Genomic DNA, 118,971 nt, shown 5'->3' with positions numbered 1-118,971 from the left:
ACCTCTCTTCTCTATATTCCTCATATAATCAAAGCTTCCAAGGTCTCCCTTCTAGGTTGTTTCTGCCACTGCCCTGTAAGGAAATCCCATCCCAATAAGGTACAAACACCACCTTCCCCTCTCAAGAGGTCCTTTGTCTTCACCAATAGAATGTAAATTCATTGTACATAAGGACTATCTCATTTTTATCTACAACACCTGACAAAACACCAGAATAGGTATTTAATAAATTCTCAATAAGTAATTTGCCCAATTAATGAGCAGCAAAGCTAAAATCTCCATTCTTCATTTTCTCTTTCAATCTTTCCACAATGCAAAGCCTTTTTTTTACAAGTTTTCTAGGTACTATTAATCCAGAGAAAAATATCAAGTTTAATTCTTGTTTAATAAGTTTATTATTAAACAGCAATAGTTGGTCCACTGTCACAAGTCCAAACATATAAAACCTAATGTTCCAAGACATTTCAGAGTTGACATTGTAGAAATGTCAATACTTATGGTTTATCATTTACTCAGTGCCAGATCAATGAGTTATGCTAGTGTTATGTAGTTATACTAGTTTCTATGAACATATAAAATTATATATAATATTATTAGCTTATGTTGATATTTCTTTCAAAGATTACAATATTGCAAAAACAATTTCTTCAACACCTTTATAATGAACATAAACTGTTAATCACAGTAAAATTAAATCCAATTTAAATGTGAGTAATTCTTTAACAATAAAAGCTCAAATAATGAACATTTTACAATAAATACTTTGTGAGACTGAATCGCACTGTGTATCTCACAAAATTCTTTATGAAAACTTCTTCAGAAACAACAATTTCAGGTAGGCGATGGTAAGGAAGATGACGATCATACAGGCTAAAGCAACATGGTTCTGCCACAAGCCCCATGGAGACAGGTCAATCCCTTGGTTACTCAGGAAGTCTTCTCCAGAGCACCTGAAATCCAACATGAACAGGAAAAGGCTTTTAGTCACCTGGGCAGCAATACCTTTGCCTTCATCACACAGTGCAAGATAGTCATTAAGAATCAACATCCATTCACAGAACCTGAGAAAATGCCCGTTGTCACCCAAATGATTAGATATTTTGTAACAACACTAGCCTTCAAATAGGGAAATGAATGGTTTAGTTTTTTAAGCAAGTTTCCCCTGACCTAGTGGAATTATACACTAAGGAAGCTAAAAAAAAAATTTAACCAAGGATGAAAATTAGCCTACCAGTACTTTTGGGGGAAGGGAAGCTAAGTGTCTTCCTATCTTACATAAGTTGTTTGAACAGTATTTATTCATAGGCCTGAAATCACAGCTAATAAGACACAGAATACTGGACTTATTCCAACCTGGGCTACTATTCCTGATTCCCCATCTACCCTATTCTCAGGGTCTCACTACTCTAAAGAAATCCAATAATTCCAGCTTTCAGTTACAGATTACAGGCATGTATCAGTATACCTGATCAATATAAATATCTTCAAAATAATTACAAGTACAGTCTTTTTTTCTCCATACTTCCCCCACTTTCTTTTCTAAAAGTGAAATTTCTACAAATATTTTTAAAATCATACTTTTTAAAGTATATAGAAAGCTGGCCACACACCAACATGTCACATGAAAAAAGGTTAAGCTCTAACGCTTCTTCTAGCTCTAAATATTTTTTCTCTCGACATTTTATTGACCTTTTAAGTTGCTTTTATTTTTATGTTTTAGTGATATATTTGTATTTTATATCACTTTTATTTGAAAATATAAAAAGACTTTCAAGGATCTATGTCCAAAAGAGATGATGATTTTTTAAAAATCCTAACGATAGTAGTTTGTCATTTATAAGATTTTACACTTATTTTTGTATTTAATCCTTACAATTAACATTAAAAGATTATCTGAATTTTATGAATGAGGAAACAAGATTCAGAAACTCTTAAATGAATAGCCCAATCACAGCAAATTTCAAACTTAGATCTTCTGAATTGATTACAACAACGCTTGTAGAAAGTCTTCTCAAATTGCCCCAGTTGGTCTTATGCCCCAAGAAATAACCTTATATTTACTCTGTGTATGTACACATATAGGCAAATAGATGCACAGTAGCAAAATACTGGGGCTGAAGTCAGGAAGACCTGAGTTTAAATCAAGATTAAGACACATAACTAGCTGTGTGTGACTCCCTCAGCAGTCAATGAATCTGTCTGTCTCCGTTTCCTCACTGGAAAAATGGGAATAATAAACAGCACTTGCCTCGCAGGGTTTGGTGTGAGGATCAAATAAGGTAATAATTGTAAAGCAGTGAAGCAAAGCGTATGGTGCATAATAAATTCTATAGAAATATTAGCTATTATATCATCTCCCAAATACACAAGTATATAAAAAATAGATGCTTAAAAATGCATGATGAAAGATTGATCAGTTCATCCATCAGTATACACTAGGTTAACAATGAAAAGCAAGCAAGTTTCTATTCAATATACCATGTTCCTATTGCCCTCTTTTCTGAGCAATAAATTAATCCTAGAAAGTATTATCTTGGTTGCCCCTATATTCTTTACATAACTAAAAATACTATGAGTAATCAATAAATATGACATGCTGCAAATTATTTAATCAAGTACAATAACCTCAAAAAATTATATCTCATAGAAGTGAATTTTTAAAAATGAAATTTTTGCTTGAGCTGAATTTCTTTTAAATATTTTAATGCCTTCAGACAGACACAGGAGAAACCTTTGCATGGAAAATCATCCTGAATTTCTGTATGACAAATCTGTCTATTGAAAGATGTCTTCCCTTTTTTTAATTTTAATTTTTTTCCCTAGAGGCAGGAACTAAGGTAATTATTGCTTGAAATGTACTTAAATCAGCTCTGTCTTGTGCCTGGGACTAGACCATTATTTCTGTCAGGCCAGTAGTAAACAAAGTTGATTTTATTTATTTTGCTATCTGGATAGTAAGGTTCTTGAAAGTATAATCACATCTCCACATCTAATAAAACTGTACTATGGTACCTAGTATAGTCCTAAGCACAGAATTGGTGCTCAAATAATTGTGGGCAACATTGCATTTTATGTTCATTTTCAAGGCTGGGTTAAGTATATAAATTTGTTTCTCAAAACATGGTAAGTTAAAGAATGTTTTATACATTAAAAAATGATTTTTTTTTACTAAAATAACTTGGATAAAATCTAGACTTTGGAAAAAGTAATATAATGGCAATTAGCACACAGACTTACACTGCATATTTACAGGTATTGTTTGAAATTGTTGTGTTGTCATTGGGACAAAAGTTTAGGCCAAGAAATTCATTATGTTGCAGAGCCTATGACATAAAAAAAGAAATGGTTAAAATAGTCAAGATTCAATATTTCCAAGTGATTTACCTTCATAGTCTCCATATTTTTAATAAAGAGTATAATTAATTTTTCTCTTAACATTCATTTTTAAAAGTTTTATTTTTGTTACATTTTAAATTCCATGTTATTCCCATCCTTTTTCCCAACCGTCGCACTTGAAAAAGCCAACATTATACTCTCTCTCTCTCTCTCTCTCTCTCTCTCTCTCTCTCTCTCTCTCTCTCTCTCTCTCTCTCTCACACACACACACACACACATTCGTACATACACATATAAAATCATATTATGCAAGCTTCTATTTATCAGTTTTAACTCTAGAGGTGAATAGTATTTTCGTTCATTGAGGCTGTAGTTGATCTGAATATTTATAACACTGAGAATGAGCTTAGTTGTCCACAGTTACTCTTTGAACAATATTGTTGCTGTAGCTAATGTTCTTTTGGATCTTTCACTTCACTCTTCATTATTTCACACAAGTTTTTTCCATGTTTTTCTAAAATTAATCTGCTCATCATTTCTTATAACACAGTAGTATTCTATCACTGATTAATTCATATTCTCTCAGTTTCCAGTTTTTGCCAACATAAACACTACTATAAATATAAAGATATCTTTGAGCAATTCCAGATTGTTTTACAAAATGTTGGATGGTTCCTAGTTTTACCAAACACATTATTAGTGTTCTGATCTTTCCCCATCCCCTCCAATATTTCTCCTTTTAATTATTTTAGCCAATCTGAGAGATGTAAGATGATATTTTCAATGTTGTTTTAATTTACATATCTCTAATCAATGTTGATTGAATATTTTTTCAGATGACTATATAGATCTCTGATTATTTCATCCAAAAACTTCCTGTTTATGTCCTTTGATTAAATATCAATTGGGAAATGACATTTTAAATTTGACAAGCTCTCTATATTTTTAAGATATAAGACTTATTTGAGAAATTAAAATCCACAATTTTCTGTTTTCCTTCTAATCTTGGTTACATTGGTTTTATTTGTTAAAAAAAAAAAAAGAAAAAAGAAAAAAACCTTTTTGATTTAACATGCTCAAACTTATCCATTTTACATCCCACAATTCTATTTTCTGTTTATTTGTAAATTCTTCTATCCATAAGTTTGGAATATTAATAAATCCACATTCTCTTAATTTACTTCCTTTATATGTATTCATTTTCACATTATTTTGGTAAATATCTAAGATACTGGCCTATACCTAGTTTCTTTCATAATGTTTCCTAGTTTTCCCAACAATTTTTTACCAAATAGTGATTTCTTAACCCAAAAGTTTAAATCCTTACATCTGTCAAAATACAAAATTAATCATTTACTACTGTATATTTTGTTACTTTATACCACTAATTTACATTTCTTCTACTTAGTCAGTACTCCCTAGTTTTGACATACTTATAATACTATTCTAGACCTAGTACTGCTAGCCTTCTTTCCTTTATATTTTTTTCATTAATTCCTTTGATATTCTTGGCCTTTTGTTCTTCCAAATAAAATTTTATTTTTTTCTAGCTCAGTAATTTTATTTTTGTAATTTAAATGGGATGGCATTGAATAAAATAGTAAGTTTAGGTAGAATAATTGTTTTTATCAATTAGTTCAGCCCACCCATGAACAATTAATATTTCTCTAATAATTTAAATCTGATTTAATTTGTATGAATCATTATTCATACAATTTTATAATCATGTTCATATAGTTCCTGAAGTTTGTCTTAGCAGGTAAATTTCAAATATTTTAAGCTGTCTGCGGTAATTTTAAATGGGATAACTCTTTACTATCTCTTATTGAAGGATTTTATTGATGACATATAGAAATGCTTATGATCTTTGTGGCTTAATTTTATCTGCTTCTTTGCTAAAATTAATTGTTTCAACTAACCTTTTAGCTGAGTTTCTAAGATTTTTCAAATATATCATTATATTGTCTGGAAAAAGAGACAGTTTTACTACCCCCATTGTCCATTCTGCTTACTTCAATTTCATTTTCTTATCTTATTGCTATGGCTTCCATTTTTAGTACAATTTTTAACAATATTGGTGATAATGAGCATTCTTGTTTTGCTCCTAATCTTCCCAGGAAGGCTTCTAGCTTATTCTATTATAAATGATGCTTGCTGATGGTTTAAGGTTCTTCACAAGGTTTTTGCAAAGTCAATTTTGAAAACTGTATTTGCATGTATTTGGAAAAATAAAATACTATAAATAAACAAAAAGGTAGATTTTTTTTTATCTTAAGGAAAAATCCTTAATCCTTTGAAAAATCCTTTGAAATGTTTTTAATAGAAACTTATAGAATAGAAATAAATAGAAGCATTATATTAAATGCTTTTTATTGCTTTTATTGATATAATCATATAACTTTTGTGATTAATATAATCACTTATGTTGTATTAATCAATTATATTCCCCAGGTTAAATCATCCCTGAATTCAGGGTATAAATCCCACTTGATCACAATGTATATATTTGTGAAATATTATTGTATAGAAACTAATATTTTACTTAAGTGTTTTTGCATCCATATTCATCAATGAAAATAACCTATAATATTTTTGTCTGTGTTTTCTCTTCTTGGTTTAAAACACATTTGTTTCTAAAAGCAGTTTGGTAGGATTCCTTATTTGCCTATTATTTAAAATAATTTGTTTAATATTGGAATTGGTTCATCTTTAAATGTTTGATAGAATTCACTTGTATATACCATTTGGTCCTGATGCTTTTTTCTTAGGAAGGTCATTTATGGTTTATTCAATTTCTTTTTTTCTTAAAAAAAAAAACCAAAAACTTATCTTGATATTCTCTACTGATAATCTAGGCAGTTTATATTTTTGAAAGAATTCTTCTATCTGACTCAAATTTGCCCAATTTTTCTGCTGCCAATCTTATTTTCAAGTGCTAATGCTTCTTAGGTCCCCTACTTCCATTTGACTATTTGCCCTTGAATTGTACTTTGTAAAGGGTTATAAAAAATGGAGTTGACAAAAAAAAAATCATCCAGTACTAAACCCAATACAGAAACAGAAATTGAAAGAATCCACCAGTCACCTCCTGAAAGAGATTCCAAAATGAAAGCTCCCAGGAATATTATAGTCAAATTCCAGAGCTCCCAGGTCAAGGAGAAAACAGTGTACGCAGGCAGAAAGAAACAGTTCAAATATCGTGGTGCCACAGTCAGGAAAACACAAGATTTTGCAGCTTCTACATTAAAGATCAGAGGGCTTGGAATATGATATTCTGGAAGGCAAAGGAGCTAAGATTACAAACAAGAATCGCCTAGCAAGCAAAAGTGAGTGTAATTATTCAAGAGAAAAATAGTATTTAATGATTTCAAGCATTCTTGAAGAAAAGACCAAATCAAAATAGAAAATGTGATATTCAAATATAAGATTCAAGAGAAGCATAAAAAATTAAACATGAAAGAAAATCATAGGAGACTTAAATAAATGTTCCCACATAGGCAGGTGATAAAAAGGTAAGAACCTTATTTTTAATGTAATGAGGACTCTCCATATACAAGGGCAACAGAAGAAGGGAGTCAATTACATTGGGACAATCTCAAAAAAAAATTTTGAGTGGGAAAGAGAGAGGAAGAAGAGGAAGAGAAGAATGGGGGAAATTATCTCATATAAAACAAGAACACAAAGAAGAACTTTTGACAGTGGAGGGGAAATAGGGAGGGAAATGGTAGGCAACATTTAAATCCTACTCTCATCTAAAATGGTTCAATGAGGAGAGACAAAATTACAAACACACACACACACACACACACACACACACACACACACACACACACACACACCCCCCACTGGATAAGAAATCTACCTTTCCAAACAGGAAAGAGGAGAAGGGAATAAAAGAAAGGAATGGGTAATAAAAGGGAGAATGGATATAGGAAGGCAATGGACAGGAGCAACACAAACTTTTAAGAAAGAACAGGACAAAAAGAGAGACAGAATAAATAGAAGAAAACAAGATGGAGGGAAAGCATAATTGTGAACGGATTACAATCCACCCATAAAACAGAAGCAGATTGCAGAATGGATTAGAAAACAGTATTCTAATAATATATTGTTTGCAGGAAATACACTTAAAACAGATACATGTCGGGTTAAAATAAAAAGACTGAAGCAAAATTCATTATGTTTCAAAGGAGGTAAGAGAAAACGCAGAGCTTGAAAATCATAATCTCAGACAAAGCAAAAAAAAATAGGGTCTAATTTTAAAAGATTATCAGGAAAACTACTTCTTAATAAAAGATATCATAGACAATGAAGCAGGGATCAATACTAAACATATACATATTATGTAGACCAAAACAGTATAACATCCATATTTTTTTAAAAAAGTTAAATTATTTCCAAGAAGAAAAATAGGATAAAACTATACTCACAGGGGATGTCAATTTGCCCCTCTCAGAGCTAGATAAATCTAACCATAAAATAAACAAAACTAAATTAAGAAAATGAGCAAAATTTTAGAAAAGTGAGAAATGCTTGATCTCTGGAGAAAAATGAATGGGAATACCATGGCACATTCACAAAAACTGATCATTACACAACACAGAAGTTTCACAAACAAATGCAGAAAAGTAGAAATATTAAATGAACCCTTATTGAACCACAACAAAATAAAAATCACATTTAATAAAATATACTTTTTGAATTTTATTTTTCTTTTGTAGTAAGGCTAATACGCAAGTAAGTTTTACATGACTTCAAATATAATATTGATATCTTATTGCCAGCCTTCTCAAGGTGTGGAGAAAGAGTAGAAAGAAGGGAGTGAATTTGGAACTCAAAATTTTAGGATGAATATTAAAATATTTTCAAATGTATTGGAGAAACATTTAAGGAAAGAAAATTTTAAAATATTTGTAATGGTGTTCCTTTTAATTCTACTCATTTTAGTTTGCATCAGTTTATAAGTCTCCCCAGGTTTTTCTAAAATCATCTCCTTCATCATTTATCACAGCACAGTAGTATTCCATCACAATCACATATCACTTGTTCAGTCATTCCCCCAATTAAATTTCCACTTTTTTTTTTACCACCATGAAAAGAGTTTCTATAAATATTTTGTAATATAGGTATTTTCCTTTTACTTTGATTTATGAGTATTAATTTTAAAATATATTGGGTTTCCCAGCCTTTGTAGTCAAACCACACTTTCCCACCCTAACAAGTATTAGAATCAAGGTCCGTAAGGCAAAGAAGCACCGGATATGTGACTTCAGTTTTAAACTCACTTCCTTAATATGAATTTCATAAAAATGTAAAGAGAGAACAGTCTAATTCCATAGAGAACTGAAGGTGATTTTGATTTTTGTCAGTATGGTTTCCTAATTTCAGATTTACTACAATGAAGACCAGTATTTCAATTACAACAAAGAAAAAAAGTAACACTTACTGTATAACCATATCGAGGAATGCTGAAATACTGTAGCCATGAAAGCCAAGGCACAATAGTTCGGAGATTTACTAATAACCCTGCAAATATCTACAAAAAAAAAGGCAAGAAAAGACACAATTTTAGGCTCATGTCACAAGAAATGGATTTCAGATACTTAGCTATATATTTGTATGGAATGGTCTTTCCAATCTTTTCTTTACCAGGTTATATCCTAATACTTATTATTAAAGACTAAAACAAAACAACCCCCCCCACAGTCATGCAATGATGAGTCCCACTCACCATCATGAAAACAAACGAGATGGTCATCAAAATATTGGCCACAGACACTACACTCTGACCAGCAGCAATAGCTAGAGCCATAGAACTGGCAGTATACGAAACCATCATCAGAGTGAACATCATGATGAAGAAGGCCCCAACTTCCTGTTTCAGTCCTTAGAATGGGAAAAAAAAACAGGAAAACAATCCAAGCTGTTTACAACGTGTTTTTGAGACAGAATAGAATATAATTTAATAAAATATAACATGTTCTATAACATATTAATTATATTATGTTGTGTTATATTAAACATTATATTACATAATATTAATTAGCAAAGGCCTACTATCCTTGTCTTCATTTTCATATAGGAATTTTGTAGTTGAGTGGCTGAGGACAAGTTACTTTATCAGTGTGAACCTTCCTAATCTTTAAACAAGAACAAAGATCTCTATGGGATCTTATCTCACATGGATATTGTAAGAGTCAAATGGAACAATGTGTGCAAAGCACTTCTCAAGCCATAAAATGTTAAATAAATGCCAGTTGTTATTGTTATGTAAGATCACTTAGGAATCCCCTTTACCACTGAAGACACTGAAGAGATCTGTGGATTTGTCCAAGATCATATCTGATACGTTAAAAAAAAAAAAATGCCAGAAAACCCTATCTCCTAGCTCTTTCTAATTCATCAATAAGCATTTATTAAATGACCACTCTGTACAAGGACTGGGGATACAAATCAGAAATATATTTTTTTCTCTGGCATTTACCTCTTTTTTTTAAACTTACATTTTATTTCATTTATGTTTTAAAAATAAGCATTTTAAAAAATACTTGTTAATTGGGTATTTTCATCAAACATAACATATTATCTTGGTAATATATCATTTTATGTTTTTCTCATGTTAGGTATATAATTATGTGCCAGAAGGTAGTCTTTCTTTGTATCTTCCCATATACTCCCACAATAAATTCAAGGACTAACAAAATTTATCCGGTAAACTATTCCCACCCCCCAACGATGAGGTATCAGTAATGAGTCTTACAGGCAAAATAAAAATTCCTAGAGTGAACATGAAATTGAGAAAGTGATTATGAACCATTTCCCTACCACTTCCCCAAATACCTCATGACTTTTTCCTGCTCTATCCTGTAGAGAGCTGGAACTCTGGAGAAATATACTTGAAACAAGGATACTTACAACAAGGTGTTAACTCAGTGTGATTGATGAGATGATGGTTCTCTAGTTCACACATACTTAGTATGGTGATGTAATAGTTCTCTAGTTCACACCTATTTAATGTGCTGTAATGATGTAATCATACTGAGGTATTTAAGGGCTGAGAGGACTGGAAACAGGACATTCAATTTTTGACCATTCTCCTGGTGGCTCTCCTGCCTCCTGCATTCCTCCACTAAGATCAAGAGTGGTCCCAAGGTCCTCCAGAAAACCAGCCCCAACATTACACTAATCACTCAAGATTTACTGCTGATTCTGGCTGGGGAGAAAAAAGGGCCCATAGTGCAGGCCTGGGATACCAAAAAGTCTAAATGTGGATATCTAAACTACTAAAGGCTAAAACCACTACATAGTAGCTTATTTTAAATATAATATCCCTACCAATCAGTAAATATTTTATTAAGTGCTTTTGTTCAGTCATTTTCACAGTTAGGTCTGTAACCTCATTTGGGGTTTTCTTGGCAAAGGCACTGTAGTGGATTTCAGCTCATTTTAGAGATGAGGAAAATACAGATTATCTGAGCTAACCTGAGGTAAATAGAATTAAGGCCCTGCCCAGGATCATATAGCTGTGTCAGTGTCAGAGGCCAGATCTGAACTCAGAAAGTTAAGTTTTTCTGACTCTGGGTCCAGCACTGTGCTACTTGGTTTACTATTCAGTGTAATAAAAGGCCTATGATTTGGCTGGTTTATAGATATTGGGGGTATAGATCTTTGTATGAAGCTGCTTTATCACCCATGCTTAAGAAAATACCCTTAATAAAAGCTTACTTAATTGGACTGAGTTTACTTGTTCTGTTTTTAAAGAACTGAAAAAGAATATAAATTGATGTGTTCTTCATTAAATGATTTTATTAATTACTCCTTTAATACATCCTGGACTATAATTCATGTCTCTAAAGCCAAACTTAGTCAAAGGTCACATATGCTTTATATGGCTATTCCAAAAAAAATGAGGACTTTAATGGTTTCTTTAAAAATCAAGTATAAAAATTTAATATACTAATACCTTAATATACTAAGCATCAATTCAGATATTCTTATAAATAGGATTTCATTATAAGAGGGGAAAAAAGTCTAAAATCTCGGCCCTTGGAGTGAGATTCCAAAATAAGTCTACTTAAAAAGTGACTTTTTACATTAAGGGTCAATTTATATGAATATAAATAAATATAATTTCAATCAACAAGTACCTATTATATGCTGAGCATTGTGCTAATCATGGGAGGGCATGGAATACATCAGCTGTTTCTTCTAAAACTGAATTGCTTAGATAAATCAATTTTTTTGGTTGTTGTTGAGGCAATTGGGGTTAAGTGACTTGCCCAGGGTCACATAGCCAGTAAGGGTAAAGTCTCTGAGGCCACATTTGAATTCAGGTCTTCCTGATTTCAGGGCTGGAGCTCTATCCACTGCACCACCTAGCTGCCCCCAGCTTAGATAAATCTTACTTACATGTTACTTACCTAACATAAAATAAGTTATACAAGTGAATATGATGCTTGGTATCATTCTCATGGGTAGCAAATCAGATAACAGTTTTGAAAAAAAATATGAAGAAACTCTATAGTATCCACTGACATATTCATGTCTAAAAAAATAAAAAAAACAAGTGTTATGGACATATAGATGTATACTAAATGGACAGTTTAACAATTTAGAATTTATCAGACTTTAAACAGCAAATTAAAAAAAACAACATTCAAAATGAGAAACTATTTTATTGTTCCATTCAAGAAGAAAATTTAGAAAGGAGTCAAAAGATCAATATATATAAAATGACAATTGCATATATGAAGACAACACTAGAAGATTAAAAATAACAGACAGACAATGTTGGTACCAAATTATTCAGTGTCAAAGCAGAGATGCTTTCTTTCTGCTAACAAATGAATGCAAGAAGCAGGATGTCCTCTCTATTATTTTAACTCAATCTCTCCAACTAATGTTTTTGCTCAATTATTCTGTGGTAAAGCATTTTTAGAGGTAAGTGTGGTACTTATTGGAATATCCAGTCTGTGTCAAAACAAAATGTAACTTAAGAAAAAATACGCATGCACATATGTTTATTCATGTACACATATATGTCCTTATACAATAACGGGGAAAAAAAGTCAGAGCCTAGAGGCACTGGTGGTGAAGCCAAGAGACAAAGATTCAAATCCTAGTTCTACTATGTATCTATTGTATGACTGTGCAACAGCTCACTTAAATTGGAACTCACCATTTGTTAAGGGGAAAATCAGAGGATTGGTTCATATGACCTCTAAATTGCTTTCAAACTTTAAATCCACAGAATAAAAAACAATTTTTTTTTACCTATTTGAAAAAAATTTCTAAATTACTAAGGGTTAAAACCACTGCGTAGTTACTAATTTTGAAACACAGTATCAATTAGAAAGTACTTATTAAATGCGTACTATGTGTCAGGCACTCTTCAAGGTCCTAGAGATAAAAAAGATAACAAAACAATTCCTACTCCCAAGAAGTTTATATTCTAATGAAGGAGTCTATAAATGCATATATAAAAGTATACAATAGTATAAATATGAAGTGTATAAATACAAAAGCAAAGAAAGTTTAAATTATATCTTCTAAATTTTAAAATAATAAAATGAAATCAGATTAGGATGTTAAGATCCTCCAGATCTAGCAAAAAAAAAAAAAGTATTAAAACAAGTTAATTTGGAAAGAGGATCATGAAAAGTTTCATGAAGAAAATGTTGCCCTTAAAAAAGGAATTTTATGAAATGGAAACAGATTATCTATAGTTTTCTGAATGGCTAAACATGTAATGAATGTAATGGAAAGAAATTTGTTATAAGAAATAATGATGACATTATTAATCAGAGAAATACAAATTAAGACAACTCTGAGATACCACTACACACCCATCAGATTGACTATAATGACAGGAAAAGGTAATGAAGAATGTTGGAGGGGATGTGGGAAAATTGGGACACTGATACATTGTGGTGGAACTGTGAATAAATCCAGCCATTCTGGAGAGCAATTTGGAACTATGCTCAAAAAGTTATCAAACTGTATATACCCTTTGATCCAGCAGTGGTACTACTGGGCTTATATCCCAAAGGGATCTTAAATAAGGGAAAGGGACCTGTATGTGCAAGAATGTTTGTGGCAGCCCTCTTTGTAGTTGCCAGAAACTGGAAACTGAGTGGATGCCCATCAATTGGAAAATGGCTGAATAAATTGTGGTATATGAATATTATGGAATATTATTGTTCTATAAGAAATGACCAACAAGATGATTTCAGAAAGGCCTGGAGAGACTTACATGAACTGATGTTGAGTGAAAAGAGCAGAACCAGGAGATCATTATATACTTCAACAACAATACTATATGATGATCAATTCTGATGGACGTGGCCATTTCCAACAATGAGATGAACCAAATCAGTTCCAATAGAGCAGTAATGAACTGAACCAGCTACACCCAGCGAAAGAACTCTGGGAGATGACTATGAACCACTACATAGAATTCCCAATCCCTCTATTTTTGTCCGCCTACATTTTTTATTTCCTTCACAGGCTAATTGTGCACTATTTCAAAGTCCAATTTTTGTACAGCAAAACGGTTTGGACATGTGTGTGTGTGTGTGTGTGTGTGTGTGTGTATATATTGTATTTAATTTATGCTCTGACGTATTTGACATGTGTTGGGCCATCTGGGGGGAAAGGGAAGGGAGAAATTGGAGCAAGGGATTTGGCAACTGTTGATGTTGTAAACTTACCCATGCATGTATCTGGTAAATAAAAACTATTAAAATAAAAAAAAAGAAATAATGATGACGATGATGAAGAATTCAAAGAAACCACATAAAGATTTAGATGAATTCATGCTGAGTGAAGTAAAATAAAAAGAACCAGGAGGACAATATGCACAAGTCACTCCTCTCATGTAAACTGGAAGAATAATGGCATGAAATTAAACTTTAATGAATTATATGGATGAAGCAGAGTTCCAAAAAGATTTTCAGAAAAGTGATCCCTGCCCTTCAGTGCAGAGATAGGAGATAACTGAAACTTTGTGTCAGTGGCTTTTTTGCTGACTGATTTGGCTGAAAAGACTTCTTTTTCTTCCTTTTTTTTTTTTTATCAGTTATAAGGGGTGTTTGATATGGAAGAGATAATCAGAAATTAATATGATAAAAATCAAATAGCATCAATAAAAATAATTATAATTGCTGTGATTTTCTTATTTTTTATTTTGCCTGTCAGAAATACTGAAGAAATCTTAATAACTTATCTGGAATAGTTATGATTTTGAGATTCAAATAAACCCACAATAAAACTAATGGAATATCTTCTTCAGGGAACAATCAGGAAGCCAATATCACTAGATAGAAGAACACATGGAAGAGAATAAGATATAACAAGTTTGGAAACGTAGAAGGCAGCTAGATTACAAAGGACTATAAATGCCAAATAAAATATCCTAGAGACTATAGATCAGTAGAGTTTGGAGCAAGATAGGTAGATTTGAGAATCATCAGCAGAAATGCTAACTGAATGCAACGGAGTTGATGAGATGACTGTATGAAGGAGTAGAGAGGGAGAAGAGAAAAGGGCCCAGGACAAAATGTGGAACATTTATGATTAGTGAGCATGATCTGGAGAAGGCTCCAGTTTTGAGACAAGTTAAGAAAGGACAAGAACCAGGAGTCCCAAAAACCTAGAGGGAAGATAATGTTATCAAGAAGGAGAAGGTGATCAACAGTGTCAGAGGCTGCATGCAGAGAGTTCAAGAAGAGCAAGAATTGAGGAAAGGGCCAAGATATCATTAGTAACTATCCAGAAATCAGTTTTGGTAGTATGATATTGTCAGGCTATCAGGGGTTAAGAAGAGAGCAAAAGAAAGAAAATCAAAGTATCTATTGTAGATAGATTTTATTCAAGGAGTTTCCCTACAAGGGAAAAAGAGATATACTTAGCAAAGATAGAAAGCTCAAGTGAGGTATTTTTTGGCTTCCCCCTTCCCCCAGGATTGGAGAGAGAAGCAGTAGGGAATAAGCCAGGAGACAGGGAGAAAATGAAAATAAATGACGAAGGAAGAAAACCCTTTGCTTTTATTTGATTTATTTATTTTATATTTTCCCCCCAATTACATTAAAAAAAAACACATTTTTTTTTTACATTTGTTTGAAAAAATTTTGAATTCGAGATTCTCTCCCTTAACCCCACCTAGAATTAAGGAACCACTTATGAGGTTATACAAAAAATTTCTATAAAAGTCAAGTTGTGAAAGAAAACAGATCTCCCACCCTAATGAAAATTAAAACACTCAAAAAAAATTAAGTTGAGAGAGAGAGAGAGAGAGAGACAGAGAGAGACAGAGAGAGAGAGACAGAGAGAGAGAGACAGAGAGAGAGAGAGAGAGAGAGAGAGAGAGAGAGAGAGAGAGAGACAGAGAGAGAGGCCTTTATTCAAATATAATCAGTTCCTTCTTTGGAAATGGATAAGATTTTTTATCTTAAGTCCTTCAGAGTAGTCATGAATTGTACTGCTGAGAATAGCAAAATAATTGGTCATTCCAGATTATTTATATTACTTTGTATACAGTACATTTTATTTAGCTTGAGAGTTCATGGAGGACTTTCCAGGATTTTTTTTTCTGAGAATATCCTCATAGAACAGTAACATTCCATCACAAACACACACCACAGTTTATTGAACCATTCCCCAAGAGGCAACTTTGGGAGAGAATATCTGGGAGGAAATTGCTTAAGGCCACTTTGTCATGTGGAATGAGGTAAAAGAAAAGATAGTGGCAGAAATGTTAAAAAAGGGGAAAAAAGATTCAGAATGTTTGTCTTTCTTTTTTTCTTTCTTTTGGAGAGGCAATTGGGATTAAATGACTTGCCAAGGGTCTTTATTTCTTCTATAAAATAAGAGATAAGGTTTTCTCAGCTGAGTGAGGAGGGAAAGAAAAAGTCATTGGAAAGTTCAAAAGATGAAAAAGTTTAGAAAAGCTGTTGTGGAAACTAGGCTAGTGATCAGATAAAGGATAGAAAGATAACATAGCAGCAGCAAGGGTCCAGCTGACATTATGTAACAAATTTGTGGTGAAAATTACCAAATGATTTTCTTCACCTTTTTTCAGCCCCATGTGTGTAAAAAGCAGAGCTGGTGAATGGTAGAATTATCTGAAACTGAGGCATGGCATAATTGGAGTTATGATTAGAGGGGGTAGGAATTCAAGAGAGGACAGTATAAAGTTGAACTGGTTCACCCAGGGCTCAAGATGGGAAAAAAATTGGTAGTATCTAATAGCAGGCAAATAACCTGGGAGGGAACTCAAGAGACTAGGGATCAGAAATCACAGTATAGACAAAGAGCAGGGTTTTCTTTTTCTTTTTTAATTAATTGATTGATTGATTTTTTAAAATTATACCTTTTTATTGACAAAACATATGCATGGGTAATTTTTCAACTTTGACTCTTGCAAAAACTTCTGTTCCAACTTTTCCCCTCCTTCCCTCCACTCCCTCCCTTAGATAGCAGATAGTCCCATATATGTTAAATATGTTAAAGTATATGTTAAATACAATATGTGTATACATATTTATACAGTTATCTTGTTGCACAAGAAAAATCAGATTTAGAAAGAAGGTAAAAATAATTTGGGAAGAAAAACAAAAAACTAGCGAACAACAGAAAGAGTATAAAGGCTATGTTGTGGTCCACAAGATTAGGGTTTTCAAACAAAGGCAGAGAGGGGTAAAAAGTCAACGGATTATGGTAAAATGAGGGACTTCAGAATTTTTGAATGTAGAGGTCTTACATTTGTGGGTGACCGCAAAATCAAGAGATATGATCACTTTTGTATACAGCTAAGGTGAAGTGGAAGAATGAGTAGATGGAGGAATTGAGTGGTTAAAGTGCTTGAAGAAGAGTCAATATGCACGCTGATGATATTCCTCAGTAAGAGAGCAGGAGTAGGGGAGGAGAGAAAAATTATGTACTTGAGGAAGGAAAGAAATAACTTGGAAAAGTTTTTGATTTTGGAGGATTTTGATTTTGATTAGGCAGTAGCTATAAATAGCAGGAACCTCAAAGGAGGAGGGGCTACTGAATGATGGAACCTAGAAGTAGCATTCTAATTCTCCACCTTGACCAGTAAAGTCAAGGAAAATAACTGAAGTTGCATGCAGTACTTGAAATGTTGGCTAGGATGGCTGTGCCATCTAGGGAAGACAGGTTTTAATAATAACCAAAAGATGGAAGAAGTGAGAAAGGAAAAAATTTAGAATGAAGGGTAATGTGTTGTCTCTGGAACGGGAGGAATTGCACAAATTTTTTTTCCACAGTCAGATGGAAGGCTCTCTTTCACTATTCCACTTTTCTCTAAAGATCGGAAAATTAGGCAGGAAGGGGGACAGCAGGAGATGGAAATTGAATTTGTTTGGCAGATTCCTCCTCTTCGCTTATGGGACAGATGCAAGTAGAGATGAAAGGCCTAGGTCAAAGGGAAAATTACCCCTCTTTTGCACCTGAGGCTTTCCATGTCACAGAGGGAAGACTTGGTAGAAGCTCAAGTTGGAACAGGAGCTGGTACTCTGCATTAAATGAAGATGCATACTGATCCATTGTTGCCTTCCCTTAAGGCACAGGGAACATGGTCAGAGAAACATTTGACTCCTCTTACCAACATAAGATATCAGGAACTATATAATTTTTCTTTTTGTATTCTCAATACTAATAGCAGCAATAAGACTTTATTTAAAAATATTTTTCATTGATTCTTACAAGAAAAAATTGAAAAGAACACCAGAAGATGCATTTGGAAAACCATCACTGATTATTATTCAGAAAAAGATTACTCACATAAACAGCTTTTTTTCCACAACTAAAAGTTCAACTGCAGAGACACTGCTGAAACACTGGTTGTTGGTCAAGAAAAAGAGCACCCCAGCTCTATGAAAGAAGAAATTGTTCAAAACACATTTGGAGTCAATCACATGCCCACATTAAAACAATATGCTTTTGTATATAAGTAATAAAAACAATAAGTATGATTTCTAGTCATTAATAATTATTACCCCCTTCTTCTAACCAAAGCCTTAATGAGAACACAATGTCACTAAGGGCTCTTTATGCTGTAAAAGTCAAACTGTTCCTATCCTGTCTTAGTGGATTTATAACATGCAACAGCCCCAATCTTAAGCTGAGATAAATAAGCTGTAAGCATGGTAACATTTCACTTGTATAATATCTGGAAACTGCTTTATAAGATTAGATTTTCCAGATAATAAAATATCTCTTTATATGACAAAAGTTATTTATTTTGTTTTCAAATGTTTTGGATGAAAATCTTGCTGAAATGTATTACACATTTCCCTGATGCTCATCAATAGAGCATGCTCTCCTTTCTTGATTATTCAGAATTCTCAAAATAAATGATTATTACGATATGCCTTGATACAATGCACTAAACATTAATGCAAGGATGTTTTTTTGTTTGTTTGTTTGTTTGTTTGTTTGTTTTTGCTGAGGTAATTGGGGTTAAGTGACTTGCCCAGGGTCACACAGCTAGAAAGTATTAAGTACTCAGGTCCTCCTGACTTCAGGGCTGGTGCTCTATCCACTGCACCACCTGGCTGCCCCTATACAATGATGTTTTTAAAGCAAAACAAAACAAAAAAGTTACTGAATGGTAGGTAATGAAATAACAATGTTTTCTTGAGTTCTGTAAGAAATTATTTCCCCCACTTAAAATCTGATGTGAAACACAAAAACATATTCCCAAATGTCCTAGGATTACATCTAAAATAAGAGACAAGAGGTACTAAAGAGTGCCCCTATAAGTCAAGCACTTCCAACCATGACTAGGATGAAATCTGTTTTGTATTGATTCTCATTTTTTTCTTTTGCCCATTTATGTCCCAACTGTGATTATATGTGATCACCAAATAAATGAACTATTATATAACATAGAAAAATCCTATTCATCTGGAATCCAAACAAATATTAAGCTCAAGTAATCAGCATTTCTTCCACAGGAAAAAGAGACAAACAGAAGCAAAAGGAGGGGGAACACAGGACAACAAAAGGGCAAAAGGCATTATAGAGTTCAGTTCAATCACCCATGTCATTTCCAAAAAATCTGGGTGAAAAATAAAGAATCAAAGGTGTGGTAACACTAACAGGAAAAACAGATATCTTGTGCACCACTTGAAAAAAGGTGAGCACAGTGTTAATGGCAGAAAAGGTAAATTAAAATGTTAATGCCAGAAAAATTATTTTTAATAATAATAACAACAAATAACGTTTTAAAGCTGACAAAGGGTAGCTGCTACAATTCTTCAACAATTCCTATTTGGGGAAGAGACAGACAAAACTGTTTTATATGTCCATAACACTATACATGCTTTTTTTAAACAACAAACTTAACAATTTTGCATTTTTTGCCTAGCCTTAATTGAATATGGCTAAGAACCCAATAATGGTCATTTATAATTAATTTAAAAACTGGATAAAGTGAGAAATTGAAAATGTAATACACACAAATGGAGTTGTCAGGAAAAGATGAAAATTAACCACCATTTCTGATCATGAGCCTGTTTACTGTTTATTTCCTTCAACTCAGAGATGGCATTTAAGCTTATTATGTACTTGAAAATTATTCTTGTCCCTTCACAGATATTCCAGAAATGGGTTACTTACCTGTTCTGAATTCCAGTGGGATCATCTTTTAGTCCAAAGAAAATGGCACCTACAACCAATCCAAGGAAAGTTGTGATCATTACCTGCCAATTAATCAACAAGCATTTATTAAACATTGAGATTATCTACCAGGCACTGGCTAGGAGCCAGAGAAACAAATATAAATTGAGACACACAAAGAAATTACATTCTATTGCGAGATAACTTGTAAATATGTTTTATATATAGAAGTCAGAAAGACCCAAGTTCAAATCCAACCTCAGATTAAGTAATTTAACACTTCCTAGCTGTATAATCTTAACTGCCTCACCAAAAATAAATGGAAAAAAGCTAGTATACATAAAATAAATAGTGTTAGATGAATACAAGGGAGAAAAGTCTATAATATTTCAAATGCCTAGGAAATTATAAACCCAGACAAATTCACTCAGAAGCTTCACAAAATAAAGTCAAAACCCCAAATTTTCATTAAAACAAAAAAACAAACCATAGTCTTTTAAGATCTTGAAAGCCTTTGTAAGATCTGTAAAGGCATGAATTTTTGAAACATAGACCAAGCAACCAAATAAGGGCATAATATAGAAACATTCATTAAAACTTTGTTGATGGGTTCTTTTGGATTAGGTCTGTAATTTTCCTGGTGTGGGGGATACTCAATAAGGAAACTCCCTCTATCAGCACAAATCACTTGCTTTGCAACTTAAAGTTTCAGCTAGATGCCTAGGACAGAGAGAGGTTAATTTCCATTTCCAAGGACATAGAGTCTTCTGTAAGAGGTAAGACTTGAACCCCAATTTTTTTTTAACTCCAAGATAGGCTATTCATTGTGCCATGCTATCTTGGAACCAGAGGATAATAACAGAGTGCCCCACCCTTAAAGTGCATTAAGACTTTTGGTACATCTGGGGGGAGGAAGGAGGGAGCAGAGTAGTGAGAAGGGTAAGGGAATTGGAAACAACTTGAGTTGTTTTTAAAATAATTAAAAAAGAGAAAGGTTATGTGACACTTGTAGTTTCCCTTTAGATTTTGAAAATGGTAGTTGAGGCTAACTAGACCTTCTTTACCATATTCCAGTGTAAAAAGAAGATTTTCCACTATTCTTAGCATGTAAAATAAGAACATGCCTTTAAAAAAGTTTATAAAGGATTTTGTACAAGAATGCACATGGGTATTAGCTGAGGGCCTGCCTATACCAGCTACAAGGGAACATCTCTCAACCAGCCGTCCCCAATAAGGTAAGAGTGTGCTGTGCTACCATCTCTGTTCTCTGTGGAGTCTGGCAATCTGTGTCAGCAGGAAGAAGGGCAGGTTTAGGTTTTTTCTTACTATCTCTATCCATCTTTTCATTTCTTCACAAATAAACTCTCTATATTTTGTCAAACAAAAACGACATACTTGATATTTTATAAGAAATATAAGAAATGGTTTTAGGGACATAAAAATACTTTGGTTCATATCACAGGTGATACAAAAAAAGTGACATGACACAAAGTAACAGAACTGACTTTGAGTCAGATGACCATAGTTGAAGCTTCACCTTCACCTCTTACTATACTGCTTATGGACAAGTCACTCATAACTTTTCTAAACCCAATTTCGTCAGTTGAAAAATGGGAATGAGAATTGTGTAAGTACTCTGTTCAAGGGTATATAGCATTTTGTAAATTTAATTGATACTGAGGAATGAGAATGATAATGGGAGAAAATTCTGTCTGCAGTAGTTTTCTATGATGCAAGAAGCGAAACCCTAAAGAACAATGACAAAAAATTTAATTATACCATTGTAACACAAAATAAAGTATCTGAAAACACATTTTATTGCTCAATGGTTCTAAAATATTTTCCTTGGAATATAATTATATGCCCAAATACTACTAAGGAACATAGTTAAAAACTGTATCGTGATGGGGATGTGGGGAAGATTCATACTGAAATCAGTCTGGGAAGGAAATAACTAAGTAGGGAAGGAAGGAACTTTTTTCCCACACAAGACAAAATTGTTACATTGATCCTTGCTATGGAGTATTATGAGGCTAAAGTTCTGAGATGCAATACAACTAAAATCAACTTAGTGTTCTTATTAAATCTGGCAGCAACATGGGCAGTCTTGGGGAACATGAGAAGGACTGGGGAGAACCAACTGGATGCCTATGAAGGGCTACACTGAAAATGGAAATCAGAGTTTCTGTTCTAGTCAGCAGCAGCATCAGGGGCTGCAAATGACTATATTTTTCTTTGGCCTGGGCAAGACGGGGGGACTTAGTCAAGAAAAAACATTAACTGTTATGTCCATTAATCCTGGCAAGTTGTAAAACCTTCCAGAGTGAAAGTTGTCACAATCAATCAACAATTAGCTATTTAATTACCTACTAGATTCTATGGAGAGGAAAAAAATGTTTTTCATTTCAAGGTACTTACAAGTCACAAAGCCAAGCTCTCACAAAACAGTTATTAAACCATAAAGAATAAGAACAAGCACACACACACACACAAATGGTTTCTCTGTGATTGGTCTAAACATTTTCCTCTAACACCTTCAGTAGCAATGCTTCTTTAGGGTAAAAATCAGTAAATTCTTCTCATTTCACCTTATTCATCTCTTATAAAGAGCTTCTCCTATTTTATCATCACTACTAGAGGTAGTTAGAAATCAGAAAAAATAATGAATTTGGAGGTAAAATTATTCCTCTTGTGTTTCATGAATATTTTGGGAGAAGGTGGGGAGATGTAAAGAAATACAGGCTAAATCTGGAATTGTGATTTTAATGGTATAAAGAGTTCCCCTTGAGAATATTACTTCTACTACTATGAATTAGCAAATATTCTGCATATTAAGGCACTGAAGTTAAATTACTTGCCCAGAGTCATAAGCAAATGTGTCAGAAATAGGACTTGAACCCAGACTTTCCTGACTCTGCCATTTGAAAATTAGACTGTTAAGACTAAAAGTGTTCTTCTCTTAATCTCTTTGATTCCCCCCTTCTTTTTTCCCTTGCCTTCCTATTTCCCATTGAGTAAAATGTATTTTTGTACCCAACTATGTGTATATGAATTCTTCTTTCTTTTGACCAGTTCAATGACATTAAAGTGTCAGTTGTTCCCTCTTCCCATCTTTCCTCTGTCTGTATGTAGATGTCTACTTATGCACCTTGGATTTTCCCTGTCCTTCCTTCCTCCCCACATCTTCCCCTACTCCTGTCAAGTGAATTTCTCTTCCCTTTTCTTTATATTCTTAAAAAACCATCAAAACAGAACTAAAACACTCCCAGACCTTGTCTAATTGGACTTCCTCGATGAACCTTGATGATGAAAGGGACACATGTATCACTTCCCCATGTTTGAATGAAAGCAGTGTGACTTTGTTAATTGTTCATTATATTTACCTTTTTAAGGTTTCAGGAATGCTTGTAAGTTCTCTAATTTTTTTTCCATTTAAGCATTTGACTTAGTTTTGCTATATAAGTTATTCTTGGGTCTAAGCCCAAATCCTTTTTCTTCTGAAACATTACTGTGAAAGTTCTGTGTTCCTTTATAGTGGTGGCTGCAAAATCATGTGTAGTTTCAATTGTGGCTCTTCAGTTCTTGAATTCTTTCTTTCTGGCTATTTAGATATTTTTGCTCTAACTGGAAGTTCTAGATTGGGTATGATATATGACTATAAACTTTTATTTTGCAATTTCTTTCAGAAAGTATCTGGTAGATTTTATTACTACTTTTGCCCTCTGCTTCTAAGAGATATAGGTTATCAATGCAGACAAGATTAGAAGGGAAGCAGAAAACTGAGAAAAACAATTTTACATTCAAGGGTTCTGATAAAGGCCTCGTTTCTAAATTACATAGAGAATTGACTCAAATTTATAAGACTACAAGCCATTCTCCAATTGATAAATGGTCAAAGGATATGAGAACAGACAATTTGAGATGAAGAAATTAAAATCATTTCTAATCTTATGAAAAAATTTTTTAAATAACTATTAATCACAGAAATACAGAAATGCAAATTAAGACAACTCTGAGGTACCACTACACACCTCTCAGATTGGTTAAAATGTCAAGATAAATGTTGGAGGAGGTATGGGAAAAATGAATAAAGACCATCAGTGTTCTTGAATGGGCCTCATCGGTTCAATATAATGACACAATAGGAATAAATTCTCCAGAACTAAGAATAAATATATGTTCTTCATAGCAAAAAACCTGCAGGCACATTTTTAAAAGATATGAAATATAAGACTAATTTTTAAAAAAATATATAAGACAAATCAAAGGGAGTGTCATCTCCTAAAACTCCTACCCAATTTATTTATTCAGTTGGCTCTAAATGACTTTTAGATGTTCACCAAAATCAAAAATATCTTGCAAAAGAAAAAGTGCCATCAATGAATGTACTCAAAAAAAATGCTCCGATGGAAAATAAATCCAAGAAGGCTTTCCAAAAGTGTTTTGAATGATGGCTGCATCATTGCTGTGCATCTTAGTACTTTCTCTGTGACTATACTGAAGGAAACAAAATTCCAACAAACTGCTTCTCTAAGCTTTTATAATGAATAAAAACTACATTGATTCATCCTTTGGGACAATGGCATGAGAAAAGGAGGGTAAGCAAAAGAAATTGCATGACACTAGAAAAGAGAAGACAAAGCAGAATCCATAAACTATCAGTCATACCTCGTACTTTATGCCACCAAAAACTTTGTCTTGTAGTAGGAATGGTCTCAATCAGCATCTAACAATTTAAGATCTATTATGATCACAGAAGAAATGTAGCAACTTTACCTGAGCTATGGAGGCCTGAGGGCTACGCAGCAAATTTTTGAATGACCGTTTGGACACCCATTTGAGTTGATGAAAGAAGGAGGTAATATAAACTGTTTCCTTGAAAACAGTTGTCTTCATCTTTTGAATTCCCACAGAGAATTTATCTAGTTCTGCTTTGGTTTCTTTGAAGTAGGTGGAACTAAGATAAATCTCTGCCAATTCATCTACAATGGGCTTATGCTGAACAGAATCAGAATTTTTCTTAGCTTTGAATTAAAAAGAAAAAGCAAAGTTGAATGATTAAAAGTACAATCGATATAAACAATTTCTCACTAGGTTTTCTTAACTTCTTGATTAAAAAACTTTATAAAACAAAATTTTTTATTTAATTCACACACAAAAACTTAACTGGACTTTTCCCTATATACTGATGAGATAAAAGCAATCACACAGTGAAAAAAGTTAGCAACATTACTTTAATAGTTACTTATTATAACTCCAGAACTGAAGCTTTATTACTATATTTCAGAAGGTTTAACAAATTATTTTGTTTATTCTCTTTTTGTGATTAATTCAAATCCTCATTTTCAATATTTGGTCCTTGATATCAATTAAGTGGAAACTCATAAATCCTTATACTCAGATTGAACATCAATAAATGTATCACTAAAATTAATCTTCCATGCAACTATATGAGCAAAAAATGTCATTTATCAGCCAGCTAGAACACCAATTATTGAAACTTAATTATCAAAATTAAATATATACTGCTTATTTCACACTTTCATATCAAAACTTGACCTCTACAATCCTACATGGTCATGTTTCATAACTTCAGCCAATTAATATGGATATGAAGCTAAAAATCTAATTTAAACTCACAAATCATTTTCCCTTTCTTTACCTTCACCAGTTCCTTCATCTTTATTTAATAGCACAGCAGAAGAGTCTCCATTGATGACATCCAGGAAGAAATCTGCTGGATTATTATAGGGCTCACAACGATAACCTACAAAAGAATCCAACATGGTCACTCTCATGAACATACTGGATGGGAATTAGGGGAGGGAAGTCAGTTAATAGTGATCTATAGGGATGAAAGGACTGAAAAGATCAATTAAGATGCAGAGTCCTAAAATTTTGTGTTTATCTTTTAATTTATTTTTCTTTCCTTTAACCCTGATAATCCAATTAACATAGTTTTGATCAATCATTCTCTTTTGACCAAAAAATTATACGCCATGCTTTTCTATACACTGAAGGAAAATTATTATGCTAGGGATTGGGAATTTCGTCCCTCAGACACCCCATATTAAATGAGAAGAGAAGCAGCCAATAAAGTGATTTGTCCTGTGCCTGCTTCATTTTCCTACTGATATCCCTCAAATCTGGCAAGACTTATCTCTGGGAGTGAAAGGAAGAAATAGGAAAAAAGTAAAGAAACAGATCATGAGGAAACTACTCATGGAGTAAGAAATACTAAGCAGAACCAACCATCCTGCACCCTGGTCTGTCCTGAGGAGAAAGCAGATTAAGTAATAGACCAGTGTTAGAGACATCAGTGTACACAATGTACATACATCTATAAATATATACACAGACATAAATATCCATTTACATAGGATCAGAATATCATTTTTCTGATGTTCTTTCCCTCAACTCAGAAAAAAGGTTGAAATTGCCTCTTTTCCATTCTACAAAATTCATCTCAATTTAAACCCTGGGTATTTTTTACTCCTTCAATGTTGCCCTCCATATGGACAAAATTAACTTAAAATAAACATTAATACAGAAGATAAGGAAGAGAAAAGCACTAAAGTATGATTTTTTTCTAGAGGCAAAATAGCTTTATTTGTCAAGATGATCTTATTTAATTGATTCATTTGTGTCCAACTCTTTATGACTCTACTTAAGGTTTTCTTGGCAAAGATATCGGAGAGGTCTGTCATTTTCTTCTTGAGCTCATTTTCCAGATGAGAAGACTGAAGCAAGGGTGAGGTACTTTCCTGAGGTCAGAGTTAGTGAGTATCTGAGGCTACATTTGAACTTAGGTCTTTCTGAGTCCAGGCTATCCACTGTGCCCTTTGTCATGGTCTACTCCAAAATAAGTTATTAATTCAAACATTTATGAAGGGCCTATCATGAGAAGTTGGGAATGAAAAAACATGAGCTGGGTTTCTCAAGGGGTTTCTCCCCCTCAAAGTGAAGTCACATTTACACAAACAAGAATCATAAAAAGTAGGGTGTAAAACGAGGAAAGGAGAAAAAATGTTTTAAGGACATCTAGAAAAAGAGAAAATATTATGGAGAGAGAGAATTCAGAGTCAGCAAGATCTCCTTCAGTTTTGCCATTTTGGGACATAATAGATGCCTGTTAATATAAGAAATGCTTGTTAATTAACTAATTCAGGGATAATGTAATACCAGAGAAAGAAAAAGAATTTGAGGCTAATTTATGTGAGAGCCTCCTAGGAGGATATGGCATAGTGTGCAACAGCCAGGAACTCAGGCTGAACCGCTGGTCTAAAAATGAAAAAGGCTGTAGAGGACCTTCATGTAGAGGATCATTTATCTGATCAAGAGTAAAGAGACCTTAGTTCCACTACTCATCTGCAGATGACTTTGGGAGGTTCCCTCCTTTACAGAATCTCCAAGTTTACTCATTCAGCAATCAACCATCATTTGTTAACTGCTACTAAAGAAACAATATACAACTGACTCCTCCAAATTCAACTGAGAGAGAGGGTGAGAGGAAAACAAGAAAACAGGAACAAGAGAGAAAGGAGATAGGGGAGGAGAGACACACAGAGAAAGGAGAAACAGATAAAAAAGGGGGAGGGAGAGGGAGGAAGAGGGTGAGAGGAAGGAGGAGGGAAGCAGGGAGGGAGAGGGAGGAAGAGAGAGGGGGAAAGGGAGGGGGGGAGAGAGAGAGAGAAAGAGAGAGAGAGAGAGAGAGGGGGGGGGGGAGAGACCGAACTCCACTTGTAATTACACCTACCATTCTACTCTATATGAGCATATACACTGGAGTGAGTATAAAGTTGGTAGGAAATTGGAATCTGTTGTTCCCTTAGCCAGTCTCAGTTCTTGCATACTGCCCCTTCACTGTGTAAAATCTCATTGTGGTATGAATCTAGAAATTTCCTTTTCATTATAGTAACCGTATCTTCATTCATTTTGCTTAGGTTGATAAGAGTCAATGAGAGAGATACTCTTAGTTGGCTTTCCTAGGATTCCCATTTTGTTAGTAAAGCTACTGTTTCCTTTGATCCCTAAGGGTCCCTTTTCCCTCATGGCCAAGGAAAAACAAATAGTGTGATAGCAGTGTGATTACCCTATAATATAATCATACCTGTTTGTGAGGTATTACTTTTACTTGTAAGGAATTACTTTTAGAAGTAATTTTTCCTTGATTCTCTTTTCTCTGATTTGAACAGTAGTATTATCTCCTGCTTCTTTCCTCATCAATAATTTATTCAGGGTAGTGAGAAACACAAGTTTATGTTCAATTAAACATTTTTATTTCCACAGCAATGGTTATGCATAACTTTATTTTCTTTAAAGAAAACCTAACTCATTTGAAACTGCAACTGTTACAATACTTTATCAATGATTTAATGGACTTGTTCTTTACATTTTCTTGATGTATGGCTTGTTATAAAATCATGACTTCTACAATTCTTAAATAATCTTTCCAGATTGGTTATTTATTTTTTATTCATGATTTTTTGGATACTTTTAGGGGATCATTAGCTTCCACTTGGACAATTTTTTAAGGATATGATATTCTTCATTGAGTTTTTGCACCTCTTCTTTCATTTGGCCAATTCTGCTTCTTAAGGAGTGACTTCCATCATTGATTTTTGTTGATTCTTTTATTACCTGGCCAATTCTGTTCTACAGAGTATTGTTTTCTCCAGTATCTCTTTAAGCAAAATTCGTTTCACAGTTGTCTTGCATCACATTTCTTTTCTCAATTTTTCCTCTATCATTCCTGTTTTATTTTTCAAACCACTTTTAGCTCTTCTAAGAATTCTTGTTGGGTTTGTGTCCAATTTGCAATATTTTTCCTTTGAGGCTTTACTTGTTGTAACTGTTTTGACACTGCTACTTTCTTCTGGGGTTTGTTGTTATTGTTTGCTCATTTTTCCAGCCTATTCTTGACTTTGAACCCTATGTTAACGTTGAGTTTTACTTTTGGTGGTAATGGAGTAGGGATGGAGAAGGGGTAGTGTGGGCAGAAGCATTGTCCCAAATTTCAGGCCTTTTCTTTCTTTCTTTTTTTTTTTTTTTTTTGCACTGCTATTTTAAGAGCTAGTTCTGAGTGCATGGAAGGTTTCTTATCCTTATCCAGGAAGGGTCCTTGATCCTTTAATTGTTCCTCAATTGTTCCCCCCGGGATCCTGCTTTTATGCAACCTAAAGCATTCCTCCTTCCCTTTAGAACTGCAACTTGGAAGTGAGAAGTAGCAATGGAGTTATAAAACAGCTCCTGGTACTGTAGCCAGTGCTAGCACAACGGTTCACTGTAATCTCCTTCTGACTGTCTCTTGTCTGAGAGCTCTAAAAGATATGCAGTCACCTCCAAAGCCTACAACTGGAGCTACTGCTACAAATGCACTCTAGGACAATTACCCTCTCCCCATCCTACAGATGTCTTCTTCCAACTTCCTAAGCTGTTTTATGTTGGAAAAATATATTCACCACAATCTTTGTTAGTTGTGCTGATCTAGAATTCAATTTCAAGTGTTATTTTAAGGTTTTTTAAAGGAAAATGTGGGGAAAGCTTGGCTATAGGGTTTCCTTGTTTCACCATCTTGACTCTTTGATTTGAAAGACTTTCAAGGGTCAATTCTGACTATGACTTTCATCTTATACAGTAATTAAGGAATTTATGACATGAGAAATAAGGAATTTATGGCCATTAGGAAAAAGGAAGGTTAGAATAATGATTTTCATCTTGTTCGTTATTCCTATATAGGCTGAATCGGAATTAATTATAACAATTGTGAAGGAACAAAGAATTGAGGATAAAGAAGACATAGAAATTGAATAGCAGTGATATTTTATCTGGTAATTGGGTTTCAGACAATCCCATAGTAGTTACATATCACAGATGGATGATAATTTGGGCCTTTTTGTTTTGTTTTGTTACTACTCCTACCATCCCCACAATACCCAGTTTTTCTTTTTAGGATCCTGAAAACCTGAACCATATTATATGAGATTTATAGCTGTTTGGAAGGTATCTTAATCATCTAGTTCTAGGTTTTCATAAGTGCACCAAAAAAAGTACTATACCAGCAGAAGCAAAATACTCCAAGGCTTCCAGAGCAGGGCCATGGTAAATCAATCTTCCAGAAGCCAGTAAAGTAAGACTGTCAAACAATTTAAAGATGGAATACCGAGGCTGATGTATAGAGAAAATGATTGTTTTTCCCTGCTTAGACATCCTAAAGTGAAGAGAGAAAATGGAATCAGTGAACCTATAAAAAACATGCTTCTTTCAAAGAGGACACAATGTGAATTTCTCCTCCAATTATTAGTTTTCTCTTATCTAGTTCAAAACAAGTTTGCTCTTCATTTTGAAATCTAAGAAATAACACAATAAAATAAAAAGCAATTTGGTTTCCAAAAATTTTTTAATGTTTAGATTTAGTGACAAAATTAGTCATAAGAATGCCCCCTGTCCACAATCTTTAATAACTGAAATGTTTTTGAAATTTACAAGATACTAATTATATACCCAAGACAACTTTTGAATCCTGAAATGTACTTATTTTTTTTATTTTCTTATTTTCACTAGAGAAAACAATTCTGCTCAACTGCCTCCTAAGAAAAAGGATAAAAATAAAGCCTATTAAGCATCCCAGAAATTTAATTTCTGTATTATCAAGATTTGATAATTATCAGTATCAAATTATGATTATTTCAAGTCCAGACATAAAATCCATATGGTATTTTCATATCCTTTTACTATTTCATGAAGTCATCCAAAATGTTAATCATATCCTAGAATAAACCATATATAAAAGCCAGTTCTCACTTAATTTAAGTGAACTGTTCTGCAGACTTACTCCTTCCCCTCACAGAACTCTGTATAATCTCAACACCTCCCTGGCTCTAAAGCAGTATAAGTACCTGAAACAGAGGACCCCTGATATGAGCCTACACCATCACTAACACAGCTACCCTCCCTCCACCATCACTATTGTCTGCTAGGCGCAGAACCAGAGCCAGTGTAATAGGGATCTGGCCATCCACCAAGGAGCTTAATTTACAAAATGCAAATTTATGCAAAACAAAACTCGGTAATAGAAAAATTCTGACAGTGTCTCTATTCAACTGAATAATTAAATTAGTCAATAAGATTAATATAACAATTATTTATTAAGTACCTACCACATGCCAAGCAATGCACAAAAGGTTTTAACAACAAAAACAAAATCTTGTTTCCAAGGAACTGACATTCTTCTTAGAAGGAACATCATGTACACATGTAAATACAAAATAATTTGAGAGATAGAGAAATGATAACTTCAGGAATTAGGAAAGACTTCTTGGAGCAGCAGCACTTGAGTGGACTATGCCTTCCACAAAACTTACCTCTTCAGTAGTAAAAGAACAGCATTTGCTGTGCTGGAATCTAAGCCAGTCGTGGGTTCATCCAAAAACAAAACAGATGGATCAGAAATAAGCTCCATTCCAATACTGGTCCTTTTTCTCTCTCCTCCAGACACACCACGAGAAAATGGAGTTCCCACCTAAATAACAAGAGAGCAGTAAGTTCCACAAAAAGGTAAGTTCTATACTAAATCGTTATTTTAATGTTAAGTTATGGCAACAAATTCAAACACTGAAGACACAATCTTCCATTTGGTAAAATTCCCATCTAAAATAAAAAGAAGAAAGGGAAAAAATTGCTTACCAGATTCATAACCCTGAGGAAGGGTTAAAAAGAAAAGCTTAATTTTAATTGGTCAGAAAAGAGTGTTTTCCATTCTTACTCTCTTAAATCAACTCACATGCCCACCTTCTCTAGAAAGCTTTCCTAGCTTCAATTAGCATCTCTGTCTCAACCTTTTTCCTCAACATTTTTTATCCAGTTTTTTAAACAGTTAATCATGTTCATGTGCCTTGTCTAAATCAGAGGTCTCCAGAATTGGGAACTATGCACTCCCAAACAGGATGTGATTAACCAAATGGAAGATGGCCCCATAAGAGCCAATCATGGGGTTTGTCCATTGTGTAGACTTTCCAACCTCTTCTTACTTGGGGTGTAAGGTGGAGAGGAAAAAGGAGACTAGCCCCTCAGGGGAGTTAACTACTGCCCAGGGATCCATTCCATTCTTACTCTCTTAAATCAACTCACATGCCCACCTTCTCTAGAAAGCTTTCCTAGCTTCAATTAGCATCTCTGTCTCAACCTTTTTCCTCAACATTTTTTATCCAGTTTTTTAAACAGTTAATCATGTTCATGTGCCTTGTCTAAATCAGAGGTCTCCAGAATTGGGAACTATGCACTCCCAAACAGGATGTGATTAACCAAATGGAAGATGGCCCCATAAGAGCCAATCATGGGGTTTGTCCATTGTGTAGACTTTCCAACCTCTTCTTACCTGGGGTGTAAGGTGGAGAGGAAAAAGGAGACTTAGCCCCTCAGGGGAGTTAACTACTGCCCAGGGATCCACAGTTGCTACTGGTATCATTAGGAAAATTCTCCCCTATCCCCTGCTTCTCATATGATGCTATGGCTTCAAATATTTATTTGATGGATGGGCTCTATATTTAGGGCAATAGCTGATGACTAAGACCTCTATCACTTCCTCTTTTCATTTTGGGTGGGAAAGAGTTTCTTAAGCTAAGCAAACATAAATGTATTGTGATCTATAATCACAAATTTCATTCTTCCCAACAAACTCATCTTTCTTCCAAACTTCCCTATCTTTTAATCACACAAACTCACAATGTCATTTTCATTCTCTGTGGTTTACTCTCTCTCTCCCCCCCCACATCCAATTGGCTGTCAAATCTTGCCATTTCTATCCCTGCAATAATTTCTATTTCTTCTGCCTCTTCCCACCCTCCTCAAGCCCTTCCATCATCTCTGGCCTGGATTACTGCAAAACCTCCTAAGTGGTCTCCCTGATTCAGTTCTCTCCCTTTATGAATCCTTCTTCCACATATTGCCAAAGTGATTTTCTTAAGCTCAGAAATGAACAAGTCACTCCTATTCAACAACAAACATCAGTGATTCTATACAAAAGACACTATTTGCTATCTCATCATTTTAAAATGCCTATTTTTATCTACCTTTATAATAGACATAACTATTAGTATAATAGCAGATTATCCATAATTTGCAAATAAAATATTCAGGCATTTTTCAGTTATGTCCAATTCTTTCTGACCCCATTTGGGGTTTTCTTGGCAAAGATACTGGTGTAGTTTGTTGTTTCTTTCTCCCACTCATTTTACAAATGAGGAAACTTAGGCAAATAGAGTAAAGTGACTTGCACAGAGTCGAAGAGCTAGTAAACATCAGAGGCCAGATGTGAGCTCAGGAAAATGTATTTTCCTAACTCGAGGGTCAGCACTCTACCTACTACTGAACCATAAGTATACATATATATTCTCAAAAAATTTTTTGCAGATAGGAGTAAGAAATTTTAAATGTTTAGAGACTTTTTAGAGGATTATTTTTATTATTTTTTTCTTTCTTTCTTTTTTTTTTTCCTGAGGCAATTGAGGTTAAGTAACTTGTCCAGGATCACAAACTAGGAAGTGTTAAGGGTCTGAAACCAGATTTGAACTCAGGTCCTCCTGACTTCAGAGCTGGTGCTCTATCCACCACACCACCTAGCTGCCTCTAGAGGTTTATTTTTAGAGATATTATTGTCTTTTAACTTACTTCTAAATCTAAACTTTGAGACTATAAATTTCTTAAGGAGATAAAATTACACCTCTACATGTTTTACTCTATCCCAACTACCTATCTCTATGAATGAGATACTTTCTGAGTAACTTGCAAAGAATAATAAAAGAATATAAAGAGACGAGGAAAAAAGGGACTGAAAAAGAGAGACCGGCCAAAAGGAAGCTGACAAGTAGAAACAAAAAGTAATAGTCACAAAGCCCTTCTTAGACATAAGTTTAAGATATTCGCTATAAAAAAACAACAGAGCCAAAAGTCACCCATGAAGCAGTATTCTCAAAGATGAATAAAAATCTATTCTTCACTAACTTTGACATAGTGATACCATGGGTACTCCAGATACATAGAATCTCATTTTTATTGTCTTCAATAAAATCTTTCTTACTGCTCACTCTAAGTGACCCATTACATGGAGATTTAGCATAATTTAGTGTAGATAGTGCTGTATGTTCACATGAATCATATACTAAGAAGTAACAAAATAACCAAAAGGAAAAGGGAATTGGCACCAGCCAACAACCCTGAACTAAAAGTCATTTATGAAAATGATATAGTGTATATCAATAAAATTTCTAAATATAGAGAATGTAACTCTATGGTTTATATAACATTTGGCACCAACTGCTCTGAAACTATCAACTTTTATTCATTACCTTGGAATCAGCTACTTTCTCCAAACCCAGCTCCTTAATAATCCTGTGAATTCGTTCGTTCTTTTCATGGTTCTTCATGCTTGTCGGAAGTCGAAGTGCTGCTGAGAACTGTAGGTTTTCTTTTACTGTTAGAGTACCCATCACAACATCATCCTTGTAAGAAAAAATAATATTTAAAATTAATTTTAGGGTTTCACTTGGCCTTCAACTCTGTAACTAGTTAAAACTTACCACAGTCTCAAAGGTGTTTAATATTCTATTACAAACGATAAACATCCAAAGAACAATACCGCTGAACAAAGCAACACTGTAGTCATTGTACCTCAGGTAGTATATAGCATATTACATACTACTTTATATAAAGACTTACTCCTGGTTGATTACTGTCCTTCCATTCTCAAAGAGGACCAAAAGGATCTCCCTATGTTGGAGTCAAGTTACAATGTGTGCAACTGTGGCTGATCAGACCAATATGAATTCAAAATGATCTGCCACAGGCCAGACACAAATAGTCCCTTTGAACATTGGGGTAGCTTCTCTAATTTTGTGCATCTCAAGTTTCTTCTGAGCTAATTCAACTCTACTTTGCTCATGGAGCATAACACCTTCTCTGATGAAGGCACGCCACACTGGCTAGTCCTGTGCCAGTGTCTCCCCATGTCACATAGTCAATTCTAAAGTTCTTAAGAGATCTTGAAAGTACTCTCAAAGTAATTTATCTAATAGAAAAAAACAAACATGGAATTCCTTATCTCATTGTTCAATGGACTGATGATTATCACAGAGGTCCCCAAGGGAGATAAACATACAACCAAGTCTTCCTGTTTGGAGACCTCTTTTCCCTTTTTCCCATTTCCCTTGGTGATCTTTCTCAACAGTTCCTCTGGATCAAATCCTCATCTCTATGAAGACTTTTAAATCTATCTGTCCAATGAAGTGCCTATTAGACATCTCAGAATACACATTTTGTTCATATCTTAAAAGTGTTCACTATGTCCAAAATTGAATTAATTTGCCCCCTAAACTCTTCCTCCTAATCATCTCTGTTTGGCTAGCAATATCTTCTCCCAATGTCCAGACTAACATTTCCAACTAGATGCCTTGTTGACATTTTAAACTCCATACGTGCAAAACTGAAATCTTTCCTCTAAACTCTCTCCCCCTCCTCTCTATTGTTGAGGGGATCCTTACCATCATCCCAATTACCCAAGCTCACAAGCTAGGGATCATACACAATTTCTCACTCTCTTTCATTCCACATATTCAAGCAATTGCCAAGTCGTGCCATTTTTATCTCAGCAATTCATCATATACATCCCCTTCTCTCCTGACATTGCAAACAGTGTTAGTCTTCCTTTCTCTGCCTCAGGTCTGTTCCCACTCCTCTCTATCCTCCACTCAGTTATCAAATGCCATCTTCCTAAAACACAGATCTAACCCTATCAATCCTTCAGGTTAAAGAAAACTAATCGATAGCCAATTAGTAAGGATTTATCAGTTGTTTGCCTAATAAGTCACTGTTCTAGTCTTAATAGAATTATAAAGAATGAAACAATCCCTACTTACAAGGAATTTACATAAATAAGAAATACACACACACACACACATACACACACACACACACACAAACACACACACACATTCTTGTAGTTATTCGTCTGACTTTTCATGGCCCCATTTGAAGGGTCTCCTTTTTTTTCCATTTGGATTTTCTTGGCCAAAATACTAAATTAGTTTGCCATTTTCTTTTTTAGCTCCTTTTATAGATGAGAAAACTGAGGCAAACTGGATTAAGTGATTTGCCCAAGCTAGTAAGTGTCTGAAAGCCAGATTTGAACATAGAAAGAGAAGTCTTTCTGACTCCAGTCTTGTCTATATAACAAGAATATTAAATTAATATAAAAAGTTTCAAAATAGTTAAATAAAAAGCAGTCCTAGAGGGAGGGCACCATCACGGGGGGGAGGGGTTGGGAAGGAGAGAAATCAGGAGAGGTGCAAAAAAAAAATTGCAGAGACAAGACATAAGAAGGGAATCCATTCTAGTGCAAAGCAAAGAAATGGAAGCTATGTGATCAGCAAAGCTATCTAAAGAGAACACAGCAGCTGATAAAGAGAATGAATCAGTATTTGTTCTTTCTCTTTATATGGATGACTTCATATGTGCCTGGGAGATGACATGAAACATGTCCTTAAACTGAACTACCACATATTATGGGGCCAAAGGTATTTATATCTTACTTTCACTATGACTAACTAGCTTTAAAACATTTATCTTGGCAGGTGTCATTAAATAAAAGACAAGGAAACACCCCCTCTTCCCATAATGAATACAGCACCTAAGCTTTTCTATGAAGGAAGCAGGGATTGAAAGGTTAGAAGGGAGAGCCTTTCAGAAGTGGGGATAGCCTGTACAAAAAAAAACAAAAACAGAGCCAGACATAATGTCATGACAGAGAAGAGTTTTTAGGGCAGAAATGATGATTAATTAAAACAAAAAGAAACTGATGATATCACCACATGAGAGAACATAGAGGGAAAAAAGAAGAGAGCCCAGGATAATGTCTTGAGAGACCATCCAGAGTTAATGGTCACGCTATGGATGAAAATCTAGAAAAAAGAACCATAGGTGGAGATTCGACAGAGGGTAACATCATGAAAACCCACACTGGGGAGAGTAGCTGGAAGGAGAGGGGTGATAAACAGCATTAGATGCTGCGGCAAAGTCAATATTTTTCAAAATTAAACATAAGGTTTTTGGTATTTATTTTTCTTTATTTAAATACAATCACCTAATGCCATCACATTTGTGTCCCTCCTAGCATGTTATTTCTTCTAAACATATTTAGTCTAAGCCAGCCAGATTATTTATTATTATTAATTATATTATTATCCTGTCTTTAGGATTGTCTCTTCCATTTTCATCTAGAAATGACCTTAGGATCATAAATGACCTTTTCTTAGTTGAGTCTCAGGCCAAGATTTCCTTCATGGTTTACCCTCTACTGCTTCTCTCTGCTTCGTGAAATATCACTGCTCATAATATTCCATTGTCCTTTGTAAGATTTTACACATTTGTAAGATTTTATATACAAGTTTACATACTAAACTGCCATCTCTTCTCATTTGACATATCTGTCAATTGTTTGTTGACTAAGGTGTCTTAGTATCTTTTTTTGGCAATTCATTTACATATTTTTTAAATAAAATTCCATTTTTCATTACCAGTAACTTGTTTAAATAGGTCAGGATTACATTGTTTTAATTGCATGTGATGTTTTTTCTTGTTATTCTTGTTCTAGTTTTCTATTATTTTTATATTTATTCTCCTTTCTTCTAGATTTTTGTGACACTGCTCTCTACTGAGTCTCCTCCTATCTAAACACTCCTTTCTCAGCATATACTCAACACTACTGCAATTTGGCTTTCATATCCAGAATTCTAATAAAAATCTCTCAACCATCCTAATAATCCGAACACCAAACAGATCAGAAAGTTTTTTTCATCCCTCATCCTTCTTTGTAGTATCTGAAACCCTTGATGACTTTTTTCTCCTTCTGGAAATGCTCTCTTACCTAAAAGTCACAATCCTATTTCTTCTTGACTCTGTCACTACCACATTATTATATTATGTTATTGCATTATATTACATCATATTACATTAGGTAGTAGCTATTCCTAATGGCTAGATTTTTAGTTCTCTTTACTGACAAATTACTCCTTTTAATTATTCCTCCACACAGCTGACTTCCAAAATTCAAACTCCAACACTGACTCATTCCACTCATATCTGCCCATAAGATATTAGCACCTTGAAGTCCTACCTCACACCCCACAAAAAGCTCTTTTATTCCCTAAAATCTGTCCTTCTTCCTAACTTCACTCATCCCATCAGACACACTGACATTTGCATGGTCTCTCTTGTTTCAAAACAAGGTCTTTCTTCCCCGGCCTCTCACAACCAACAATAACTATTCGATTCTGTCCATTCTAATGATCTAACAACATGTCACATATATCTCTTCTCATTCAAACAAAAATTTAAGTATCTACTAAGTACAAGAACAATGCTAGGCTCTATGGATACCGATAAAATGGTGGAAACAATTTATGCCCTCTGCCGACACATATTTACAAGCCCTCATTACTAGACCCACACTTCTAAATAAGCTATTAAATTCCATCTCTATTCTTTCTCCTTCCAAAACTGCTGTATACTTCCATTAATCTAATCTCCCCTTATGAAAAGATCTGGTCAAGTTATTCTTCTGCTGAAGATCTTTTGCTCACTTATGCCCAAAAAGCTCAACCTCCTTTGCTTAATATTCAAAGTCCTCAGCAATCTAAACTATTATATCATTCCATACCAGTCTCTTAACACTTCCTTTCTTTCACATACCTTCAAGGTACTACCAAATTGAACTTTTCTCTCTCCTGAACAATTTCACCCTGGTTTCCCATTTCTATGTGCTGACTCTATTCTTTATGGTTAGAATTTTTTCCATCTTTTTGTCTTTGCCTAAAAAATCCCTATATATTTTTAAAGCCCAATTTTGTCCCCCTACTTCAAAAAGCCGTCTTCCTCCATCACCTCATGAATAACCTTCACTTATCTCACTACTACTACTCACCTCTCCCCTCTCCAAAAATCCAACTCACAGAGCATTTGGTTTTCCTCTTTCTAATTTCAGTCATGTTTAGTAGATTGGTTTATAGGCCTCTGTCACTCCTAACTATGACTCTGCAATATACTTAGCATGTATAGTTTTATATTATCTATGAGAATCACATCTATACACTAGATTATAAATTCTATGAAGGCACAACTACTAGCATGACTTTGCTCTAAATGCAAAAAGTGCACGTATAATAACAGTATGTTGAATTTAATTGAATAGTCAAATTGCACAATGTTGGGATGTATTCCAAGGGGAAAAGAGGGAGCAAAGTTTTACATATAATCCTCTTTTGCTATACATTTTTTTGGTATGTAGTAATGGCCATTTTTGTTAATGTTTGTCAAATAGATAATTAAAAAAAAAACAAAATATAATTAAGAGAAAAAGAGGAAGCAGAAGTAAGAAAAATGAAAACATAAGGGGAAAATTAGTCCAAAAAGTAGTCAAATGTAGTTTATTTTTCTGGTATTGATCATTTGATCAATATACTTTCAACAGCAGTTCTGTGCCACATATTTCTCCTCACAATCAGCCAATGTTGTCTTCCTGAATGTCATGGAGGATTCAGGGAATGCAGAGGGAAGAGATTGTAGAAATGGCTCCAGCTTGACCAAGGACAAAAAATAGAAAGTATTGCTCTTATCCATTGCTTACCTGTACAACATAACCTGAGTTACATTTGAAGTTGGCAGGCTGAGGAGCTCCGTTTAGTAAAACTTGTCCTGATAGTCCACGAGGGTCTTTCCTAGCAGCTAAAACATCTAACAATCTGTAAGGAGAAAAAAAGTTATGCTAAATTCTTATAAAAGAAAACCTGTCTACTTTGCAAAACATAAATCTAACATTCTGTATCTAAATCTAAATTAAGAAAAACAAGTTGATCAATAATTCCAAAGCTAAACACTATTGGGAATCAATACAGAATGTAGAAATATACATTTTATTTGACTCCTCTCAAGCGCTTTTCTATTTAAATCAATACAATTCTATAGCACTTCCTAAAATCGAATCATGATACTACTATAAATTATTTCTTCTTGCTCCTGCTCATCCTTGTGTGGAGATAAGAACTAGGAAAATTGGGAGTTTCTTGTTAAGTGAAGAGGACCTGAATTCAAATCTAGCCTCAAACACTTAACACTTGCTGTGTGACCCTGAACAACCTCCTTTTAAAAAAGAAAATACACTGAAGAGAGATCATCTAAGAATTATTGGACTTTCTGAAACCCTTGATCAAAAAAGAGCCTAAATATCATTATTCCAAGAAATTAAAAGATAAAATTTCCCTAATTGGTGAATTCTTTCAATTTCTAATTTACCCTATCACCATCTGAAAGATTCCAAAATGAAAGCTCCCAAGAATATCGCCAAATTCCAAGGAGAAAATTGTGCAAGAAAATGAAATAAAGAACTTCTAAACATTCCTGATAGAAGGACCAGAACTAAATAGAAAATGTGACATTTAAACACAAAGCTCAAAAGGAGCATTAAAAATTAAACATGAAAAAGAAATCATAAAAGACTCAATAAAGTTAAACTGTTTACATTCCCAAGATGAAACAGAAACCTTAAGAGACTCAATAATGTTAAAGTGTTTACATTCTCACATGGGAAAATGATACAATTCCTGGGAACTTTATCATTACTAGGGCAGTCGGAAGCAGTCTACATAGACTAAGGGCAGAGGTGGGAGTGAACATTATGTTGGGATGAACCAAAAAAAAAAATCCCAAAGGGTTAAGAAAAGCATGGATGCACCAGGAGTATAGAAAAGGGGGAAGATTATCTCACATAAAAGGAAATACAAGCAAAAGCTTTAACAAGAAGGGGAAACTGGGATATGAGGGTGGTGAGTAATGTATGAACCTCTAGTTCAAAGAGGGAAGAAGAGGTATACATGTTACACACACACACACACACACACACACACACACACACACACACACAATTGGATACAAATATACCTTATTCAACAGGGAAGGGTATAAGAATAGAAGAAATAATAAAAGAGTCAGCAGATTGAGGGAGGCAGGGGTCAGAAGCAAAAAAAAGTTCTTTTTTAGAAGAACAGGATAAAAAAGAGAGAGAATAAACAGAAGAAAATAAGATGAGGAAAATACTCAGTAAGCATAACTAAATGTGAATAAGGATGAAATTACCCATAAAATGGAAGCAGACAGAAGAATGGATTAGAAATCAAAATCCAACAATATGTTCTTGATAAGGAACAGACATGAAACAAAAAGATTCACATACGAAGTTAAGATAAGGAGGCTGGAGCAAAATTTAACAGGCTTCAGTTGAAGTTAAAAAAAAAAAGTAGGGGCAATAACTATGATTAAAGTCAAAGCAAAAGCAAATTATAAAATATATTTAATTAAAAGAGAATAAAAGAAACTACATTTTGATAAAAAGGTACCACAATGAATCAAAATTAAAAATTTTGCAGTAAGTTTCTGATACTTCAAAGATAGTTTTCAGATGAAGAAATCAAAATCTATAGCTATATGAAAAAAAATTGCTCTTACTCTGGGTTAGAGAAATTAAAATTAAAATAAATCTTAGGTACCATCTCACACTTATGAGAAATGACAAATTCTGTGGCAAAAGTTACACCAATAAACTGCTGGTATACTTGTGAATCAGTCCAATTATTTGGAGGACAATTTGGAATTATACTTAAAGTGCTAAGAAACTATGACTACCAGCTATAAAGAAAAAATAAAAGGACCTATATGAACAAAATTATCTAGATCAGGTTTTTTGTTTGCTTTTTGTTTTTTTGTTTTTTGTGATGGCAAAGAATGAAAAATTGAGTTGATGTTCATCATTTGGGTAATGCCTAAATAAGCTGTGGCTTATAATTTTGATAAAAGTATTATTGTATTATAAGGAATTAAATAGGGCATACTTTTAGAAAAACCGGGGAACACCTGTGTGAACTGTACATCCGTGTGCAGAATAACAGCAATGTTGTAACCAAGATCAACAGTGAAAGACTTGCCTACTGTGAGCAATGATCAAAGACAATTCCAAAGAATTCATGATGAAAAATGCTACCTACCTTCCAGAGAGAAAACTGATGAATTCTAAGTGTAAATTAAAGTATTATTTTTCACTTTTCTTCTTTTTGTGATATGGATATTATGGAAATATGTTCTGTATGACCTTTATAGCATTAAGTAATATATTTTGCTTGCCTTTTCAGGGGGGAGGAGAGAGGTAAGATGGGGGGAAAGAAATTGGAATTCAACTTTTACAAAAAAAGTAATTTTTTAAAAAAATAATTTTTAAAAGAAAATAATTCTCAATTTGAAATCTAGACAATCAACAAAGCAATTAATCAAGCTCTGGTTTTTAGCAACTTTTAATTTCTGGAATGTCCCTAAGTGCAGGAAGAATTCCTAGGAAGCCCTTTCCCCAACATTTTTAGGGAAAATTAGTTGCAGAAAGAGTCAAGTACCTGTTCAAGTCTGAATGGCCAATAAGTGCCAGTCATATAAAACAAGTTCCTCAGATTCTGAACTCCAGCTTTCTTTCCACTATATTAGATAATCTCAAACAAGACTTCATCCTGAACATGGTCAAGTATTTAGTAATAGCTCAACCTTCATTATATATATATAAGCAACTTTATGCCTCTGAGTATTTCTAATTATGGAATACACAACTTCTATCAATCTTATTTAAATGCTATTTGCAGAGCACTATGCTCAGTTCTGGAGCAAATACAAGTTCTCATGGTCTCTCTCCCGAAGAAATGCTCCTTTCTCAAAGAATATGAATAAGCAGTTTTCAGATGAAGATATTTAAAGCTGTTATATGAAAAAAAAAGCACTACTGATTATAGAAATGCAAATAAAACAACTTTTTGAGGTACCATCCCACTCCTAACAGATTGGCTATGATGACAGAAAAGGAAAATGTAAATGTTGGAGAAGATAAAATTGGAATATTAATACAATATTGGAGAGCAATTTGAAACTTTGCCCAAAGGACTATAAAACTATCATATCCTTTGATCCAACAATACCACTTTTCTAGGGTCTATATCCCAAAGAAAGAAATAAAAAGGGGGAAAAAACATGTACAGAAATGTTTATAGCAGCTCTTTTTGCGGTAGAAAAGAATTGGAAACTGAAGGGTTTCCTTCAATTGGGAGTATGGATGAATAAATTGTGGTACATAAATGTAATGGAATACTATTGTGCTATAAGAAATAATGACCAAATGGATTTCAGGAAAACCTTCAAAGTCTTACATGAGATAATGCTGAGTAAAGTGAGCAGAACCAGAAGAACACTGTACAACAATAACAGCAACATTCCGCTAGGACCAACTTTGACAGACTTAGTTCTCACCAACAATGCAACGATCCAAGACAATTCCAAAAGGCTCATGATGGAAAGTGCTGTCCATATTCAGAGGGAAAAAAACTATGGAGTCTGAATAAAAATGAAGCATATAAAATAATGATAAAATAAAATAAAAATACATTTTTTGTTTTGCTTTTTCTTTCTCATGCTCTTTCCCTTTTGTCCTGATTCTTCATTTGCAATATGACCAACATGTAAATGTTTAATATGATTATACATATATAACATATCAGATTGTTTGCCATCTTGGAGAGGGGGGGAAGTCAGGAGGAAAAAAATATTTGAATAAAAGTGAATGTTGTAAACTTTCTTTATATGTAATTGCTGGCATAGTTGTGAATCTGTCTGATTATTTTGGAGGACAATTTGGAACTAAGCTTAAAAAGCTATGAAATTATAAAATATAATAATTATAGCTGGTAGTCATAGTTTTATATGGGGCAAAGTCATATAACTATTAAGTTGGGGGAAATATAAGAAAAAAGTGGTTTAAGCCTAAAAAAACAAAAAAAATTTCTTCCCACGAGCAAAATACTTCCAACTACCATTCTAATTCTTCCCTGAAAAACCATATAGCTCAAACCCTGGAGTTGATGGCCATTCTCCCCCCCCCCCATCCTCCCCTTATCTTGCCCAGGATGTTATTTTCCTTTTATATCATATTAGCTAATTTGAAAAGTGTGAAATTACAAACTGTGGCAAGATGGAGATTAGAGAGTTTTTAATATTTTATTTGAAAGGGAAAGAAATTAGGATCCATGTTTTGGTCCCAGGGATGAATGAGACTATGGTCTCCAAGAATCCAGCATCTAGCCAGCATCCAGCAGCCAATGAGAATTCTCAATGACATATTTGTACACAATAGCTAAATAAAAGCTGGGGGATGGTGTCCAACTCTAGTGAACAGGACTCTCAAGGCAGGAACCATAAATCCGGTCTGACAGGTTGGGGGGTAGGACAATAAATTCTAACAAACTAGGAATTAAGAAAATGTTGGACTCTAGACTTTATGTTCCCTTTTCTGAGTTTACACATTGACAGTTTATACCCTTAGAGCAAATAGTCCTTTGTTATATTAGTCTTAATGAACCAGAGGAGGAAGGGGGGAGTTGCAAGTATGGGGATTGAGGCAGAACAATAAGGGAAACTGAGACAAGATCAATTAGGGAAACTGAGTCAGAACCAATTAGGAAACTGAGGCAGAACAATTTGAGGAAACTGAGGCAGAACAATTAAGAATAGAACTGTGGCAACACTTGAGTATTTTTTAATTTAGTATTTTTCCTAATTATAAGTAAAAACAATTTTAACAATTTTTTTTTCAAATTTTGAGTTCCACATTTTCTTCTCCCTCCCCCTCCCCTCTTCACTGAGAAGGCAAGCAATTTGAAATAAGTTATATACACTATAGTCAAGCAAAACACATTTCCATTTAATCATTCTGTGAAAGAAAACACAGATCTAGAAAAATGAAGTAAAAAAAAAAAGAAAAAAATGAGCTTTAATCTGCATTCAAGCTATATAACTATGGAGATATATAGCACCCTTTGTTTTAAGTACTTCAGAACTGCCTTGGATCATTACATTGCTGAGTTATTCAGAGAAGATCATTATATAATATTGCTGTTACCATGTACAATGTTTTCTTGATTCTGTTCATTTAACTCTGCATCAATTCATGTAAGGCTGATCTACATCCTTTAAAAAATAATAATTTTATTGGATGGGAAATCAGTATTTCTCCAAATCAAGGTTTGCTTGGCATCTCTAAAATCTGACACTGATAACTAAACCATAAACTAGACTAGACCTCCAAACAATGGGACTGTCCACACCCAACTATTCACAGTCTGTGCATTAACAAACTTGCCCTCTCACCTACAACTGTTTTAAAATGAATTTAAGTGACAGTGACCACCCAGCTTCTTTCCTTTCTTTTGTTCCTAAGTTTCTCAAAGGAGACGTCAACATCACTTGCTTCAAATGTCTTAGTTTTCCCTATTCCAAAAATTTTAGCATAGTCCTGAGCACAAACTAGATATTAAATTAACAGATTGGGGAAGAAAATTCTATTTTGTTTTTATATTTAAAAAGAATACTCTCATAGAAATATGTGTTCTCAGCAAGTTCAATACTTACGAAGATTTGCCACCACCTGTGGGTCCCAGAATGGCATTGAGGCCTGGCTTCATGATCCCACTATAAAAAAAAGAAATGTAACACTGGTTCACTACTTCATTATAAAAATGATTCCATTAACTTAATTTTTAAAAAAAAATATTAATGAAAAAAATTTAAAAACCTGAAAAATTATCATAAATTTTAAGTATCTATTGAATTAGTACAGAAAACATTATCAAAGATATGAGTAAAAGACCTTTTTTTTTGGAGGTAAGTGCACTCTGAAAAAACAAAATTAATAAACCCAAGTAAAAAAGGCGTTTCTATGGATGTGTAGAATTAACTCAGTAAAGACCTCTCAAGGGAATATGTCCTAATTATGATTTGAGACTTTATTATAACAAGTTGAGCTATTGCTAAAAAGCTGTAGGTGAAACTCTTGAATGACCATTCCCCTCCAGTTTCCCACCACATCATAATTAGCAGTTAAGTACTTCTTTTAAAGGCCATTATGATTTTGAATTCTCTCATCCCAGAATATCAGTTTGTATATTAGTTTTCCAGGGAAATTTAAATTGAGTTCATTATTGACTTGTATTATTTTGTTTCTGGTTTAATTTCCAGGTTTAGGGTGTAACCTGGACTCCCAAACAATGGGAGAAAAGGCCAAGGAGGGGGGCCTCTCCTCCCCCACTTCTGGTCTATTTAATCTTGTGCTCTGCAGTTTAAACCCTTCATTCCTTTACTGACACACTTTGTCAGACGGAAGATGCTTTCTCAGGAGATACTTGAAGAGTATCTGATTGTTTTTGTGGTCACTACAGTCCCACACTGTTTAGGGGCTCGTTTCAGTCATTACTTGTTCGTGAGGGGTCTCTCCCAGGAGAACTCTCTGGTAGTTATTGGACTTGGCTCAGGAACTTAGGAGAAAGCAAAAAACGAAAGTGGGCTCACAAAGATAGGATTAATTCGGCCAGAAGATAAAGCAGCTGACAACAGTTTGAGATCAGTCAGGTAAATGGTGCAGCTCCGCCCAGAGGAGCAAGAACTTGTGAGGAGGGGGAGGGAACCAATCGGAGGAGGACCTTCCTTTGCCAAGCAACTGGTGAGCTACCTAGGCAGTTAGTCTATACAAGGCTCCTATTTCCCCCTGATGTCGGAAAATCCTAGGCATTTGGTATCCATAAGGAGTCTTCTATTTTCCTTTGGCTAACATTGGGTGAGTCCTCCATTAAAAGGTGTGGGTAAGATACTATGAACCTTGGGGAAGGAAAAGTAGCTAGCTCTAAACCTTTCTGGGGTCCCTTTCTGGGGAAGATATGTACTGAATGGGACTGAGTGGATGAAGTATTTCTCAGTATTGAGTCACATGCTCCTAGAATGAGACCATGGGAAGGTCATTTACTCTCTGGAGGAATGAACTTTGAACCTGAGATATAGGAAGCGATGTGACCTGCTGGAGGCAGCCAGCATTGGTGATTATTGGTCAAGGATGGTTACATCCTTTCAGTCTATCCAATGAGAAGGCTCGAGTCCTTTACCTTTTAAACCCTGGACAAGCCGGAAGCTGGCCAGGTTCCAGGAACATGGGAGCACGGGATAACTCCGGGGTGTATGTTTTTTAGCCTCTCCCTACAGGGATTAAATAAATGTTTTCTCTTTGTACCTGATGATGTCTCTGATTAGTTCATTGGATTGGGAAAGGGGTCTTGCACCCAACCGATCCCACACAGTACCAAAAATGTATAAGGATTAAATATGGTTTTGTTTGGGCAGGTGCCCCACTCACTAGGAGGAACTGCCTATCTCCCAAGGGCTGGCTATCAATTCAAAAGGGCCTTCAATTCCTGGCCAGCAAGCCCTTAAGCTTTGGCTCCAGAACTCCCCTCTTCCCTTCCCCTCCAAGGTGGGGCCCAGAATAGGAGCTAGACTGATTTAGACAAGCAGTTTGTAGCTCCAGAGTCTGTGTTTTGTTTTGTCTGTCTCTGTCAGCTGAATTACCAAGGAAAAGATCTGGATATTTGGGATTTTAAAAGTACTGGTTTTGTACATAATTGGACTTATGCAAATAGCTCTTAGCTAGAGAGGAAGGGCTAGTTCTGAAATAGGGTAAGTTTAAGTACCACAGCAAAAAGGAAAAACAAAACTGACATTTCTGGGGATCTAGAAGTGGCCAATTGGGGACTGCAGAAATAGTTAAAAGTTAAGAGAACTGTTAAAACATTTTGGCAGATTCTGGGGTTTTTAAGTTTAAATTTTAAGTTGCTCGGCATTTGTAAGCTACATCGAGTTAGTATTTTTTAAGTAGGTCTAATTTACATGGTTAAAAGCCTTCTGAGGGCCAGAACTTGAGGCTTTCAGGAGAGAAAAGAAAAACAAAAAACCAAAAAAACCCTGACTTTTCTGAGATTTCCATATTTCTCAGGATTGTGAAATCTATCCTGGCTAGGGTGTCCCTGTCTGATCTGAATTCTTCTAGGGGTTGCACTGTACCCTAATATCTTTGAGATTACAGGAAAGGGACCCCACATTTCTGACATGTAGAGTGTAGTTAGTACTTGCTGGGCCACAGATCTGTAGCCAGACACTTGAGTCCAAATTTCTCCAACATTCTTTCCCAGGGTCCTAAGTCTGACAATTTCTTAAAGTCCTATGGACAGATTTGAAAGGGCATTTTATCAGCCATCTTAAAACTTAGGGATTTGTGTGTTTTTAAAATGGAACTCTGATTCTGAAATTTTTATGAGAATTAATATTAACTAGGGAGTCCCAAAATTGTGAATTTGTTTATTCTGGTTTAAGATTTTGGAAATATATGCACTGATGTTGAAGTATTGTTATTAGAAATTTAAGTCTTCATTAGATTTGATTACATGGTCACATGTTTATATCCTAAATAGACAAAATATATTTAAACTACTATTGCTGCTTGCTAAATTGTATTTTGGGTCATTTGTAATAATTGTATCAGCTATGCTTTAACATTTTGTCAGCCCAGCTGAATAAGTATTATAAACTTTTTGAAATTTAGTCCAAAGCTATTTAGAATATTAATCTTAACATTTATGTTGCTTTTTCTCTTTACACAGTAAAAGCAAGAAAATTTGGTCTATAGGGATATGTGTAATTGCAGAACAAATTGTTATCTGAAAGATGTGTAATATGTCTAAAGATAAATAAAGAAGGTATTGAGGAGGGTCTCTAGAGGGAGGGAGTCTGGCTCCAAAATATTCAGATTATGTTTGAAATGACACCAGTTGGGATGGGATGGAAGCTTTCCCCCTTGGGTTCTGCTGCTATAAAAAGGAACATTGTTCCAGTGTTATTCTAATTGCATTTAAGTATGGATCAGTAGAGACTATCGATTCTAATAATGTAACATAATTATTTCTTATAAAACTTTAGAAAGTGGTAATATTTCATACATCTGAATATCTGCCCTCATCAGGGAAAAGAAGAAAGAATGAGTCAGATACTTAAGAAATGGATTACTAAACTGATGTTAGAGATTAAATTGCCTTGGACTAAATATTTTATCTCTTGCTTTGTTAAAGAATTGGAACTGTTCCTAGAAATGATGTGGGATTTTCCCCATATAAGATTGGTTTATTTTATTTGAGAGGAAAAAGGGAAAGACCCTCTTTTGAAACAAAGGTATACTGGCTGTGTCCTTATCTCTTTTTTAGCCCTTAGGAAACAAGGATTGCTAATCCAGACATCTTTGGCATTTGCAGTGCCATGAGTCCTGAAAGAAGCAGAATGGGAAGGATCTTACCAGACATTACAGGTGAATCAAACTGCAGTTTGGAGGCTGAGAACACCACTTAAAGGACTTGTGAAGGAACCTCCGGCATTAATGAATTGTTAAGGACAATTTATAACCTCTAAAATTGACTTTGCAATTAGGAATTTTTTGACGGAAGATTAATTGGGCTTAGAGAAACCTTAACAATACTGATGTCCTTGTGTATTTATATTTCCAGAAAAGTTTGTAGGGACTCCTTGATTGGATGAAGTTGAATTAAAATTTTTTTTTACTATGAAGATAGGGTTCTTTAATGTGAAATTAGAACAATATATTCCATATGAGTTTTAATTAGTTGTATAAAATCATTTTAAAGCTGTTTCCATTGTTTAGAGAGATTGTGAGAATAGTATTCTGTCTTTGTGCCTTTGGTATAGATTGGTTATTGAGCATCTTAAAGTAAAATGATTTGTGTAATGTTGAATTTAAAACCCATCTACTTAAATATGAAGATAAGCTGTGAAATTTCTAGGATGGATCTTATTGTTATCAATGGTAAGTAGGTATAATCAATCCTTATTTAGGACATGTGATCCTTGAAAGCTAAATTCACTTAAAGCTTTATTGATTAGTATTGCTATTTGAGATAAATCTTTTGGGGCTGTAACTGATATTATTTGGAGTTTTAAATACAGATGATTGTATGATGGATCATCAAAACAGTAATCCACCATCTGAAAGGAATATGCCACAAGTTACTCAAGAGGAATGTGATCCTGACTTGTTACAGGTGGAGGTTTAGTATCTGGGCAAGAGTTGGGAAGACAATCTTGACCTTCATCTAGGGATCCTTCTGATTCAGTTTCTCAGAGGTGTTCCTTTGAATAAGAATCCAGCTGAGTTTTCCTGAGTGTGGCTATAAAGTGGAATTGTTAAACTGAGCTTAAAGATGTTTTATCCTGTCAGGTATGTGCTGCTCTCAGGAGGCCTGAAGGACCAGTTTTGGTTTTTGGTGTTTTTTTTGTTTTTTGTTTTTTTTTTTTTTTTAATAATTGAGTCCGTGCTTTTTCCTCTTAACAGAAAATTTCAATAATCATGGCTAGTATTCAGTAGATCTTACACCTTACAGTTTCCTATCTGAAAATATGTGGGGACATTATATCTTAAGTAAGTAGCTACTGAGTATTTGGCTTAGTCATCTTTTGCTAGATGCATGTATCTTTTTTTTTTCCTCAGTATTTTTGTTGTTGATAGTAGGCATTTTTATTTGTAAAATAATTTGTAAAATTTATCCTACTGTAATTACTAGGGACACAAATGGCTGGGGTGATAGAGGGCCCCAGATATGGCAATTGGGGACACACAACCCCAATTTGTATGCTGAATAGGCTCATTAGACTCTCAGCCATGGAATACAAAATCACTGGATTTATTATAAATTTGAGTTATGACTTCCTCAGTGGAACTCACAATTTCGCAGTAGAAAGGTTTGGGACATGCCCTTGGCTGGCAGGCTGGGGACTTAGCATCCTGAAAGAGTTAGCTGTAGAGAGAAGTGGGGTCAGAAAACACAGTGTTTAGGAGAGATATCACATAGTGGAAGGGAAATGACACAAGGCAGAATGCTGTGGTGGGCTGACCCAGAGTGTTGCAAGTGGTTTTACAGGGAAATTTTAACCTCAGGGACATGACTGGGATTTCCACAGAAGACTGAGTAACTTGGAAAAGGAACTCCATTTAGATTTGAGACTCTATACTAAGTGAGCTATAGCTAAAAAGCTGCAGGTAATTGTCTTGAATAAACATTCCCCCTTCAGTTTCCTACCACCTCTTAATTAGCATTTAAGTACTTCTTCTAAAGGTGACTATGGCTTTGAATTTTCTCATCCCAAGATAGACAAGTTCAAAGAATTCATAAAAGAAAATGCTACTCACATCCAGAGAAAGAACTAATGGACTCAATAACTAATTTTTTCTCTCATTCTGATACAAGTTTTACAAGACGGCAAATTGCCTAATACTTTACGGATGGGGGAGGGAGAAAGAAAAACTAAAAATCATGTAAAATGAAATGTTTAAAAAAAAAAAGATTTACAGAAGGAATGAGCATCAAAGGAAGAAAGGTTCCTGAGTGATGCCAAAAGAGTGAAAAATCACAAATGCCATCAAATTAGGTAAAACCAGAAATGAGGCTAAGGACACAATATCAAGGATGAGGGAAATTTTCAAAAAACTGAAAGCAGGGAAAAGACACCAGTCCGCTTTTCATATGGATATATTCTCTACTCACAAAACAATTAAGTTTTCACTTAGAACTTAATTTCACCTCACAATTTGGCAATCATAAATCAGGGTATTAAAAGTACCAATCTAGGCTCTTGTAAAATACAACCTGTGAATTAAGAATGGTTTTTCTATTTCTAAATATAATAAAACTTTAAAACTATTTTTAGCTTCCAGGCCATACCAATAGGCAAAGGGTCAGATCTGGCCCATTTTAGCCATAGTTTGCTGAGTATGACTAATAAAATAAATCCTTGATCTAGGCTTTAAAATTTTTTAATAATGCAAATCACATTTTAAAATGTGTGCAAAATATTTTTCTCCCAAAGTTCAGTTACTGAATATTTACTAGGACAGCCTTCCCTTCCATCTTACTCTACAAACCTTTCTTGACATGATCAAGAAGGCAGAAGACAGCTGGGGAAATGAAATATTAAGATTTGCACTGTTTTACATTCATTATCTCAGTTGAACTTCATAACATTTCCACTGGAATGGAATGAGCTGCCACATCTTATCAATTCTACCATCACTATACCTCTATCCTCTGTCCTCTAACTACCCACTCTGATTCAAGCCCTCACCCCTTCTCTTCTTGAATAATAAAGACTCAGTCAATTTCTACCAACCCTTGGGCTCTTAGGAGCTCTCTGCAAAGCTGTTTACCTCATGTCTTAAAAGAGAATAATGTCTCCCCCTGAACTTAATCACGTGTTGATAAATGAAAAAAACAGATATTCCAGTCTTATGTCAGGACAATGCAAATGAACCCCACTCTCCATGGACCATTTAGCTATTTCTGTGTATAAAACAAAGTTGCTCAGTAAAGAGAGCACCACTGACACTGGGCTCTTTCATCCAATTTTTCATTTCATCTCGGACAGGTCCTACAAAGTATCCCCTCCCTGATGCCCCACACTTCAAGGCTCACCTCAACTGCCTTTTTGGAGAGATTTTTCCTGACCTCCCCAGCTGCTAAGTCTTCCTCTCAGAAATTACCACCAATTATTTACATATTCTCTTACTCATTAAATTATATGCCTCTTTGGGGGCAGTCTTTTATTTAACCCTAATGCTCAAGCACAATGCCAGTGATTTACAAAAGTTGTTACAAATGTCAATCGGTCAGCAAGCAGTTAAGTTCCTATCATATGACAGGTAGATAGATAAAGAGGTATGTTTAAAAAAAAAAAAGTTCCTGCCCCCAAGAGCATACTGTGTATAAGTAAATATGTGTAATATGTGTAAATATGATGTTATATACATGCAATCGTTTATCTGACACTTGAAGGAAACCAGAAAAGCCAGATGGAGATCAAGAAGTACAGAGTTATTAACATGGGGATCAATTACAGAAAATACCAAAATTACAAAATTGGTGTTGTGGTCAAGGAATAACAAGGAAAAATTAAGAGGCTTGTCACCAACCCTCAAATGTAATATGTGGACTTTTGGACTTACTTGATATTCTTGAGAATTTCTTTCTTAACGATCTTCCGACAACCTATAAAGCCTGTCTTCACTTTCACTTGATAGCAGATGTCATGAAAACTCAACACAGTCTCTGGTTGCTTTTTTATTCCTGTGAGAATACTCTCATCTGGGCCATTAGTGCTTGTTTGCGACATCGGAACCATGACTTGAATATCTGTTGACATTTTGCCGTCTTTGTCTCTCTCTAGATTGAAAAGAAAAAATATCCAAAATCATGATCTCGTCAAAAAAAAAAAAACACCAATTAAAAGTACCAAAAATAAGATAAAATGAACAAAATTCCACTTTGGTGAAAGAGACCTGTTTTCAATGAACCAATTTACTGTACTCTCTTTCAAAATGTAAATAACCACATAATACTGCCATTTAGGTAATTAAAAACAAATAATTAAGTTCTAAAGATTTTATCTAATAGGAAATAACACATGATAATAATTGCTCTTGCACCCGACTATAAAAATTAATTTTTTGTTTTCTCAAGGAATAATAAGATTTGGGAGATCTACAGGAGCTACAGACTTTTGCTTCACTGACAAATATGTTTTTATCTATTCTGCAATACTTTAAAAAAGCTCAGTGGGAAAAATAATCAATTTTAACTTCAGAGGTGTTAGATGTAATTCAAAGCTTTGCCAATTATTAACTGGGTGACCTTGAACAATTCACTTAACTTCTCTAAATTAGTTTCTTCCTGTATAAAATATGAGCCACTATAAGTCCTATCCAGCTCTCAATCTATCATCATCTGACCTTCTGTACTTCAATTCCTTACTGAGGATTATGGAGGCATCTCAATAAGCAGAGTATATAGCACAACTGGGATCAAGAAGCTTTTCCCCTGAAGTCTGAGCTTGCACAAATCACCTAACCTCTTTAGAGTTTCCATTTCTTTTTCTGCAAAATGAAGAACACAACACTGATCTCAAAGGAAAAATAATTTGAAAACTCTGGAGTATAAGTATGAACTATCATGAAAGTCCACCTGAAATGAATGAGATATATGCAGCCTTTTGGAGAATAAAAGGCCCCCCAAGCAATGAAATTTGAAAATCACTACCCTGTTTGATGCTCTCATGTGGTTAATAATAAGGGGAGACCTAAAACAAAAGTGAAATAATTTACATTTTATTCAGAGGCATGTACATAGAACTATGTCAATATTTATAAGTAAGGCATCATCAAACTAATTAGAAGTGGCTGTGAAAAGGGAACATTCCAAACACAGGAAGCAGTCTGTATAAAGTCTTAAGAAAGATTATTGTGTACAAGAAACAATGGATGAAAAGGTAGGAGAAAGCCAAGTGGAAAGGGGCTCTAAATGCCAAAAAGAGGAATTTATATTTGATTCTACAGGGAAAAATTATCCATTGTAAATTCTTGACATAGTCAGAATTGGGCTTTAAAATTATCATACTGTCAGTCTTATGGAAGGTAGATTACACACGAGTCAAGGAGAATGATATGCTATTTCAATATCCAAGGGAGAGATGATCAGAACTAGTATTAGGGTGGTGGCTATAAAAAATGGAGAGAAAAAGACAAAAGGGAAAAAATATTGTGGGGGTAGAACCTGTGTGAAATGGGGAAAAAATTGTAAAGAGGTTCTATGGAAGCATTCAATGTAAAGGGAAATTTCTGGGAAAAAAATAACATGGTAAATGAAGACTTAAATTTTTAAGATTTAAATTTTATAATAAATGAAGAACCAAGGAAATACTGAATGTAAAAAATTTGTGGAGATGCATATAAGAAATGATACAGAAGCAAAGACAATATCAATGCTATACTCAGCAATGTGAAAGGCCAACAAAGCTCAGGTGAAATACAAAGGACAATTTATGGTATTGACATCATTATGCACCTTTGCTCCTGTTTTATTGGCTCTGCTATTGTATAGAACCAATAAAGCAGGAGCAAAGGCACACAATGATGTCAATGTCATACTCAGTGCTGTGAAAAGCCAACAAAGTTCAGGTGAAACACAAAGGCACCGCATCATTAAGAGTAGAGCAAATAAACCCACAGGGACAGAGCAGAGTCTCAGTTTCAGCTTCTTGCAGAGAAGCACCAAAGCCGGAAAGTCCAGACCAAAAGGAAGTTGGAACTTCTGTGGTTCCAAACCAGTATAGCTCCCTGGCCAACCAGTAGGGGCCGAGTCTCTAGCAATGTCTACTCTTGTTCTGACCAAATTCAGGAACTTGCAAAACTCAAATCGCAGCAAGCAGATTTGCCTTGGATCATACCAATGGGAGAGCAGTCAAAGTTTGTGGGTTCCCCAGGCTGATCCTAAGATTCTGGATTAGCACAGTAGCAGCAGAATCAGTCAAGACTTCCTCTTCAAGTGTGGCAGAGGGCAGGCTTAATAACAAATTCAAAAGCATTGCTAATAAGCACTCATTAAGTGCCTATTATGTTGCCAGGCACTATGTTAAAGGCTAAAGATACAAAAAAGACAAACTATCCTGAAGAAATTGACAATCTAATTCAAAAAGTAGTCTGGAAGAATGACTCTTAACCAGCTACAAATACAGCCTCAGAGAATTACAGAGCATGGGCACCAACTCAACCAGGATTCTTGGAAAAATGAAACTAGATTGTTTTTTAAGAACTTAAAAATGTTTCTAAATTAAATGAGAACATGAGGGAGAAAAATTGGAAAATGAGAGCTCTACAAGACGAATTGGAAAAAGGTACAAAACTGTCCAAGCCAACACATTCCCAAAAATCAGAATGGACCAAATTGGAGCTGATGACTCTATGAAATAAAGAAATATTAAACAAATTAAAGGTTGAAAAAATAGAATATAAGGCATCTCACATTAAAAACTAATCTGGAAAACAGAATACAATTTTTAGAATGATTAAGAGTATCTGAAAGCTATGACCAAAAAAAAAAAAAAGGGGGGGGGGGGAGGAAGCTGAGACATCCTAGTCAGAGATATTAAAAAAGAGATCCAGATTCTTAGAGCTAGAGGAAAAAGTAGAAATAGAAAAAAAATTATCATTCACTTACTGAAACATCAAAGTGAAAATTCCCAGGAACATTATAATCAAAACCCAAAACTGTCAGATCAAAAAAAAATGCTGATAGTAAATAGAAAGAATTCAAGTACTGAAGAGTCAAAAATCAGACCCACACAAGCCACCCCTAGAAATCAAAGGACAAGAATTTACAACTAAAAATAATCAGAAAAATTACTGAGGAAAAAATAAACTCTTCATGAAATAGAGAACTACGAAATTCAAATACAAGAGTTGAAGGAAATATAAACTAGTAAATGTGAATGAGCAAAGATGAATAAACAATGATAAATAGCAAAATAAACAAGAATTATACTTTATAGAGGGTAATGAGAATGCATGTGCCTCTCTGTGCCCAATCATCACAGGGAATCAATCTAATAAGAAAAAGCCCTGGGAGTGACTGTAATATCTTACTCTTAAAAGAAAAGGGGGAAAAGGAGGGAATGGTGGAGGGTGAGTTTGGGGAAATAGTTGACACTTCAGCCTTACTCTCATCTAAATTAGAAGAATACATATCCATACACACTTACAATATGTGTGTATAAGAATGGGAAGAGAAGGAGAGAAGGATGAAGGATAATTAGAGGAAAAGTAGCTTAAAAGAAGGCTCATCTTCCATTTGGTTATCTGAGATCTCTCTACATCTTGGAACAAAATTGTGTATTCTTTCCACCTGACAAGCTGCCAAAGATCTCAAACTTTCTTGCAGATAAAATCTTTCACATTAAACTCTCTCGTTCAATTTAATAGTTAAAGCGTAGACACCAGATACTGGGGTTACAAAAACCAGGGAAAAAATGGGAAAGATCCCGGTAAATAAAGTAAATATAAGGTCTATATATCACTTTGAGAAATAAAGAAAAGCCTCCTTAAGAAAGTGCTACTAAAAAAAAAAAAAAAAAAAAAAAAAAAAAAAAAAAAAAAAAAAAAAAAAAAAAAAAAAGGTGCTACTAGAGCTGTGTTTGGAACAAAAGCCAGTAGGGCAAAGAGAATGAGATGAGAGGCCGTCCCAGGTGTAGGGAATACCCAAGTGTAAAGGTGAGAAAAAGGGTGGTGGATGATATTGTATATGAGCAGTATGTAAGGAGATAAGAGCATGGCTGGAATGGTTTTGAAGACTAGAGGAAAACACTGGAGTTTACTGACATGGTCAGACCTGTGCTTTAGGAAAATCAAATTAACATTAGAGCTAGTGGAAAAAAAGTAGAAATAGAAAAAAAGATTATCATTCACTTACTGAAACTTCAAAGTGAAAATTCCCAGGAACATTATAATCAAAACCCCAAACTGTCAGATCAAAGAAAAAATGCTGATAGTAAGTAGAAAGAATTCAAGTACTGAAGAGTCAAAAATCAGGCCCACACAAGCCACCCCTATAAAGAAGAGAACTTAGAACATAATATTCTAGAAAGCAAAAGATAAGAATTTACAACTAAAAATAACAATCAGAAAAATTACTGAGGAAAAAATAAACCCTTCATGAAATAGAGAACTATGAAGATGGATGGAAGCAGGAGGGAAAGGGAAGAGTTGAGGGAAGAGGGGGTCTTTGTGGCAGACAGTATGTGGATGAATGTAAATAAAAGGCGTGGTAAAACTGTGCTGATGGTTGTTGGAGAGAGAAGAGTCAAGGAATGTATTACAAACTCTAAGTCCGTGTTGCTGTTCTCAAAGATGCCATGATGGACAAGGGAGTTGGATTTAAATGAGGGAGGACTGTGCAAAGTTATCAGCCTCACTTTTTTTCCTCCAGACCTTAAAAAGGCTTCAACAACAGCTCTCAGTTTGATTGAGGAAGAGAATAGCCTCATGGATGTGAAGAAAAAAATTTTTCCAGTCCTGGAGGCTCAGAATCAAGGCTTGGCTTGAGACCTCCAGCATTGAGAAAGGAGACTTTTGTCCTGCTCTGCCCATTTATAAATGCATCTGGCATCTACATGTGTCTTTTGTCCATACACACTGGAGTACCATGCTATCTTTTCTTGGTCCATGTGTCAACTATTCTAAGTCCATGTCTGGCCCCCACCTGTCTGGCCCCCTCATGGTTTTCCTCTGGGTGGTTTTTGCTCAGAAATGGAAAGAGAGGGAGAAAGGAAAGGAAGAAGGGAAGGAGCTATAGATACAGAGATATATAGCTATAGATAATGCAGATATAGAAATGTCTGTGTATGTGTGACTATTTTGATCCTTTGAATGATTATAGTTCTCTTCCAGAATACTTACTGTAATTAGCAGTGATCCCACTTTGAATAGGATTCTTAGCTGGTTCTATGGTGAATTATCTTTGGTGAATATGCCACTCCCTGTTTTATCTTTCTTGTCAGATGATTTTTATCAGCAGGTCATTGTACTTTCTCATTCATTAAAACATTACCTTTATCCTGAAGACTAATTATATTTATGCTTTCAAAAACATCTGCTAGATATCATGACTGACAGTCAAGGAATATTATTTTAACACTTATTTTGTTAAAGAAAATGTATAATTATGTATAAAAATATATTAATAATATTATAATTATATTATAATATTTAAATTTGACAATTCTTTTAAGTATTAAACTATAAAATAGACAGGAAGTTTCAATTTGATACAAAATATTTAGTCACTCACTATTTTATTATAAGAAAACTATAAAGAGTCTACAATTTAAAAGTCTTTGTTTTAATGAATTAGTGATATTAATGACATTCTGTAACATATTGTACAGTTGTCTTATTGGCTTGCCTTTGAATGACACAATGAATGATGCAATGAATGATGATGCTATCTTTGTAACCTTACCCAGGAATCTTTAAAAAAAAATATTAATAATAATAATCAAAGCAGAAATTCCTTAAACTACATCCACAATTTTATCCATAAAACACACTTATTTTTTTTTAAAGTCATTTACCATTTAGACTCTTCCTCAGTGTCTCTACACTCTCCTGAATTTTTTCTCCTACCATAATATATTATTTCTTAGTCTCTTTTGCGGGGAAATTACCCATGTACAGTCTCTAAGTGGAGATGTCCCCCAAAGCATCTCTTCTGAGACTATAAACTCTTCTTTGAAAAATTTATTTTATTTTTAATTTATAGAATAAAACAAGAGATAGTGAATGAGTGTCAATCATGTAAGTAGTAATGTGGGGACTTGAACTCATATAATCCATTTTCCCACCAAATCATTTCTATTGGTTTGATGACTTTCAAATATAGCTCTAATCTTTCTCCAGAACTCTCTTGGGTGCCAAATTTTTTCTCTGCCTACATATCCTATCTCTTAGGTGCCAAATTGTTTTTCTGCCTACATATCCTATTTTGGATATAGTAAAAGAACTAATTTTATCATTCATTTTAAACTTACTGCCCCATCAAGCTTCTTGATTTCTGTTGAGGATATCACTTTCCTGCACCCCAAGTGTGCTATCTCATACTTGACTCCTTCCCTCTCCTTCAATCTTTCACCCAATCAGCTGCTAAGCTTGGCCTTTGCCTCCATAAGTGAATTCTTGCATGTATCTCTTCTCTCTACTCACAGAGCCACTCCTCTAATTCAGGTCTTCATTTGGTCTCTTATCAGGGTTTTTTAAATTGAAAATGTTAATATTGAACAAAAATTACCACAAATGCACTGTGAATAGCTTACTACAGAAACACCACTTATATCACCAAGTCATCAAGCCCCGCCTATAAGAGTCACAGAAAAAGACTTTGTGAGGTATAATTAAGGAGAAGAAGGTTGAAGTTAACTGAGGTAAAGCTGTCTATAAGATGATATACTGAGTTTACCTAACTGACTTTCTAGTTTTCTCTTAGTGGACTTTGACTGTTATGTTCAAGCACCAAGCAATCTATATAGAAGGAGCCATTAACTAGAAGCAGATTTGATGACAGCAGCAAGAAAGATAAATTTCCTTTAATGTAAACAAAGCAGGCTTCCATTCCATTGATTTTATTTTTATTTTGAATTTAAAGCCCAAATAAAATAAACATGTATGTATACATGAACACAACAGTAAAAGAGAACTACATATGAAATGGTAACTCTCTATAGCATCTTCAAAACTATCCTGATTGCCTATGGGATACCCTCAGGTTCTTTATCCATCTTAGAAAATGCTTCAATGAGCCTCTTTTTTGTATGGGGGATAGGTAGGGGTGAGGGAGACAACACAATTTTCTTTCCCTATCCCTCCCAAATGGAAAGAAAAAAGAGAGAGAGAAATAAAAATCTATGGACTTAATGATCATTTCTAAGCCATTAATTTCAAGACCTATATTAATATATTAATCCTCTCTTTCCTGAGCTCCAGGACCCTATCAGTTTGCCTACTGAACTACTTTTAGATGGATATCGTGTAAGCATCTCAAATTTGATACATCTAAAACAATTACCTTTCCCTTCCAAAATCACTCCTTTTAAAAACTTCCCGGTTATCAATAAGATCAATACCTATCAATGATTTCAGAAAGGCCTGGAGAGACTTACATGAACTGATGCTAAGTGAAATGAGCAGAACAGTAACAAGATTATACGATGATCAAGTCTGATGGACATGGACTCTCTTCAACAATGAGATGATTCAAACCAGTTCCAATTGTTCTGTGATAAAGAGAACCCTCTACACCCAGAGAGAGAACTGTGGGAACTGAGTGTGGTTCACAACATAGCATTTTCACTCTTTTTGTTGTTGCTTGCTTGCATTTTATTTTGCTTCTCTCTCTCTTTTTCTAATGGTTTGATTTGATTTGATTTGATTTTCTTGTGTGGCACGATAACTGTATAATATATATACATATTTTGGATATATTTCTACTATGTTTAACATGTATTGGACTACTTTCCATCTAGGGGAAGATGTGGGGAAGAGGGAGAAAACTGGAACACAAGGTTTTGCAAGGGCTAATGTTGAAAAATTGTCTACGTGTTTTGAAAAATAAAAAGCTTTTATTTAAAAAAAAAAAGATCAATACCTATTTTCCACACAGAGTTGATAAGCTGGTTGGTTCTGCTGAACTTCTACACCCCATTGGGATATATTAAGAAATGAAAGTGATATATTAAAAGGGCAGCAATAAACACATGATGAAACAAATAAAAATAGCACAGCTTAAAATACTTCTGGAACAAAGATAAAAACATATGATACTTAACCAGGGATGAAGTTCAACTAAAACTACAAAATTATCTTTGCCTAGAATTTTGCAAATCTCATCAGTAGAACTTTAAATTGAAAAGAGAGGTGATACATATATGTGTGTGTGTATATATATTTACCAATGTAACATGGGAAGAACCCATAAAATACCAAGTAAGACAGGCGTTAAATCCAACAAGGGGCCAGTAATAAAAAAATTAAATTTAAAAAATCTATTAGTTATGGATAATAACAACAAGAGACTAACTTAACATCCTAAGTTTTACTGAGATGATAGGATACAATGCATGAAACAGAACTCTGGTAGGGTATATAAGGCATCCTATTCAAAAAGAACTGAACAGAAAGATTAGAGGGAATAAAAAGATCCATGGATCCATAAATTTTACTAGATGACTGAAAGAGTCCACAACATTAAAAAAAAAAGTTTAAAAATCTGTTTTAAAGAAAAAATTTGAATTTCTTTAGAATTAAATTAAGATTGTGTATTCAATAAACATAAATTGCAGTGCAGCCTATTTCCCTACTTTCCTTTTACTTAGGGGCAGCCACATGCCATAGTGGATAATTAGAAAGATTTATATCCCTGAGTTCAAATTAGAACTCTGACACTTATCAGCTGCGTGACCCTGTGTATGCCTCAGATCGCTCATCTGGAAAATGGGCTGAAGGAAGAAATAGCAAACCAGTCCATTATTCTTACCAAGAAAATCCCAAATGGAGGTCACAAGTAAAGAACAACTGTTTTCCTACAAAAGCAACTATAAGATCTCATACTAAAAGATAATCTAATCCATCACATAAGACCTAGCAGATTCTGAAGAACCAGTTTAACTTTCTGTTTAAAGAAAGCTAAGTACAAATCTTATCCTTATTGATTTCACTTGCCTGATAAATTTCACACCATATTTAAAACCTATCAGAATAATCAAAACAAGTCAAAACAAGCACCTTCTTCTAAATACAAAACTTCCCTGAAAAGACAACACATAAAATTGAACTGAGCACTTTCCAGTGTCATCTAACTCTAACCCACTTCTGCTGTACTCTGTCCCTTGGCATCTCCTTATCAGCAAGCATTACTAAATATCTATTGGCAGAGCTAAGAAATAAGAGATAAGAATGCAAGACTAAATAAATGTGCTCAAAGGGCTTAAAGTGACATTAAACAACCTCAAATGACATTAAAATAGTATAACAATAGTATATAAAGATAATGGAAAATTATTGTTCTATAAAAAATGAACAAGCTGATTTTAGAAAGATCTGGAAAGATTTATATGAACTGATGATGAGCAAAACAAGCAGAACCAGAAATACATTGTACACAGTAACAACAAGAATGTGTGATGATCAATTATAAAGAATTTGTTCTTCTCAATGGAATTCAGTGATCCAAGGCAATCCCAATAGACCAGTGGTCCTCAAACTTTTTAAATAGGGGGCCAGTTCACTGTCCCTCAGACTGTTGGAGGGCTGGACTATAGTAAAAACAAAAACTCATGCTCTGTCTCCGCCCCTCAGCCCATTTGCCATAACCTGCAGGCCCCATAAACGTCCTCAGGGGGAGCATCTGGCCCCCGGGCCATAGTTTGAGAACCCCTGCAATATATTTTGGACAGAAAATGCCATCTGCATCCAGAAAAAGAACTAAGGAGGCCAAATATAAACCTACACTGTTATGTTCACTTCTTTTTTCTGTTTTTTTCCTCTTCCATGGTTTTTCCCTTTTGCTCTGATTTTTCCTCCTCCCAGCATGATGTGTGTTAAAAGCAATGTGTGTTAAAAAATAAAAACTAAAATAAAATTTAAAAATATATATTAGAAAGATTAGTCAGAGGCAGTTAGGTAGCACAGAAGATAAAGCACCAACCCTGAAGTCAGGAGGACCGGAGTTCAAATCTGACCTCAGACACTTAACAATTCCTAGCTGTTGATCCTGGGCACGTCACTTAACCCCATTCGTCTCAGCAAAAACAAAACAAAACAAAGAGAAAAGAAAAATTAATCACTCAGAACTTCAATTTCTATGTACTTCAAAAATAGAGACCTTTATTCCTCTTACATGATACTGCACACAGTGGAAAACAGTGGCATGAACAACTTGGAATCAATAGAAACCAAATTTAAATTCAGTTTTCCTACTCACTTAGCTTACTTACTAGCTGTGTGACCTTGAGCAAGTGATTTAACCTTTCTGGATCTAAGCTTCCTCATCTATAACATAAGGAGATTGGAGTAAGTGGTTTTTAAGTAAGAACTTTTTTCCAGCTCCAAGTCTGTGATCCTATATTTGTATCAGACTTTAAAAATCAAGCCCTTCGTAGGACCCTCACTTTAGGAAAATGAAGTTCAGAGAAATGCAATTTATAACCTCTAGTTCAGAGGTTCTTCAACCAAGTATTTTTTTAAATTTTATTTTTAGTTTATGGAATAAAACAAGCATTTCTCTAATATAGTGCAAGAAAAAGATGAGTGTATAGGAAACTACAAAACTGCTATTCTTTTGAAATATACAACAAAATCATCACATATATTTCTTTTTTTCTTCCCCTCCCTATTCTAGAGATGGCTACTATTAGACACTGTATGTGTGTCTTATGTGTAAAATTATTCTATATACAATTCTACCAATCATTTCTAAGCATTTATTAAATCCAAATACTAGCAAAAGGAAAAACAATCTCTGCCCTCAAACAGCTTATATTCTAATGGGGGAAGATAATAAGGAATGAAGAAATTAACAAGACAGGACTGTCATTTTGTCTCTTTGTATCTCTATTGCTTAGAACACTAATTAAACTTATATTTACCAATACTTGCAATCAAATTTTATAGACCAAATGTGTGCAAACATCAATTTGTAACAAGTAAAATTTAACAAAAGGATAAACTGAGGTAATTCTCTGCGCAAGATGACATTTATTAATGGAGGCACGCACCTTGTCAGTAAAAGGGTCAATGGCTTGCCTCCATTTATGCCAAAGTCCCCAAGAAAAAAGATAGTTCCTTTTTAATAGATTTTGAGGAGTACAATAAAGTATAGAATAGATGACACAATGAAATTATAGACAACATGACTAGTTACAAAACTGAATTGCGGGATGATTATTTTTAAGTCTATGTAATGGGCAACTACAACCCATCTTCTCTCATGAAACTTAGTCTTAGAAGTAGTCATTGTTGAATGCAAGTTCTAGACAGCAGTCCAGACTTTTGGACAGAAAAACAAAAAATCCTAGAAGAATAGCTTGGTGGTACAGAGATTAGTCCCAACTCCCTTGTGCTCATACCTGTGAGAAATACTGAAAAGTTAGGTTTTCCAAGAATGTTGCAAGCTTCAAGATAAGATAACAAGTACTACTGAACAATGGGTTTTCAGAATGTGAGAAATTAAGGAAGGTTAAAATTCCACAGAACAATTACATTTCAATCTTTTAGAAGCCTTCAGCAAACAAGGAATTGGGGAATTAGGAAGGCACAGGTGAACTCAGCCATTTAGAAAGTCTTGTGGCTTTGGGAAACACAAAGTTTTATATTATATAGGTTTATATAACCAATCCAGCTCAAACTGGTTGGGCTTGACCAACTTGACTTGACCAAAATCAGTACTATGCCTGCTTAATAGGCTAAGTGAATATTACACAACACACCCCATATGAGTTGTTTTCCACCATTTCCACTCATACAACTTATGAGGAGGGAGGGGGCACAAAAAGCCTTATCTGAATTTCAGTACCAAAATTTCCAACTTCCTAATAGATATCTAGAGTTAGAAGACATATGACTGCATAAAATTTAACTTGTCAGTCGACTTTAGTCTGTAAAATCTGGGTAACAGCTATACTTTCGTAACATGGAGATAATCTTGGGTTCTCTCTCTCTCTCTCTCTCTCTCTCTCTCTCTCTCTCTCTCTCTCTCTCTCTCTCTCTCTCTCTCTCTTTTCTGAGGCTGGAGTTAAGTGACTTACCCAAGGTCACACAGCTAGGAAATGTTAAGTGTCTGAGACCAGATTTGAACTCGGGTCCTCCTGAATTCAGGATAGGTGTGCTCTATCCACTGCGCCACCTAGATGCCCCCAATCTTGGGTTCTCAATAGTTATATTAATAGAACAAAAGTCATGGTAGGCTCAACTGTGGCAACACACACATTTGGAAATGAGTTGTGTTTTCATCTATAATCAAGTCTTATAGAGTTCCCTGGGGCTCTGAGAGGGTCAAGTTACTTGCCTTTAATCAAAAGTCAATATATACATAGTCTAAATTTAAACCCAAGTGGCCTGTCTCCCCAAGGCACTCTAACTCTATTCACTATTATTACTGTACATACAAAATAATGTACTTTAGCAAGAAGGGTTACTAAAACCTATGGGAATCAAGACTTCTTACAGGAAAGGTTACTTGAGCTGAACCTTGAAGATGAGGAGGGAGCACCTTCTAAGCTTAAGGAGAACCTGTATGAAGACACAGAAAGGAGATAGAAAGTAATGGCCAACATGGTTGGGGCCATAAGGGACAAGTTATGTAATTAGACTTTAAAGAAATGCTGAAGCCCCATGTGAAGAATTTCAGATACCAAAATAAAATTTGTATTTTTATCTTGAAGGCACGAAGAAACCACTGAAACTTCTGGATCAGGAGAGTGACCTAGTCAGACCTAAACTTTAAAAACATTAATTTGATAGCAGATAGCTATCAATAGCTATCTGATAACTCTCCAATACAATGGAGGGAACATATTGGATTCAGGAAGCCAATATAATTAAAAGACTATTGCAGCAGTCCAAATAAGTAATAAGGTTCTGAATTAAAAGTACTTGTAGTATGAGCAAAGAGAAAGAGACACTATGGAACTAGAATTGATTAGATGTGGCAATTGACTAGATGGGAAGGCAGGGATGGGAAAGGTAAGAAAGTAGAGAATCGGGGATAATTGCTAGGTCTATAATCTGGATGACTGGAGATGTGAGGGCTGTATACATAGGTTTATAAGTTATAATCAAGAGATGATAGTTGGGGAGCTGGGGAATTCAACCAGAAAGTGTTAAGAGAATAAGAAATCTCAAGAGAGAGATTTGGGTGTATATACCCAAACATATGAAATGGAACATGGATTATAATCCTGCAAAAGAGACTGAGGAGTTGTCAGATAAGTAGGAGGAGAATTAGAAGATACTATCACAAAAAACATCAAGAAGAGAGTACTCAGCAGGAGGAGGTGGCTAGCACTTTGAAACATTTGCAGAGAGGTCAATCATAAGATAATAAGAGCTGAAAAAAAGGTCATTGCCATTAGCAATGAAGAGATCATTGATGGCACTTAATTCTTTAATTTTTGAAAAAAAAAGCAGTTTTATAATATAATAATAATTTTAAAAGATCAACTATCTTAAAGTTCAGATCACTCTCCTGATGCTAAAGATTCTAGGCCCTCTAGGATAAAGTGCAGATTCTGTTTTGGCATCTTAAAAAAGATTTACCCTAGGATTATTCTACTTCAATTACTTCCTTAGTGCTCCCTCAGAATCTTTAGCTTCTTTCAAGCTTCCATTTATCTCACAATGCAGAATAGGTAACTTTCAATAAGCAAATTCCAAGCAAGCTCTTATTTTGTGCTGGATAGGAGCACTAAATATAAAGTCCTTGTTTTCAAGGAAATTACATTCTACCAAAAAGAAAGCACACACAGGCATGCACAAGCATACATACGAAATTGTACCTACATATGTATGCAAAACAAATGCAATGTGGTTTTGGGAGAGTACAGTCCTAATAGCCAAGGGAATAAGGAAAGGCCTTCTATAGAAAGTCAGTAAATAAACATATAAGCATCTTCTAGGTGTCAGAAGCTATGCTTAACAGCAGGGGATTAAAATAAAAGGAAGTTTTTACCCTTGCAGAGTTTATAGACTAACTAAAAAGATACACAAAAAGAAATCGAAGACTGGAGAAGAAATACCAGTTAAAGAAATTAGGAATTCTAAGAGGAAGATGTATGTTCCAGATTTTGGGGGACAACCTGTGGAAAAACACAGAGAGACAAGAGATGGAATGTTGTTTGAAGAATAACAAGAAAGACATTCTCACTGGTTTGTAGAGCATGTGAAATACATATATATATATATATATATATATATATATGTATATATATATATATGTATACACACATATATATACAAAATATTATATATATCTTACATATATCATATATGTGATGTATAATGCACAAATATTATCACATTCAGTCTTTACAAATATCATCTTGTTTAAAATAGTTAAAGCCTTCATAGTTTGGCTTCAACCTAACAAGGAATGAGTCTCTACTTGATTCTAAATTCAATAGGGAGCTAGTCATTGAATAAAGGATTGACATGGTCAGACTTGTACAAGGACTATAGCCATGGCAATTATATGGCATATGATTCAGAAAGGAGAAAGACCTAAAACAGGAAGATAAATTAGGAAGCCACTATAGTAGTCCAGACAAGAGATGATAAGGTCCTAAAGTAGAGCAATCACTATCCAGAGAAGGGTAACTAAAGAAAAGTTGTGGAGATATAAATCAGCAAAATTTGGCAAATGAGTTGAACAAGAATAAAGGAAGCCAAGCCCTTATTTGATCCCCATGATTATTAGGGTTCTTTCCTTGATTTATCTCATTTTACTTTGTATAAATTGATTTGCTAAGTAAAATGTAAACCCTTTGACCATAGAGACTATTTTTCAACTTTCTCCATGTTCTCTGCAACTCATAAGGCCTTACAAAGAATAAACTCAATAAATGTTTAACTTTATCTGTCTTAATTTTCTTATGGAGATTATAATATCTGCATTATCTAGTTCACTGGGAAAATATTATATAAATATTAAAATTCCATATAAAGGAGGTTTTTTATATATATATTCGTTTTCTATATTAGCCACAATCTGGCTGTAGTGATCCTTTTCAGATTTTCCAAGTCTATTTGAGTCTGCACTTCATCCAATCAAACTAGACTATTTAGTTCTTTCCTCTATTTCATTCTTATCTTTCCCACTTCCTACTTCACTTGTGGATAGTCTAAAACTTGTTTCTATTATCTATATTTGCATATGTGTCTGCACCAGCAATTTCCTAGGAAGTATCTGATAAGAAAACACCCTGGATAAAAGCAGATCAACTTGTTCAGCAATTTATAGTCCTAAAGAGTTGCCTGAAGAACTGAGAAGCTAACTGACTTGTCCAATGTCACATAACCAGTGTGCATCCAGAATAAGATTTACACCCAAGCTCTCTTGGCTCTGAAAATTGGTTTTCTGTTCATTATGCAATACTGTCTCTAAGGAGAAAATATTAAAAGACAAGAAAAAAACCATTCAAACTTAAAAGAAAGAAAATTTCTTTCAGCAGATTTGGATCAACATTAGTATCATGTTTCTCCAAAACAGAAATCAACTTAAAAATATTTTCTTTGACAAAAATCAGTTCCAAAGGCACCTACTCTAGTACATCAACATTTCCTATTCTAACTATGTGAGTAAATGCTCTTCCTACTAATACACACCACAATCAAGGGCTTTTGTGAACTACTGTTTAAAAAAAAAAAAAACCCTCTAACCTTCTGTCTAGTAACAAGCTTCTGAGTAACAAGTTGAAATGGTGCTCAGAAAGCAAAGGCTAAGCTGGTCACCAGACTTGAAGCCTTCCAGGTTTAACAAGACCCTTCAACCACTAAGAATGCGTATCAACACACCTTCTCTAGACCTCAGGTTTTCTTCTCTGTAAAATGATGTCCAAGTATCCCTCCAATTCTTATTCCTATGATATATAATCCATATTAGTTGTACTATGCCTGATTCAGCATAATTGCACATTTCCTAACAAACTGTTTAAAGTCCAACTCTGATGCAATGCAATATTCCCAGTCAGGAAAAAGATCAGATACATTTAACCATTCCAATTTACTACCTCACTAATCTTTCTTACTTCTATGTCATACATAAATAAGGGAAATGCTGTGGATAGTTTATTTTGGCAAAATCTCCTACACTATAGTCTGCCGAAAAGATAGAACAATATTAACTAGGGTCAGTTATAGTTAGGCAGGTTCAGGACTGACTGAATAGTTAAAAGCGAAGGAGTAGTTAGGAACAGGCTTGATATGGTATAGCTTCTAGGGAAAAACAACGGTGGTTTTGGGATCTCCTATTAGGGCAATCTGATTCTAAAGTCCTCTGACTTTGCCCCTCCGACCTAGGAATTGTCATAAAAAGGTAAACATAAAAAATTAAGGTACTCAATAAGGTTAAATAAACTATATACCTTTCTATATGAGAAAAGTCATATCTTCCAAGAACTTTATCATTATTAAGACAGTTAAAAGGATTCTGCATAGAGGGTAAGCAAAAAGTTGGGCTGGTGTGGGGGGAAAAAAAAGGCAAACAGGCAAGAAAGAATGGGGAAAATTATCTCATGTCTAAGAGATCAGAAGATTAGGACAGACCTAAAAGAATGCTAGCAGGCCTTAAAGACAATTTACTGCAATTATCTTCAAGATGCTATTTTTAAGGACACACTATATTCACAATAGTCTTTTTCTGGGAAACTCTTAGTAAGCAACCTCCATCTCCCGAGATTATCACAATACATCTTCCTGGAATACTTAAACAAGTTTATTAAATCCTAATCCTGCAAACTGGTATGGCAGGGAACTCATTTAAGCCAGTCTCTGAGTACTTTAGATCCAATACTGGAACAAAACAAGACTTATAATCATTCAGCAGTTTAAAAAAAATTTACAATTTATTTAGCCATAGCTGGAGAAAAATATTTTTAAAATAAGAAGGAAGAGCATTGAGGAAACCTCAAGTTGAATCAATTGGGCAAAGCTTCCTTTGACTGAATTGCCCATCATTTTTCAGCAGTCAAATATCAGAATGAGTATGTAGATCATATGCAGTCAACAAGCAAGTGATGTGAAGGCCTTTAGAGCCTAGGTCCAGAATCTGGAGAATGTACTTCAATATCTTAAAAAAAAAAAAAAACCACTGGCCTAAAAAGTATAAAGGAAGGGATAAGGTTATTTTGCCTACCACAACATAGAAGACATGACAATTGTATTCAAAGACTTATTCAGCTAGATCCCAGATGGAAGAACTAGATACAAGGGGTTAAAATCACAAAGTAAATTTAAATTTAAGCTACATTAGTACCAAAAAAAAGGTCCTAATTAGGACAAATAATGAATCCCTTAAATAAGACACATTATTTGAATTTACATTACACATTTACATCGAGTATAACCAATTACAATATTTCACATAATTATAACTTCAAATATACTTCAGAAAATTCATAATTCAACTAATCAAGAACTACCTGTAGTAACAATTAAAACTGACTATAAGGGGAGAATAGGTGATTTGGGGCAATAATAAGTTTACTCTCACTCTAGATCTTCAAGCTAATTGGGCAGAGAGGATTCTTACACATGTGAGCCAGAGAGGATATAGTCTGAATCTGAAATTATTTTTAAACAACAGAACCCCCCCCTTTTTAACGTAGAGCCAGTTACTTGCTCATACTTATTCACCAGTTTCCCGACTCTCCCCAATAAAGCTTATCTTTAAGACATGGATGAGTTAACAAGGTCTTTAAAGAAATGATTTCCCTCCAAATTCAAATTATATTCAAGGTGATTTTTCCCCTTCGATTTTGTTCTAATTATAGTTTTATCCTTCCTCAAAATGACCCAAATTCATTAAAAAGGTGGTTTTAGAAGAAGAAGAAATAGAAGTGGGGGAAAAAATGTTTTCTTCATTTTACTTCCTTTCTCCCAGCAGGTAACAGAAAGGAAAATAGATTGTCTTTTAAATTTCAGTCTTATGCATAAAAGATTGCCTAAGGTGTCTAAAGGGTAAGTGTAGAAACACACCGGTCTCCTAAATAAATAGAGTATTTTTTTCCCCTAACCTTTTAAAATTCTTTTGAATCTTCCTCTAAAACTGCTACCAAGGCCATGTTCTAATAAGGAACAGAGTATTTGGCTCTACTGACCAAGAAGGTAGCAAGCTAGAATGCTGAAATTTAAATACAGTAGCCAAGTCTTACTTCCCCCATTTTTGCAGCAAGTGGATATCAGAGTTTCAACACATTAAGTGCTGGAATACAATAAACAGTCCTAATTGCAAATCACAAACACTCCAAACCCTTATGCCTCAGCCATTATTAAGATGTTATTAATGTCAATAAATGGGGTTCTGAGAACTGTACTTTGCTAAATAAATTTAGCCATCATTAGATTTTCTTCCTTCTGGCCACTCCCCATACCCTGATGGTCCCATTTTCCAAATACTATCCTTACATATTTAATTTATAAATCATAACATGGTTGGATATTATAGTCTTGTTATGGATTCACTTGACTTAAAAAACAGATCAACATTTACATTCTCAATCACATTCTACTTAACTGAAATTCAATAATTTTAAAAATTCTTAAATTTGGCTCTGGATGCAAAAGGTAGCTTGCCGTTAATAAAATAAGATTAAAATAAGAAAATAAGATACTCTGCTAGGTGCGGAGACGGAAAGCAAAAATGACACGGCCCTCCCCTCATGGAGTTTATATTATTCTAAAGGAAAAACGATAAGCACACAAGTGCAATAGTAGGAGTTGGCACTTCGAGCTGAGCTTTGAAGGGACTCTAAGAAGCAATAAGAACATGCATTTAAAGGGATTCTGATTTTTACATAAAGGAAACTAATTTAGGGGAAAAAAGAATTGTCAGGGTTTTGGAAAATATATATATATATATTTTTCTATCGGCGTCCAACACCACTATATTTGGGGAAATGTCCTACACGAAACTAAATATTTGTTTTTATTTTGGATAGAGTTTGAGGTCAAGTAAAACCACCGAAGTTAACAAAAAAAAAAAAAAATCACACGAAAGTTTTTTCCATTTTCCAGAAATGTGATAAAAAAAAATTACAAAACCAAAATAAAGCTATAAAAAGTTATCTCGTTTTAAAATCCACAGAATACTATATGGGAAGGGGGGTCAATCTGATCCAAGTGAGGAGCAGGTGACTTTATCACTTGTGTTCGTGCGAGCTAACTTGTGGCCGAAGTACAAAGTTTATGTAATTACAATTTCACCGTGGAGCTAAAGGGAAATCGGACTAACACTGGAGAAACTGCAATTAACACGAATTTGTTTCATAGTTCCACGGCTTCCAAATAGGAGCTTCCCCAATAAACACCTATTAAAGAACAAGTAAAGCACCCCTAAGCCTTCCTCTTCTTTCCCGGGGTAATTAAAAACTCTAAGGCCACATGTAAGGCTCGTCCTGTAGGCGGTTGTAATTAAATTTGTGTTTGCAAAACCCACGTGCGCGGGAAAGGCTGCGAGAGCGACTAGAGGCGGCGGCAGCGGCAGCAGCAGCAGCAGCAGCAGCAGCAGTAGTAGTAGTAGTAGAGTAGTAGTAGTCCGGGCTTCCCAGTCCCAGCTCAGGCGCCCCCGCCCCATCTCCCGCCGTTGGCGCCTCTTCCCCAGTTTTCCCAAGAGTAGCTCCAAGTGGCCCGGGAGGATGCGAGGGACTAAAAGGAGGTAGGAGCAGTAGTCCCCGCCACGAGCCCCAACAGGAGAAGTGTCCCTCCTTACTCACCGTTATCCCGTCGCGACTGAAAGAGCAGTCCGCGCTGAAGCGGGAGCTGGAGGAGTTGGGGAGAAGGAGGAGGAGCTGGAGGAGGAAGCGGCGCCGCGGGGGACACAGGGCGTGGAGGAGGCCCGCGGTAAAGCTGCACGTCCAGATAAGGGCGGAGGACCGATCGGAAAGCGGGCTGCGGGCCGAGGAGGCGCCCCGAGCCACGGGAGGGCCTCGACTTTGGCGGGGCCACACCCTGGAAGCGTGGCGCAGAGGTCCTGGCCACCCTGCTGCTGCGTCTGGGGTGGAGGCGGCTTCTCCGGGTTTGCGGTGCCGGAGGAAAAGGCCACGAAAGGCTGGGGGGGCGGGTCTGGGAGAGACGGGCATGACTTAACCTTTTTGTTTTTTCTGACGCGTCCGACCTTTCGTGACCCCGCCGACCACAGAGCTTTTGCGGGTTTCTTTGTAGATGCTGCTGTGGTTTACTATTTCCTTCTCCTCTGAATTAAGGCAAATTGGAGTTGTGATTTGCCCCGGGGTCACCCAACTGGCGTAGGAGGATGCAGTCGCTCTCTCCACCGAGCAGCTCGCGAGTTTGCGATTTAACCCATCGTCATTTTTTCTGACAATCAAGTCAAGTCAAATCAATCGTTTATCGAGCGCCTCTATGTGCTCTGGGGATGCAAAGAAAGACATAAAGCATTCTTGCCCTTCTGTTAGCACCATTTAATGGGGATGAAGTGTAAGACAACATGCAAACACCTGGGGGGGGAGGGGGGAAATACACCTAAAATGATTTGGAGATAATCTAAGGGAAGACAGGTTTAATCCACTAAGTGGGATCTAGAAAGACTTCTTATCTTAAGTATTCGCGCTGAAATGTAGAGGGAGCCTACGAGGAAGAAACGAAGGAGGGCAATCGCAGAGTGGGGACAGCTGGAGAAAAGTGTCGGCATCCTAGACACGGAATGCTGGGTGTGAAGCTAGGAGGCCGGGGTTACTGGCTGACCAGTAATAAGGGTAAGAAAAGTAGGGAAACCTTTAAAAAGCCAAATATATTTAAAATTTATATTTATATAAAATTTAATTTATTTATATAATTTAAATATAATATAATATTTGAATATATAATTTAAATATAATATAAAATTTAATTATATAAATTTTATATAAAATTTAATTTATTTATATAATTTAAATATAATATATAATTTAATTATTTATATACATTTTATGTAAAATTTAATTATTTTAAAAATATATTTAACATGTATTGGTCAATCTTCCATGGGGGCGGGGAAGGAGGGGAAAAATTGAAACAAAAGGTTTGGCAATTGTCAGTGTTGTAAAATTGCCCATGCATATATCTGGTAAATAAAAACTATTTTTAAAAAAAGCCAGAGGAGATTTTTTAAATATTTGTTCTGGCGGTAATAGAGGACCACTGGAGCTTAAAAGGACTAAGTCAAAATCGTGTTTTAAGAGTACATTATGAATTAGAGTAGGCAATAAGCAAACAACTCTCAATCTTTGTAGTTGATATAATGGTATATGAGACTCAACTCAAAAACTAATGAAACACTAACTTTAGCAAAGTTGCAAGATATAAAATAATAAATCGTCAGTATTTCTGTTACCAGCGAAGGCCAGAAATGAGATAGAAAAAGAAATCTCATTTAAAATAACTGTAGATAATATGAAATATTAGGGAGTCTCCCTACAAGACAAACCCAGGAACTATATGAACATAATTAGTATAAAACACTTTTCACACAAATAAAGTCGGATCCAAACAATTGGAAAAATGTCAATTATTCACAACCTAATAAAATGATAATTCTACCTAAATTACTTATTTAGCCCAAAACAATCAAACTGCCAAAAATTGCTTTTTAGAGCTAGAAAAAATAATTACAAAATTCATCTGTAAGAACAAAAGTCAAGATTATCAAGGGGCTTAATGGAAAAAAAATGCAAAAGAAGGTGCTAGTCTTACCAGTCCTAAAATTACATTATGAAGCAGCGGTCATCAAAACCATTTGGAACTGGCTAAGAAATAGAGTAGTAGGTCTGTGGAATAGTTGGATACACACGATTCGGATTCAGTGACTACTGTTTGATAAACCCAAAGACTCCAGCTTCTGATAAAATGGCTGGAAAAATTGGAAAATATGGCAGAAACTAGGCACAGACTAATATCTCACACCCTATATCAAAATAAGATAAAAAATAAGTTCATTTTTAGACATAAAGGATGAAATCTATAGCAAATTGGAAGAGCAAGGGATGGTCTGTCTACCTGTCAGATCTATGAAGAAGAGAAGAATTTATGGCTAAAGAACTAGAGAACACTGTGAAATGATAAATGGATAATTTTGATTAGAAAGGAGACAGAAAGCTGGGAAACAATTTGTAAAACCAATGTTTTAGATAAAGGCTTCCTTTCTAAATGACCTGAGTCAAATTTATAAGAATATAAATTACTAATGGTCAAAATGGTCAAAGAATCTGAACAGGAAATTTTCAGATGAAGAGATTAAAGCATCTATAGTAATATGAAAAAATGATCTAAATACTATTGATTAGAGAAATGCAAATTAAAACAACATACCACTTTACATCGGCTAAAATAACAGGAAAAGATAAAGATAGATGTTGGAGGGATGTGGGAAAAATGGGACAGTAATGCATTGTTGATAGAGTTGTGAACTGATCAGCCATTCTGGAGAACAATTTGGACCTATGCCCAAAGGGCTATAAAACTACATACAGAGCAGCTAAATGGTCCAGTGGATAGAGCACTTAATACTTACTAGCTTTGTGATCCTGAACAAATCACTTAACCCCAATTGCCTCACCCCCTCCCCAAAAATAGACATAAAAAACCGCATACCCTTTGAATCTGCAGGCTCCCTACTGGGTCTGTATCCCAAAGCGATTATAAAAGAGGGGAAAAGACCCAACAAGTGCAAAAACAAAAACAAAAAAAAAAAAAAAAACTGTAGCAACTCTTTTAATAATGGCAAAGAATTGGAAATTGAGTGGATGCTCATCAATTGGGGAATGGCTGAATAAGATATGGTATATGAATGTAATAGAATAGTATTATATAAGAAATAATGACTACCATTTACTTTCTTTTTTGATCTGATTTTTCTTGTGCAGCAGGAGAATTGTATAAATATGTTTATACATATTGGATTTAACATATATTTTGACATGTCTAACATATTGGCTTGCATGCCATCTGGGGGAGAAGGTGAGGGCAAGGAGGAGAAAATCTGAAACACAAGGCTTAGCAAGGATCAATGTTGTCAAATTATTGGTGCATATGTTTTAAAAATAAAAAGCTTTAAAAATTAAAAAAAGAAAGAAAGAAAATGAATAGGCTCATTTCAGAAAAGCCTGGAAAGACTTTAGATGAATTAATGCTGAGTGAAATGAACAAAATCAAGACAGCATTGTTCACACTAAACAGCAAGATTATGTGATGATCAACTATGATAGATTTAGATCTTCTCAGCAATGCAACGGTCCAAGACAATTCCAATAGACTTGGAATGGAAAATGCTATGCATATCCAGAGAGAGAAAATGGAGAGTGAATGTTGATTAAAGCATAGTATTGTTCCTTTTTGGTCTGTTTTTCTTATACAACATGACAAATATGGAAATATGGTTTTTTTTGACTTTTTTTTTAATTCATTTTTCCAAATTATCCCCTCCCTCCCTCCCTCCCCCTGATGACAGTTAATCCCATACATTTTACATGTGTTACAATATAACCTAGATACAATATATGTGTGTAAATACCATTTTCTTGTTGCACATTAAGTATTAGATTCCGAAGGTATAAGTAACCTGGGTTACTATAAAGTAGTGCTAACAATTTACATTCACTTCCCAGTGTTCCTTCTCTGGGTGTAGTTATTTCTGTCCATCATTGATCAACTGGAAGTGAGTTGGATCTTCTCTATGTTGAAGATTTCCACTTCCATCAGAATACATCCTCATACAGTATTGTTGTTGAAGTGTATAGTGATCTTCTGGTTCTGTTCATTTCACTCAGCAACAGTTGATGTAAGTCTCTCCAGGCCTCTCTGTATTCCTCCTGCTGGTCATTTCTTACAGAGCAATAATATTCCATAACCTTCATATACCACAATTTACCCAACCATTCTCCAATTGATGGACATCCATTCAACTTCCAGTTTCTAGCTACAACAAAAAGAGCTGCCACAAACATTTTGGTACATACAGGTCCCTTTCCGCTCTTTAGTATGGAAATATGTTTTAAAGGATTGCACATACATAACCTGTATCAGATAGTAAAGCTGTGTTAGGGAGGAGAGTGGGATGTGAGGAAGAAAGGAAAAATTTGGAATGCAAAATTTTACAGGAATGAATTTTGAAAACTATCTTTATAAAAATAAATAGAGAGCCCATTTTTACAACTGAATAAAAGTTGGAATGGAATAGTGAGGGATGAGGCAAGGTCAAGGAGACTGTCCAGAAGGTTTTTGCAGTGGTCCTAGTATGTAGGAGGGTTGTGGCAGTGTTAGAAGAACAAAGAGGGCATTAAAACATGTTATTAAATTAGAATGAACAAGACCTGACAATAAGCTAGTTATAGGGATTAAGAGAGAAGAATGGAGGCTGCCATCTAGGTTGTGAACTTGGGTGTCTGAAAAGATGTAGTGGAGGCGGTCAGGAAATTAGTTCAGTTTAGGACATGTTGATTTTAAGACATCCATTCAAGGTCTTCAATAAGCAAATATGGTCAAGAGAGAGGTTGGTGTTGACTGAATCATCTGCATAGAGATGATACATGAAACTATGGGAGTTGCATCAAAGGCCCTAAAATATTTGTATAAACCAAGAGAGGACAGTGTCAAAAAACACAAAAAAAACAAAGAAAATTTCAAAGGATTATCAACTGTTAAAGCTCAAGAGGGAAGAGGACTTTAAAAAAAGCCATTAGATTTGGCAATTAGATCATTGTTAAGTTTGGAGAGAAAAAAAAGTCTTAAATCAACATCCTAGTATTAAGAAAGTTGCCCAAAGAACTGAGCGTTTATAGGATCTTAAATTTGGATCCAGAAGAGATCAGAGAGGCTAGTGAATTCACACCCCTTCCCAGTAGCCAATTTATGAGTGAGAAAACTGATGATGTAAAGGTTCAGTCACCTGCCCATAGTCACAGCCAGAGACAAGAATTACATGACTTCAAGGTCAGCTTTATCCAGTCCTTCAAGATGCCTCTGTTGTACAGTGTTATGGGAAATATTTGTTGAAAAGTTAAATTAATACCCCAAAAATATTTTCATCAGGCATGTATCAGGCACTTACTATGTGCCAGTCACAAGACATATAAGGACAAAAATCATAGGTTATGCATATAGAAGAAACTTTTGAGGTTTTCCAGTCCAACTTCTTTTTACAATGGCCCTGGGCGGGTAAGCCATTTAGCCAAGATCACACCATAAGTGGCCGTTGGAATAGTCCCTTTCTTCAAGGAGTTTACAATCCATCCCAGAAAATAATACATGAGTATATAACAAAATAAATTCAAGGTAATTTGGTGATGGTATAGTACTAGCAACTATTGTGTTAAAGAAAACTCTTGTAAAAGACTGCATTTTAATTGATCTTTGAACTGGATAAGGAGGAAGGCATTAACATGCATTCTAGGTATAGGGATCAAGGCTAATGGAATAACATTTTTGAGGACATCAAATAGAATGGTTTGTATAGTGTTCTACTTTAATCAAGATTTTTAACTCATGTTTTCATAGAGGAAGAAGTTTAGAAATTTTATCCAACTTCCCTCCCAATGAAGTATTCCTATAGAGCCCTTTTGATATTTACACAATCCTTTCCTAACTCCAATGCTTGAGATAAACACTGAAAGTCCTATTCCAGATGTACCGATGAGGAAACTAGTCCTGGTTGAAGAAACAGCTTGTTCTATGTCATATAATTATTGGGATAGAGTGGAAAGAGGGAGGTTGAGAAAGAACTTCAACCAAAAAATGGACAAAACTATTCTGAAAAGCAATTTGGGCTTTTACTAAGATTTTACTAAACAACCACACATCTAGATCCTAGGAACAAGGATCTTATATCCAATATCATATATATATGATATATTAAGTCACATATCCAATATCTTTTATACATATATATGTATATACATATACACCAAAATATAATAGCATTTTAGATAATAACAAAGAATTGGAAAGAGTACATGCTCATCAGTTGGGAATAGCTAAACACATTTTGCAGTACCTGAATGTAATAGAATATTACTGCAGAATGAAAATGATGAATAGGAAGAATAAACACAGAGACTCAAAAATCAGGAAACAATATATACAATAACTTCAATGCTACATGTGGAAAGAACAACCAAAAAACTGTCAAAACTAAATACTCTGAATTGAAATAACTTTGGTCCTGAAGAAAAGGTATGAGTATGGACTTCTCTTTCTTTATGGAAGTGTGGAACACTACATATAATGTCCACCTGGGCTGGTGGTTTTGGTTAATTTTGCTGAACTGCTTTTCTTTCTTTTTAATTCTTTATCTCATAGGTAGGAATGGGTGAACATACTTGGAAATGAAGATGATAATAAAAATCAGAGGTTCAAAATTAACTTTTTAAAAAGTGAGTTTGAATAGTGCCTTGCATGAAATAGTTGCTTAATAAAACCTCTGTTCCCTGGAGTTTCTCCATGGTTATCCAGACAGTAAACTGTTGGAAGAAACACTGGAAAGGAACAATGAATGTGTTTTAGTCAGCATTGACTATAGGGATGTTGCTTGAGGCTTGGTTAGTCTGTAACCTGGACAATCTGTAAAGATAAATAATATCTAGGTTTTTTTTTCTTATAATGTGGAGTTTAAAATTGTCCAATCTACAAAATAATTTTTAAAAAATGAGGCAGAGCTCTGAGACAATGGCACTTTAAGGTCTATGATCCTCTCCAATCAAGTGCACTTCAGATCTTTCTCATTAAGAAGCCCCTGGTTCCCAAGACTGCATTTATAGATTTTGATACCCAGATATGCAAATATTCACATTGTTTGATAGACCCTAATCTTGAGGGCCAAAAATGTATATGAGCAAGGCAAGAGTCACATCCAGTGACCATATTGTCATAAGATGATCATGTTGAGCAAGAGAAGGTGTCCAGAGGTATAAAAATAAGTTGGAGGACTCTCCAAATAATCAAAGCATCCCACTCATGCTGAGTTTGGACATAAAACTTGAATAAAATAAAATTGTTGGCATTCTTGTGGTTGTGCAAGGGAGCTTCACAACTGGTAAACAAATAATGAACATTATATTAAAATTTGAGCAATTATAAAGGCCTATTCTAAGAACCTATCTTATCTAATTTTCCCTCTATGATTTGTGCAAAATGTCAAACTGATTAATATTAATTAGAATAAAATATGGGTCTTAATGAATTAAATCTGACAGTATATTCTTCCTCTAAGTTTAATTTATCTCCTTATTTGTTTTTATAAATTTGTTTTATAAATATGTTTTAAAGAATGTTTTCGTAGTAAGTTTCAAACTAATGTTACTAATATAAGTTTTTTCATATAAACTACTAGGAAGGTAGGTCTTCCCAGATTCTTACCTACTTTAAAAAAATAAAGTACAATATTACACTTACACACTGAATTTGATTTTTTAAAAAATTTAATTCTAAAAATTACATTTATCTCTTTAATTTTGGGAAGATTTACCTCTCCATATTTTTCCCCTTTTTTCTCTGGTGACTCTTTTGGGAAGTAAGGGTTATAGTTTTTCCCCTTTTTCTTTCCCCCTTAGTATTGCCTATTCCAGAACCATTATCTAGTAAAAGGCCTGAAAAACCTTTAAATAGTTAAAGATCTTCTTTAAGATCTTTAGGGCCAGGATTTCTCACTTCCCCACAATAGGAATTAATTCTTCTTTTCACAGCAATGAAGTTCTCACTGGGATTTGACTGGCCTCAGCCTCCCTGACACAGCTTCTTTATCACCTAAGGGCATAATAAGTCCCAGACAAGTGGAATCAGGATTCCTCCAACTTGACTGATTGCTAAAGATCACAAGAGTTGTGATCACTTGTCCTGTTGACCAGACACATTCCCATTCCAGAATGACTAATTTCATTGTATCTTTGTTGCATAACCTTGCTGCAGTAGGGAAAATAAACGTCTTTTTGAGAACTGTTCAATAATTTATAGGTTCGTTATTTCAAACAGGAACTAATATTGTCCTGGCTTTATACCTTCCCTTAACAATTGTGAAGAGACCCTCTCAAACACTGTAGATTGGCATATAGTCCAGCCAATTTAAAGACAATTTGGAACCGTGTCTTCCAAATCAGTAAACTGCATAACCAGCTACTACTAAGTCTATTTTTCAAATTTATAGCAGCTATTTTTATAGAAGAAATAACAAACATGGAAACTAAGGGAGTGCCCACACATTGTGAATTATAAATGTAATGAAAAAAAATGATGAAATGGATGATTTTAGCGATATTGGGGAAGATCTGTGTGAACCAATGTAAAGTGAAGTGATCAAAAACAGGAGAACAATTTATCCAATTATTGTTGTGCCACAGTTCTCTTTTATTATCCTGACTCAGTTTTCCTGAATTGTCCTTACTCAGGTCCTAATTGTTCTGATCAATCCTGCAACACCACCTTTCCCTCCTAATCATCAGAATATTTGATAAGGAGAAAAGATCTTATAATTTAGAATATCAGATGCCTCTCCCAGTCTATCAGAATATCAGATACCTTTCCCATCATAATATCAGATACCTCTCCCCTTTTCCGGTGACTCCCCATTATGCCATTGTTCCTGTCACCCTATAAAGAATCTCTGTACCCCACATTGTTTGCTGGATTCTTAGAGACAATAGTCTCATTCATCCCTGGGACCAAACCATGGATCCATTTGGTCCCAGTAAATCTCTCCCTTCCAAATAAAATATTAATAACTCTCTAATCTCTATCTTGCCTCAGTTTCTTTGGCATTGCATTATAAAGAAAAACAATTTTGAAAATTTAAGAATTCTTTTAAAAAATTAAGAATTCTGATCAATGTAATGAGAAAACAGTTCTTAAGGATTAGTGATAAAACATACTTATCCAAATCTTGACAGAATGGTGATGGATTCAGGATCCATTCTAATTCAGACATAGCAAATGTGGGAATTTGTTTTGCTCGACTATGCTTATGAAATTGAGATCTGGTACCTGGGCAGAGTGCTGCTCATAGTATTTTCTTATTGGAGATGTTGGGAAGTCTGATTACAGAAGAGTCTGATGAGGTACCCTTTTTTCTTTGACTTTAGCATTTCTGGGGAAGGTTGGTAACTCCTTCCCTCGTGGCAGCTTGCAAAGGAATGGAGCCTACAATCTTGTGAGCTCAAAAGGTCTAGAGGGCACCTTGGCATCCTGGTATTCCAGAGTTGAGATTTGCAGCCAGTAGATCACTCAAGGGTGCCAGAGGAGCAAGGAATTATCTTTGGAAGTGACCTTAAGGATTCAGACTAGGTGTAGCTGAGACAAGGACTCATTAGGCTTTGATTCCACCTTTAGATTTAAACTTGGTGGGACTGATTCTATGTAAATGCTCAGCAAAATTGATCCTACTATCCCCAAAGACTAAGATGGCTCAAGGAAGAGTATGGCCTTGATGTATGGGGGAAAATGTCATTATATCTTTGATGGAAAAGTTAAGTGGTTAAACATAATTGAGGAGCACAGCCAGTAAGGGATTGAGTTGATGGCAATAGAGAATTGATATTGCACAAACCATTAGGTTTACACTAGAACAATGTAGCAGCCTAGTTCTGGGAAAATGAGCCAAAGCATGGATACTCTATATGTTTATCACAAAGAATTTATTTTTCATTGTTGTGAGATGGGAGTAGGTTAGTGAGGTGAGATGGGCATAAGCATATAACATTCCTTCCTTTATAAATCAGAATATTTTTTCCTTGAAAGGGAAACAGATAAAGATTCCCAGGGACTGGATTGGCTCAGAAGGCTAAAGCACAGGCTGCTTTTTCTTTGAAGTAAAATTCTGGTAACTTTTGATCTTATCAATTTTGATTTCCTGGTCACCTAGGGACATGAAAGTTTCTTTTTTAAAGGCTTTTTTATTTTTAAAATATATGCACGGATAATTTTTCAACATTGATCCTTGCATAACCTTGTGTTTCAAATTTTCCCCTCCTTCCCTCCACCCCTTCTCCTAGATGGCAAGCAATCCAATATACGTTATACATGTTAAAATATGTTAAATCCAACATATTTATATAATTCCCTCGTTGCACAAGAAAAATCAGATCAAAAAGGAAAGAAAATGAGTAAGTAAATAAGATGCAAGGGAACAACATCAAAAAGAGTGAGAATTCTATATTGTGGTCCACATTCAGTTCCCACAGTCCTCTCTCTGGGTAGCTCTCTTCATCACTGAACAATTGGAATTAGCATCAATTATCTTAGAGCCACATCCATCAGAATTGATCAGGACATAAAAATTTCATGCACAGATGAGGATTCGGGGCCCTTTAAACTTGGTGAAGTCCAGGACTGAAGGAAGTGGTGAGGAAAAGAAATGAAGGGAGATTTAACCAAGCTAAGTGTTGGAGTATCTTTATTGAATTCTCTTTCTATGCTGTAAGTAACTGTTAATTATTGAATTAACTACAATTGTTTTGAAGGTATTTTTGCTACAGCAATGAACTTTTAACTGAGAGAATATCTGCCTGAGTTAGGCTTGAATATTGCAAACAGCATAAAACAAAAAAAGAAATGAAATGAAACGAAATAAGTTCATTGAGAATATTTTTAATAATAGCTTTTTATTTTTCAAAATATATGCAAAGATAGTTTTCAACATTCACTCTTTCTAAACCTTGTGTTCCACATTTTTCTATCTCCCTTCCCACCTCCCTCTTCCCTTAGACATCAAGTAATCCAATATAGGTTAAACATATGCAATTCTTCTAAATATATTTCTATGTTTATCATGTAGCACAAAAAAAAATCAAATCAAAAAGGGGAAGAATTTAGGGGGAAAACAAGCAAGCAAACAACAACAGCAAAAATGAAAACACTATGTTGTGATCCACATTCAGTCCCTATTGTCCTCTCTCTGGATGTAGATGGCTCTCTCCAGCACAAATCTATTGGAATTTGCCTATTGTTTAAAAGAGCCAAGTCCATCATAATTGATCATCACATAATTTTGTTGCTGTATATACAGTGTTCTCTTGGTTCTATTCACTTCACTTAGCATCAATTCATATAAGTCTCGGAAATCATTCTGCTGATTATTTATTATAGGACAGTAATATTCCATTACATTCATATACCATATCTTATTCAGCCATTCCCCAACTGATGGATATCACCCAGTTTTTAGTTCCTTGCCACTACAAAAAGGGCTGCTATACATTTTGTACATGTGGATCCTTTTTTTATGATCTCTTTGAGTTACAGACCCAGTAGAGTTTGCTGGCTCAAAAGCCCTTTGGGCATAGTTCCAAATTGCTCCATTGAGAATTTTTTTTTTATAATGGAGAGGAGAGAAAAAAAGAAATCCAGAAAGTTATTGTTTTGTTGTTCAGTCCTGTCTGACTCTTTGTGATCTACTATGGATTTTTTGTTTTGTTTTGTTTTTGGCAAAGATACTAGAATGTTTGCCATTTCTTTCTCTAGTGAATCAAGGCAAACAGAAATAAATTAACGCTCAGAGTCACAAAACTAATGACTATTTAAGATTATATTTAAACTCAGGTCTTTCCTGACTACAGGCCCAGTACTCTCGCTAATTCACTAAGCTATCTAGCTGAAAGTTTGAAATCTATAAGTTGAATTTATTATACACCTAAAAAGAAAGCAAGCTATAGATAACAGAGACTTGCAGTTTAATTTGTACAATTATCCTTTAAATAAATAAGAAATTATTATTGATTCTGCTCATTTTTTAGTATTTTTAAAGTTTGGAATAAAAATGTTTCAAAATAAGATGAAAAATTAGTTCCTGTTGGTCTCTTCCAAAATAAAATGACAGTTATTGAATTTGACAGATTGTTGAAACAAAAATAGACAAACTGAACACTGATTTTATAAACAAGTAGAGTGGGAATATTTAACATCTTTCAGGAATAAATAGTTTTTGAGATTTTGATTTGTCACTTAAAACCTTGAATTCTCTTCAATGACCTTCAAAAGTACATTAATCAGCTTGTCAAATTATAAGTATGAAGCACAATCTGACAAATCTGACAGACCATGATAGAGAATATTTAGAGAATGGAACAAAAGGCAAAGATTCAACTGTTGCATTCTTATGCCTAAAATAACCCAAAAGATTTGGTTGTTTGTTGTCCTTTGTGTCTGTAGAGGACGAAACAACATTGTTGGGATCAACGTATAGTGTGTTCAACAATGGCAGATCAGACCAATGTGAGCTTGGAAGTCTCCACCACCCTCAGACACAAACTGAAAACACAGGAAAATTGGAGTGGAGATGTCTCCAAATCTGCACATCTCATCATTTCTTTGAGCTGCTGCAATTCTGCTTTGCTCATAGAGAATAGTACCTACTTTTATGCGGACATCCATGCTGGGTGGTACTATGCATTGTCTTCCATTTCTCACAGTTGATTCCAAAAGTTTTTAAGAGAGAACTTGAGAACGTCTTTACCTTGATTCTTTTTTTACACATTTGCTTTGTGTGAGTTCTCCATAAAAATCTTTTAGGCAAATGTATGTTTAACATTTGAATAATGTGGCTAGCTCCCTGGGGGTTGTACTCTGAAGTAGAGCTTAAATATCTGGCAATTCAACTTGAGAAAACAGTATCCAGTATTTTGCCCGGGGATCTTCAGAATTTTCCTAAGACAACTCAAATATTAGCATTTCAATTTCCTGGCGTGGTGCTGGTAGATTAGCCAGATTTCATAGCATACAGAAATGAAGTCAGCACAACAGTTCTATAGACTTTCAGTTTGGTGGGCAGTCTAATACCTCTTCTTTCCCGCAGTTTTCTTCAAAGCTTCCCAAAGACTGATCTAGCTCTGTCAATGCATGTATCACCCTCATTATCTTTGTGTGTACTTCTCTGGAAAATATACTGTCTCAGGAGTTCAAATGTGGCCCCAGACACTTAACACTTCCTAGCTGTGTGACCCTGGGCAAGTCGCTTCACCCCAATTGCATCCCACTCATGCTGAGTTTGGACATAAAACTCAGGTGCATAAAGCTATTGATTTGCTGGGTCAGACCTCTTGTCTTGAGATGGGAAAGCACTATTTTGCCATTTGGGAATAGGTCAATAGCCACTTGGGTTAGATAGGTGCTCCAAAATCTGGAGTGGATGCCTCAGTCTTCGGGCACATATTTATAATGGGCATTAATACCAAAGGGACCCAGAAGCATGATTTTCAATTTGTGATTTCTCTTTAACAATAGAAGTTTCCTGTTACCTGCTGATCTTGTTAGAAGGACCATCTTTGCATTACTCAACCCAGGTGGGAGCATGGTGTTATGCCACCTGTTCAGTAGCAACATAGGCTCAGAAACAAATGAATAAATGTTTTTCGATTATTTATTCTGGCCAACATTTAATGCTTACCAAAAGCTTCACTTAGCTTGCTCTTTCCGGCTAGAGATCTTTAGAAATATGGTACCTTCAAGATCATAAGGGCCTAGATGAAGAGATAGCTGGATAGCCTACTGTAGATCTTCCATGGCTGTGACAAGTGGGGTACACTGCTTGAAAGCGGTAGAAATTGAAGTAATTTTTCATCATAAGTCCTTCAGACTTGTTTTTCCTGTTAATAGCTAAGTCATTTACAATTAGATCATCTTACAATATTGCTGTTACTTTGTAGATTTTATTTTGCATTATCAGCTCATGAAGGTCTTTCCAGGTTATTCTGAGAATATCTTGCTCGATTTTTTTTTTTAAGCATAATAGTATTCCTCATAATCATATACAACTTGTTCAGCTATTTCCCAATTGATGGACAGACCCTCAATTTCCAATTATTTGACAGCACTAAAAGAGCTGCTATAAATATTTTTGTACATTTAGATAGGTATTTTTCCTTTTTGTAATTTATCTGTTTGGGATACAGAACTAGTAATGGTATTGCTTTGTCAAAGAATATACATGATTTTATAGCCCTTTGGACATTGTTCCAAATTGCTCTCCAGAATGGTTGAATCAGTATACAACTTCACCAATAGTACATTAGTGTTTTAATTTTTCCACATCCCATCCAATATTTGTCATTTCCCTTTTCTATTATATTAATCAATCTGACAAAATTGAAGTAGTAACTCAGGTTTGTATTTGTTAGGATTACAAGGTGAGAACTTAGGTTGTTTGGGCAATTCTCTAGCTCAGAATTTACACCTTTATTTCTGGCCTTTAGAGGGAGTTTATACCTTTGAACTTCTGAAAAGGAGTTTACACAATCTTTAAAAGGAGCAAGTTCATTGGTTGAACTATTTCCCCAGGCCCCGTTGAGTTCTCACTATAATCTCTTCGAGGATAAAAGAGGGCAGCATTGGGTCTGGAGAGTAGTCAAGTCTGGGACAGAGTTGGGACAGCAGTCTTGAAGGAGAGAGTCTGGCTGGGAGAGTGAGTTGAGACGGCTGCCTGGAAGGATAATTTAAGAGATGACCTGACCTTTACATTTTGGCACCCAACGTGGGGCCAGGACTTTTGCTTATCCTGAAAAGGACTTATTCTGAGCCCTTCAGAGGAGCTAGCCCTGACCTTGACAATTTGGCGCCTGAACAGGGACAGACACCCTACCTCCACTGAAGTCCTCCGGTTACCAGGAGATTAGGTGAGTAGTCTAACAGACAAATAAGGAACTTACCTTGTTAAGGGCTAAACCAGCAATCTCTTATAGCTGAAATGGGGCAGATGTTGGCGAAAGGCATTCCCTTGACCTCAGCCGACTCAGCCCCAGCCCCACCCAGGAGTGGTGCTATAGAGAGTATAATTAAGATAATTGAGGAGCAGAGTTTACTGTACCTAGGTACAGATTGATAAACTCTTGGGAACATTAAAAGGCAAGTCCCCTTGGTTCTTAGAGGAAGAAAAACTAAATGTAGATAACTGGAAGCTAGTGGGACTTCAACTGAAAGAATTTCACACAAAAAATGGGCCTCGTTCAATTTCCACAGAGGTATTTTATATATACAACGTAGTTCAATTAGCCTTAAACTATGGAGCAAGTTGTAGAAGAAGGAAAAGTTTTAAAAATGAACAGAGGAGGAAGTGTGAGGAAAAAAAAAAAGATCAAGATCTTGCCCAAGGGCAAGGGGATTTAAATGAGGAATTAGGGTGTGATGACTCTGACTCCCTTGAAGAAGCTTCAACCCTGCCTAGAGAGCAGATTATTGACAGGCCCACATTAACTCCACCTTCAGGGGTGGAGGAAGAAGGAGGAGGGGAAGAGGCAGAAACACAAACAGAATTGCTTGTGAAGCAGCCTATGACAAGATTAGAAAAAGCATTGATTAAGGCTAAGAGAGAAGGACAGGATATAAGTGATTTTATACATGCATATCCTGTGATTGAAGAGATTGATTCTGTAGGTCAAAAAAGGAGAAAATATACACCTTTAGATTTGAATAAAATTAAAGATTTGAAAAAAGATTATACCCTTTATGGGGCTACATCAGCTTATGTTAAAATGTTACTAGATGGTTTGTCTTATGAAGTCCTAACCCCGAATGATTGGAAATCCATAGCAAGGACATGTCTAGAACCTGGGCAAAATCTGTTGTGGCTTGTGGAGTTTCATGAATTATGTAAGATCCAAGTAAGATGAATTTGGAAATAGGAGTTAACACACAATTCACTTTTGAGCACTTAGCTGGTGAAGGTTGGTATGGAGAGAATTCAGAACAGGTTAGTTATACCATGACAGTGTATGAGCAAATTGCTAAGGTTGCAATAAAAGCTTGGGGTGTCCTCCCTGGACAGAAAGATCAGGGAAAGGCTTTCACTAAAATAGAGCAAGGTCCCAATGAACCTTTTGTGGACTTTGTGAGATGTTTGCAAACTGTTGTCAAAAGAACTACTGGAGAAAATGCAGCTACAGAAATAATGACCAGACATCTGGCTAAGGAAAATGCCAATGAGATTTGCAAGAGAATTATATGGGGACTAGACAAAGATGCTTATTTAGAGGAGATCATAAGACGCTGTGCTACAGTGGGAACAAATGCTTTTTACACCCAGACTATGATGAACGTGGAAAGACAGAGTCCCTCCTGGCAAGGGACTTCTAGAGAAACTCGGTGATGTTTCCAATGTGGAAAAATTGGACATCTAAGAGCTCAGTGTAGATATGGAGATAGAGTGAGAAGACAGGATGAGAGAAGACCTAAAACCCCATGTCCAAAATGTCACAAGGGCTTCCACTGGGCCTCCGAATGTAGATTGCTCCAGGGAAATGAGAGGCGAAGCCCAGCTCCAAGATGTCAATCAAAAAATAGGTGGGGCATGATGGCAGCTGAGGTTACAACCAAAGAGCCTTTAGAAGGTCAGGAATCTGATGTGATCAACCAGTAGAAAAGCAATCACATGGCAGAAAGGGATTACCTGATCAGTCAGCCAAAAAGCAATCAGATAGCAGAAATAGATTACACTTGGAAAGAATACAGGCCTTTTAAACCAACAGAGCAGTGTCCCAGTGCAAACAGCTCTAATGTAATTGCCAGATGATGAGAAGAGATTTAGAAAGTGGTAAATAGAAGGAAATTAGATAGGTTAACTGCCTGGGAGAGAGGGTTTGTTTGTATTTCTTCAGATGGAGAAGGAATCAGATGGGTGTCGAGTCGTATTCACCTTGTCCATCAGAGAGAGACAGAAAAAGAGAAAAACCTCAAAACAAAGGAGAAAATTTAATAAACATCTGACACTGAAAGAGCATGGCTGATAAGGAGACTGTTAAAGAACTTTAAAACCAGCAGGAATCATTGGATTTCCTAACACAAGATGAGACTAATGGACAATGGACTTATGGACATGTATAAATTCTCAATTTATAATTATTTGATCATGTTATTTGTTACATACTTCTAGCATGTGTTATATTACTATATATTTATGTAATTTATATAATTATATGTAATACCTTCCATATTGATGGATTTATGTTTCAAGATCATGACCACCCTATGTTCTAAATCAAAAGAAAGGGGGAGATGTTAGGATTACAAGGTGAGAACTCAGGTTGTCTGGGCAATTCTCTAGCTCAGAATTCACACCTTTATTTCTGGCCTTTAGGGGGAATTTACACCTTTGAACTTCTGAAAAGGAGTTTACACAACCTTTAAAAGAAGAAAGTTCATTCGTTGAAGTATTTTCTCACAAGCCCCATTGAGTTCTCACTACAATCTCTTTGAGGATAAAAGAGGGCAGCATTGGGACTGGAGAGTAGTCGAGTCTGGGACAGAGCTGGGATGTTAGTCTTGAAGGAAAGCGTCTGGCTGGGAGATTGAGTTGAGACGGTAGCCTGGAAGGATAACTTAGAGACAACCAGACCGTTACATGTATTAATTTGCATTTTTTATCAATATTGATTTAAAACAATTTTTTTTTTGGTATAACAATAGAAAACTTTGATCATTTTGTCTGAAAACTGCCTGTTTGTATTCTTTGATTATTTATCAATTAAGGAATGGCTTCTATTTCTATAAATTTGACTCAGTTGTCTGTTTAAGAAATGAAGTCTTTTTTTTTTTTTTTTTTGAGGCTAGGGTTAAGTGACTTGCCCAGGGTCACACAGCTAGGAAGTGTTAAGTGTCTGAGACCAGATTTGAACTCGGGTCCTCCTGAGGTCAAGGCTGGTGCTCTATCCACTGCGCCACCTAGCTGCCCCAAGAAATGAAGTCTTTATCAGAAAAACTCACTATAAATTTTTTTTCATAGTAATGATAACCAAATAAATATGTATTTTCCTTCATCCTGTTTTCTTCCTGTTTCTCTCTCTATCTCTGTCTCCCTGTCCCTCTTTTTCCATCTCTGTCTCTTTCTGTCTCTCTCCTCCCTATCTCTATATATCCTGTCCATTTACAAAAGTGTTTTGTTTCCCCCAAATTACCTTCTCTTCTATTAATTGCCCCCATTTTCTCCTTCCCTTCCCCTCCTACTTTCCTGTAGGTAAGATAGATTTCTATACCCAATAAGTATGTATATTATTCCCTCTTTGAGTCAATTCTGATGAGGTAAGGTTCTTGTGCTTTCCTCCGGGCTTTCCTTGTTTTCCCCTCCAATGTTAAATCTCTTTCAGGTCTCTTTTATATCAGGTAATTTATCCCATTCTACCTTTCTCTGTCCCCTTCTCTCAGTGCATTCTTCTTTCTTATCCCTTAATTAGATAGATATGGAAATATAGATAATCATATCATCACATTTTGATTCACATCTCTGCTTTCTGCCAAATGTATTCTTCTAATTGCCATAATAAAGAGAAACTTTTTAGAAGTTATAAATATCATTTTCCCATGGAGGAATATAAATAATTTAGGCTTATTCAACACCTTATGATTTCTCTTTCCTTTTTACCTTTTTATGTGTCTTTTAAATCTTTTATTTGAAAGTCATATTTTCTATTCAGCTCTGCTCTTTTCATCAGGAATGCTTAAAAGTCTTCTATTTCATAAATTCTCTGTTTCTAGACTATCAGGACATTTTTCTTGATAATTTCTTGAAAGCTGATGTATAGGCTCTCTTATTGATCATGGCTTTCAGATAGTCTAATAATTCTTAAATTATCTCTTCTGGATCTATTTTCCAGATCAATTATTTTTCAATGAGATATTTCATATTTTCTTCTATTTATTTTCATCCTTTTGATTTTGTTTGTTTCTTGATGTCTCATAAAGTCATTAGCTTCAATTTGTCCAGTTTGAATTTTTAAGGAATCATTTTCTTCAATGAGCTTTTGTCCCTTCTTTACTATTTAGTGAATTCTATTTTTTTAAGGAGTTCTCTTCAGTGAATTTTTGTATCTTTTTCCATTTGGCCAATTCTGCTTTTCAAAGCATTCTTTTTTTCCCATTGGACCTTGTGTGTCTTTTATCATTTGGCCTCTTCTGGTTTTTTAAGATATTATTTTCTTCAGTATTTTTGTGTCTCCTTTACCAAGATGTTGTCTCTTTTTTTCATGATTTTCTTGTACCACCCTCATTTCTCTTCTCAATTTTTCCCCTACCTCTTTTGCATGATTTTTAAAATCTTTAATTCTTCCATAACCTGAGACTAATTCATATTTTCCTTTGAGGCTTTGAATGCAGGAATTTTGATTTTGTTGTCTTTTTCTGAGTGTGTATTTTGATCTTCCTTGTCACTATAGGCCTTCTTCTATGGTCAGAATTTTTTTCTGTTGTTTGCTCATTTTCCAGTCTATTTCTTGACGTTTAACTCTATGCTAAAATGGGACTTTGCTTCTCTTAGGCACTGCCCTAAGTCTCAGGATTTTTTGTGCAGCTGTTTTCAGAAGTAATTCTGGAGACTTATAAGTTTTTGACTCTTCCAAGGTAGTATGATCTAGGGAGAATTATTCTTACTACTCTCTTGTACTATGTACTAGTTTGTGAATGACCACCCATACTCTTTCCAACTCTTGAACTATGACCAGGGGTCTTATTCCTCTGCAGATAAAAAGTTTCCTGGTATTTGTGCTCCTTCTTGTACTGGGACCAAGATCCAGAACTGTGACTCAGATCTAAGTATAGACACTGTAAACCTCTGTAAAACTCCTTTCCATGTCCTTTACCTCTGTGGGCTGAAAGGGCTAGAAACTGCTACCACTGATTCAATTGCCCTGAGACCTGGTTCAGGTTTGCTAAAGTCTGGTCTTCACTGGTGCATTCTGCTCTGGACTACACTCTTCTCTCACCCTGGCACTAAAGATCTTTCCTGCCAACCTTCTAAGTAGTCTTGGGCTAGAAAATCACTCTATTTTTAGTGGGTTTAGGCACTCTAGAATTTCAGAGTAATAATTTAAAGGCATTTGAAGTGACTGGTGGGGAAAGTTCAGGTGAGTTTCTTCCCTTTATCTTGTTGGTTCTACCCCTGCCCCCAGACATTTATTTATGCAAAGAATGCCTTCACTCCCTCATCCTCTTCCTCATTATTTATTTTAATTCATATCTTTATTAAATACTTTTAGTATTAGATTTGTATCCATTGGTTTTGCAATAAAGAGTGGGTTGGATGATTGCTTGGGCTGTAACTGGTGACTTTTAAATATCAAAAGTGAATCTAGATGTACCAAAGAACTTTAGAAGTCAGACTTCTGAGTGCTACATATCATTGCACCATTAAAAAGTGTTTTTTTAATATTTCTCCCCATCTTCATTTCTTTCTCCCTCCCCCTCTCTCTTTCTCTTTCTGTCTCTCTCTCTCTCTCTCTCTCTCTCTCTCTCTCTCTCTCTCTCTCTCTCTCTCTCTCTCTCTCCTCTCTTTCTTCCTCCCATATTCCTTAGATTGAGTACAATGCTTGGGGGGAGTGGAATACTTCTTTTTCTGATTTCAGAGAATTGCTTTCTTCACTCTCTTCCTCTGAATTTAGAAAATGCCTAATCTTTCCTTCAACTAAAAATGAGATTACCTAATGATGTATCCTAATTAATTGTTTCCTTTTAATTAATTGGTTTTATTTGATTAGTTGTTTTAATGTACTATAAAAGTCTCTCTCCACCTATTATTCAGGGTCCAGTGCCAAAGTTGAGAAAGGTAACTGGTTCCAGTTTGCTAGGCAATTGGCATGCTTTACTTGATATGTTTATATGCTAGGAAACTCAAACTTTTGTTTCCTCAGTTTTTCATCTTTCACCAGCCACAATATATGTTAAATGTTTGTAGCCTGCAGTGATGTTTTACATAGTTCCTACTATTTCCTTGTATAAGCCACATTGTTCAACAAAATCAATTAAAGGTAATTCTTCTGTAGCTTACTTACGATGGCATGACCAAATCCAGAATTGCCTTCATAAATCCTTCTGTTTCCACAGATAAGCATGACTCAGGCATTTGTTTGATGATTCTTTGTAGACATAGGCTAGGTTTATGTAGATGCCATCCATGTTTGCACTTTGGATTCCATTCTTGGACTTTAGTCATTTACTCAGCTCTAATTAGAAGATTCAATGGTGTAATTCCTCTTGTCAGCTGTTACTTTTTCTCAATGAAGCAATATCTGTACATTCTAAAATTATTTCTATACTTTTAAAAAATAACACATTTATCATATATTCAAGGGATGAATCCTGTTCCTGATATTTGGTGAGGAAATTTTAATTTTTCTATAACTATATTACGATGACAGGCCTTGTGCTTTGTTAATATTACACAAGGTTTGAGTTTTAAAAAAATTAGAAACCCTTTATGGCCCATTTAGTAGTTGCAAAAGTATGTATTAAATTGATATTGTATAGATGTGATTTGTTTTAAATAAGTCATTACTATTAAGCTTGGATTTTAGGAAACTAAGTTTTGATTAATTCATGTCTTTCCTTGGATAGCTTTCTGCTCAATGTAAATTTTTTTTCTGGACCTGTGATTTTATCAATGTGGGAAATTCCCCAGTGCTTAAACTCCATCTACCCCATACGTATTAACAAAGATTCTATAATGAATTGCATAAGTTTTAATGAGAGATTATGACTTGTTCAGTGTTGCATAAGCTAGTATATATCAGAGGCAGGGATTGATTCCAGGCTGTCCTGATTCCAAAATCAGTTTTTTTATTACCTATACTTCTTGGAAGAAATCTATATAACATAATATCCAACATGGGAGATTTTCTAAGTCTACATCATTAAGGATTTAGGCCAAAAGAATGTGAATGACAGGATGCACATTTATTGTAAGTGAGCCTGTTATATGAAGATGAGTTTTGCCATGTCCACAATTGCTCATTAGCAAGTTTACATTAGGGTATCAAAGTTTTAGTTTACACCAACGTACAAAAACTTGGAAGATACTGCTATTTGCATTGGAAGAAACATTATCTATACTTACAGTTAAGTATTCTTGAAGTAATGCCATATTCAAATAACAAGTATCTATATATGTATATATATATGCATATATATACATATATATATGTATGTATATATATGCATATATATATACATATATATATGTATATATACAAAATAAAATAAGAAAAGCAAAGTGAAACAAACTAAAATAAAAAGACCAAGAAATTAATTTGTTTGAAATCTTTGGTTGAAAATATTGTTTTAAGGTAGTTTCATGCTGAACTAAACTTATTTTTATCCTTACTATTCAAAATGTTTCCAATCTATCAAGTTAATTTGGCAATGCAATAGTAGTCCCTAATGTACTAATCACCTTCTCTCACTCATCCTCTCTTTCCCACCAAATTGGGATTGATGTGGTGCTGGGTGGTCCTGTCCCAATGTCTCCCATGTCATACAATCAATTTGAAAATTCTTAAGAGAGACCTTGAGTGTGTCCTTCTATTGCTTTTTCTGACCACCTTGTAAGCACTTGTCCTGTGTGAGTTCTCCATAAAATAATGGCAAGCATACATTTGGCATTTGAATAATGTGGCCAATGGAGTTGTGCTCTCTACAATAGTTAGAATGCTTGGCAATTTAGTTCAATAAAGGACCTCAGTCTAGTATCTTATTGTGCTGGATGATCTTCAGAATCCTCCTGAGACAATAATTCAATTCTCAGCTGAAAGAATAGGGAGAATGATGGAAGATTTAAATTAAGGAAGGACAAAAAAGCTTGGAAATTCCACTGTCATGAGTGGAATGATAAGTTAATTAAAGAGGTATAAAGGAATTTCTTTGCCATAGTGAGGGCTCAATTAAGATTATGGAGCATACTTTAAGCATTGTTTTGTGATTTTCTCTAGTTTTTTTTTTTTCAATAATAATGATGGTAGAAGATGCAGGAATAATTCAAGGCTGAAGCTTGGCAGGGAATTAATGATGATAGATAAGAGTTAAGAGACACAAGAGAAAAGGACAATGAAGAATAGAACTAATTGGATTTTGGGCTAAAGAAACATATGTTTATATTTATATGAGTAAAATCTCATTTTAGGAAAACATTGAATTGACCACCAATGTTACATCTGTAGTTATAGATCATCCACATGAGGTTATTTGGGATGGTGAAGAGAATAAATAAAGAATTGGTTTAAGAATTGAGGCCATAGGGGCAGCTAGATGGCACAGTGGATAGAGCACTGGCCCTAAAGTCAGGAGGATCTGAGTTCAAATCTGGTCTCAGACACTTAATACTTCCTAGCTGTGTGACCCTGGGCAAGTCACTTAACCCCAATTGCCTCAGAAAAAAAGAATTGAGGTTGTTTAAATTGGACAAAGGAGTGGATACATAGATATCTTTAAGGAGAAAGGAAAGTGTAGCCAGGTCAGTGATGGTGAGGACTAGAAGTCATGGCAAAGATGAAGAAAGGAGTTAGGATTTTCAAGGCAGAGAAAGACGTGGAAAAGGCAAAAGATTTTGGACAGATAAGGGAATTCCAGAGTTCATAATATATTAGTTGTATGTAATGCCAGGATCAAATACAAAATGGCATTTTGGCACTCAAAGCCCTTCAAAACCTAACCTTGAATTTAAAAAAAAATATCTTAATGGATATTTTCTATTTTTTCAATTATTTATCTATCCATCCATCCACCCACCCACCTATCTGTCTGTCTGTCTATCTATCTATCTATCTATCTATCTATCTATCTATCTATCTATCTATCTATAATCTGTTTCATATGAAATTTCCCTATCCCAAAGCTCAATGGTGTGGGACTCTCCTTATTGGTGGAGATGAAGGTTCTACCTTGTGTGAGGGGTAGGGTCAAGTGTTGGGAGCAAGAGATTTCCAACCTTTTTTGGTCTTCTTAGGTTCCCTTCAATCTTCATTTTTGCCCCATCTGGCTTCTGGCTTATACAGTTTTTTGATAAATAGGTTTCTTTGCTATTCTCTGTGTGCTCATTGTAGAACTCATATTTGGGGGAGAAGATATAGAGCTGGAGCCCCCTTGCCCCAATAATATGAAAAGGTGATCAGAAAGATTGAATCTAATCATATCCTAGGTACATATAATTCTAGTTCAGTGCCTTCTCTCTAAGGAGACCAGAGTGGCCTCTGGCCTCAATTTCTTTCTTTCTTTTTTTTTTTAATTAAAGCTTTTTATTTACAAAACACATGCATGGGTAATTTTTCAACCTTGACCCTTGCAAAACCTTCTGTTCCAAATTTTCCTCCTCCTCCCTGCCTCCTTCCCTAGATTGACCTCATCTCTTACTTCCCTTAAGTACTGAGAGAAGACCAAAGATGTCTATTCTAACTTCCTTTGTGTGTGATTTTTTGTGTGTGTGTGCCATTGTTTTTTCTAGTCACAATGTTGTACTCATTGTGTATATTGGTTTTTAGTTTAAAAAAACTCTCTACTTGATTTTTAAAAAATGCTGGGAAAATTAGAAAACAGTGCAGCAAAAATAGGCATCTTGCAATCACAGTCCCTAATACATTTTAAATGCATAAACCTTAATATTAAAAATCATACTATAAAGAAATTAGGAAAAAACAGATCATATAACTCTCACAGTTATGGATAAGACAGATATTCTTTTTTCTCCATAGTTTTATTTGATTTCATTTGATATCATTTTTATTTGATATTTTATTTTATTTGATATTATTTCATAGGTTGTTTCCATATTTCTTTATATTCACCACTCACAATTTTTTTTCCTGAAGCAACTGGGTTTAAGTGACTTGCCCAGGGCCACACAATTAGGAAGAGTTAAGTGTCTGAGACTAGATTTGAACTCAGGTCTTCCTAACTTCAGGGCTGATGTTCTATCCACTGCACCACCTAGCTGCCCCATCACATCATTTCTTATAGAATAGAAAGTCTTGATTTCGACTTCCGGCCAAGATGGCGGCGTGGAGGCAGACAGCTGCTTGAGCTCCTTGTTTTCTCTCAGAACTTACTTCATGACAAGCCTCTGACTTAATGCTTGACCCAGAAAGAAATCCACAAATAATCACCAAGAGAAGACATCCTTGGAAGTCGCCAGAAAAGGTCTGTGTTTGCTCGGGGGAGGGTCAATCAGACTGGGCGCAGACTGAGGGCAGACAGCCAGAGCGGGACAGGCAGCTCGCACGGCTCAGACCGGAGGGGGAGGGGTGTGATCTCTGCCATTTCTGTGAAAGGGCTTTTGCCCCAGTGTGGATGCTCCGTCTTGGCAGCAAGCCAGGAGCAGCGGAGAGGGTGTAAACACCGGAGGTGAAGATTAAACCCCCAGAAAGCCAGCGTCTCTCAGAGCCCGGCCGCCCCCAACCCCCACCTGGACTGACTCAGTGCGTTCTCAGAGCCTCAGAGCGCAGACTCAGTACAGTCATTGCTGTTCTGTTAGTGGCTCTCTGCTGCCCTACCCCCAGTCTGTAGAGGAAGCCCATTAATACCATCCAGCCCCATCCCCCGCAAAACAGACCAATTGTTTCTCTTGTCAGTTTGTTTTCTTTGATTCCTACTCTGACAAAATGAACAAAAAATTCAAAAGGGCTCTAACCATTGACAGCTTCTGTGTGGAGAGGGAGCAGACTTCAAATGCTGAAAAGACTAGGAACAGACTGTCCCCAGATGTATCCCCTGGGAGGGATATAAGCTGCTCCTCAATACAAAAGAACCTCATAGAGGAAATCAAAAAGGCTCTCACAAGAGAGCTGGAAGAGAAATGGGAAAAGGAAAGGGAAGCTTGGCAAGAGAGCCTGGAGAAGTCATCCCATGCATTCAAAGACAGAGTGGATAAAGAAATCAAATCATTGAGAAACAAGATTAGTGAGCTGGAAAAGGTAAACAACTCCAAGGAAAACAGGATTAGTGAGCTGGAAAAGGTAAACAACTCCAAGGAAAACAGGATTAGAGAGCTGGAAAAAGAAATCAGCTCTCTAAAAAATAAAATGGATAAAATGGAAAAAAATTCCATAGAAGATAAAAACTCAATTGGACAATTACAAAGAGATATAAAAAAAGTGAGTGAAGAAAATACATCATTGAAAATCAGACTGGAACAAGTAGAAATGAATGACTCAAGGAGAAACCAAGAGGGAGTCAAGCAAAACCAGAGAAATGAAACAATTGAAAAGACTGTCAAGTACCTTGCCAGAAAGACAACAGACCTGGAAAACAGATCCAGGAGAGACAATTTGAGAATAATTGGACTCCCTGAAAAATGGGAGGAAAAAAAGAGCTTGGACACCATTTTCGAGGAAATTATCAAAGAGAACTGCCCAGACGTTTTGGAAACAGAGGGTAAAATAGACATTGAGAAAATTCATCGATCACCTACTGAAAGGGACCCTAAAATCAAAACACCAAGAAATATAGTGGCCAAGTTCAAGAACCATCAGACAAAGGAAAAGATATTGGAAGCTGCTAGAAAAAAACAATTCAGATATGGAGGATCCACAATAAGGATAACCCAGGATCTAGCAGCGTCCACATTAAAAGAACGCAGGGCCTGGAACATGATATTCCGAAAGGCTAAGGAACTTGGTATGCAGCCAAGAATAACTTACCCAGCAAGAATGAGCATCGTTTTCCAGGGAAGAAGATGGACATTTAACGAAATAAATGAATTCCATCTATTTTTGATGAAAAAACCAGAACTACATAAAAGGTTTGATCTTCAAATACAGAACTCAAGAGATTTCTAAAAAGGTAAAAAGAAATCTTGAGAACTATACTTCTGTCAAAAAAATATGTAAAGAACATATGTACAATTTGTCTTAGAAACTAGAGGTGGAAAGGAGATTATATCATAAAAAAGTGTAAAGTGGTGGTACTACATCTCATGAAGAGGCAAAGGTAACCTATTATATCTGAGAGAAAGAAAGGAGGGAGATGAACATAGCGTGTATCAATAGACATATTCGATTTATGGTGAAACTTCTTCCACTTCATTGAAAAGTGAGAGGGAAGGAGTAAGCTAAGGGGAAGGGAATACAGTAATTTCGAGGAAAAGGGGTAAAATAAGGGGAGGATCTTTAAGGTGGGGGAGGGATCCTAAAAAGGGAGGGCTGTGAAAAGCAAGTGGTGTTCACCAGTTTAATACTGGATAGGAGGGTAAAAGGGAAGGAAAGGGGAAAAGCATAAGCAGGGGTTAATAGGATGGCAAGCAATATAGAATTAGTCCTTCTAACCATAAATGTGAATGGGGCAAACTGCCTCATAAAGAGGAAGCAGTTAGCAGACTGGATTAAAAGTCAGAATCCTACTATATGTTGTTTACAGGAAACACACCTGAAACAGGATGAGACATTCAAACTAAAAGTAAAAGGGTGGAGCAGAATCTATTATGCTTCAGGCAAAACCAAAAAAGCAGGAGTAGCCATCCTCATCTCAGATCAAGCAAAAACAAAAATTGATCTAATTAAAAGAGATAAGGAAGGGCATTATATCCTGCTAAAGGGAAGCATCAATAGTGAAGCAGTATCAATATTAAACATGTATGCACCAAGTGGTGCAGCATCTAAATTCTTAAAAGAGAAATTAAGAGAGCTGCAAGAGGAAATAGATAGCAAAACTATAATAGCGGGAGATCTCAACCTTGCACTCTCAGAATTAGATAAATCAAACCACAAAATAAATAAGAAAGAAGTCAAAGAGGTAAATAGAATACTAGAAAAGTTTGATATGATAGATCTTTGGCGAAAGCTAAATGGGGACAGAAAGGAATATATTTTCTTCTCAGCAGTTCATGGAACCTATACAAAAATTGATCATATACTAGGGCATAAAAACCTCAAAATCAAATGCAGTAAGGCAGAAATAGTAAATGCATCCTTTTCAGACCATAATGCAATCAAAATAACATTTAATAAAAAGCCAGGGGAAAATAGACCAAAAAATAATTGGAAACTAAATAATCTTATACTAAAGAATGATTGGGTAAAACAGCAAATCATAGACATAATTAATAACTTCACCCAAGAAAATGACAATAATGAGACATCATACCAAAATGTGTGGGATACAGTCAAAGCAGTAATAAGGGGAAGTTTTATATCTCTACAGGCCTACTTGCATAAAATAGAGAAAGAGAGGGCCAACGAATTGGGCTTACAACTAAAATTGCTAGAAAAGGAACAAATTAAAAACCCCCAGACAAACACAAAACTTGAAATTCAAAAAATAAAAGGTGAGATTAATAAAATTGAAAGTAAAAAAACTATTGAATTAATTAATAAAACTAAGAGTTGGTTTTATGAAAAAACCAACAAAATAGACAAGCCCTTAGTAAACCTGATTAAAAAAAGGAAAGAGAAAAAGCAAATTGATAGTCTTGAAAATGAAAAGGGTGAACTCACCACTAATGAAGAGGAAATTAGAACAATAGTTAGGAGCTACTTTGCTCAACTTTATGCTGATAAATTCGATAACTTAAATGAAATGGAAGAATACCTTCAAAAATATAGCTTGCCCAGATTAACAGAGGAAGAAGTAAGTAGTCTAAATAGTCCCATCTCAGAAAAAGAAATAGACCAAGCTATTAACCAACTTCCTAAGAAAAAGTCCCCAGGACCAGATGGATTTACAGGTGAATTCTACCAAACATTTAAAGAACAACTAACTCCAATGCTATGTAAACTATTTGAAAAAATAGGGATTGAAGGAGTCCTACCAAATTCCTTCTATGACACAGACATGGTACTGATACCTAAACCAGGTAGATCGAAAACTGAGAAAGAAAACTATAGACCAATTTCCTTAATGAATATTGATGCTAAAATCTTAAATAAGATATTAGCAAATAGACTTCAGAAAATCATCCCCAGGATAATACACTATGACCAAGTGGGATTTATACCAGGAATGCAGGGCTGGTTTAATATTAGGAAAACTATTAGTATAATTGACCATATTAATAATCAAATTAATAAAAACCATATGATCATCTCAATAGATGCAGAAAAGGCATTTGATAAAATCCAACATCCATTCCTACTAAAAACGCTTGAGAGTATAGGAATAAATGGACTATTCCTTAAAATAATAAGGAGCATATATTTAAAACCTTCAGTAAACATCATATGTAATGGTGATAAACTAGAACCTTTCCCTGTAAGATCAGGAGTGAAACAAGGTTGCCCACTATCACCATTACTATTCAATATAGTACTAGAAACTCTAGCCTTGGCAATAAGAGCCGAGAAAGAGATCCAAGGAATTAGAGTAGGAAATGAAGAAATCAAATTGTCACTTTTCGCAGATGACATGATGGTATACTTAGAGAACCCCAAAGACTCTGCTAAAAAGCTATTAGAAATAATTCAGAATTTTAGCAAAGTCGCAGGATACAAAATAAATCCACATAAATCCTCAGGATTTTTATACATTACCAACACAATCCAACAGCAAGAGATACAAAGAGAAATTCCATTCAAAATAACAGTCGATAGTATCAAATATTTGGGAATATATCTACCAAAGGAGAGTCAGGAATTATATGAGCAAAATTACAAAACACTTGCCACAAAAATAAAGTCAGATTTAAATAATTGGAAAGACATTCAGTGTTCTTGGATAGGCCGAGCGAATATAATAAAGATGACAATACTCCCCAAACTAATCTATTTATTTAGTGCTATACCAATCAGACTCCCAAGAAACTATTTTAATGACCTAGAAAAAATAACAACAAAATTCATATGGAAGAATAAAAGGTCGAGAATTGCAAGGGAACTAATGAAAAAAAAGTCAGAGGAAGGTGGTCTAAGTGTACCTGATTTAAAGCTATATTATAAAGCAACAGTCACCAAAACCATTTGGTATTGGCTAAGAAATAGACTAGTTGATCAGTGGCATAGGTTAGGTTCACAGGGCAAGATAGTGAATAAAAATAGCAATCTAATCTTTGACAAACCCAAAGATCCCAAATTTTGGGATAAGAATTCATTATTTGACAAAAACTGCTGGGAAAACTGGAAATTAGTATGGCAGAAACTAGGCATGGACCCACATTTAACACCACATACTAAGATTAGATCAAAATGGGTCCAAGATTTAGGCATAAAGAACGAAATCATAAATAAATTGGAGGAACATGGGATGGTTTACCTCTCAGACGTGTGGAGGAGGAAGGAGTTTGTGTCCAAGGGAGAACTAGAGACCATTATTGATCACAAAATAGAACATTTTGATTACACCAAATTAAAAAGTTTCTGCACAAACAAAACTAATGCAAACAAGATTAGAAGGGAAGTAACAAATTGGGAAAACATTTTTACAGTTAAAGGTTCTGATAAAGGCCTCATCTCCAAAATATACAGAGAATTGACTTTAATTTATAAGAAATCAAGCCATTCTCCAATTGATAAATGGTCAAAGGATATGAACAGACAATTTTCAGATGATGAAATTAAAACTATTTCCACTCATATGAAAGAGTGTTCCAAATCACTATTGATCAGAGAAATGCAAATTAAGACAACTCTGAGGTATCATTACACACCTGTCAGATTGGCTAAGATGACAGGAACAAATAACGATGAATGTGGGAGGGGCTGTGGGAAAACTGGGACACTGATGCATTGTTGGTGGAGTTGTGAAAGAATCCAACCATTCTCGAGAGCAATCTGGAATTATGCCCAAAAAGTTATCAAAATGTGCATACCCTTTGACCCAGCCATACTACTACTGGGCTTATACCCCAAGGAACTACTAAAGAAGGGAAAGGGCCCTGTATGTGCCAAAATGTTTGTGGCAGCCCTTTTCATAGTGGCTAGAAGCTGGAAGATGAATGGATGTCCATCAATTGGAGAATGGTTGGGTAAACTATGGTATATGAATGTTATGGAATATTATTGTTCTATAAGAAATGACCAACAGGAGAAATATAGAGGGGCTTGGAGAGACTTACATCAACTGATGCTGAGTGAAACGAGCAGAACCAGAAGATCATTATACACTTCAACAATGATACTGTACGAGGATGTATGCTGATGGAAGTGGATTTCTTCAACATAGAGAAGAGCTAATCCAATTCCAATTGATTAATGATGGACAGAACCAGCTACATCCAGAAAAGGAACACTGGGAAATGAATGTAAACTGTTATTTTTACCTTCTGAATCCAATTCTTCCTGTGCAACAAAAAAAATTCGGTTCTACACACATATATTGTATCTAGAATATACTGTAATATATTTAACATATATAAGACTGCTTGCCATCTGGGGGAGGGGGTTGGGGGAGGAAGGGAAAAAATCTGAATAGAAGTAAGTGCAAGGGATAATGTTGTAAAAAATTACCCATGCATATGTACTGTCAAAAAATGTTATAATTATAAAATAAAATAAAAATTAAAAAAAAAAAAAAGAAAGTCTTGATTTCATGCTTACTCAATATCATTACATTCACATAGCACAATTTGTTTAACCATATCTTAATTCATGCCATCTACTTTGTTTCCAATTCTTAGCTGTCACAAAAAGTGCTGCTATAAATATTTTAGTGTATATGAATGTTATTTAAGTGATGGCTTTTTTTGAAGTATAAGCCTAATAAAGGGGTCTCTGATGGTAAAGATATTGACATTTTATTCACTTTGCTTGCATAATTCCAAATTGCTTTGGATACAGAATGGTTGTATCATTTTACAACTCTATCAGCAATGTATCATTGTGCCTAATTTTCCAAAATCCTTTCAACATTGACTGTTATTTAATTTTTTTTTTCCAATTTCCAAGTGTGAGGTGAAACCTCAAGGTTGTTAAGATTTACATTTCTTTTATTATTAGTCATTTGGAGCCTTTTTAAAATGTGGTTGTAAATACTTTGCATTTGTGGGGTTTTTTGTTTTGAGAACTGTTTATTTATACCTCTTGACCATATATCTATTGGGGAATGGTTATCATATATACATACACATATCCGATAGAGAATATGTAATATATTTTTACAAAAATATTGTATATTACAGATGCACACACACATATATATAGTACATATATCTTGATTATCAAAGCCTTATCAGAGAAATTTGATACAAAGTTTTTTTTATTCAACTACTTCCCTTCTTATCTTAGATGCATTAATATCTCTTTTCAGTTTCAAGTAATCAAAATTATTGATTTTATCACTTATAATTGCCACTATCTCTTGTTTGATTAAGAATATCCATCTGTGATCAATAGACTTCATGGAAAATGCCATTTACATCCACATATGGAGACTGAATGCAGATGAAAGCATATATTTTTACCCTTTTTTTGGTTTGCTTTTTCTTTCTAATGGTTTTTTCCTTTTGTTCTGATTTTCTGATTATCTGATTGATATGTTCATGATAAAAATGGAAATATGTTTAAAATGATGGTACATGAATAACACATCAAATTGCTTGCTATCTTGGGAAGAAGAGAAGCAAGGGAGAAAGGGAGAAAAAAATTTGGAACTCAAAATCTTACAAAAATGAATCTTGAAAACCATCTTTACATGTAACTGGAAAAATACTATGGAAAAAAAGAATATCTGTATCCATAACTATGAGAGTTATATAATCTGTTTTTTTCAATTTCTTTATAGCATGATTTTTAATATTAAGGTCTATACATTTAAAATGTATTGTGGACTGTGATTGCAAGATACCTATTTTTGCTGCACTGTTTTCCATTTTTCCCAGCAGTTTTTTTTTTGATCAAGTAGAGAGTTTTTTTAAACATAATTTAATTTAATGAAGTAATTTATTGTCTCTCATTTAATGGACTTCAAAACTTGAAGGTAGAATCTCCTTTTTCTTCATTCTTATCTTTTGCAGACTAACCTTTGCCAGTGACTTCAGTTAATCTTTGTATAATATGGTTTTAAAGTCATAAAATAAAACTAATCCTCTTTCTTTGAAATTGGGATAATCAAGGCCTACAAAGGTTGTAAATTACCCAAAACCACACAAATACTAAGAGTTAGTGATAGAATTCAAACCTCTGAGTCCAAAGTTAGTGTGATTCCCACTCACCATAGTGGCTCTGTACATGCTCCTACCTATCCAGATAGAAAAGATAGCGAATCATTTGGATATTGGCATATAAAAGGATCTTATCAGATTAAAATGCCAGATCAAAGAAGATGGAATTTAACATGAAAGTCCTATAGTTGTTCTTCTTGTGCTGTTTTTTAATCAACTATGTAAGGGATCCTAGATTTAAAAGGCATCTAAGTTGTACAATACAATGCCAGTCTAAAGTCAAGAAGACCTGAGTTTCCAGATCTTATTAATTATGTGATCCTGGCCAAGTCAGTTAACCACTGTTTATCTCAATTTCTTCATCTGTAAAATGAGAATAATTAATGCATTTTTCCCAGTTTTGTTATGAGGATCAAATGAGATAATAAATTGTAAAACACTTAGCACAGTGTAAAACACATAGTAAGTACTACATAAATGTAAGCAATTATTTATTATTATTATGTATGAGATTATAGATTTATAGATGAAAGAGAAATCTCATCCAACTCCTTTATTCATAGATTAGAATACTATGGCTCAGAGAAATAGGTATATGTAGCTAAGTAATGAGTTGTATTTTTTTTTTAAAGAAAAGAAACCCTAAGAGTTTTAAAGAGCTCCAAGCTCATAATATGTCAATTGCAAACAAATATAATTTGGTAGCCAAAAAAACCAAGTCTGATCTTGGACTCCATTGATGAAAATATAGTTTACATTTGAAGTATTGGGAACTTCTTTTAGGAAAGACATGGACAGCTATAGACTATTCGGCTGTCAGGATGGTGATATAGGAACAGGTTGAGGAACTGGGAGTTATTTAAACTGTAGATAACAAAGCAGTGGACTTATAGGTGTCTTCCAACTATCATAAGATCATCGATATAGATTGAATTGGAAGGAACACCAAATGTCATCTCTGTTCAACAATTTCACTTTGTATATAAGGAAAGTTAGGTCCAATTTTCCTTGAGCAATTTGCTTAAGAAACTTAGTCAAAATTATCAGGATGTGCTGGAGCCAGTTCAAAGAGGCTCAGGAAAAGCTGATTATTAAATTTCCAGTGGGAGCATTTATATCTCAGAAATTGGCTTAATTTTGTCAATTGTTTAGACTTTAAAAGGTATTAAAGAATATGTTAAAAATGTGAATTATATTTTAAACTGTGCTGTTTAGATTCTTTTTTCATAGAACACTTTGTTAAACATTTACTAGCAAACCTCTGCACGTGTCAGAAGCAGGATCTGGATAGTTTCTCTAACTCTAGATCTAGTACTATTTCTAGTGTATCATATTGCATGTTGTCTGAGAAGAATTGATTTTGGTCACCTTGGAAGAATTGAAAGCAATGTTCTAGATATCAGAGATAATTCAGAGAAATTAACTTAGGTATGGTAGAAAGGGAAACTTCCTAACTATTACAATTATCTAGAAATGGAATGAGTGCATCATCTCTGAAGGCTGGAATGCCACTTGTAAAAATGCTATGGAGGAGATTCAATTAGGACACAGAGAGTATCAAATGTTTTTCAAATCCTTGTACCTCTTAGTTGTGGGATACTGGGCATATCAAGTAAAATCAGAGTAATGGATTGAATATTCTCCGTTGTTCTAGAGTTCTATGGTTCCTGCTTGTTAAAATCGTGCTTGTAACAACCCTGTGAGGTAGGGGCTATTATTATTCCCATATATAAAATGGGAATGAGGAAACTGAGGCAAACAAGGGCTAGATTTGTTCATCAGACCCTATATTTATAACTGATAGAAGCCTCCTTAGAAGTTACCATTCCAACTGTATGGATATGTATACATATATTGTATTTAACATATATAACCTGTATTGGTCTACCTGCCATCTGGGGAACGGGGTGGGGAGGAGAGGGAAAATTGGAACAAAAGATTTTGCAACTGACAATGCTGAAAAATTACCCATGCATATGTCTTGTAAATAAAAACTATAATAATAAAAAAGAAGAAGTTACCATTCCAGCCTCATCATGGAGGGAATGAGAGAGCAAGGAATGGCGGTTCAGAAAAGTTGAGTTATTAATCCAAGATCATCCTGGTAGAGCCCAGTTCCTGTGGTTCCCCATCCAGGGTCTCTCCACTCAACAGATGTGATTAGCATTGTCATTATCAAATGTCCCTCTTTTTCTAAAATGACCCCTTTAGCATTCCTAGTTTTGATTAAAGAACCTATATGTTAATTAAATATTACTACAGGATGTGTGGGACAGGTATGACCCCTACCAAAATTAAAATCAGAGACTCTCAAAGTAGAAAAGCAAAAAAGCATTCGTTACAAACTCGGGAGAAAGGGCAACTCCCAACAGACAAGGTATCATCAGTAAAAGCACAAACAGCAAAACTTAAGATTGTATGGATTCTAATGCAGAATCCTCCTCCCCTCACTCTTTTCCTGGCTCTTCTTCCCATTGGCAACGAGTCCAGACTCTCATTCTGTCCCGAAAATCTACTGCAAAGACAAAGAACACTAGTCAATAACACATTTTTTACCATATTAGATACTGAATAGATCAGAGGTGGGGGGACAGGAGGGAAATGTTAAGTTTACCTAAGATAATTAAATTAGCTATAGCTAATTTTAGCTAGAGCTCAACTTGTTGTTGCAAAGTCACAAGACCATATTCTTATGAGGTCTTCACTCAGTTCATCCCATTTAGAAGAAAAGAAAGGAAGAAGTATGCCAAAGGAAAATTTTTAGTTCAATACGTTTAAGGTTGAATTCTGAGTCCTCCTTATCCAAGAAAAAATTTCAGAGGCACCTGTTATCTTGTTTTTGTCGGTTGCAGAAAACAAACAGATTTCTAAGATCACAGAGGAGTATACTATTTGAACAACAGTGGTCTTAGAGGCAGAGATTTCTGAATACAATGACAAAGCAAACCCATTTATTTTGGCAAGATTTAAATGATCCATAAAACTTCTAGGTGATGGTTTAACTTTCTCATTTTGCAGATAAGGAAACTGAAAGGTCCCCAAAATTGAGTGACTGGCTCAAAGTCATCCCTATTGTTATTGCTCCTTTCAAGCCTGGCCAGAACAGGAAGCCTTTATTAAACAAATGGCTGCAATGTACCGAGCAGAATTTATAATATTTTGGATGAAACAATTTGTTGTGCACGTTTGACTATAAAAGGTCATTTCCAAATAATGTTGGCTTCTTAGAAAAATTATAGAATCTTTGCTCATAATTTGACTTTGGTTTTCCCGAATTAAGGTAGAGCAAGATCTTAAACTGAGAAACCAAAATCCCCTGCTTTCCATTTCATTATACTTGCCATTACACCAAAAGTGCCTCTCTTTACCTTGTTGGTATCATGGACCCCTTTTTCACTCTAGGCATAATTTTCTTTGTTTGGAAAGAGTAACCTGCTCTAGATACCTACCAAATCACCTTCCAGATCTGAATCAATCATCTTGAAGGAAAATTTTGTTTAGGTTCTTTGAGGCCCAAGACTTAACCATTTGCTACTAGACTAAATTTTTGAGTGTTCTTTAAATATCTTAAATCAGTTTTTTGGGACAAAAGTTCCATGTTAATAAATCAGATACCTGTCAGAATGTATGAGAAAAGATACTTAAGATCCATATCTGAAGTCTAAAAAGAGAAGAAATTCTAAATGCAAATAACCATGTATGAGAAACTAGGTAATTCCTTTTCTATATCTTCCAGCTCTTTTGTAAGAAGATTTCCAAAATACTTATTTCTGAATTTAGGAAAAGCCTGATCCAGAGTGGGATCTAAAAATACTTGCTTCCCCAAGGAAAGAGGAAAACAGAGATTATGCCTTAATCATTTTTCCTCATAAATGGTGCAATAAATAAATGTCTGTTGCAGGCAGGCAGGAAGGAAGGAAGGAAGGAAGGAAGGAAGGAAGGAAGGAAGGAAGGAAGGAAGGAAGGAAGGAAGGAAGGAAGGAAGGAAGGAAGGAAGGAGGGAAGGAAGGAAGGAAGGAAGGAAGGAAGGAAGGAAGGAAGGAAGGAAGGAAGGAAGGAAGGAAGGAAGGAAGGAAGGAAGGAAGGAAGGAAGGAAGGAAGGAAGGAGGGAGGGAGGTAGGGAAGGAGGGAAAGAGGGCAAGAATAAAGAAAGAAAGAGGGAAGAAAGGAGGGAAGGAAGAAAGGAAGGAGGAAAGGAGGAAAAGAAGAAAGGAAGGAAGGAGGGAAGATAAAGAAGGAAGGAAAGAGGGAAGAAAGGAGGGAAAGAGGGAAGGAAGAAAGGAAGGGAGAAAATTAATGTAGTTTTAGGCAATCAGATATCTTTTTACCAAAAGGATGGCCACAATTGTGCACATGTACTATGGTTGCCTCAGGAGTATAAGTTTACATAAAATAATTATCTATATAGTACTTTTAGACTGATGAAAAGGAGTTTCATGTTTTGAAATCTTCCCTTTCATTCTTTTTCAGTTTAAAAATGAAGTAGGCTTGCCAGTTTAAGTAGGGATCTTATGCAGACATTACAGCAAAGAAAATAATCATTCCTTTCCCCAGAAAGGTACAGGGCAGGTTAGTTGGGTTTTGTTTGATTTTTTTGTTTGTTTTTTGTTCATTCTGGAAACTGTCAGGGTTAGAAAACCTATAGAAACTCTAGAAGCAAGATTGGACATAGAAATGAAATGGTAGCTACAGATCCTAAAGAGATATATTACTTATCAGTTGATCAGTAGATCAGTTGGAATATAGTTCCATACAAGAATGCCATGAATCCGGAGAACCAGCTTGGGTAGATGAATGCTAGCTTCCCATGTCTTAGTTGCTGTCAGACCCTGCTAGGAGTTGGACTTTTGCCTTGTTGCATCCTTGTTGGCCAGGAGCCGCTCTCCCTTTCCTGAAGCATATCTACAAGCAAAAACTTGTTTGGAAATGGTTCGGGAATTTCCTGAAGTTCTATTTCCTCAGGCTAAGGGTCCTTTTTTTTTCATCTTTGGCAAAGAATTTCCTTCCTCTTCTCGGGTGGGCAATCATCAATGGTGATTGCTCCAATTCCTTTTGGAACTTTGTTTTTGAGGATGTCTTTCATTCATCACTTTCACACTTGCCAAAGCAAAATATTCTTCCTTGCCTGACCACCATTTCCTCTTAGAATATGAGTAACTCCAGGGAAGATGCTATCTTTATGTTTCTACTTTCTTACATAATACTTAGCACTTAATGATTAATACATGCTTTAATTCGTTGACTATTAGAAAACCTTATAAAGACCTTCTAAAAATTGTGGGGCAATAGAGAATCAACATGCACAACATTTTCTAGGAAACAGTTTGCTCTGACTAGCCATTTATTTCTTAGTTTAGTACATAGGAATTAAGGGCTGGAAGGGACCTTTGATCTCATACATTCTGGCAGGTGCCTGATTTATCTACAAGGAATTTTTGTCCCAAAGGACTGATTTAAGATATTTCAGGAATATTCAAACAATGTCTGGTAACAAAAGAGTAAGTCTTGGGCCCCAAAAAACTAAACATTTTTGCTCAAGATGATTGATTCAGTTGGAAGGCATCTAGATCAGACTACTTTCCACACATGAAGAACATTATGCCCAGAATTCCCAGAGGTCATTTTGCCAGTCTTCTTACACACATACACCCCCCCATACACACACACACACACACAGCCTATAATGCAATAATATTTTAAGATTAAGTGGCTTCATTCTATTTATGGAATAAAATAATAAAAATGAAAGATCAGCCAATGATAATCTAGTCCCTTGACCACATGGATATTTGGTTACCATGTATAATGAAGAACCCTTCTAAACTGCTTTGAAAGAGGAACAAAAGTTCTGTGATTATTTCTTGTACTCTCACCCCACGACAGAGAAAAAGGCTTTTTTGACTGGCTCCTGCCACTGCTGGATATATAGACGTTAACAAACCAAGCAGACTTCTCTTTCCTAGTAGTGTTTGAGAAGGATTGTTGTGAGTTTCTGGGTAGATAAAAGCAGTTACAACATTAGCCTCCTGCTGCCAACTATCTCTCCCACCAGGATGACCTATGTCTATTGGTAAACATGGAGTCTGTTTCTTTACATTTGTTCTTTCCTGTTGTTAAGTGAATGAATGATAGAATAGATATGAGATTGTGAAAGATCAAGGACCTAGAGCTCAAATTCTAAAAAGATTTTGTCAGTGGCTAAACTTAATGAAGTCTAATCTTTATCATTTATCTATAATATATTATTATATTTATCAACTCAGCCCAGCAGTGAGCTTATATTGATTTGTAAGGGAATTTGGCAGCGTAAATGCTTGGAAATAGCCATTTTAAGTTTGAATCCATATTTTCAAGGTACCAAAATGGAGAATGTGCTCTTGGTTTAATGGAGTGTATTAGTACATTTTTGTATCTTCTCAAAGAATAAGTGCTAATTATTGGGTCACTCAATGTTATAAAGGAGATAGTAACTCTAAATGGCAATTGGTATTGGAGAGAACAGACCTGAACAGTGAATTGAGTTGATAACTTTAAAAAGATACCTCACAACACTTTGAAATACCCCTAGAACCCTGAAGAGAAGGTTTCTGTTATTAATTTAAATAGAAGTTAGCATAAGGATTCTCAGAGTTTCACATAAGTATTTACAAATCAGTTCCTACCAAAATGTCATTTCATACATCATATTTTTGGTGCTAGGGAAAAAAGAATTGCTGTGTAATGCTCATATAAATCCACAGTTACTTAAAAATTAACATTTGCATTTAAATGTTTCTCTTGTCATTCTAATAAAATCATTAGCTATACTAATTAAGGTTTTTAAAAAATTTTCTTCCGTGTTTTTCTCCTTCTACCATTCTTGTCATTCAATTTGATATTACCTCACTACTAAATTTTATATTAGTTTTCTAATTGATGTCAGAACTTTCTGTCTTTCCTCCAATCCATCTTATACTTTACTGCCTTGCTACAAAAACATTAGTATAAGGTCCATGAGCTTTGACCATTTTTTCAGGGTTCTCAGCAGGTTTACCTTTCCTGCTTTGACTGAACTGTAAAAAGTATGGGACAGTCAGGGCTGATATCAGGGAAATGCTTCTTGGAGGTGGAGGTATGTATACTTTTCTCATTGGAGATAACAAAGGCTATGGTCCCTTTAATTTCATGGTCCTCCTCTTTTGTCCAGGAGAGGGAGAAGGATTAAATAATTAGATGGGTCATAAGACACAAAAAGGGAATAGGATCTTGGGTTGGGACAGGTGCTGTGGTCAAGCTGCAGTGGTGCAGTTATCTCTAGAAGACAAATTATGGGTAATGTCCTGCCTCAGCAGCATCCAGTCAACTAAAACCTCTTCCTCTGAGAGCAACGGTGTTCCCAGAATTTCAAGTGCCCTTTCATTTTAGGCAATACCTGTGGAAGAGGGAAGTAATCTTCCTTTCTGGAGAACCTTAGTCTCTATCAGGGTCATTTTGTGGTTTCACTTCCTAGATAATAAAACTTTCACAGATGTTCACCTAGTTTTCTAGGGCAGCCCAACTGTTGTTTCTTTGATGTCTGTACCATAAAGCTCCCCCAGCCATGTGTCATCTTATAAAGAAAAAGGGGATACTTCAGCTTTCCAGGAAAAGCCTAGCTTCTGTCACTGAAAGGCAGAACAAAGAGTTTAACTACTCATTATCCTTTTCCCCTTGTTTCTTTCTTTCCCCCAAAGAAGGGAAATAGAGGGATCCTCAACTATTTTTGCAAAAGGTAAAAAAAAAAAATTTAGCATCAAGTAGTTTGCTGAAGACTACATATACATATAGAATGTAGCTGGCCAAAGGAAGATTAGATGGATTCTTGTGACTTTTTTCCTTCCTGTTCATTTGCTCGGCGAGCCAAAAAAAATTGGAATTGAAAAGTAAAGAAAAAGAGTTCTTTGCAATTTTTGGAGAAGGACAGCCTATGTTAAACTGAGAGTATACTTAATTGATATTGAGGAAAACCAGAAACAGCTCAATTGTTAACAGATTCTAAAGAGAAAGACCCAATTCTTGGGTCTGCAAAAATAGGATCTAACAAGGAGAAATCAAACTTCAATTAGCTCTAGGGTGCCATAATATCTCTTAAAGTATAGGCCACAGAAGCAAAGCAAGGGGAGACAGAGGGTGAGCTTTTGTTTTTATTGTAGTCCAGCCCTCCAACAGTCTGAAGGACAGTGAACTGGCCCCCTATTTAAAAAGTTTGAGGACCACTGCATATACTCTCCAGCTAGGAGTAGATGGCCTGGCCAATAATCTGGCCAAAACCTTGCCACCATCTCCATCTTCCTCCTTCCTCCCTGCTCTGCCTCCCTGCCTCTCCTTCCCCAGTTCTGGAACCATGATAAAATAAACTCTACTAGTATTTCTGGAAGGATAGTTTAATCTGTTTTTTATGACTTCACTCAATATCCCTGTAACTTTCAGGACTCTCTATTAGAATGTAAATTCTAAGGAAATTAGGAAAAGTATTTTCTTTGTCATTCCTCTCCCAGCTTTGCTTCTGACACTTGGCTACCATACTTCCACTAGCTTCATATCTTTGTAGTGAAGTTCTCTGATCTTCTGTGTCCTCACCCTGGATCATCCCTCCACTACACAGCCTCTTCTTACAGTTGAGCTCCCATTGGAACCTCCATTTTGAGGAAGGACACGGGTCAATAATCCTTTATTCCTCTCCTGGATCTATTTTTGATTCTCTGGATTTTACCACCATTCCCCAAAATGAATACCCTCCCCTCCTCATGTTGCTTTTTAGTTTTCTTTTATGTATTGTCTACCACATTAGAATAGTTCCCCCCAGCTTGTATTTGTATACCTGATGTTTGGTACAGTGCCAGGCCTATAATGAATGCTTAATAAATCCTTCTTGATCTAATAAATATTAATTAACTTTGTTTTTATATGTGGCTAACAGGAATTGCCCTAGTCTCCACTGCCTGAAGACCAGCTATGTTACATTTTACTCCTTCTGTAGGTTCCTCTGGTAACCTTAAATAGGATTGGATTGGTGATGATGATGGTAGAAAGTCTACACTCTCTGCTATTGATTTCAGCCTTCTCCAAAGATTTTTCATCATTATATAGAGTCCCTTGTACCAAGTTCCATTTGGTCACTAAATCACAAAGTCACAAGTTGGATTAGCTTTTACAAAGAAATATGTAATTCCGTGGTACAATAACAAATAAACAAATGTATTCTCCAGGCATAATCCTCACCACCAGCACTTTACTGTGGGAAGGAAAAGATTAGGTCACTGTTTAGCTCAGTTCCTATATAGCACAGTTCTGAGTCCAAGTTCAGTGCTTCCCTTTGGGCTCAAGTTCCAGGAACTCTGGCTTCTCCAAACTTTGCTGCTGTGTTGGCTGGCTGGTTACAAGATTCTATCTCAAATCTTTGCTCTAAGGTCATTTTGACTCTATGACTCTATGAAATTACTCACCTTACTAAGAAGCTAAAAAACAAAACAAAACAAAAAAAAATAAATGAGACAAACAAAAATACAACCTCCAGGACCACTGGACAAAAGGGAAGGGATCAGACAAAGGTAGCCCTTCTCTTACCCAATAAGTGAATGACATCTGACTGTAGGTAAACATTTAAGTTCTTTGGAAGTCAAACAGGAAAGAACTTAAAAGAAAGAGCTTATACTGACCTAGTTGAGCCTGTTCCTTGCCAAATAGACAAGAAATCCACTACCCAATGTAGTAGGGAAATGTAGACTATCTTCTCCCAAACACCCATGGGGGGTGCCTCTGTGTTAGGTGATTTGAGCATTCTACAGAACTTCCACTAAATTTATATATTCATGCTTAGCACAGTACCTGGAACACAGTAGTCCCTTAATAAGAACTTAGTGCTTGATTAATTGACTGACAGACATAAATCTAGTTACATGGAAGCACTAGGGAAATAAGGTTATGGCCAGAGACAAGAGATCACCCTAGACTCTAAAGAAGAATCCTGAAAATATTGAACCTGCTCTCATACCCTTTGCTTTACATTCCACCTGAACAGAAAGGACTTCAATTATAAGTGACTATGAAGATTGAAGACATAAAGTAACCTTGTCTAGGGGACTCACAGAATGGTGTGGGGCTAAGTTGGTCCCAGGTACCATAAATACTTATGCCTCTACTCCCTGATATTTCTTATGTTTTCTTAAAGTTTTCTCTAACCAGAAGAACTAAATTTCATGGACTAGCTCTAATCACTGAGAAAAATAGTACATAGAGTGCTGGGCTTAGAGTCCAGAAGAAGTTCCTTTGAATCCTTCCTTAAATAATAGTTATGTGACCCTCAGTAAGTCACTTAACCTCTCTCTCATATGTAAAAGGAAAGGGTTAGACTTAATGTTCTCTAAAATTCCTTTTACTTTTAAAATCTATGATAAAAGGGAGTTATTTATGTAGGTTCAGAAGGAGGTGGTCTAGTGAAGAGAAAGCTGAGCTTGAAATCAGGAAGATTAGAATTCAAATCCAGCCTTAGACACAGGTGTGTGACTTTGAGCAAGTCACTTAATTTGCCTGCCTCAGTTACCTCATCTGAAAATGGGGATAATAATATCATCTACAGGCTGGGGCTGGGGAGTGTTGGTGAGGATCAAATTTATTTATAAATTTATAAAGCACGTAGCATTATACCTGGTACATACTAAGTGCTATATAAATGCCTGTATTGATGGTGATGGTGATGATATAGGCAGAAAGCTGTCCAATACTAATTCAGGGAAAAAAATGAGTGAAATTCACTTGCTTTAATTTAGGAAGGAGGGCTGGAAATCAGTTAAAATTGGCCAAGAATCAACTATTTTTGTTGTTCTGACTGTAGATCTAAAAAATACAACAAATAGCCCAGAAACATTTTGGCCCAAACTGTTTCACTATAAAAAAAAGCCTTACTATTTCCCTGAGTAAGTACAACAAAGTTATAGTCTTCATGTCACACAGGGAACATAGGACTAGACAGCACTGAATCACATAAGAGATAGTGATAGAGGCAGTGGAGCAGTAGAATATTGATGAGGAAAGAGAGACTGGTTCAATGAAAATCCATTAGCCAAGGATCCTAGGAGGAACTGGAACCAAACAGCAATAAGACATAGGAGTAGTAAATAAAGGTAAAGTTACTAAAGACCGTGCCATTCACTGGTACTGTGATTTGTATAAACTATGAAGTATCTAAGAACACCTTTTCCTGCTTGCAGATGGTATATAAAGTTAGAATAACTATATAAGTACCTGGAGAAAGGTGAAGCTCCCCAGATGGGAAATCTTTCTTGACTAATTATGGACTAAAATAAAAATAATTTGTGTATTTATTGGTAGATACAATAAATGTATTCTGTGTTGTATTTCTTGTTTTCTTTTTTGTTTAGGCAACCAGGGTCACACAGCTAGTAAATATTTAGTGTCTGAAGCTGGATTTTGAACTCAAGTTCTCCTAACTCTAGGGCTGGTGCTGTGTCTACTGCACTATCTAGCTGCCCTTCTCCTTCTGTGTTGTATTTCTTTCCAATTACATATAAAAAGTTTTGATATTTATTTTGTTTTGTTTTTAAATTTGAATTACAATTCTCTCTTTCCTTTCCTCTCTCACTGAGAAGGCAAGCAATTTGATGTACCTATGCAGTCATGCATATTAGTCATGTTGTAAAAGAAATATTAACAAAAAAAAACAAGAGAAAGAAAAAATATATATACTTTGATCTGCTTTCAGACTCCATTAGTTCAAAGGGATAGCATTTTGAACATTAGTCCTTTGGAACTGTCTTGGATTAAGCTGTCATTCACAATTATCATATAATACTACAGTTACTCTGTACACTGTTCTCTTGATTCATTTTACTTTATACCAATTCATGTAAGTCTTTTCAGGTTTTTTTGAAAGCAAACTTCTCATCAGCATCAACAGCACAATAGTATTCCATCACACTCTTATCCCACAACTTTTTCAGGCATTACCCAATTTCTAATTCTTTGCCACCACTAAAAGAGCTGCTATAAATATTTTTATGCAAAGAGGTTCTTTTCCTCTTTTTTATGTCTTTGGGAAACTTATCTAGTAGTGATATTGCTAGGTTGAATGATATACATAACTTTATAATCTTTTGAGCATAGTTCCAAATTGTTCTCCAGAATGATTAAATCAGTAACAATGCATTAATAACTTTTCCACATCCCATCCAACATGTATCATTTCTTTTTCTGCCATATTAGTCAATTTGATAAGTGTCAAGGTTGTACCTCAGACTTGTTTTAATTTGTGTCTAATCAATAATGATTGAGAACATTTTCCTATATGACTATAGATATCTTTTATTTCTTCTGAAAATTTTTTGTTCATATTCCTTGACCATTTATCAATTGCTTGTCTTCTTATAGATTTAACAAAGTTCTCCCTATATTTGAGAAATGATGCATTCATAAGAGAAACTTGTAAAAGTTTTCCCCTCGGTTTTTGCTTTTCTTCTGATCTATATTTGTTTTGTTTGTGCAAGCTCTTTTTAATTTAATCTAATGAAAATTTCCATTTTATATCGTAATATGATATAAAATGTCTGTCTCTTGGTCATAAAGCTTTCCTTTATCCGTAAACCTAACAGGTAAACTATTTCATGCTCCATTAATTTACTTATGGCATCATACTTTATGTCTAAATCATGAACCCATTTTTACCTTTTATTGGTATGTGATGTGAAGTATTGGTCTTTTACTGGTTTCTGCCAAACAACTTTCCAGTTTTCCCAGCCATTTTTGTCAAATAGTGATTTCTTGTCCAAATCTTAGATTTTGGGGTTTATGAAATACTAAATTATTATTGGCATTTTGGCCTAGACTCTTTCATTATAAAAAATTATAATATTTTACTTGGCTCTCAGGTAGAGGCCTTGAGTGAGCCAAATAACAGGTTATATCAACTCAGACTATATTCAAGATAGTAATGGTCTTTTATCTATTTTGCTAGCAAAGAATTTGGCTTATTATGAGGACTGGTGACTGTAGAAAGTGCTATGGCCCTATCATCCATGGGGCTAAACTAATTTATTGTTACTGCTTTACGTGGGCAGACCCATTATGAATTGCA

The 118,971-nt window shown here is 35.1% G+C and overlaps 1 protein-coding gene across 4 annotated transcripts; it reads right to left on the bottom strand.

Annotated features, from left to right (window-relative positions):
• Nucleotides 1–376: 376 nt before the first annotated feature.
• On the bottom strand, nucleotides 377–73,114 carry ABCG2 (ATP binding cassette subfamily G member 2 (JR blood group)). 4 transcript variants are annotated; one of them, XM_074274837.1, is made up of 17 exons: nucleotides 65,580–65,645; nucleotides 63,063–63,155; nucleotides 52,985–53,201; nucleotides 45,514–45,573; nucleotides 39,653–39,767; nucleotides 34,323–34,475; nucleotides 31,341–31,498; nucleotides 30,036–30,187; nucleotides 25,640–25,744; nucleotides 24,754–25,001; nucleotides 19,978–20,060; nucleotides 18,139–18,228; nucleotides 11,757–11,881; nucleotides 9,068–9,222; nucleotides 8,783–8,872; nucleotides 3,238–3,323; nucleotides 377–950 (listed from the first exon to the last, which is right to left on the bottom strand). In XM_074274837.1, the coding sequence occupies exons 3-17, from the start codon at nucleotides 53,179–53,181 to the stop codon at nucleotides 803–805; spliced, it is 1,965 nt and encodes a 654-aa protein (XP_074130938.1). In that variant the 5' UTR covers nucleotides 53,182–53,201; nucleotides 63,063–63,155; nucleotides 65,580–65,645; the 3' UTR covers nucleotides 377–802. The 4 variants fall into 4 exon arrangements, with proteins under 4 accessions (XP_074130938.1, XP_074130940.1, XP_074130937.1 ...); XM_074274839.1 differs by lacking the exons at nucleotides 63,063–63,155; nucleotides 65,580–65,645 and adding an exon at nucleotides 72,841–73,114; XM_074274836.1 differs by lacking the exons at nucleotides 63,063–63,155; nucleotides 65,580–65,645 and adding an exon at nucleotides 59,395–59,666.
• Between the last annotated feature and the right edge of the window lie 45,857 nt (nucleotides 73,115–118,971).

The sequence above is a fragment of the Sminthopsis crassicaudata genome, chromosome 6 (assembly GCF_048593235.1).
Source record: "Sminthopsis crassicaudata isolate SCR6 chromosome 6, ASM4859323v1, whole genome shotgun sequence".
In the NCBI taxonomy this organism is placed as follows: domain Eukaryota; kingdom Metazoa; phylum Chordata; class Mammalia; order Dasyuromorphia; family Dasyuridae; genus Sminthopsis; species Sminthopsis crassicaudata.
Note: the sequence above shows the minus strand (reverse complement) of the source record. Positions and strands in the feature narration are given on the sequence as shown.

Excerpts from the sequence above, each read along its gene's own strand:
- ABCG2 (XM_074274839.1), bottom strand. The coding sequence starts at position 53,181 with ATGTCAACAGATATTCAAGTCATGGTTCCGATGTCGCAAACAAGCACT. Across the intron at positions 25,002-25,639 it reads AGATGAAGGAACTGGTGAAG|CTAAGAAAAATTCTGATTCT; the intron begins GTAAAGAAAGGG and ends TTTAATTCAAAG. Across the intron at positions 9,223-11,756 it reads TATAACTTATTTTATGTTAG|GACTGAAACAGGAAGTTGGG; the intron begins GTAAGTAACATG and ends TCCCATTCTAAG.